Consider the following 144,179-nt stretch of genomic DNA (forward strand, 5'->3'; position numbering starts at 1 on the left):
TGCATCCCGGCATGGATGGAATTACGGGGGCTCATCCAGAGGCCACCACTTCATCCAGAGGGGAGGGATGAGGGGCAGAAGGGATCAGCTGTGCTGGGAGGAACACAGGGATGTGGCAGGTGAGTGACAAGCATTAGCAGCAGGCAATATTTCCCTTTTTCCCACTCACATGGGATAAATCAAAAAGATGTTCAGGCATTTGCTGGATTCCACCTGGCACTGCTGCCCCAAAAGCGGCCTGGGGTCCTTCCCAGCTTCAACACACTCCAGGATTAGGCTCTTCCTAATCTCTAGGGTGAAAGGAGAGAAAAACCCTTTTCTTAATTGAAAGTAATTTTTACCCAAGCCAGGAAAAATAACCAAAGCCAAGATGACTTTTTAAATTCAGCATTTGCTGAAGCCATTCTTGATTCAGGCAGCACGTTGGTTTAATCCAAATTGCTGCTGATATAAACTCAGGTCTAATGAGATAATGAGAGAAACCACTCTGTGCCCCAAGGAATTCCATCAAAACTGGGGAATGGCACCAGTTTTTTTCCCCCCATGAATACATTATAGAAAGTATTTAATAACACATATAACAAACAGTGGAGTATTCATGGCTATTTAACAAAACATTTTAACCCTTTTTTAAGCACCCCAGTTTTGCACTCTCTGGTGCAGGAACTCCCTGGAGTTCTATGGAATTGCAGAAATTTTCAAGGAATTTTTTACAACAGATAAAGAACCTTTTATCTTACCACTCAACTTCTCAGTTAATACCCACAAATCCCAAAAGGATACAAAGGGTGACACGTGCTAGTAACAAAGAGCAAAACTCTGGCAGATACACCCATGAGTAACTTCCTACTCATCCCAAATATTACTCTCTGTTGCACTGGAAAATAATTTGGAAATCACTGCGTTTCCTCTTTTTATTATGGATTTCATTGTCCTAATATTTAGGGATTTTCACACCTGAAATAAAAGCAATAAAAGGCTGCAGAGACACAACAGCAAAATTCAACTTCAGCTAAAAATAAACTTAGTAAGGGATAAAAATAAGCCAGGATGGAGATCCCAGCATTCCTCCCAAGTCCTCAGCTTGAACCGGTCAATAGAGTTTTCCATTATCACAAATCAGCTTTCTCTCCAGGAGAAAGTTTGTGCTCCTTTTCATTTCCTTTGGATGGAAAGGGTTATGAATGATTCTGAAAGACTGATTTTTTCTTATTCTGTGTCTTGAAATGAGAGATTTAAATGTCCTTTTTTTTTTCCTCCCCTAAAATATAACAACCAAGAGCAAATTCTGTCTAATTGGGACAGAGCTGCTTTTCACTTGTGACTGTCTTGTGACATTTCTGAGAAGTTAATTTGAACCCAGAAAGCCAATTTACATTGATAAATCCCTGGCATTATCCTGCTCTACTGGGTTTGGTTTTTACTTTTTTATTTTTAGGAAAGCATTTAAAAAACTGTCAAAAAGCTCATTAGTAGAAGTGTGTCTAACCTTAACTCCCTCGGCTTTAAAAATTTGTCAGACAAAGACAAATGGAGAGGGAAAATAGAGATTTTTTTGTTAGATCCAGGCCCTTAAAATCATGGAATGGCTTGGAAGGAACCTTAAAGCTCATCCAGTTCCTGTCCCAGGGACACTTTCCACCATCCCAGAGTGCTCCAATACCCAGTGTCAAACAGAACCCAGAGTGACTATAAACCACCCCTCCGATGTACAATAAATTCCATTCCCTTGGAGAACTCTCACGAGGATAAAACGGCTTTGAAAGGTGCCCCAAATTTTACACAAAAAGGACAAAAATTTGCTCCTTCTTCTAACTGTCCCTAATTCTGAACATGGAGATCTTCCACTTCTCCATGGAATATAAAAGCCAAGCATCCCTCTATGCACAGCATTAATGAGATGCATCAAAAAAAGGAAGCATTAACATAATTAAAAATAAGCATCCGTCCCATTTGTGTTTATTAAGGCAAAATGCAATTATCAGAGGCAGGCTGTGCTGGAAGCTGCCTTTGCACAGAGACGAGCCCAGCATTGCAAAGAGCCCAGCCCCAAAGCAGATTTATGTGCCCATTTGTAAACATTTTGTTTCCATCATTTCCAGTCATCACTTTCCGAGGCGCTTAAACGCAGTTTAATTAAATTCCACGGACTTACAAAGCATTGCCATCGGTTTGGAATCTGCCCAGCAGCCAAGTGTTTGGTGTGTCATCGTCATTTTTGGGAGCCATGGAATGTAAATTAATGAGAAGTTAAGATTGAGGGGGGATAACTTCTCTCAGAGAAAGGAAAGTGGTGAGCACGCTGGCGAAGGGAACGAATTTTGTTACCATTTGGGGAGATTTTCAGTTTCCTTGTCCAAACCAAGCAGAAGTGGCTTAATTGTTGTATGTCCTGGCTTGTAAGATCAGCATGGATTCTACTTGCCATCTGTTGGAGGTGGGGCAGGTTTCTTATCTCTTCAAGGACAATGTCTCCCTCAGGGAGAGATCTTCTGTTAATGGCCATTAATGACTCCCTGCATGGCTGGGAAAGTTCCATCATCCCATGGTGAGATGCTCCGCCCAGAGGGAGGAGCCAAGCAGCCCTACCTGCATAAAATCAGCATTTTTGGGACACCAGGGCAGCCCTTCGCTGGATTCCCAGAGGAGCAGCTTCTTCCCTGCTGAATTCCCAGAGGAAGACCAGGCCCAACTCCTCCATCCCCAGACTCCAGAGCAAACCCCACCCTGCTCCAGATCCCCGCTCCAGCAGCATTTCATCTGCCCCTGCAGGAGGAGCAGCCACCATTTCACTGGACTATTCCCAACATCCTGACTCCTCAGGTTTCTGACTCCATCACCAGTTTTGTACTAATTCTTTGCCTGAGAGCCTTTTAATTTTGAAATTGTGGTAATTCGGAGGGAGGGGGTTTACCTTTTCCATTTCACAGGAGGCTTTTGCCTTCCTTCACAGACTCCTGTCTTTTCAAACCAAGACACTGTACATTTGGACAGCTGGTTCAATGTCCAGCCCAAAAGGATGAAAGCTGGATCATAGAAATCATGGAATCACAGATTGGTTTGGGTTGGAAGAACCTCAAAGCCCACCCAGTGCCACCCCTGCCACGGCAGGGACACCTCCCACTGTCCCAGGCTGCTCCCAGCCCCAGTGTCCAAACTGGCCTTGGGCACTGCCAGGGATCCAGGGGCAGCCACAGCTGCTCTGGGCACCTGTGCCAGGGTCTGCCCACCTTCCCAGGGAACAATTCCTTCCCAAATCCCATCTAAATCTCTCCTCTTTCACTTGAAAATCATTCTCCCTTTTCCCATCACTCACTGCCCAGGTCAAAAGTCACTCCCTTTGTCCCTGCAGGAACAGCTCCCAAGCAGTGACATTCACAGGAGGAATAAAAGCTTTTCTGTGGTTATTTCCAGGCATGAAGAGGTTTTCCCTCTGCCTCCCAGCCCTCACCTCTGCAGGTTTTCAGGAGGATAACAAGGTCAGTTCTTGCAGGGCACCACATCTGCCCTCCAGCTCTCCTCAGAGTAACAGGATTAAACCACCCTGAACTCCTTCCCACCTCTCCAGCCTGATTCCTTTCCCCTCTAAACTCTTAATTTTAAGCATAATTCTTTGAGTAATAAAGCTTCCTGGTTTGGGCTGATATTGATTCGAAGCCGCTTTGCAGATCGTGGTCAAATATCTGAACTTGGATGTTCAGAAGTACAATGGGAGTCTAAGGAAGAATTCCAGAAGGAGTTGGGTGTTAATCCCAGAGTTGGGAAGCCAGAGAGAAGCCCCAGAAGGAGCAAATTACTATGGAAGCAAAGGGTATAAACATTGGATCAACCTTTCCTTCTCAGAAGTCACAGCAGAGAGAGGGGGAGATGAGATAAGGAATTCTGTTACAGGCTCGAGAGACAGAGGAGAGAGCAGCAGAGGAGAAGATAAGGGTAAAGACTGAAGCAAAGGTGAAAAACGTAAAGAAAATTTGTTTAAACCACACAGGAAATCATAAAATAGAACTTGGATTTAATCACCTCAGCATTGCAAACTAAATCCGTGGAGTTTTAAAAGAAAAATAGTTTAGAAAGAAGCATTCATCAGACTTCTCAGTCTTTCTGAATGACTGTGCATGAATTTCCAAAAACCAGACCTAAAGCCTCCCATCCCTGGAGCCAATCCTCCAGGACAGGAATTTCCACTCATTTTTATGGCTCCTGGGCTTATTGGTCAGTGCTTTGAATTTCCAGCACTACAATTCCAAACGAGCTCTCCCGAGATGTTCTCTGAGGCAGCTCAGGGGCTCTCTGGATTTTCAGGAATTTCTGGGGGCTCTGAGGGTGCCACTTCTCTTTTGGGTCACAGCTGCTCAGGGGGATGTGGCACACACAGAATCTGCTGGGCAGGCAAATTTTGGGGCTTGGTTCATGTGCCCATAAATATTTCCTGAATTTTTATTATTTAAAGTTTTATATTGAACTGCCTTTCAGAACAGACACACCTTTTAAACAGGTCAATATCCTTATCCACTGAAGAAATTCCAGTTGCCTATATTCATTAATTTGATTATGAGGATTGTAAGTTTATTAAACACTGACTGCTATTAAGACCTCCATGAAAAAATACTAATAATTTATTGATATTAATTACAGATCTTAGAGAAAATCATGAGAGATTTTGCTGTATCCACCAAAGTCAATGAAAAAAAAAAAGAAATACAGATATAAAAGTAATACTGAGACAGCTCTTTAAGCTATGACTCAACTTGAGAAAGTTTGATGGCATCAATTCAAACCAGAAATGCCATGAAGGCAATCAGGCACAGCAAAGGGAGAGCCAGGACAGGGTCAGTGGGTACAGACAGAAAAATAGATCTGGGAGATGTCAGCAAAAATGTGACACTAAAACCTGTGAGCATCAACAATAGTGCCCTAAAGAAGGAATAAATACAGGAGAGAAGAGCAAGCAAAGTGATATCTCTATGGTTATGAGCAATTTGGGACACTCTGGAAACAAAAGGACAGATTTCAGATTGTCAGGATAAGAACCTGAGGAAGGCCAACATATTGCAGACTTAATAAAAAAAAAAAAAAAATCAGAAAATGCATCAATCTCAGTGCCCACAGCAGTGAATGGACTAGGAAAAAAACCACAAGGTGCAATTCACAGCTGTGGCAATATTGAAGAGGGAGCAGCCTGTAACCTACAGACAATATTTGAAAAGACTTGTCATATACTTGAACAAAATAAAATTCATCTACAAATATGACGCACACTTCGAGAATTTTTTTTTCCCTTTTCATGGCAAATTCCCCCAACAGCTCTGTGAGAGAGGCTCTTGTGCAGTTTTGGACAGGAAGGAAACTGAAATGAGCTTTCATTATTCACCAAGAGACACTGAAGAGCCACAGGACTCTGGGCTTGCTGTGACACTGCCCCGACTGCACTCAAGAAATGTGATTTAATCTGGACTAAACCTCCTGCACCCACTGGGTTTTACAAGGAAAATCACCTTTTTCCACAGGAAAAAGGACTGGGGAGCCTGGGCTGGGCTGCCTGCCCCCAGAATTCTGCAGGTAACTGGAGCTGGTAATGAATAATCAGGTTTTTCACTAAGGAAGGAATTAGGTTTTAGTACTGAGCCTGAGGATTTCTTCCTTATCAAAAGTAATTAAAATGCTATCTATTAAAAAAATGAGTTTATAGCAAGCTGGAGATGTTTTAAAGCTGTAGAAACTGAAAGGGGAAAAAAAAAAAAAAAATGGAAGATGAATGTTTTGAATTAAAAAATGGTAAATTTTGAAGTTGTCTGCACTTCCAAAATCAATAATTACCAAAAGAGGGAGATTGTGATAGACTCAGAGTGTCTCTTTTATTTACTGAGGGGCTGAAATAGAAGCCAGAGCCTTTGGAGGAGCAGCCTGCTGCTTTCCTGCTCCTGGGAGTGGGTGCACCAGGCTCTGCAGAGGGAACACGAGCTGGAGTTTTGTGCTGAGTGTGGACCCAGCAGCCAGGGATGGCAAAAAACTGAAATTCTGAGTTTGGGTTGTATTACAACTAAGCTTAATTAGTTTCTTCTATTTTTAATTTATTTTTCACTCTTTTATGCCTCCTCAACTCCTCCAGTGTTAAACTGGAGATGATTTAAGCTGTGGATTTATTCAAGCTCTTCTGTCCTCTCCCATATTACCAGTTGTATCTTCCCCTCTACAAAATGAATCTTCTGAAGAAGATGGGGAAGAAATTTTAGACCAGCTGGAGTATTTTGAAAATATTTTGCTCAGAAAGGCTGGTAATGACCAAAAAAGTTAATAAATGGTTGTCATAGTACAAGCAAAATTTTATCAAGAGTTTCCACAGGGTCAAAAAACCAAATTGTGGTGGAAGTCTGAAGCTCAGCCTGCTGATTTTGTAAATATCATTTTAACACCCTTGAATGTAAAAGATATCAAAAGATCAAAGGATCAATAATGATCAAAGAATGGACATCAATAAAGTGGCCCAATAAACAATTCATTGGTCAGTAAATATTAAAGAAAAAAATGCCCAAGAATTTCCCAGTAGATTCAACAAGGCATGGTGGAAATGCACAATTAACAAGTGACAGTGGGAAAGTAAGAGGCAAGACATGGAAAAGGAAACATGAAAAAAGAAAAAGAAAATCCTGTTCACAAAGAGAAGAATGATGGGAATTCCTCATTATGAGGGATCTGTTAGAGGACCTAAACTGAGACACAAACATCTAAAGGCCAGTTCTGTTCTCCTGCAGAAAATCCCAAAATCTTTCCATGCATTTATTCCCACAGCACCCTTTGACCACCATGGAGTAATGGAATTTCTCTGGAATGAGCAGCGCCGTGTTCAGGCCAAGCTCCCCAGAGGTGTTGGAACTCAAAATGTCCCTCAGACATTTTTGGGGGTTCCAGGCCCTGGTCAGAAGCATTTGAGACCCTGGCAGGCAGCTGCAAACAGCTGTGATTTTAAGTTTAAGCCACTGAATAATTTACCAACTTTACAAGAAAAACAAGAAATCACAAAAGTTTAGATATTATAATAAAAGTAGTTATAAAATAAAGAAAAAAATTAGTATTATACAAGAGAGTTTTAACACCTATACAGGGTTTTTTTTTTATTTTATACATAAAAGTCAAAAAGTTTAAAATAAAAAAATATAAGCCAGTCCTATTCCTCCTCTTTCTTCTTCCTTACATCCATATTCTTAATAATGTTAGCACTCATAAATTAGTTTAAAGTAGAAAAGCATCATTTAATATAAATAATAAGTATTAGAGAAAAACTATAAACATTTATCACATAATGTACCATATAAAAGATAACAACAACCCAAAGGCAAAAAGAGAGAAGAAGAAGTCAAAAAACAAAAAGAATGTCAAAAGTATGTGTACCTCTGCCTAAGCTACTAACCAAACCACAACAGCCAAGAAGACAATCTTTCAAATAACTCACAATAAACTGCCTTAAAACCAAACAACAAGAAGCTGCTGAGCCTTTCTTTGGAAGCTCGGGTTGGAGGAGAGATTTTTCCACCACATGGAACCCCTGAACCAGGCTTGGGTTCCTTCACAGAGGAATTTGTGTCTTACTTTCCTTGACGTGGCCCACATGCTCAACTGGAAATTAAACACAAAATCTCTACAAAAATAGGGAACTGGAACCAAATCCAAGGGTTCTCTTTCCCTAACTGAGCAAGCCATAGCAAAATAAGAGAAATCCTTCCCTACAGGGCAGCAGAGATGGGGACAGCAGGGTGGTAAAGCAGCCCTGTCCCTTTTACCCCTCTCCTTGCTGATGTTTTATAAAGACACAGCATTAAAGCTGGCAAAGAGATAAGAAGGAACTTCCCAAAACACAGCAGAGGCAGGACTGGAAGTAACAAGACACAGAAGTGACTCAGGGGGCATGCAGCAATCACAATAAACCCAAAATGCAATCCCAGAACCCCACAGTGAACACACCCAGAGGCCACTGCTGAATCCAGCTTGCCGGTAAGAATTAAACAAAAGAGGAAAAAGCCTCTCTCCAGCAACTACAGCAAAGCCAGAGAAAAGCTGCTGGGCTGTCTTTAATCCCACAGAGTGATTTTTCACACTTCTGGCAGGCAGTTTTTCCCCTGGAAGCAGTAATTCCCACCCCAGCCAGCTCTGGTGCTGGGGGACAATCCCAAGCAGAAATCCATGGAATGGACACGCACAGCCACAAATGAATTGGTGTCCTGGGCTGTCCTACTCATCTCCATCTCCTGGGATTTAGATGCATCACCAGCTGCATCTCCTCATGTCTCATTTGTTACTGCATTAAACAACTCTCCCGTTGTTTCCCATCCCTCTCCTCACTGTCCCCACAGTGCCTGGGGGACACTTTGCTCAGACTGGAAATGATAGTCCTGGAATCCTTTCACTCTTCTGGGAAGGATTCTGCTTTAATGTGCTTCATACTCGGCTCCCCACCTCCCTCTGCCAACACAGACTTGCTGCTTAAAAAGTAAAAAGCATCAAAACTAATTTGAATTAAAAAGCACAAATGTATCCCGAGGAGCAGGAGGAGCAGTGCTGACCACAGCTGGCACAGCCACCACCAGCAGGATGAAATAAAGAGCAGGGAGGGACTTTTGACAAGGGGGAATGAATTCCCACAGCCTGAGGGCAGGGTTAGATGGGATTTGGGAAGGAATTCCTGCTGGGAGGGTGGGGAGGGGCTGGGATGGAATTCCCAGAGCAGCTGTGGCTGCTGGTCCCTGGCAGTGCCCAAGGTTGTGCCAGGTTGGACAGGGTTTGGAAAAACCTGGGATAGTGGGAGGTGTCCCTGCACATGGCAGGGGTGGCACTGGATGGGATTTAAGGTCCCTCGCAATACAAACCACTCTGGGATTTTATGATTGTGGTATTAAAGGAACATTTATGAGGAGAGGGATTGCAAAGTTCTGTTTCCTCCACAAACACACCCTCGCAGGGAGGCTTTCTTTGCATGGCAATGGAAAGAAGAATCATATCCTGAATATCCAGCAGGTTTACCAGCAGTGGTAAAGGGAATAAAATCCATTCCCTACTAAATGGACACATGGAACCAAACAAAAATGTTTAACCCAAATCATTTTTACTGCAGACAAGCGTTATCACACCCTGCCCAGGGCTGCTCCAACACCAAACCTCAAACACTCCAATCCTACCCCAACTTCCTTCCATTCCCTTTCTTCCAAAGACTCCCACACTCTTGAGACACCACCAGACTTCTCCACAACTTGGATTCATTTAACAGACTGAAAATCCATGGATTATTACGGAATTACAAAGCATAACAAGTTCTTACTGTGATCCTGGAAGAGAGACAAAACATTGCACAAAGATTTCCCATAAAAACAACATATATTTTACTCTTTTAGGAAGATAGTTAAGAATTGCATAAAGTTAACAGAGTCCCCTCAGTTTTCCAGCTGAATTCCCACCTGTTCTGGAGTGATTTGAAGCGCAGCATATGATTTCTAGCAGATATTATTAGCTTTGAAACTCTGCATAAACTGTCAGAAGGTCAGAGAAGGATAAAAGCTGACAGTAAGAGGCTCAAGGAAATGAAGGTAGATACATCAAACAATCTGTTTAACACCAATGAGGCAGAGGTGTCACCTCTTCTCTGCAGTGAAGTTCATTCTACACAGGAAAACACCAATTTTTGAGACTCAAGGGTAGCAAATTTTGTTGAGATGGAAAGGAGGAAAAGAAGGTACTAAAGCAGTTGAGAGTAATTTTAGTGAATTCTGTGACATGCAGAGCACTCCCAAATCCACCATCCTCATTTTAGGAATCCCAGGATTTCTGTCCATGGAATAAACACATCTGCATTGAAAACCCCAAAAATTCTTCCTTAAATTTATCAGGTCATAAATCACTCCATTCCCAGGCCACAGCTCTCTGTTCAGTCTTTGTTAACACAGGGACTGAAAGTCAAATATCTCCTGGTCACAAGTCTGCAAGGATTCCTAAAAAATCTTCTCTGGCTCTTAATCTATTCCAAACTTGAGCTATTTCCATAAAATCCAGAATTGCCCATGAAATTTTTAAGTGTGCAGCTGAAGGCTGAGGTCCAAAGCCACGGTGGGACCATCTCAGACTGGTCCAGCAGCTCAGGAGAGTTCACCCCTCACCCTGCCCTGCCTTTTGTTCTGTAGCACCTTCTCCTGTAAAACCAGTTTTAGGAATCCATCACAGATGTGATGAAGAGTTCGACCATGAGGAGTTCTAACCACAAGGAGTTCTGGGGATGTTACTTGTTTCCTATAATTTCTGCAATATTTGAGACCTTGAGAGAAGGAACTGCTTAAAGAATCATGAAGGTTTGGAATAAACCTCTGATATCATGAAGTCCAACCTTTGACCATCATACCTATCATGAGTGTCACATCTACTCAGGTTTTTTGACACTTATTTAGACAACAAAAGAAGTTATCTTCAGGCAAAGATGCCTTCAGAATTTTTCCCATTACTCTGGAGAGTCCTATAAAGTAGTGGACTCTGGAGAGGCCACTACAAAGTTCATGTCACAAATCTTGTGTATTATTCTCTTCCATCACCAAATCCTTCACAACAACACATTTTGTTAAGAAAGGAGAGGAGGAAGAACATCCTGGCACAAAATCTTCCCCAGGTCAGGGTAAAGTCACCCAAACAGAAGTTGGGATGCAGAGAAAACTCGGTCCCACTTTCCTCTGACAAGTCAAAACTGAACAAACAGGAAAATCCAGATGAAGAATAATTTCTGTTGGCAAAGCACTCCTATTTATTCCATTGTTAATGCATAAGGAGGGATTTATTTGCTAGATTTGAATTTGATTTTGGAGCATTCAAAGCAAAGCACGCTGAATAATTTAAACCTTAATGTATTTCCCTGAATGGAACATGCTCTCATGAGAGGGGAGCAAAAGAATCAGTTTACATTGCACAAATGGACAGTGGTAAAGAAAGATTTCCCTAAACACTACACGTCAATACAATTCACCATCTCTGCTTTTATAGGAACTACTATAAATCTGCTTTTCATATTTTGGCTAATGTAAAACTCTTGTAGCTGAGCCATAATGGTATTCAATTCTTATGCCTGAATAATTTGAATGGTGGGAAGGAAACAAGGAGCATCCAACATATGGATGAGGAAAGGCAAGACGAGTTCAAACAACAAACCAAAACTAGGAGAGAATCTTAAAGTAGTTCTCAGATACTTTGAGAGTCTGAATTTAGCCCTAAAGTTCTTCAAATCTAATCAATTGCATCAGCATGCAAACTAAAATTCTGTAATTACTGACGAGGGTGATGGCTAACAAGCAATTCTCTCCTTGGGTTCTCACTGCATGCAAACTGAAGCCAAAAATTTCACAGACAAAGGCCTGTTAGTCTGCAATGGCAGAATTGTTGGCTTCTAGAGTCTTTATGTAAAACTAGAGGTGCATCAGGGCAGGAGATGATTTTTACATGTCAGGACAGTAAATAAAATTCAGCCAGAGGAAAGAAAATCCTTTGGCCTGATTAGCAAGTCTGAAGTTTGGCAAGGCTGACACGATGGGAGAGGGAGTGAAAAGCATCAGCGAGTCTCTGTTGGAAATTTGAGGCCTCTCAGGTTTGATTTCCCAAATGCCAGAGCTCAGGAGTGGGGCACAGCCAACATTTCTAACGTGCAGCACAACCTCTCTCACCTGGAGGAGCACGGTTTGATTTGGGAATGAAAGCACTCAGACACTCCATTATTCCAAATTATATCATTGGTGTGAGATGCAAATTAGTTCATTTGTGGCTTCCGTTGAAGCAAAAGTGCAGCCAAGTGTTTGGACAAGGAGTCAAGGGACGGAAGCAGCACAGCTGTCACAAAAAACCTTCCTTGGTTCAGGACACCACTGGGGGCCAACCAAATTAGGGGCAAGCGGTCAAAGAAGATGCAAAAGAGAGCAAAAACTGACAAGGCCTGGATCAAATCTCCTGAAGTTCCCTGCAGGGAATCTGCTTGGAAAGAGCTGCTGGAAATGTCATCTGCCTTTTATTTAGAATAAAAGGAGTGTTTTTGAGGAGCTCTGGGAAAGGGCAGAGAGTTGGGGTCTGCTGGATCAGTCCGTGTCTCACAAACGGGATGGGACCCTGACTGGTTACAGACTCAGGATTTATTATCTGTGTCATACCAGCAAAAAGCAAGAGACACAGAGAAAATAACAACATCCATGCAAATCCAGATCAGAGACAAGATGGCAGCTTATGCAAACAAAGCCTTTTCTACATATTCTTTGAACCAACAGCATAAAAGAAAAGGTGTAAAGTCGTTATACTCTAACCAATAAGAAAAAGCACCCACGTGGGTTTAACATTAACAAATGGATTTCTATGAACCTCAAACAATACACAATAATTCTTTATATAAGATGGAAACATTTTCTCTCTTTGCAAAGCATATACCTAGGACTTTCCACATCTCTAGCTATCAATAAGTTCTTGTTCTTTCTTGTTCCTTATGATGAATTTAAATGCATTCACTTGGTTCTTACTTTCCTAGAGAAGGTTTTGAAATTTCCCAGCTTTTCTCAGCTTTATGTCTACTTTCTGGGGCCTTTTTGCACTTCCTGGAGTCTTTTACCTTTTGATATTCCTACAGTGGGGGATCCTCGGTGTGAGCTGCCAGCCCGACACGGCAGCAGATGGGAAACAAGGGAGGGCAGGAATGGGCTTTGCATCCAGGGAATGTCCCACAGGGAATCCTCCTCTGCCCTGGACCAGCCACCCAAGGGGGAGGAACACAGGGCCAAAAAAGCAGCGCCAAATTCCATCCCACAGGAGGGCGAAGGGGAAATTTAAAGTTGCAAAGCCAGAAAATCCTCCCGGGAGGAAATATCTTGGAATGGCTCAGCTGTGAGGGTGTTTAGGGATGCTGCTCCTCGTCAGCTGTAAATTTAGGATACTCCTTTGTAGCAGTTATGTCCCTGTAGTGCACAGGTAAATCCTACAAATACCTCACTCACTGCACAAATATCCTTAAAGCACCCAAACCCCAATTTATTACAGGCTGATTCATTCCAGGAGAAATCCCATCTTGCATTTATTGAGGAAAACCACAAAGAGAAAGAAGACAAAAAAGATCAGCAGTAACTAAAAGGAAAAGCGGATTTTTATCACCCAACAAGTTCTTATGTTTTATCCCGTGCACTCACCACTGAAAATTCAGAATATCCCAAGGTTAACAGGAGGCACTTAAAGCCCTTCTCCCTCCTGTCACAAGAACTCAGCTTTTCTTCCAGATAAATCAAAAGGACATAAACCCACAGGGGAGGTTCCCTCTATCATCTTTTTTCTTTTATTTATTTTTAATTCTGCCTTTCAAGTAGCTTTAGTATTGTTTCTTGAAATATCCATTATCCTTCAGGTCTAAAAGTGAGAAGAAAACTTTTCAACATCCTGATTTATCATTCATGGTTGAAGTTCCTCCAAAGGGAAAGAGTGGAAAATCAAAGAGGAGTTTTAAATAAATTAAATGCAGGTATGTATTTTGAAATAATATTTTTTTAAAAGCATTCCTTGGGGGAAATCTGGAGTTAAGTGTATTATTTCTTTTTTAAAATTCTTTTAAATTTTAAAATTTTATTTTAAAATTATTTTTAAAAAATTTCTTAGGGATCTCTCATTGTTTCTCTGTAAAGAAATGATGGAAATGTTACTTTGCTTTCAAAGCAGACAAATTAAAAGCACATTGGTCTTTCCATCCAAATTGGTTATTTTACCTACATCACCTCTTTTGGCCAAAATTGCTCTTGAAAATCAAGGACAGATATGGCAATTCTGGTTAAGCTCCACCAATTATAATTAAAACTTTGGTGAGGTTGGAATAAGTGGTGGCTGCATGCACATATTTTCAATTTGAGTAATTGCATATTCAGTAAAATTTCTGACAGACTTTTTAATTAGAAGCAGGCCTTAGAAAGCAAATTTCACGAATAGGACAAATAAATTTCATATGAAAAGGATGAATTAAAGTGATGTAATCCAAACCTCTAAAGCCATTCTACGACTTTATGCAGCAGTTAATCTGCAGCCAACCTCATTTCTTCTAGAAGGTTCTCGTCTAAAGAAACAGAAAGTCCTTCACACCCAAGACTCACCACAAACCACCCAAACTCTCACACAAACAATGCATATTCTCAGACTTTTTAATACCTCATTTTAAGAAGCTCTTCCCAAAATTAAAATTTTCACAAAATTCTCATTCTTATTTAGACTGCCCATTTATGCACAAGGAGGTAATTCTCATCTTTTTGGAGGCGCACAACTTCATTATTCCATTTAAAAATGAAAATACAATTACTTTCTACCCAATGCCTGCCAGTCCACTCCCTGCTTAGAAAATATCCTTCAGGTTTGCTGTGTTTTGTTTCATTTTTTGACTTCCCAGGGCAGTTTATTTCCTAAACAAGAGATGCTCTGAGCTCTGATTGGGATCATTTGCTGTGGTCACACCGTGGATGTCGGTCCATCCCATCCCTCTGCTCCCTGCTGGGCTGCTCTGTTTAAAACCTCCTCATTCCTTCCTCCTGCTGCACCACTCCAACATCGACTTGAAATGAGGAAAAAGAGGAGGAAAATAAAGATTTCCAGCTGCTGAGAAGGTCATGGGTGTGAGTGCCAAAGCTGGGGCACATCCAGGGAATGGGAGACACGACAAGAGGAAAAGTTGTGCCAGGAGGGGTTTGGGTTGGATATTAAGGAAAATTTATACACTGAAAGCAGTGCCAGGCATTGGAAGGGCTGCCCAGGGCAGCAGGGGAATCACCATCCTTGGGAGGGTCAAAAATATGCGGAGGTGGGGTTAGCGCAGGGCTGGAAGTGTTGGGGGCATGGCTGAGAGGGTTTTTCCAGCCTAAACCATCCATGATTCTGTTTGCTGACTGCTGCCCATCTCAATCTGTCCCCTCACCGTCTTCACTTTTCATTTTCCAGCTTTGCAAAATGCCCTTTTCATACATTTTCTCAGAGGCCACAGCTTTAAAATTGTCAAAGCAGTCCAAGAGCTGAAAAATCAAACCAGCACATTACCTCACAGAGCTGCAGTTGCAAATTCCTCCTGTGCCTGCAAAGCCCAAAAACTCCTTTTCACTCTGTTTGTATTTTGTGTGCAGCATCTGAGCAGTTTCATCTCCATTCATACCCCCTTCAGGCAAATAAATATGTGCATATATATACATTTGTCTGTATATATGCATTTATTCACACAGATCCATATTTTAATAGTATTATTTTCTGTTTTACATCACAACCACAATGCTAAGCTGCATTTCAGTTGCTTTTCCACAATTTCCCGGGGTCACAACACACTAAACATGTCCTGGAGAAAAGCTATTTTTCTCTCACCAGGGCACCATCTCCTGCTCTGTCCTTTCAACCTTTTCACTCTGCAGATAACTACTAAAACTTCCAGCTTTATTACAGCTCCTGATGTTCTATGAGCCTGTCTGTCTTCAAGGCTAAAGCAGATGTAGGTTTTTTATTTTTCTTCTTTTAGATATCACTTCTATCTGAAGGTGCTTAAAGTATACTGCCCCAAGGCGAGTGCAGAGCACACCCTGCATCCTTCAGGGTTTTCCATGATGGCTCAAGGTAGTTTTGCCCCACAGTAGAAATAAGTGCAGGATTTCACTTTACTTTTGTACTGATAAGAAAAAGAAAACTACCCTCAAAGTAGGAGAAATAAATCTGAAACTTTTCAGCTGTTGGAACAAGGGACAGCCAGCACAGCTGAACAAGCTGAGCATTGCTATCAGGTGCTATTAACTCGTTTATTTTAATCATAAAACCCCAGAATGGTTTGGGCTGGAAGGACCTTAAAGATCATCAATTCCCACCCCCTTCCACTGTGCCAGGCTGTTCCCAGCCCCATCCAGCCTGGCCTTGGGCACTTCCAGAGATGCAGGAGCAGCCACAGCTGCTCACAGGGAAGAATTTAATCCGTATCTCCAACTTAAAATTCTCTTCTCTTGGTTAAATCCATTCCCCCTTTTCCCATAACCAGTTTCTGATGAACAGTCTAAGCCCCTCCAGACTCTGAAGGCTGCTCTGCAGTCTCCACACAACCTCCTCCAAGCAGGTAAAAACCACAAATTAAGAAGTGAAAGTGGTCAGCAGAAGTAACTCCACAAACTGCCACGTAAAAGAAGCTCCACAAAAAAACCTGTGAGTGCTGAATTGCCACGAACTCTGCTGCAAAACAGCTTTAAGCACCCATTTACAAACAAAACTTTTAGTCACTCACTCTGAGCTGTTCCAGAAGTGATAATAGAGTGACAGAGGTTTGGAGCTGGGGAGGTGATAGGGAAGGAAATGGAACAGCAGATCCTGTGTTATTATCTAAACTAAATGAGATCAGCAATGATAAACCCTGCCTTGGAGGAGAGAGGGGCCAGGACAGAGGGAATTGGGGAATGAGGGAAATGTGATTGAGGTCACCTCCACTTAACCTTTGCCAAGGAGGAAGACACAAGTAAAACAGAAAGCTGTTAAAAAGCAGCAGCAAATGGAAAGTGATTCCACTTGATAAAGTTGCCTAAAGGTCAGTGCCCAGAGCCAGAATAAATCAAATGGGGGAAAAAGGTTTTCCAGTGAGCTCAGACACATGCAGATTGTGACAGGAGGGACTGCACCGGCATGGGATGTTCATGCTGTCATCTCCCAGAGCAGCAGCTCTGATGTTTCCTCACCTTTTGGCTTGGCAGGAGGAGAATGGGAATGGCTGCTGGCATTCCTGGGACTTGGAAGGGCTTTTGTCGTGGTTTGAAAAGACAGGAGTCTGTGAAGGAAGGCAAGAGCCTCCTGTGAAATGGAAAAGGTAAACCCCCTCCCTCCGAATTACCACAATTTTAAAAAAGGCTCTCAGGCAAAGATATGGGAATGGGAATAACAGTTCTTTACTAGGGAAAAAAACCTAAATTAAAAAAAATGTAATTAGTACAAACGAAACTAGTGATGGAGTCAGAAACCTGACACCCTGAGGAGTCAGGGTGTTGGGAATAGTCCAGTGAAATGGTGGCTGCTCCTCCTGGAGGGGCAGATGGAATGCTGCTGGTGATCTCTAGAAGGGTGGGGTTTTCTCTGACGGTCTGGTAGTAGTCGGACCTGGTCTTCCTCTGGGAATTCAGCAGAGAAGAGGCTGCTTCTCTGGGAATCCAGCAAAGTGGCTGCCAGTGTCCCAAAAATGCTGATTTTTTGCAGGTAGGAATGCTTGGCTCCTCCCTCTGGGTGGAGCATCTCAGAATGGCATGATGGAACTTTCCCAGCCATGCAGGGAGTCATTAATGGCCATTAACAGAAGATCTCTCCCTGAGGGAGACATTGTTCTTGGGAGAAATAAGAAAACTGCCCCACCTCCAACAGATGGCAAATAGAATCCATGCTGATCTTACAAGGCAAGACAGCTCTGCACTGCCCCACTGGGCTCCTCACACCAATAATCACTATTAGGCAGCACTATAATATTGCAAACAAAATAAAAAATACACACTCATCCTAATTTCCTTCCAGAGCATAAGATTCCTGCCAAGAGCGGGGTGGTTGTGGCATCAATCTGGGACACACAAACAGTTTTCCCTGACTTTGAAGAAAGGTGGATGAGTCAGAAAGTGAAGTGTCACCCAGCCTAACTATTCCTGACATTGCTAAATATAAGTACATGGAATTTTTTTTTTTTAATTAGTCCTCATTCCAGGAGAAGAGAAATTCCTCTAGAATAGATATTCATGTCCTGAAAAAAATAATCACTGTCAGTTGGAATAGTAGAATTATTGGAATATTTAGTTTTTTAGAAAATCCTCCCAGAAGGAAATAGTTTGGCATGGCTCAGCTGCGAGGGTGTTTAGGGATGCTGCTCCTCATCAGCTGTAAATTTAGGATACTCCTTTGTAGCAGTTATGTCCCTATAGTGCACAGGTAAATCCTACAAATGCCTCATATTCATGTCCTGAGAAAAATAACCACTGTCAGTTTAAATAGTAGAATTATTGGAAGATTTAGTTTTTTAGAAGATGGATATGGTAGCAATAAAAAAAAAATAAAAAAAGAAAATTGTGAGCATGGGCTTTAATCTGTTTCCATGGAGAAATTAATATTACGATCAATAATATAAAAAATCCAAATTAAATCCGGACTCCAATATGCCATTTAAAAACCCACGCAAGCATCTCTGAATCCATCAGCTCTCCCAAATCCCTGTGCAATCCTATCAGCCAGAGCCACTGCACTGCACTGGGATGTTGAGAAGTCAGTTTCAGGCAGATTCCTACTTTTGTTTAACTGGATTGTGCCAGATTGTTTAGAAAAATTTGATAGCAATTCATTAAATGGGAGCAGCTTCATTTTGAGAGTGGGTTTTATAGCACAATATTGCATTGGACTGCAAAGATAGATTAGCTTGAAATTTGTTCTGTAATTAATTCCCTGGAGAGAAATCCATTTGCATGCAAAAAGAAGGGGACTTAATTAATGGCCAAATATATTTAAATTGATATATCAGCTACTCACAGACAATTGGAGCTTCAGTCCTTATTGAGAGCCAGCACAGCACTGAGGAGCGTTTTGTAAAATGGGAAAGGAAGAAAAGTGAGTAAAAACTGATCCCTTTGTTGGGATTCCAGTAATTCCCTGGATATGGGATAATTGATACTGATGGTGATGGAAACTGGACTGGATGGGGCTTGGAGCAAACTGGCCCAGTGAAAAGTTCCCTGCCCATGGCAGGGGGTTGGATCAAGGTGATTTTTAAGGTCCCTTCAGACCCAAACCTTTCCATGATTCCATAATTTTCAGTAATTACTCGGTCACAAAAGGAAGGCATTAGTTAAAAATTAATAATAATTAATGCTAAAGACACAAAAGGTAAATTCAGGTAGGTGGAGTTGAACTGTTCACTACTGGAGCTCCTAAACACAAAGAATCAGCCACCCAACAAGGGAATCTTCTCATCTCCCGCTGCATTCTGTACAAACTCAAATTTGGGATTTAGGGATGTCCTGACAAAGCCGCAGATGGGAATGTCCCATAGGAGACTCCCCTAAAAGCTGGAATTCACTAAATGCCCAGGAATTGTACAGGTTTTAGGACTGACAAGTACGGGATTTGGCGACGTCAAAAAAAAAAATGGAATTGCTTTTCTGAAAAACATTCTAAACCTTTGGTCTGGAGACAGACTGGGACAGAAAGCTGGGCTTGTCCAGCCTGGAAAAGAGAAGAATCCAAGGATCTCTTAAGGTGGCCTCCAGCACCTGAACAGGGCTCATAAAAAAGAGAGAATTTTCCATGAGGAAATAGTGACAGGAAAGAGGAACATTTTTAAACTAAATGAGGATTGAGGTTGGATATTAGGAAGGAATTGTTCTCTGTGAGGGTGGGGAGGGGCTGGGATGGGATTCCCAGAGCAGCCATGGCCACCCTGGATCCCTGGAAGTGTCCAAGGCCAGGCTGGACAAGGTTTGGAACAGTTTGGGACAGTGGAACAGCGGGGGGTTGGAATGACTACAACTTCCAGAGTTAAATATTTCCCAGAGCTTCCCTGAGTCTCCTTTTCCCCACCACAAGACCAGAGGCATTCATGCAGTCTGTCGCTTGGAATGTCTCTCTTCAATAATTAACACAAATACTTAACTTTCAGGGATGTTTGCATGTCATTCCTTGTCACATGAATAGTAGAGTGAGGTGCTTGCAGGGCTGTGTTTGAAGATGCTGCTGAGAAACTTCCAGCAGCCATGAATAAGAGATTGGAGCATTCATATTTCATGAGAAATAGGCAGGGTGTCCATCCCTGCTCCTAAAGTCAATGTTCACTCTGAACAGGACTTGAAGCCAATTGGGCTGAGACAACAGAGCCCAGGGTCTGTCTGGACAGCCTCATCCACAGGGAGCACAGAGAAATATTCAGCTTGGAAAAGATCTCCCAGATTGAGTCCAAGCTGTGATCGATCCCCACCAGAGCACGGAGTGCCCTGTCCAGTCACTCCTTGGACACCTCCAGGGACTTTCCAGAGTTCCCTGGACAGTCTGTTCCATGTTTAAAAACCCTTTCCATGCAGAAATTCCTGTTGATGTCCACCCTGAGCCTCTCCTGGCCCAGCCTGAGGCTGCTCCCTCCCCTCCTGTCCCTGCTCCCTGAGAGCAGAGCCTGACCTGAGGCTGTCCCCTCCACAAGGTCCCCCCTGATCCCCCTTTTCTCCAGGCTGAGCCTTTTCCCAGCTCCCCCAGCCTCTCCTGGTGGTCCATTCCCTTCCCCAGCTCCATTTCCTTCCCTGGACACTCTCTAACACATAACAACCACCTAAATTATAAGGCTTTTTTTTGTGTGTGTGTTAATCTAAACTGAAGACCTTTGTTGACCTAGAATCAGAAGTAAACCCTGCCTATGGTCTGCCACTGAATAAACCAAGTTAAAACTAGCTTCACGTAGAAATTTGTATCATATATATTTCCTTTAACAGCAGCTATAAAATTGGTGTTTGCTGGCAGGTCAATGGGCTGATTTTAATCTGTTCACATCAATGCACTTTGCATCTCCCCATTCTCCAAGGAGCCATTCCCTGGTTTGCATTCCAGTAAACATTTGCATTACACCAGGCCTGTAAAATTCAGTGCTGTGGGCTCTGGGGGAGGCACTCAGCTCCTGTCCCTGCAGCTCCAGAATTCCTGGATCCCCACCTGGATGTGCCTGGCTCTGCAATTCCACATCCCCTGTGCTTCAGGGTGGATTTTATTCACTTGGTACCTCTGGTGTTTACGAGTTGGCATTTGGCCACTTCTTGCACTTCCAGCTTGAGCTAAATGAGAAAAGTTTTCCAGCACTTTCTGCAGTTCCAGCTTGAGCTAAATGGGAAAAGTTTCCCTTCCACAGAGATTGCTGTGGGGTTTGGGCTCCTCGGAAAATTCGAATTTCCAGTCTCATATGGCAAATAGTGCCAGGATTCAGGCTTTTGTAAAATCTAGAAACTCAACACATCCATAGCCTGTACGAGGGGCATGTCACAGCACAGCAGGGACATTTGGGAAGGACAAAGGGAATTTTCAGGAATGTCTGCATTGGCATATCCACGTAATTTCTCCAGCAGTGAGCACACAGTAAGCACAGGTGTGTAGGAACAGCGTAAGGAGAAAATGCACTGAACACATCTGAGGACACTGGGAAGGTGCAGGTGGATACTCCAGGATTCTGTGCTTCCATCCATGGATACAGCACTCTCCAAAGGTCCTCCTGATGCCTTAAGTATTAGCTTTTAAATTTTTAGTTTGCACTTCTGAGCTTCACATTATGGGATGGTGAGCTCTCCTCACAGAGCAGGGACACAAAACAATTCCTGCTCCAGCTGGGCACCAAGGACAAATGATCCAAACCTCAGCCCAGGAGCACAAACAGCGTGGGCTGGAGAGAGAAAAACAAGCAGGGTGGGACTGATGGGCTGGAGCTGGAATGGGACAATGAACTCCAAGGTGCCAATGGAGCAGAACTGATCCCAGGGAGAGCCCCGGGAGCGCTCGTGCATTTTGGGACCATTTTGGGTCATTTGGGTGCAGCCCTGGCTGGGCTCTGGTGCTGCCCAGGGTGGATCCATGGAGGAGATCCTTGAATAAATCCCTGCTTTGTTCTGGGACTCTGCCCAGCCTGTGCAAGGCATCACTCCCATTGCTTCCCTCAGTCCCTCAGCTTCCAGACGTGACCTCAAACTGGGATCTGCAGTGGGATCACCCGGACCTGACCCCCACTGTCCCTACAGAATCCCATCCCAGTTCTCACATCCCTCCCCCACCTCCCAGAAAAGCTTTTTGTCTCTTCTCGTGAACTTTCTAACCAGCATTTGGTAACCTTTAATTAGCAAAAGCTCAGAGCTCGGAGCTCAGCAGCAGCTTTTCCTCCAGGCACATCTGCCCTGGAAATTGCAGAGTAAAAGAAGTGCAGAGCTGGAAAGATGCAATTATTCACCAGGGAAGTGTTTGAAGCCAAAAAGATCTGGATGCACGTTGGTTTGATATCACTAAATGACAAGGCAATTTTTAATATGAATTGTGAATCACCCTCACATGGGCCTCCTGACTTAATTTCTCTTTTGTTTAAGCAGTGCTCATTTCAAGCAAGTGAGTCACGAGGTGAGGTCTGGCTTTGAGGCAGGAGAAGTCAGGGAAAATTCCCCCCTGCAGCTCGTATCCTCAGGATCAAAAGCAAGGATCTGCTTTCCTGGTTAACACAAGGCTGAACAGAATTTTTTTGTATGCAATTAAGTGGATGATAAATTGCTGCTGATCTGTGAAGAGGCAAAAGACAAAGGTCTATTATCATAATTGACAGTGGTAAAAACTAGTTTTGATTTCTAAGTCTAAGCTACCCAATCAAAGCTTGAAATGGAGGAGAAATGCCTCTTATTAATTGATGGACAGGGGAATTATCATTTATCTGCATGATTTACCTGCATCAGTGCCCTGTGCCTGGCTAGGTCATGCTCCACCTGCTTTGCCCTAAAAAAAAACCACTAATTTTTCTCAATGCCCTCCATTTCCATGTGATACAGCCTAATAGAAGATCCATTGCAATGAAATATAGCATCAAAATGTGGAATTCTGCATGTTCTCATACAGAAAAGAAAAACACTTCAATCAGTACAAGGTGGGTTTTTCCTCTGCAATTTTTAAAACAGAACGTGCAGCTATACATCAAGAAAAGGAAACACAATTTCCTCTTTCGGCCAAAATAACGTAAAACCCAAATATTCCACAGCAGCTGGTGAAAAACTGAAAACAAAACATTCTACATGAAAAAATAAAAAAAAATAAAAATAAATAAAAGGAAAAAAGAAAAAAAAATCCTCTGGTTAGCACAGAAAGCAGCTCTGAAAAGTCCATTTTCCACGCACAGCCACACATCCACTCCTCAGCCCCTCCAGCTGCCAATTCTCAGGTCTTTGACTTCTTTCTCTGCTCTTAAGAGACAGCAGCCAGATGGCCAGAACTGAATCTCGCTCCCAGCAGGGCGAGGGAATGGCAGTACCTGCTCCCTCCCAGGGCTCCAGGCTGGCAGCAGATGCTGCCTGTCGCAGAGCTGGAGGCCCAGCTAGCAGAAATCTTGGAGAAAAGCACGGGCTAACTGGGAAAAGATGGCATTTTGTTGAAGGAAATTCAAAGGCACCCTGCTTTCCTTGCAGTCTCCTAACAGCACAATGAAATCAAACCCAGGCACATCAGTGTTTAGCTCATGAGGCAGAGCTAAAGGGGAAATTAAGGATGGGAGTTACAGTTTTAGGCTAAATTCCGCAGGAAGAAAGCAAACAGGGCTGGGCAACATTTTTAATTGACACAAGTAACTCACACGTATTTGCTCTCCACTCTGGGATAACTCATGGCTTCAGGCTGGGCTTAATTTTCCCCTACTGTGCAGCCTCAAATTGCACCAGAGGAGGTTCAGGTTGGGCACCAGGAAGAATTTCTTCCTTGAAAGGATTTTTAAAGACTGTGCGGGGCTGCCCAGGGAGGTTTGGAGTGCCCATCCCTGGAGGTGGCACTCAGAGCTCTGGGCTGGGGACAAGGTGGGCATCAGGCACAGCTTGGACTCGATCTTGGAGAGCTTTCCCAACCTAAATAAATCTGGGATTCTGCATCAGCAACCTCTCTGTGTAAAAAATGGGTGTTGCTTTTCCCTTCCTTGGTTTCCAAGTTAATTAACTGGGGCTCCTGCTCTCAGCAGGACCATGTGAAACCATGGGATGCACACCAGCCAGGAGGAGCTTTCCAGGAGGTTTTTTCCAGTGCTGGGGATGCAGCTGCTCCTGCCAGAAGGAAAACAAATATATCCTGACCTCTGTGGCTGCTGCTTGATCTCTGTTCCTCATTTGTCCCCTGCTGTGGTTCCACTGTCCCAGGCTCTTCCAAACCCTGTCCAGCCTGGACTTGGACACTTCCAGGGATCCAGGGTGGCCACAGCTGCTCTGGGAATCCCATTCCAGGCCCTCCCCACCCTCACAGAGAACAATTCCTTCCTAATATCCAACCTCAATCCTCATTTAGTTTAAAAATGTTCCTCTTTCCTGTCACTATGTCCTCATGGAAAATTCTCTCTTTTTTATGAGCCCTGTTCAGGTGCTGGAGGCCACCTTAAGAGATCCTTGGATTCTTCTCTTTTCCAGGCTGGACAAGCCCAGCTTTCTGTCCCAGTCTGTCTCCAGACCAAAGGTTTGGAATTTTTTTCACAAAAGCAATTCCATATTATTTTTTAACCCTCCCTGGAAGGCACCAGCAAGACAAGCCCAGCCTGCAGAGCTCACGTGGCCAAAAGAGGAGTTTGGATCACAGACAGGAGAGAGGATCCATCCCCTGGAGCAGGAGGCAGGAAAAACCAGGGAAAAGGAGGGGTGTGAAGGGAAAACACATCGAGGTCTGGAAATGGACTTTATCTACACAAAGTGCTGAGCTCAGCCCCACTGACACTGACTGAGGCACAGCCCTGGAACTTCAGGGCTCTGGGGGATCAGAGATGCACAGACACGGAGCCCAAGGACCCCCAGACCCCTCCTGGAGAGCTGAGGGCACATCTGGGCACTTTGGGAATTCAATGTGGCACACACCTGTCTAAAGAGAGCTGTGCTGTGCTCAGCATCATCAAATGGACACAAACCCAGAAGAGAAAGCAAAGAATCCATCATCCTAACATTTAAATGTTGATTTCTTCAGTTTTACCTCCAATACCTCATTTTTGTAGCATTCCCAGTGCTGTCATGGAATCACAGAATGGTTTGGGTTGGAAGGGACCTTAAAGATCTCATTCCAACCCCCTGCCATGGGCAGGGGCACATTCCACTGTAACAAGACCCATTCAAGCTGGATATTCACAGAAAAGATCCAAGAAGGTAGAAATTACCAAAATAAATATAAAAGGATTCAGAAATCCCTAAAGAAGGATTTCCTTTGTAATTTTTCCTATTAAAAAAAAATACATCTTAAACCATACTTGAAACCAGACAAATCATTCTGGGTATAGCATCTGATCCACACTTAATTATGAATCAATTAAGATTCACAAGGCCCACTCCTTCCTTTTGAAGGCTGTTTTCCAGAATTACCAATATTTTCCATAGAAGGACATGATAAATAGCATAAGTAGAAATTCACCTGGCAAGTTATTCAAATAAAGGAAGTCACCAGACTGTGGAAATGACAGGATTTTAGAATAATAAAAATAAATTTTACAATTTCCTCCTTCAGGGGCAGTGCTCCCAGAGCTCATTCTTACCCCCTTCCCTCATGACACTGCCCTATCCAAATCAGAGGTTAATTCCCATTTTTAGGGAATTCATCTGCAATTCATGCAAAGAAGAAGCCTTGAAGAAGCCATTTAGGAGCTAGTAACAGAACAGGAACGTGTTTGCCAAGACATTTCTCCTGCTAAAGGAGGCAGAATCCATCGTAATTCCAGAGTCTCCATCAGCTCCATCCATCTCTGCTCCTGCTCATCCCACAGCCCACCCCTGCAAATCCCATTTTCCCCCAGGGTCTTTCATTACAGGTGATTTGCAGGTGGAAAAAGTGGTGGGTGGGGGTAAAAATGAGTTCCCAGCACCAGCAGGGCTGGAAGTTCCCACTCTCCATGGAAATTTCTGGCTGCTCTGCCCCCATGGAAGGAATTCAATGACACAAACATCCTGAATTTGTACCAAAAAAGCCCAGATTGGCTTAAATTTGTACTTTTGCACACTTCAGTGGCATCTGCTAAACTGCCAGGCTCCCAGACATCCGCCTGCCCACATCCCTCATGGTCAGGTGCGTGCTTTAAAGCCAAATATTTCATTTGAAGCTTTAATATCCAAAAGTATGACTCTGCTCCAGATGTTGATGTTTTCTTTGGGAACACCCCCAGAATTTTTGAGCCATTTCATGGAAAAAGGTCCCTCTACATCTGCACACCAGCCAGAGCAATTAGGGACGCAGAGCCACCACTGTATTCAAATGAAAGGCTGCAATTAAACAAATGGATTTCAGCCCTCAGGAAACTAAGTTACCATGGAGACAGACAACAGGAAAACAAACCTCCAGCAGCCCCTTTTGCAGATGGGCACTGGTGTTTTACCAGTTGGTGCAGAATGCTTTGGAGGCTCTCAGCAATGTTACTTTTGTTTGAATAATAACATCATCACGTAGATTTGTCACCCCCAAGTTTTTCCTTCTCCATCCATCATTAATCTTTTAACCCACCCCATCACTTTTTTTCGCTGATACAACCCCAAAACTCTGCCCTCTCTCCAGCACCACCTCGACTTCTGCAGCCTTTGGTGCCCAATACCACCAAGGACCTTCTGGTGTTTTGTTTTGCCTCTTGTCCCCACTGAAATCATGGTCACCAGCACTGAGATTTTCCTTGAAAAGGCTTGGAAGAGCCACCCTCAGCCTTTGGAATTATCCTCTGTGGGTGTTTGGAGTCAGCAACTCCATCATGCCTCGGCACTGAACCAAAATACAGGAATAAAAAACCTTAAATTGGGGATATACAAGACAACATCTGCTAGGCAATGATCTCCAATCAAATTTGGAGGAGCACTTGGAGGACATTCACCCCTTCTCTTGAGGGAAACCTGCTCAGATCACCTCGCAACGCTATTACAAAGTTAATTAACTACAAATATCTACCACACAACACACAACTACATAAATATTCCAAACCTGGGGCAAAACACTGACCTGCCAAACCCCTCAACACAGGCACTCTTTAGACTCCAGCCTGTTGTCATGGGCTGATTAACTTTTCAAGGAGGTATTAATGGTCCAGCCTCTTGATTTTTCACTTTTCAGCTCTGTTGCCTCTCAGCCTTGTAAGCCTATTATTGGATTGCTTCAAAACCTATTTACCTCTGAAGCCTCAAAATCCCAGCTGTCAGGCAGGAAAAGACATTTAGCAATTAATTTAATCCTGGCCAAGACATCTGTCGAGGCAAAGGGCAGAATATAGAGATGTTTAATATTCCTGTTCTAGCGTTATCAGAAATACAAAATACAGGTTGCAACACTGAAGTTATCAGTCTAAAGACAGCGTTTAGTGAAGACTGTGCCAGGCACAGCTTCCAAAGGCTCTCCTCGACTCCATTAAAAGCAGTGTTTTTTCATCCAAAGGGAAATACCTTGTTTGATACATTCGTGTACAGAAAAGGCCACAGCCTAAACCATAATTTTCTTCTGTTGTTTTTACCAATAACACTCAGACTTGCAGTGCTCTTTGACAAAGAATCAAAATGCTGTGGCTTTACAGCGTTTCCAGGCTCTGAAATAACTCACTTCCATCACTTCCCCAATTTTTGGCAATTCCAACAAACCCTAGCACTGGCAGCCATCGGAGCAAGAGGTAAGGCCACCTCTCTGGATTTTTTAATTGAACTGGACTTTCCCCTCCATGCTTCGAAATGTCAAGGCTGGAAAATCACAACAATTCACTTGCAACTGTCCTGAAAGCATCATATCCCAGCTCTATGCTCGGAATTCTTTGATTTCTGTCTTCTGTCCCAGCCCTGAAGCTGGTGAGCTCCATCAGATCTGTTATTCCTGATCTCACGTGCAATTCATCTGCACTTCCTCGGCTCCAGCCCGGACTGAGGCAGAGCAGGTGGTCCCTCCACGCTCCTGCCTGTCCTCTTCCAGCTCCAATGTGCATTTGACCATGCCCTGCATGAAACTCGGCTTGGGAAAAGAGTTTAGAGAAAGCCTATTTTATTTCCCAGCCAGCACTGCAGGAATAACCCAATGTTCCAGTGAGGAATCCCAGCTTCCCTCTGATACACTTGGAGGGGCAAAGCAGAAATGAAATTTAAGCTCTGGCTTAAATCCATATTAAAACTTTGGTCAGTATTTGCTTTAAACATCTTTTTGTGTTGTAAAAACCCTGTTATTATATCATTTATTAACTTATTAAATTGCCTTGGAATGTTATATTTGTGATTATCATCACCTTTTAAGGTGAGAGGTTGACTGATGTGTCCCTGCCTTCATCAGGTGACTTTCCTCTGTGGTGACACTGTCGAGGACAAGGACTCCAAACTCTTCAACTTGAAAAAAATTGAGGGGTTCCACCCATCAGATCAGCTTTTAAGCAGCTCCTCTCCCATATTTCTTTTTGCCCCAAGAAAATCAGTTAAGGAAAAGATCCAACCTCAGCAGTTTCCACATTCAGCTTTGCCTTCAGTTCACTCATTACGGAACATCCGCAGGTTTTCCTGGGAATGGGACCCTGGAGAGCCCCGAGCCCCCAGCAGGATCCAGCCCAGCTCCCTCTGGGGGTGTCGGAACTCAAAACATCCCTCAGACATTTTTGGAGGTTCCAGGCCCAGCTCAGAAGCATTTGAGACCCTGGCAAGCAGCTGCAAACAGCTGTGATTTTGGGTTTGAACCATGGGATGATTTACCAACCTTGCAGGGAGAACAAGAAGTCACAAAAGTTTAGATATTAGAGTAGAAGCAGTCACAAAGTAAAGGGAAGAATTTCTGAGTGCTGTACAGGGGGTTTTGGCTTTGTACATGGGGGTCAGAGGTTTTAAGATGGATTTGGGATTTGGGCCTGCCCTGTCCTCCCTCTTTCTCCTTCCTCACCTCCATGTTCTTGGTGATGTTGGCACTCACAGATTGGTTTAGAGTAGAAAATCACCATTTAATATAGGTAATAGGCATTGGGGAAAACTGTAAACATGTAACACGTAATGTACCATATAAAAGACAGCAGCAGCCCTGGGTGGGAGAGAAGAAGCAGTCGGGGTCAGAGAGGATGTCAGGGTGTGTGTGTGCCTCTGCCTGAGCTCTGAGCAAACCACAGCAGCCCAAGGAGAAAATCTTTTAGATAACTTGCAATAAACTGCCTTGAGACTGGACAACTGAAGACTATTGAGCCTTTTTTTTGGAAGCTCGGGTTGGAGGAGAGATTTTTCCACCACATGGAGCCACCCCCGACCTAGGGTGAGCTCTGGCATGGGGGGTTCCTGGTCCAGCCAGGGCCACCAGCATCCATCAGCTCCTCGCTCCCGTCCCGGCCAGTTCCACGTTCTGCCCGTTTGCTTCCATGACAAACGGAGCTGCCACGGCCTCCCTGGGCCTGCAGAGGGGAGCAGCACCTTCCAGACAACTGCCTTTTTGAATGCTGAGCTAAATTCAGTTTGTTTTAGGTTTTTTTTACTCTCACTGTGTAATAGACTCTTCAGTTTCCTGACACAGATGTCACTCCTTGAGTAAGGAACACACAAAGGATGGGAGCTGGTGTCACCAGTTTTCATTTGGATAACAAGTCTCATTGCCTAAAAGACCTTTATTAATTCAAAAACCACTTTCAAAAGCACCAATACTGAAAATGTTATCGAACTGCATTACTAGCCCAGAAAACAGTGGGGTTTATATTCAAACACCTGAAAGCAGCTGCAATTTCTGTCAGTATTTTCCTTTGCCACAATCACTGGAGTTCTTCAGGGAAGTCACCACTGACCCCCACATTGTCACCTCAGTCTTGCCCAGAGTCACAAAATGCTTTAGGCTGGGTGGAACTTGGGGAGTTGTCACATCACCCTGTCCAAGCAGGACTGGGAAAGCCAGAGGGATGGGGATAGGATTCAAGTTTGGGACACTTCCAGGAAATGAAGGCTGCAGTCACCACTCCTTTTCCTCCTATTCCAAGAATTTCTTTTATTTGGTCCTTCAGACATGGCTGCAGAATTGTCCTTTGTGTTGTAATCCTGCTCAGTGAGGGTTTTTTTGCTGGAATTTAGGAATGTTTCCTATTAGTCATGTATATTTATCTCAGACCACTGGAAGCCATTACACACACAGATATTTTCATGTAGGCACTTCACCCTTCTCAATTCCATCTCTATTTTATGGTGCTGTTTATAGCAAAACCAGATATCGATTCCATCCTAGTTCACTTTTTATATTAGCAATATGAGCTGGCTTTACACTGGAATTAATCTGAATTTTCACTAAAAATAAAACCCTTCCCATTTCTACACTACCCAGGAGAGAAATATGCTCACCTGCAAATCCACCAGATGCAGAGGAAAGAGAGATAAGGCACAACTCAATCTTAATTTTGATGGAAGATTCAGATTTGCTCTGCATTTCATAAACAGAAGGCCCTGGGAAATCCTAGCAGCACTCCGGATCAGGGAGGAGAGGAGCAGAGGGGAAAGTATAAGCTCAGACTGGGCTCTGAAAATATGAACATCAAAATCAAATACTCTCACAGAAAGTGATGCTTCAAGGATGACAGAGAATCTTCAAAAGCCATCACATTGCTTCACAAAATTACACCAAGCAAAGTCATTTCTTTGTTCACTGTTCATTTTACACAGAGAAAATTCTCTCCCTGGCACTGAGAACAACAAATCTCACTTGTCCAACCACAGCAGAGCTCAAAAACTGGAAGGGCAACAAAGCCCTTTGGTTTGGTCAGAATGAAGAAGCCCAAGGATCTATAAACCAGTGTTAGGAAGATTTGCACTTCTGCATTTCCAGGTGTATTTGCTGTCAGGATAGGTTGGTATCCACAATGCTCAGCCCTGAGAATTCCTGTCCCGGCTGGGAAAGGAAATACAGTTTATTATAAGAATTTGAAGTGCAAAAATATGCAGAAAAGTGTGCAACATTTTCATCTTCACCCGTTATTTCTCCACTTGGATTTTCCCCTGTACATTTTTCTGGCTGGCTCCACAGGTTCATGTTCTTTTTTGCTGCAGGAGATGCAACACCCATGGGCTTCAACATTCCCACACTCCAAACCAGCAGCACTTTCACAAATGACTCCACATGGGAGATAATTTCTTATTTCAAAACCAACTCTGAAGCCAGTGCTGGAAAAAATCTTTCGAGAGCAGATTCTGTCAAGGCATTCATTGGTGAAATTCAATAATGATACTCTGTTCATCTCAGTGTTTTGATTAATTGTATACCTGGGTAATTGCATGTTTAGATGATTGATATCAATCATGATTGAAATGATTAGAAGTATTTTTCTGTCTCTATCAAACCTAAAGAAATTAATTGCTACCAATGAAGCATTTCCACCCCAACTTCTATTATGCATAATAGTGATTATTTTACCTCTTTCTGTCCTAAAAACAAAGCACAAAACAAAGATATATTTTATATCTCTGAATTATTTTTGCATCTTTAAAGGTAAAAAGGAGAATTTTATTTCCTTGTGTCCTAACTGGTGATTCCACCTCTGCTTTTCTGCCTCAAAAACTCACACAGCTCATCCTGCTCTGGGTGTTGCTCAGGCACTGTTTGGGAAGGTAAACTCCATTTTCTGTCTTATTTCACCCCAAAATTAATTGTAAATACTCCACATCAATTCCTGATATCTCCCTGCCTGCATTTGGGACCTCAGAGGATCATTCCCACACAGGAATCTTCCTGGGGGTGCCGAGATGCACAGACAAAACCCTCTGGATGACCTGAATTATCCTCTCTTGGCTGGAATTTACACTGGCTTGGGGAGTGCTAAAAATCACAGGAATTCACAAGCCAAATTAGCATTCCTGTGATCACGGTGTGCAGCAGTTTTAATGGACTGCCTGATTTTCCCAAAATGAGACCAATTATTTTCACAGGTATTTTTCAGCACAATCTACCCAAGCTAATAAATCCCCACTTCCCAACTAAACCAAACCTTCATTTACCACAGCTTCTGAAGGGCTCTCTATCTATTTTTGTTTGAAACTATGATTTCTATTTTCAAGACCCACCATTTGTTTCCGGCGTTTTCCTTTCAGGCAATTATTTCAGTTTGATCCTGGATGTAAAATGTTAACATTCAATAAGACCTTTCCTAAATGGGCAATTTATGCTGCTTTATTCATTTTGTAAAACTGTAGAGAAGCTGAGGAACGAGTCATTTATATGAAGTGGTAAAATTTAGGCTGCTGTTAGCAGGTTATGGAGCAAATAAATCTTAAAAAAAATTAAAAACACATTTATGAAATTCACAGAAATCAAGAGGCTGGATTTATAAGAAAAATTATAGATGTAATCTTGTAATTCTCCAAGAAAGTTTGAGTGAACAGGACTATGGATACACATAAAGTCCATTAAAGCATAAAGGTTATTTAAAAGGGTAGGAATTACTCTACTGTCCCAATTTTCTGGCAAAAATTAACAAAAACTGAGCTATTTGCTGTGTAGCTTTTGTGGCTTGTTTCCTTCTGACTTTCCAATCCTACCAAGAAATTCCCAGGGAGAAGAGGATAAATGTGACACCACAACAAATCCATTCAGGAGAGGGTCTTTCAGCAGGGAATATTCAGCTCTGATCTACCAGCCCAGCCACCAAATCCTCCAGCTCCAGTTGTCACGTTTGGAAACATACCCGTGTTTTGGGAGAGTAAATTTGGCATAATTAGCATTAAAAATAACGTTAGGTGATGCTAACATCAGGCAATTATCCCTTTGAACAGCTGTTAAATAGTGTTAATTGGCTGCTATGGACTCCAGCTTCCCGGGTTTTCCAAACCAACGCTTCCATAAACACGCAGCAATTACCCAAAAACTGACGCCGGGAAGAATGGAAATGTCAGAAACTCTGCTTGGAACAAGGGGCTGGAATTAAGATTTCAGGATGCAGCTGTAAAATTGATTCGGTTTTGCCAGCTGAGCCAATTATAATAGAGAAGCACTTCCCCATTACACTAAAAAAATCTTGGAATACCTCAGGATGGCCAGCAGATCCTTCTATCCCATAAATCTGTCATCACTACTGACACATATTTGAGCAAAAAGTCACGAATCCAACCAAAATTGATTTGTTGAACACAGAGGCATCACAGATTTTTTAAGTGTTTAAGTTTCTGGAATAATGGCTAAAAAAAATACTAGGGAGAATCAAAACCAGAGGTTGGTGCTTATAAGGGGTTCCCAGTTCAGCTCATTCCCATGGAATTTACTCCACTTCCTACCCCCAAACTTTCACTTCACAGATATTTAGATATCAATTGCAAACCCAGATTGTAGCCAAGGGTTTAAAATCAAATCGAGCTGCATTAAGACTTTCCAGATCTCCAGAAAGCAACTAGAATTTGAATATTTTTATAAGGACAAAGCAAGTGGAAAAGCAGGAAAAACTCTCAAAGAAAAAGAAAAGGAGCAGAAGGAGCTTGACTGTAAAAACCCATTTTTGTCTGACTCATTAAGGCAATTTCAGTACAATCAGCATTTTTGTTGTAATTCAGACACTTCCATTAAATTAATCCTCCAAAGCCCAAATGAAATAACATACAGAGAAATAATATCACTCCAATTAATAGCAAGGGGATTTTTAAAATCATTTCTATGTGGAATTTATGACTCATTATTGCAGTCGGGTGTGGAACCCCATTCTTACAGGCCAAACCTCTTTTTAGTGCTACCAAAACCTGCACGGTGACCACAAAAGTAAATATCTAAAAATCTGAGGAGGCTCTTAAATTTTAACCAGATATCCCAAGAAATTAAAATGTAAAAGGAAAAAAAAATCAAATCTTCCTTCATAAACTTATTTTTCTTACTTTGTTTTTGCCCAAAACCATTAAATATTAGCCAGAACAATCTACAGGCCCAGAGGAAGGCTTCTAGCTCTGGGACTGTGTCTTCAGTTAGCCAAAGTTTTCCTGGATTGTGATGCCATTGGTGAATTGATTTTTTGATAAAGTTTTATTGTTCATGGAGTGACAGGAGAGGAGAAATGGCTTCCCAGAGATTGATGGAATATTGGGAAGAAATTCCTCCCTGCGAGGGTGGGGAGGACCTGACAAAGAGTGACAAGAGAAGCTGTGGCCACCCCATCCTTGGAAGAGTCCAAGTGTCCAAATTTCTGATTTATTCCCCCTGAAATCCCCAACAGATCAAGGAATTAAGCAGCCAGAGATGAGTTTTGCAGTTAAATTTTCTATTTACTAATTATTCCTCCATGATTTTTGTGGAGCCAGCGCCCACTCACAAGTATTTGCAGCAGCTCCCCCAAATCACTGCTCCTATCAGGTCCTTACAGCTACTGATGGGTTTGGGATTGCTTTTCCAGCAGCCAGAGCTGAATTTTAAGCAGGAATTAGTGGAAAAAGCCACAAACAAAGCCACAGCAATAAAGGCTTGTGTATATTCATTTTTTACCCGTGTGTTTCTGATTTATGACCGACCAACGTGATTTAAGCTAATACCAATTTTGCAATGCAGTGTCAGACAATAAAGCTTTGCCATTTCACTCTGCCCTGATGTATAATCCAGTAACAATCACCGGAGACTCGAAATCACCTTTTCACCCAGCAATTTCAATACAAGCCAGGAGATTGGCCTGTGACTGATGTCCCACACAGCAGGAATTCCTCATGAGGACACTCTGAATAGCTGGGTGAACATATTTTGTTGGAAATAAGCCTTCAGCCCCTGCCTAATTCAGTCGTGGTGCCATTTGAGTAAAGCACTTCATTTCTCCCCCCTCCATTGATGGATTTCTTTGCACATTCTGCTTTCTCCCCTTGTTTCTAAAAAAGCTTTTCCATCACCACGAAATCTGCATGAACATCTTCACCTCTGCTGGTCATTTCTGCAACCCTTCCTGAAGGTTTCATGGAGATGAATGATTTGTGCAAGGGAAATGTTTTATTCATGTTTGAAAATGACCCAGATGAAATCTAAAATAATAATTCAGCCCTCCTTGTTTTTAAGGAGGAGGTTATAACTCGGATTTAACTGGAAGGTTTTTAATAATTGCTGGTGACAAATAATTTTCTCACTGGAACCTATTTATAACTTCTCTGTGGATAGGACTGGACTCAAATGCTCTTATTTTAATAGCCATGAAGGTGTAAGGAATGTCATTTCTGAGCTTTCTACTGAAGACTTCACTCTCCTTGAATCTATATCCACATAAAATCTGTATGTACACAAGGCAGGGAAATGGATTAACAGTTCCTCTACTGTAAAATCACTGATTACTGCTCCTGGGAGGCACCCAAATATTTGAGTGACATCAACCAGACTGGCTCAAGGAGCAATCCCCACAATGCCAACCATGGGAAGGACTTAAAAACATCCACAAGATGATTTTCTTTCCAGTCATTCAATTATCTTTTCCAGCTTTTCATGTACAACTGCCCTGTACATGAAAATCCAATATCTTGGTGCAGAACTAGAAAATAATTACAAAGTATTAACAAGGAATTGCTTTTCCCTCTGTTAGCACCACATTCCAGAGCCAAGCTAAGCAGGAAAACAAAACTTCTTCCCAGATTTTTAGTGGAGGAATTTACCTGGCGTTCCCAAAACTATCTTCCCTTTAAAACAAATATTAACATAAATATTACTGGTCTTTTTGGGCCAGTACTTTCTTAGTCCTAATAGTATCAGATTCTAAATTTAATCTAGGATTTTTTTTTTTAACCAAAAAAACTTTTTTCTTACTTAATAATTTTTTTGGTGTAAAAATCTCACATGAAACACACAAGACTCAGATCACAGATAAGAAGAGCACCCTCCTAAAACCATTTAATAAGAAATATTTCTAACAAATGCATTGGTAAAATGGGACAAAATATGTCATTCACACTTCATTTCCCTTTGGAAATAAACAAAAATATTAAGACTTTTTGATTGCTGCTTGCATTATGATGAAAAACTGCATTTTCTTACATTACTGGTGATAGAGGCAAAGAAGGTCTCCCACCTATGGAAAAGCTGCTGGGATCAGATGAAATTTGAGTTTGTTACACTTACAGGCACTTCCACACTTAGGGAAGATGCTGAACAGTTTTCATAATGTCCAATTATTGTACTATCAATAAAGTCCCTCTATATATTCACATATAAAAGACTAAGCTGATGTTTCAGCTTCTTCAGAGCAGCATAATTACCCCAAGATTGATTTCATTGTGACATCCAAAAAGCCCCCAGAAGTCCCACTATTTATAGCAGTGCATCCATTACCACCAGACACGGGGCCTATTTTCAGGCTCATCTTTTATTGTGACTTCCCGCGGAGAAAACAAACAACAATAATAAAGAAAAAAAGAAAAAAAAGCACCACAGAAATGCAGCAAATAACTCAATCAGAGCAGCCTCACTGTAAATGATCTCTCCAGAAACATTTGCTACTCACTCATAAAAATCTCTCTGCAATCAACAGCTCAGTATTTGTCAGAAGTCTGTAAACATTCCCATTCCAGCGTTTTTAGAGGCTCGTGGTTGATGTGCTTCAGTTTGGATAAGCTACATAAAAAGTCAGGCTAAATCCTACTCACTAATGAAGATTATTATGTGAAAAAAAAAAAGGGTAAGAGTTGAAGTAAAAATACAGTTGGGTGAGAAGGAATTTCCAATATAATATCAAAAAAGTGGCAGTAATTAATGAAGGGGTAACAACTAAATTTTCTAAAACCAGAAATTCTTGAGCCATAGGTCAGTTTCTTTCATGCCATTAAACAGTAAATCTTGCTTTAGATGACATTTAATTTTTTTCAGGCATTAGCAGCTCAGTTACTCAGGTGTTAATAGCTGTAAATATTTAAGATGTGAAGTTTATTCCAAGATATTGAAGCCCTGCTAGTCTAAATTTAGGAAAACTGCCAAATTTACCACACCTTAAGAAACTCTGCCAAAGTCAAACAGCTTCATCCTGAAATTGCCACAAATTCATCTGGAGCTGCAAAAATATTTGACCCTGAATTTTCTCTTCTCATGATCAATGGTGGAAATCGGAGCTTCCAAACTCTTCCACTGAAGAGATGTTGGAATTTCAAAGGATTAAAAGAGCCAGCCAAGCCCATGGGAGCCATCTCACATCCTTGAGCTCCCTTGCCTTCCCTCCACATGAAACCCGGGGAAAATAGCACTTCCCAATTTATCCCCAAAGATCAAGTGGGAAGATGATTGGCAAGATTTTTCTAAGGCACGCAGCTGATATTCCAGTGTGGAAACATCACCTGGATAAATCTGAACACGTGCTGCTCACCAGGGGAGGAAAAACGTCCCTCAAATGTGCTTTTATAGGAGTTCAAGTGTGAGAGAGTCCTTCCCTCTCAATATCCAACCTAATTTGATGGCAAATTGTCTTCAGAACTCGGTGATTATTGAGTAGTTAACTTTTACTTACTTGGGTTCCTTAATGAACTGAAAAATCTTTAAGCACGAAGGCCTTTAGATCCCCGGTGAGTCGTTGAGGATATTTCCGAGCTCATTCCATCACCTTGACCATCTCCACAGAAACAGAAACGGAGAAGCTCATCCCCATGGATCATCCTTTGTCACAGAGCCCAGCAAGCCCACGAGCCCTGCCTGCCTCCAAATCTGTTCCTGGAAGAACCTGGAGCGTCAAAGCTCCCAGGAGCCCCGGCGCCTCAGGCAGGTTGGATAAACAAACAACGGCGACAGCAATGGCAGAACAATGACAAAATCATTAAATGCCACCCAGGACGTGACTCTGCTCCTGCTGAACACGCTCAGACCCAGCGCGAGCACAAGCTGAGCTTTTCTCTCCAGCTTTTCAGACCACAGATTGGGTTTTTTTTGGTAAATCGTTGCTCAAGGTGTGTTATTTATAAAGTTCTGTAAATTGTTTCTCCGGGGGTGTTTATAAAGTTTTGTACACGACGCAATCTCTGAATGTACAAAGCCGTATTTTTAAATTAAAAAATGTTCAGGGTCCCAGTAAAATTATTTTGAATTTTGCCTGACAAAGGTAAGACTTGCTCCAGAAAAAAAGAAAAATTTTCAAGAACACCCCTGAATAATCAATTAATTAGAAATTAGCAATTAAAATTTGTCATCCAAGGCACAGATATTTGCCTTGTCACAATTCCTCTGGATTTCAGCAAAGCATTACCATTCCATTGAGACGCACAACAAAATTCCATTTTATCCCTCCAAAAAGCTCATTTTAACATGGATTTTATATCAGGGTTTGTCAGCACAGCGACACCGAGATATAAATCCAAATTAACTGGAAATATCAAGTTAAAGGGGATTAGTTAAAATTGCCTTAACAACTATGAAGCCTCTCAGACATTCAGAATTAAAGCTTTATTTCAGTTTTGCTTAATTTGTCTCTAAGGCCAATTTAAGACTTGAATTCTCAATCTCTGGTTGTTCAACAATTCAAAACTCAATTGAAATAACCCATTTGAAAAATCCACTTGGATTATTTTTCCCAGCTATGACCACAAAACAAAGCCTATGAAGCCCGGATAAATTCCTTGGAAGACTGCTAAATAGGATTCACTGCTCCTCATTTCAGGAGCAATCCCCTCAGTCTCACCATCACTGAAAAAAAATCATTATTATAATTAGATTTAGCAATAAAATTCCGTGGTAAAATACACCAAATGCCCTCTGACCGCTTTTATGTCTCCTCTATTGCTTCAGAGGAACTGATAATTACCTTTTTTAATGTAAAAATCATAGTTTCTGTGAATACAGCACTAATATCAGCCTCAACTGCTGTAATTTTTGTTAATTAGATTTCCCTTGACCTAAATGAAACCACAGCAGAAATCCATCTGTTCCTCGTCTCCAACGCCACAAAATTCCCATTTTAGCTTTTTTACCTTTCTAAATATTTATGGACATCCAAATGCCAGCATGAGCCCCTCCCTCCAGCCCCATTTGGTGGCTTTAGGTGATGACAGCTTTTTATCAGACAGATCTAAACTGATATCAAAAGTAAGGGGGAAGGAGAGATAAGGATGTTCCCTCTCCCTGTGTCCTTGAGGAGTCACCACCTGGAGCACTGAGCTGCATTTTGGGCATCCCAATTTGTTAAAATACGGAATAGATGGAGAAAAAACTGGGGAAAACCACCAAAACTGGGTAGAAAATGAGTGGTGGCAGTGGGGGACACAGGTTGGCAGTGCTGGGTTAAGGGTTGGACTCAGAAGGGTTTTCCAGCCTAAAGAGTTCTATAATTCCAGGACTCTTGGCTCTAGAGAACAGACTACTGAATGGAAACACAGGAGTTTCCAAAAAGGCAAAGAGCTGCAAGGATGGAGACAAAATAAAATACAATTTAGAAACCCAAATAAAAATTTAAAAATAAAATTTTAAAAAAAGGAAAAAAAAAAAAAGAAACAAAAGGAAAGTGACCTAAACCATCTCCTTTGCATCTCCTTTGCATCCTGTAGTTGAGAGAAGAATTTTATATGGCTCAGTTTGGAAAACAAATTCAAATTCCATTTTGCCACACAGAGTACCTGGACTTTACTTCCTTTTACATACCCAAATCTGAATTGCTACTCCAAGCATTTAAATATCCTTTCCCTCCAAAATCTTTCCTCTCCCAACATCCCTGGTGGGATTTCAGAGCGGTGTGGGTGTGGCACTGGTGGGATTGCAGTGCTGGGGAACGTTCAACTCCAAAATCTTGCAGGGCTTTTCCAGCCTGATTGATTCCATGATTCAGGAATCAAGGAGAAGTTTCTGGTGGCCCAGCAAGGCCCTGCACTGACCCCGAGAACTTTCTCCCAGCCTGGAAGGAAAATCCCACCCTCCAGCAGCTGCTTCCTTTCATTGCTGTGATTTCTCTTCTGCACATCTGGCAAATTCTTCACCCCCTGCCCACATTGTTCCTTGGTTTTCTCTGCTTTTTTTTTATTTTTTGTTTTATTTTTTAGATGTATCCTTTTGCCGTCATTCTTTGAATTTATGAAGTGCACCAAGGGCTCACATCTGTGCTCACAGAAGGCACCCAATGAGTTACAGCAGGAACTGCAGTTACTCTATGCAAATTCTCCAATAGATGCAAAATCTCAAATTTTTGACATCTTTTAGTTTTCTGGTAATGTTCCAGGAAAGGAAATGGGGATCATGCAGCCCATTTTTGGGGGGAATATGTATTCTACCCAGTCAAACAATTTCCCCCCAGGTAAAATAATCTGTTTTTTTCTCCCCATTTAAAACATTTTTGAGCCATACATGTCCACGTGTACAGTGTGTTTGCACACCCCAGTTCTGGCTGCTGGAAAACCAGCTTGTTCCTCCCTCAGAAAATCCCTCTCCAGCAGTTTGATCCCATTTATCAACAGAAAATTATTGCCAAGTTCAAAACCTCCTGAAAACACACAAATCTCGTCTTTCACCTGAACAGAAGTGCTACAGAAAACGTATATCAAACTTTCTTTAATATTTCCCAGAATCATGGAATCATTAAGGTTGGAAAAGGCCTCCAAGATTAAATCCAACCATTAAACCAGCACTGCTAAATTATGTCCGAAATCACCACATCCACACATTTCTTGAACACTTCCAGGATGGTGACTCCTCTGCTGACCTGGCAGTCTGTTCCAAGGCTTGACAACTATTTTGGTGAAGAAACATTCCCTAATATCCAACGTATCCTGGTCCAAGAAAGAAAGACGCGTTCCCTGGATGGAATTTGGTCTTTTTTACTTCACTGCTATCACAGAATTCCAGAAATATTTTGGTTGGAAGAGCCCTCCAGGACCATCAGGTCCAGCCTGTGACTGATCCCCTGCTGTCCCCAGCCCAGAGCCCTGAGTGTCACCTCCAGGCCTTCCCTGGACACCTCCAGGGATGGGGACTCCAAACCTCCCTGCCAATGTTTAACAACCATTTCCATGAAGAAATTCCTCCTGAATACCATGACCTGCTCTAGTGGAAGGTGTCCCTACTTATGGCAGGGTGTTGGAATGAGATAAACTTTGAGTTCCCATTCCAACCCAGATTATTCTACAACAATTCTATGAATTCTAGGATGAAATCTCACACAAAAACACGTCATCAAAAAGTTACTTTGACCTACAGACACAAAATCTGAAGAAACATATAGGAAGCAAAATAATTTCTGAATATTTTCCCACTCAATCCCATTTTCCCAGCTGTGAAACCCTTCTTCCACTGAACGTATTTCAGTCAGAGTTCGTTCTGTCCAAACACCTCCAGAAGAAAACGTCAATCCAATGTTCCCACCACCACACGGGGGATTTGGTTGGAGTTTTAATGGATCCAGGGAGGTTTGCTGTGAAGGAAGCAAATCCACACAGCACATCCAGCTGCACTGTGGGGGGATTTCAGGACTGTTTCACCTACAAACACTGGTCTGGGTGACGAGGTAGAGGGTCAGTCACAGCTTGGACTGAGCTTTGGGGATCTTTTCCAACCTTTGTGCTTCCATGATAGCAATGAAACAAAAAAAGACACAGATGAAAGACCCAGATCTTCCCCTGGAAGAGGTGCAGATGAGCACAAGTCCCAGTGAAATCTGGGCTCCTGTCCATCAACAGGCAGCCTACTTGACCACAATTCCTTCATTTCCGATTGACTGCCAAGATACAATTCCCCGTGACCTCGTAAAACCCTGTAAGGTGCAAGACTGACATGTGACACCATAAATCTTCTGTTTAAAAAGTCCTCATAGCTCAAGGACTTGAGGCTTATTGTATTTCCTTCACCAGCACAAAGCAAAACCCCATCTTCCATCTTAACATTCAAAATCTATTCCCGGCGAGAAAACAACTTATTAGTAAACAACCAACATTTCCCACAGTGAAAACAATTTATTTCCCACCGAGAAAACAACTTGTGAGCAGAAAGCAGACTGGAAAGGCAATCTGGGTTCTGCAGAGCTGCAGCTCATCAATAACACCACTTCCAAAACAGGCATTACAACGACCTCTATTAGAGAGAGCATGGGATGGGGTGTTGCATCAAATGCCTAAAATTGCCCTGACTCCCATCCTGACAGGAAAAGCATTTTAAACCTCCTAATGCTCCATGTGTAATCCTGACACACCTGGAAGTCTTGCTTGACAAACTGGGAAGCGAAGCCTGGCATGTTTACATCTCAAATGGGCTCCCCAGGAAATGGAGCCATCAAGGACAAATAACAATTTCCATTTTTTTATTCGACCAAGATTGCCTGAATAATACAAAGGCTGCTCTCAGCGCATGATTAAAATTAAGGTGTGGAGCAAAGAGGCATCCCAAGGTGTCCTATAAAAAGGAGAAATGAAAAGGAGAAAATTAAAGGTATTGTGCTAACCACGCGTTCACCTTTTAGTGGGATAAAAATAAGTGAAATTAATCTTACAAAATAAATAAACACATGAAAAAAGGATCAAAGCAGGCATAGTTTTAAGTTAGATGTCTAGAATTCAACGTTAGAAATTCAAAATTATTTTGAAGTTAAAAAATTACTTAAATAGTTTTTTTGTTGACAACAGCTTTGCTCACACACCCACACCCTGCATTTCCAAGGCCCAGCTCCAAGCAGCTCCACCGAGGCAATCCATGAATGTTTCCATGTTTGTGCACCATGATCAGGGATGTTTACAGAACCATTCATCATTTCATTCCATCCTGTCCAGACTCACTGAGTGCTCCTTGAAGCAAAACAGCTTCAAGAAAGATTTCAGACCTGAGGAATTAAACTTGCAATGCACTGGTACCTTTAAGTAAAGTCATTCAAGAGAGTGGTTGTGATTCATCAAACACAGCGTGCTTTCAAAACTCCAAGTCTGTTTTCTCCTACTTTTTCTATTTTTTAGGAGGAAGGGAAGGCTCCCTCTTCCACCCTTAATTTAGATTTTGTAGGTCTTGTACCATTGACTTTCTGATGCCCAGCAATTGCAAAAGCGCTACCAGCAAATTTGAATTGTTTTCCATGTTTTTGTTTACTACCTTTCATAACTACATTAATCAGTGTTCCCTTCATTAGGCATCTCAGTCATGAGCAAACTAAATTAGGACCTCCAAATTTTATCCCAGAAATCCCACCACAGCACAGAAGCCTTGGTATTCCATAATCAGGGAAAGGGACAACATTCACACAATTCTCTGCGTGTGGATCACGTACAGTGACATGGAATCTGCTATCTGACTCGGAACTAGTCAATAAAAATAAATAAAATAATAAAAATTAATAAAATAATAAAATCAATACTGCCACTTTTTCCAAGTGCCTAGGGGCGGGCACCTTCCAACCCTGAATTCCCAGCTGGCACAGGGATGACCCAGCAACACAAGGCATTGTCTCCATGGCCTGAGCAGACCCACAGTCCCACCATTCCCAGCCTCTACAGCAGGGGAAAAGCCAAAAAAAAGTCTCAGCACTAGGGCCAAGCTCCTTCCAGAGCCGTGCCAAGAGCTGGGAAGCTTTCAGGCAGGCATGAGGCAGGAGAAGCTGGTGCTGCTCAGGGCTGTGATTTATTTCAGGCTGGCAGCTCCTGTTTGCCTCCAACCTGTTCACTTGATGGATGGGGCCTGGCAGCAGGGGCCAGGGGAGCTCTGGAGGTGACAGCAGCCTGCCCTCGGGGCACGTTTGGGTGATGAACCACAAGGACCCGAGCAGCCTCTGAGCAGAGGGAGGGAGGCTGATACAGGAAAGGGAAAGAAATCCAAGAAACAAAATGCTTTTAGCACGAAGAGCGAATCTACGGCAATTTCCATCGCTTTAAAATTGATCTTGGGCAAGATCAGGAGGAAGCCCTTTTCAATTTCACCTTTTTCCCGTTGCATTTTGTGCTGTGGAGGCTGAGCTTTGTTCTGTGGAATCTCTTAGTGGGACCTCATGCAGGCACAGCTGCCATTAGTGTCACAAGGAGTTCCTGTGCTCCTGCTCGTGGAGAGGAGAGCAGCTCCCCTGGCACAGGACTTCTTTCAAAGAAAAACCTCCCAGAACTATCAAGCAAAAATACTTGAACTTTTAAAGCCCTTCAGGCAATGATTACAGCCCTGCTGGTCCTTCAGAGGAGCACAAAGGGCTCCATTATATAAAATAATATTAGTATTTGATAGCTGGCAGCAAGGCAAAGCATTTGTGACACGAGAGGAGACCCAAGTTCCACTTCAAACAAGAGCGGGAGCAGGTGGCTCCTTGGCTGGGCTGTCTAGGCTTGCTGGGCCAGAAATGTTTGTTTTTAAAAGCCTGGAGCTCTCCATTTCCACCCATGCTGAGTAACTGTGTGCTGAGGGCTTTTATCCCCACAGCAGGACCATTCCTGGGGCTGCTCCCAGCACTGAGGCTCTCTGCTGTTAAGTGGAACACTTGACCCAGGCCAGCTTGGAGCAGCAGCAATGCAGGAGAGCTCTGTAGTTGTTGGAATCTGAGGTATTGATGATTCTGAGATTGCAGAAAGTCTCTGTCTGTCAGCCCCCTGCCAAAGCAGAAGCCATAATTGGTCTGTGCTGGTTTCCAGGTTGTTTATTCTGTTTATCTCTCACATGTTCTGCTGCCCTGCCCAGTTCTGTCCTGCAGGGCAGCGTGTGGGGCTCTGCCCTCAGTGGGATGTGACAAACATTAAATACCAGAAACTCCCTGGGCTGGATTTACAAGAACGTGCCAATATCTGTCACCTACGTTGGACAGTGTGTCCCCAGCCTGAACCAACAGAAAAATGCCAACACCACAGTGAGACATGGAGGGCATGAAGAAGGAGAAAAAGGACAAGGCACACCCAATTTCCTCCAGCTTGTCCCCTTTGGACCCCTCATCTAGAATCCTAAAATTTTACTTTTGCACCCATGCCACACTTAATTATTACTGATATCAAACACTCAGAGCTTGTAATTCACCCTGTAAGATTGAAAACTCTTTTCCATGGACAGAGATCACAGCCAGTGTCTCTGGGGGCTCTGTCCAGGGGGGTTCCTGACCCCTGCCAGGGTCCCAGACCTGCCAGGGCAGCCAGAGGGAAGCTCTGGATTCCCACATGTACTAAACTGAAAAATCACCTTCCTGCACTATTTTGGCCACAGCTCAGCTCTTCCCAGCACTTCCCCTGTTGGATGGGGCATATTTCTCTTCCAGGAGTGGGAGGATGGCAGTGTGGGCAGAAGGGCAGCAGAGGGATGAAGAATTATTACAATACACAAGGTAAAATTCCTCTTTTCCACAGAGAACAAGTAACCACAGCTCTCAGTGCCCCTGGAGAGGTGGTGACACCACCTCCTGGGTAAATCACAGCCTGGCCTGTTGTCATGAAAACATTTCCTTACAGATAATTATGGGTTTCAGTACTGAAAGCTGAAGGGGTGAGTTAAAATACATCAGCATTAGAAACCAATTTCCCTACACTATAAACTACACAAAGCAGGGGTGGAAAGAACTTTGCTTTTCCCTTCTCCTGAAAAAGAAAACAAATCATGTCCCAACCAATCCAACAGAATCATGTAATAAACTTGGCAGCAGCACTTATCCTCCATTTCCATTGTCCCTGTGTTTTCCCTTCTCTCCCAGCACTACTGGAGCTTTTTTCCTCTGTAGCACACAAGCATCAATCTCTGTCCCAGCCAGAGTGGGAACTGTCATCTTGGCCAGTTGTGCTGCCAGGGAGAGCAGGCTTTGCTCTGTTCCATTAACCCAGAACTTAAATTTTAAGGAGATTGCTGCAAGCAGAGCGATATTGGGGTGGGAGCAGCAGGAGGAGGCGCAGCAGCATCCCTGGCAGAGCCTGGCTGCCTGTCCTAGCAGGGTAGAGCAGTGAATGGTGAAACACTGTCAAAATCTGTGCTGGAGCCTTATGGAAGATCTGCAAATGTGTGTTTGGACAGCTCTTGTGCAATTACAGCCGAGTTCACACACGCAAAGCACACCCAGGATCCAACCCCTGCTCCAAACACTGCACAGCAGCAGCTGGAGGCAACTCAGCCTCCAGGAGATTCCAGTCCTCGAATCAGAGGCCCCAGGTGCTCACAGACAGAAGGCAAGAGGAGCAGGTGATGTGGAAAAACTCTAAAATATGATACAAGCACGTCTGAAAAGAAATCTTGAGATTTTGATGGCTGCTGGGTCTGACAAGCACAGACAGCCTGGCAGGCAATCGCTCTCGCCCCAACTGCTCAAACCGAGCCCCAAACCTGGGCTAAAACAGCAGGAGCTAAATGGAGCAGAGAGGATGGCCAGGGTTCAGATTCACTCGTGGAAAGGCAGAGGACAGGTCTGCAGTCAGGGAGACACGGGGAGAGATGTTCTGGGTTGTGTATTACAACGCAAATAGATTGCAAACAACTTCCTAATCTCAGCGCGGTTCAGAATAAACCCAAGTTAATTAAAGCTGGCAGGACCTCTGAAAGAAATACAGCAGTCACCATCAACAAGTATTTGCTGCAGTCACACATACAGAAATCTTGTTTATTATTCTGCAAGTCTGCCTGCTGAAGCAGAGCGTGACAATTTTGGCCAGTGACACAAAGCAGCGTCTGCTTGCTGAGATAGATGCACTGTGCACTGAAACAATTGCCTTGGAATAGCACACTCCTGCTTTTTCCTCATGGATCCTTCCCACTAGAGCCCAGTTAACCAGTTCTGTCCATGGATTTGGATGCCAAGCATTTATAAAAAAGCCCTACCTATTGCTGTGCCTTGAGAAGCTGTTTAGGAGTGCATGGAATGCATGAGATGCTTTGCAGGGATGAGGAGGGAATATTTTCCCTATTTTCTTGCCATACAACTGCTCAGAGTCAAGACTTAAGTCAGTGTATTCCATGTTCTGGACTATAAACCTGTCCTAGAAGTGGTTAACTATTACCCTTGAAATTGGTTCTTTTTAAGAATATTTTCCCTAGGAATTTGCAGAGTGTAGTTACTGCACCACACATCAACTTACACACATTTGATAGCTCCCAATTCAGCATCGTCTCTTCTCCAGTAACTTCTCCAGCTCATTTTAGCCACTTTCTTTGCCATGACACAGACACTGATCTAGGGAACCATGGAATATCCTGAGTTGGGACCCACAAAGTTCAATTTCCAACTCCTGATCCCACTCAGGACAACCCCAAAACCACACCCATGCCTGAGAGTGTTGTAGAAATGAATCCAAGGACTTCTGTGCACCCAGATTACAGCCAAAAAAAATCCAAACCCATCATTCCTGAGCCCATTCTATGTGGTGGGACTGAGGAACAGAGGAAAACGCAGGTCCTGCCTCTTCCCTAATTCAGCTGCTCCTCATCACACACAGCACCCACAATTCTGAACCCACACATGAGCATCGCTGTGGGGCAGGATAAAGATCCATAAAATCTTTTCATCCTTCACTAGATGGCTGCAGTGAGTTCTTGAGAGCTGTTTTCACACCAGCCTGGACAGAGAGAAACTCTTGACCCTGATTTAGCCCATTTATTTTTAGCTGAACACAAAAAAAAACACCTTAAGAAACAAGGACAATTCAGTTCCCCAACAGCATAGCTCAAAGTTTCCCACCTGCTGCACACAGGCCAAGAACTTGACCGTGTCCTCCTGCCAGGCTCTTCTCTTAGGGAGCCATGATATGAAATATATTTGCTATTTTACTCAAAGTTATAACTGAATTCTAAAACCCTCCCCAGTTTCCTATTCAACAACCAGACAATTCACAGGTGACATCAAACTCTGAAGATTCCTGGGTACTTGGTTCAGCAGCAGTTCAGTTCCCAGAGGTGCCTTTCTCCTCTTGGACAAGGTGAAAAAGGAAGAATATCTGACATTGCCAGGGAGGAAAGCATTTTGAATATGTGGACAACCACCAAGCTGATGTAAAAATACCTTTTATTAACCTAGAGAATAATGAGAAGCAGGGTAATATTCTGTACTTTGTTGTTAGCCCCTACCCATGCTTTCTGAGAAATGCCATTGATGTGCTTTAATTACTTTTTTTGTGTTAACCATGCCCTGCTGAAAGGACTGGGCTTGTTTATATGATCTCCAGCTGAAATATGAATGTAATTGACATTTCTTCTGATCAAAGGAAGCGAATTATTGCTGTGCTGAATTCAAAAGGAGCTTTCCCGTAACAACAATGCAGCTCCGAAAACTCTCATTAGCATAATGTAATCAGGTCTTTACAGGAATGGGATCAAATGCACCTTTGCACACTCAGATATCCAAGGGATGGTAATTATCCTGCAATGACTCCATTTCCTTTTAGGCCATGCTGGTTTTGAGAAGCTGTGTGGGGTTTTTTTGGACAAACCGGGTTGCTCATTTAGGCGTTATCCTCAGCTAATGGAAATGGCTGTTTCCCTTTGGAAGGAGGTTTAGAAATTGGGAATGGTAAAGCCAGAACTTGGCCTCTAAATATCTTTTCCAGGCTGTGCTGGAGAGAGTAAAAGGGGTCTTGAGTGGGAGCAGTGAAAATCAAAGGATTCTTCCCCAAGGAGAGGTTTATGTTGAGCCCACAGGGAGTGAGGCACAGAGACAGCAAAAGGATCAGGAACTAAAAGTTCAGTACTTTTCCAGGCTTAAGATTTCAAATTCTGCATCAGTCAGATCCCTGATCAGTCTGGGATGGTTCTCATCAGAGATGAAACCTGTCGTTACTGTACATGAAATGGGTGCACAGAAGCTTGGTGAGTTCAAGAGAGAAAAAGAGTGAATTTTATTTCTGACTTTGTAATATATAGAATTCTAAATGTGACAGTGGATTGTAGGATGAAACTGCCACCTCTCCAACCGCACTGGTCAAACCAACAGTCCATCAATTCTCTCCTCTCACAAAGAAGAATGCAAAACAATCATTATTTACATGAACAGTGCATGAGAGCTCCAGTAGAAATATGTAAACATCAGAAAGCTAAAGAAGTTTTATCAGAACTTTAAAACTTTTACAAGAAGTATAAAAATAAACTTAGAACTTTTAAAAGTCAGGGCAACAGAAACCAGTCTCTCTATTGGAAAAAACAGCATTTTTTTGGCAAGTGAGATGAGAAGTGAAGAAAATTTTAGCCACAGTCACAACAACAAATTCACCAGGAATAAAGGATTGAGGCCTGTGCAGAGAAGTGCTGCAACAAAGCCAGCAGTGAAACAGTGACAAAAATCAAACTTTGCATAGCCAAGGTTGACAAAATGGATTGGGCATTCCTGGACAACAGGAATCCTCATCCTCCCAGCTCCTGGCTGGGGGAGGCAGCATTCCCTACACCACACCAAGCTTTCCCTGGTATTTCCCATGTCTAGCAGACAGAGGAGAGTCTTGATGGGAATCTGCAATCCCCAGCACACACCCTCGGGCTGGAAAGGTGGGTGTCTGCTGTGATCACTTTGGTGAGGGCTAAATCCAGCTGGTCAACCTTAACCACTGCATTTCTATAATTCTGAAGCAAGCTCGGGCCTCTGCATGTTGAAGATTACTTTGGTTGTGGGGTGGTTTTGAGTGGTGGAATTTTTTTTTTATTTATGTTTTTAAAGAAAGGCTTAGAAGTCTTTTGTTGTCTGGTCTTATTGTAAGTTATTTAAAAGATTTTTTTGGGGGGCTGCTGCAGTTTATTCAGCAGCTTTAGGTAAAGGCACACACATACTCTTGATATCTTTTTTGTTTGCCATTTTCTTCTTCTCTTTCCCTGCCCCTGGTTGTTGTTATCTTTTATATGGTATATTACGTGATAAATGTTTATAATTTTTCTCTAATACTTACTATTTATATTAAATGGTGCTTTTTTACTTTAAACTAATTTGTAAGCATTAACATTACTAAAAATGTGGAGGTAAGGAAGAAGAAAAAGAGGAAGGACAGGACTGGCTAAGAATTTCTTTATCTTAAAACTTTTGACCCCCATGTACAAAGTAAAAACTCCCCTGTATAGGTGTTAAAACCCCCCTGTACAACACTAAAAAATTCTTCCTTCTACTTTGTAACTACTTTTACTATAATTTTTAAACTTTTGTGACTTCTTGTTCTTCTTGTAAGGTTGGTAAATCGCCCCATGGTTCAAACCCAAAATCCCAGCTGTTTGCAGCTGTGCCAGGGTCTCAAATGCTTCTGAACTGGGCCTGGAACATCCAAAAATGTCTGAGGGAGATTTTGGGTTCCCACAGCTGCAGAGCAGGAAAGGGCTGAGGACAGGAAACTGAGCCTGAAACAAGGAGGGATGGACTCAGGAGCTGGTGCTGAGGGTCTGGAACCATCCACATGAACAGAGCCAGCAGCAAGAGAACAACGTGATGGGCGCTGGCACCAGAGAGAAAACAAAGAGAATGTCTTCAGAAATAAAAATAAAAGTTTATCTTGATGCAGGGGGAAGAAAGGGACCAGTGAAGGGATAGAGAATTGATGGGGCTGTCAGTGCCAGAGACAACAGCGAGGATCCAGCAGCTTCCAAGAGGACAGGAAGGGATAAGAGATAAAGGATGGGAGATGAAGCCCCAACAGCCTCGATAGCAGATAAGATGCTGGGCATTTGTTTAGAAAGGACAGGATTTCAGAAATGCTGCTGAAGAAGAATTGACAAACTTGGGACACAACAACAGAACAAAATCTCCCAGATAACTCCAAGGAGCTGGGCTAAGGAAGGACAGTCACTGAACTTGAGTTAATCAGTATTTCTTCTTGATGGTTATGAAACTACAGAGTCACCGCAAAAATAATTTAAGAAACTATTTCCTCTGAAGTTTAGGGTTTTCAAAGAGAAAAGTAACTTCCTGAGGTCCTTTGAAAATCCAGGCTGAGCACTGACATCCATTTGTTCTAGTTAAGGTATGCAAATATAGATGTGTTCGTGCCCAAATGCAGAACCTTTCGACGCCTGCTGCCTCCAATTAATAAATTAAACCCCTTCCTGCTGGAGCTCAGCCTGTCACAGACAAGGGCTGCCTCAAGAAGCTACACAAGGAAATGGATTTTGAAAACGCTGGTTCCTAATTCTGGAATAAATTCCGAGATAATGAAATAGCTACCATGCTGTTCCACTTGAAATTTAATTCCAGAGCAATTCAAACGCACAGTGCTGATTACTCTTGTCATTTTAGGGGAAAAGAAAAACCCCAAACCGAGGGGGTTTCAACTCCAACAAAACTGACAACTGCATCTGTATTCCTACCAAAAGCAGAGGAAGGGAAATATCTTTAATAATACAAATTCTTGAGTTTCCAGACACGGCAGACTTGTACATAAACACTCCAAAATAAAACTTGTAATATTCCAAATCCAACAGACACAAAGGCTGGAGGCTCGAATCCACCGCAGGCACCAGCCCTGCATAAGCAGGAGCATTTTCTGATACAACCATCAAGCATCTGCAGCAGCTTTGAAACAGAATTCCTGTCTCCAGCTCCTCAAGCAGAAGCCTGAGGGTGTCTGTTTTTAGAAAACTGCACTTTTAAACTCCTTAAACATTTTAATGTACAGAAAACAACATCACAAGCGACTCCGAACCGCTTTCACCCCGAGGCCTGTAACAACATTTGACTGTGGGAGGGGTGGGAGGAGAAGAAAAACCTCCTGGGCTGCAAAACTTTGCTGTGGGTGGCCCCAGAGCAGAAACTTTGGGCTGCAGGAGACCCCAGAGTGCAGGGAGCTGTGGAGATCACTGTGCCCACCACGATGGCTCCTGCCTCATCCAGGTCCCCCTCCAGCCACGAACATCTCAGCAAGGAACAGCCCTACACCTCCCTGGAAATTCACTCCAGTGGTTCATATTACTTTCCTTCTCCTTTATTCCTTTCTCCTCCTGCTTCTAACCACTGAGATTTTTCTCTGATCCAGGCTGTACCTGGTGCCTCTGATTCAAATCCTTACTGAGGAACAAACTTCATTTCCCCCTCTGTTATGTCGGTACTACAAGGATAAACTTATTGAGACAGCTCCTTAAATCTTTATTTGTGTGTCAAATTCCCAAGTTCTCTAATCATCCTGATACCCTTCCTCTGGCTCTCTTGTAGATTTTCCTCTTTTGAACAGCAGAGCAGCAAAACTGGACACAACATCCTGGTATGGATAGGACAGGGGGAATGGCTTTGAACTGACAGAGGAGAGGTTTGGTGGGATTTTGGGAGGGAATTGTTCCCTGGAAGGGTGTAAGGCCCTGGCACAGGTGCCCAGGGAAGCTCTGGCTGCCCCTGGATCCCTGGCAGTGCCCAAAGCCAGGTTGGACACTGGGGCTTGGAGCACCTGGGGCAGTGGGAGGTGTCCCTGCCATGGCAGGGGTGGGGTGGGACGGTGCTGAAGGCTCCCTCCATCCCAAACCATTTTGGGATCTGGGATCCTACACAGATCCTTCAGGCCATCCTGCTAAAAGCTTCCCTAGCAAGTTACTTTTCTGAAACTCACTGGGAATAGGAGTCCCTGCTCCTTTCCTTGCCTTTACAGTGAAGTTTATCCCATTCCCAATCCTTTCTCATCACTCTTTAAATACATCTTTAACCCTTACACAGTAGAAAAAACCCTTCAAGTCCTGTTCCTGTGCACCTCCCCAGACCTGCAACTGGCCTAAACCAAAACAAAATTAACAATGCATCACACCTACAATTAAAATAATGGAATAGAATTGAAAAGGGGATGAAGGAAGAGTTTTTTACTTTCTGGGAGATGCAAATCTTCTATCAAAGGAGTTTTATGGCAAAATTTTATGCACAGCAATGCCTACAGAATGGATATTTCCATATGTTTTTTCCACTGGAAAGTCCTTCCAACCTGCTTGAATTCCTCCATCCATCCTGCATTTCCTTGGAGCCAGTGATAAGCAGAGCCATCCGTAAGGATCATGTTTTTCCATTTCAGCTGGGAGCTGTCTGAAGGTCGCAGCATAAATTACATTTCCTACAACAAATTTTGATGGGCTGAATCAATACCCGTGATCAAGTACCCCAGGCTGGCTCCCAACAAGGACAGATCTCCATTCCTGTCAGGAATTCCTCTTGTTCTTTAAATCATGGCTATCTCCATTATTCCTCTGTCAAAATAACCCTGGATTTGGGACAATACAACAAAACATATCCTGCAAAGGATGACATTCCTCTCCTAACTCAGTTTAATGAATTCCCTCGGGATTTTGCCACAAAGGTAACAGCAAATAAAAAACTGTAGAAAAATTACCAAAATCAAATCTATTAAAAAAAGAAAACATTGCTCTGCTAGGGAATTATAGACTTAATTTGTTCAAGTGTACAACTACATTCACAGTCCTGTGATGGAATCCCAATACTACATAAAGTGCTCTGGATATTTAGGGGATTAAAAATATATGGAACAAACCCACACATGGCTCTAGGATGCACCACTTCAAATAATCAGGCCCAAATATACTTATTTTTCTAAATGGTTTTGGGTTTTCATGGCTGTGGAAGGTGCATTTCAACCTCTCCATCATCCACCTGCAGTGGGGTTTTAGTTGTTCATTTCCAGGTCATTCCTGGGGGGAATCACTCAGTGCCAGGAGTTTGAAATCCCATTTCTGGAGAGCAGTTCCCATTTACCACTGGCTGTGGAAAAATGCTCTGTGCACTGGCAGGTGATTGTTACAAATGACTCAAAACCCACCCATCCCAAAAACCCACAACCATTTATTGAAATGTGGGGAAAAACTCCCCAAAAAAACCCTAAAACCACCAAGAGAAAAACTGTAAACCCACACAAACTCAAAAACCAAACCAACCACTCCCATTACCAAGGAATGCTTTCTGTTGTAGCATTTCTGAGAGAGAGCAGTCATGATTTATGTTTGGAATGAGATTTGAGCTACTCCAGTCTAGGACTCAGATTTTGGCCGTGTGAGACCTTCCAGCCTCTGATACAGTTAGAAATTAAGAGTTTGTAACACAGTTAGAAATTAAGAGTTTGTGACGCAGTTAGAAATTAAGAGTTTTGGCACAGGTAGAAATTAAGAGTTTGTGGCGCAGTTAGAAATTGTATTAAGTGTGATGGGGAGCACTGGGCTGTCTGGGTGTGAAGTAGTACAGGTTTATGGTGTGAGGTTTAGGCCACCTTAAGACAAAGATAAACAACGTTAGCTTGCCAAGGAGAGTGCCTTTGTAAACTGTAAACTATGTAGAAGTGTAAAACTGCCATCTTCTCTCAAATAAATGGAGAACGTTGCATTAATCTTATTGGTTGGATGTGTGTTCTGTCCTGTCCAGTTTCCTGAGTTATGAGGTCCCTGGCTTTTGTCTTTTTCTGGGGATTTAGTGGGGAAGAAGCTGCTCCTCTGGGAATCCAGCAGAGAAGAAGCTCCTTCTCTGGGAATCCAGCGAAGGGCTGCCCTGGTGTCCCAAAAATGCTGATTTTTTGCAGGTAGGAATGCTTGGCTCCTCCCTCTGGGTGGAGCATCTCACCATGGGATGATGGAACTTTCCCAGCCATGCAGTGAGTCATTAATGGCCATTAACAGAAGATCTCTCCCTGAGGGAGACATTGTTCTTGGGAGAAATAAGAAAACTGCCCCACCTCCAACAGATGGCAAATAGAATCCATGCTGATCTTACAAGCCACAACACTGCATTAATTCCTGCAGCTCCCAACATCCCAGAGGTTTTGGGAAGAGCTGCTCAGGGCTCTGCTGGCAGCAGCTTTTTATTCAAAACCCTGCAATGTCAAACTCGTGTGGATGTGGAGCAGACGCTGCTGTCGCCCCAGGGCTGCACTAACCTTGCACGCTTTCCTCACCCAACACTCTTCAAAGACAACGATGTGGGGTTTTTTTTACCTCAAGAAATAATCCACATTTCCTTCCCACTGTGAGGAAAGCCCCAGGGCTCCCCTCTCAGGAGTTTGACCAGATCAAAGCTGGTGCAGCAAGGGCAGAGCGCTTAAAAATTCACAGCCTGCATGAGGAAGCCGAAGCAGCTCCTAAAAATCACCCCCAAGTACAACAGCTGGAGCTCCGGGAGTGAAAAGAACAGCTTGAAAATGAAAGAATCAGCTGGGTGGGCATTAACTCCAAGAGGAGACAGAAGAAAAGAGTTCAACACTGTTTTGGGTTAATACAGATGAGTTTGGGAGATCTCATGGCTCTGCAGGCAGGCAGGGCTGAGACAACTTGGATGAGGGGAGAGGAAAAAAGCCAGGAGAGCCCATGTCAGCTCAAGAACAGAAACTATCCAAAGAAATACCTGGTTATCCAAAGAAATACCTGTTTCCTTCCTAGAGATGTAGGTGCATATTTCAAAGATGAATTGGAGTTAAATAATTTAATTCCCAGCAGTCCCAGTTCACAATACTCGATCACTGACCATTTATTCCCCCCCAGCCAGCACAGGAACTGGAGGACTGGGGAAACATCCATGCAAGGATCAGCTTTCACCACCCTGCACTCCAAACAAGGACTCCAGAGTCAACTAAATTATTACTTACACAATAAAGTGACCTCTCCTAATTACACAAGCTCAGGGAAGCTACACTGAAAAACCCTCAGGGCTCCTTTTCTGACTATTGCTGCCACCCAACTTCACCTTTCCCTCCCTTAATTCTCTTATCTATAGCAAAGGGGTGAAAAAATATCATTGCCTTGAGGTGCCTCCATATGAGCTGCTGGATCAGAGCTGGGTATTGTACTGAGGGTTATTAAATAAAACTTAACAGGCCCTAACCCATTTCTCAAGAATTATTTCAGCTCACCTAGGATTTTAAAAGAAGTAATCTCAGATAAATCTCATCTCTACTTCTGTAACATGATGTTTTTCACAGGTTTTTTTTTTTGTTTGTTTGTTTGGTTTTTTTTTGTAGTTTTGTTTTGGGTTTTTGTTTTGTTTTGTTTTTAATTTTTTTTTGTGTGTGTGGTTTTGGTTTTTTGTTTGGGTTTGTTTTTTTTTTGTTTTCCACTGTGAAAGCTCTGCAGTAAATCCCACCCTTCCCTTCCTTTTTTCCTGGAGTGGAATGTCAGTTGTCTCTCAGCATTCAGCAACCAGCCTGATCTCCCAGGCTCTGTGTTCCAGAATTTGGAGTGATAAATGATTCTGCCTCACCCCCAGGAATTTCAGCTGTTTGTCTTTGGGGTTTACAGGGATGAGTGACTGAAGGAAAGAATACATTTTTCTTTCCATCTTTGCATTGTATAAAAAAGATTCTAGGATAAAAGTGGCACTGATAGCAGCAATACTTCTCAATAAAAGAGCAGCTCATAGGAATTATGCAGGAGATGATACAGCTTCAAATGAGGGTATCAATTATGTGTTAAACTCCAAGTTAAAATAATCACTTCTTCCTTTTATTCTTCATTTTTCAATATATTCATAATTTTTCAGGAAAAAACAATTGTCTCAATTGCAGGTGTAAAACAAAATGATCACTGCCTGATCTACCAGCTTATATTCCACTTAGAGCTATCGATACCAAAATGAAATATTTTCCAGTTGCAGGTATCCCACTTTGTGGGCATCATTTCTCAGCCAAGGAACAAGGAGTGCTCCAGGGATGAATTTCCTGACTTTGGAATATGCAGCCATCCAGAGGAGGCCAGTACAGAAAAAGTTGTATTTCTGTATTCCTTCCACCAAAACCACCTTTTGTGCAAGCTCATCCAGCACCAAAACCACACCGCTGCTGTATTGATATGCAAATATCTCATGGGCTAGACATTAATTATGGTCAGAGTAAAGCATCCACACTGGGGTTTTTCCCAATATTTCACTAATGTAGGATAGATCAGTATTTAAAAAAATAAATTTGTATTTTCCAGCAGTGCTGCAGGAGAAAAGCCAAGGCATATTCTACGTATTGTGATGGATGCACACAGGATCCTTCCTGTTGGGATGCAAAACTCATGGAGAAAAGGTTGGGAATACACAAGAGATGGAATTAAAGTGTCTTCATTCCAGTTTTTATGTGTAATGACCAATAACAGCTCACCCCACCACAGCTCCAGATTTTTGGTGACATGTACAGTTCCCACTGAATATATTGGGAGGGGAAGTCTGTGTGTCTCCCAGCAAATTAAAATCTTGATTAATATCCTTTTCCAGTATTTCCTTCTCCACACATCCTCCCAGTTAGGGTTATGAGGCTGGAATTAAGAAAGCACAGGGCCAATCTGAGCTGAATCCCAAACAAAAATCACCAGTTCCCCCAGCAGGCAGCCCCCACTGTCCCACCCACAGCTGGGTATAAAAACCAGGATTAAACAAACACCCCTGACCTCACTTAAGAGGTTTCAGAAGCAGGGGAAGCAGAAACTCCACAACCACATTAAATGTTAACATTTCAAAATTAGCTGCAGAAGGTTAAAGCGATAAAGTGACGGATTGCAGCTGAAGCTCTCCAGTGCACCCAGTTGAGCAGGAATTTGGAATTGCCAGGGATATAATGAAGTCTCTCATGTAAGGAATATTCTCCTGGCTCTGCAGGTCAGCAGTCCTGCAGCAGCAGCAGGAGGAGGAGTTGCTCTGCCAACACACACTTGATTATTTTTAATATTTAAAAACCTTACTGGATATATCTTGATCCATCTTTAGAATTAAGGATTTAATTAAAAAGCAGGATTTCCTCAATGGTCTAATGATGATCCAATGGGGGAGATCACCAGCAGAGAGAAAATATTCCAGTGTATGAACATGAAAGTGTACAATGACAGAAAAAAAAATTAAAGTAAAACCAATCCCTATTTTTACACCTTTTCAAAATCCAGCTCAAAAACTGCTCAAAAAGAGCCTCTATGATGGTCAAAGCATGATAAAATTGGAGGGGAAACAGGAATATTTTAAAATTCCTACTTTTTTCCAGGCTATACAGACCTCAGATGAACAGTCCATGTGCATGGAATAGATTAGGGGACATGGATGATGGAATGGCTTCCAACTGCCAGAATCTGAATTTAGATTAGATACCAAGAAAAAACTTTTCCCTGTGAGGGAGGTGAAGCCTTGGCACAGGCTGGAATGAGATGATGCCTAAAGCCTCTCCCAACCCAAATCATTCCATGATAACATGATTACCCTTTATTTTATCTATTGCCGTGATGCCATTTCAAACCTCCCACAATAAAACCCAGGGAGCAATGTTTGAGCATTGTTTTTAATATTACTGCCTTTAAAACACCCCTGAAAACTTATTAATATTAATAGGAATCTGACAGGGACAGAAAGGAGAGTTGGATCTCAGCTTTTTCCTGCAGAAGCTCTATGCTTCTCTAAAATACCGTGGAATTTGAAGACATTCATCCAGCACACTCCTGAAAGGGTGAACTGGCTTTTTCTTGTCACTCTTCCCTCCTACAAAAGCTGTATTCCCTTATTTTCTTGGGAATTTTGAACAACTAACTCTCTGAAAGGAAGTAACACTTCAGAGGAGCATCACATTTATACAAATAGGTTTGATTTCCTCTCCTTATATCAAAATCCGGATTTTGTGGCATTCCAGATAATCTGGGGCTTTGCTCGTTCCTTTGTTAGCTCCAGAGCTGGGGTTTTCTTCCCAGGGTTGATAGTGAAAGGGTTTTAAAATCATGGGGATTTAGGGTTAGAAGGAAAATTAAGCCTAATAGGCCCTGAAAAAAATAAATACCCTAGGCACATGAAGGCTTTGTACCTTGCTAGAACTGCACCTGTGTAGCTAGTACATGATAAATGATATAATTGTTAAATGTGATGATTGTTTAGTAATTAAATATAATTACTGTTTAATCGTAAGAATAACCATGAGAAACTGTGGTCAGGGGCCTAAGAAAGATCACGAGAAACTCATGTCAATGTATACAATAGAAGAATATAAGTTTAATAATTAATATGTAAGTTAAATAAGGATAGACTATAAAATACATTCAGCTCAAAAGCCGTGTCAGAGTCAGATTTGGGTCTGGACCCATAATTCCCAGAGCTCTCAATAAAAGCACCTGCAGATAATCATATCCCGTGATTATTTGTGTTCCTGAACGCTGACAGGGTGATCAAACCCCCAAAGCCTGTCAGAAGTCCCGCGGATGCCGTGGATATATTTTTGAAAGGATCTGTTGATCCAGCTGCCTACAACAAAGACAAGATGTGATTCCTTTTTGGAGCTCTCAGTGGCATCTGCAGTCGAGGGTATCCCGCTGTTCTCGTGACAAGTGTGCACAAAACCAGCCCAAACTCCAAAGTTGTCTCTTGTCCCTTGATCTTCCCGTGATATTAGAGTTTGGGACTGTCACTGAGCTGCCTTAAGCGTATCCAGCAGCTGGAAGATATAAAATATCAATGAAATTGGGTCTCTAGCAGAGATTTATCTGTGTCTGAATCACCTCCGGGGGGATTGCAGGCATTTGGCCAAACTGGGATTGTCACATTCCTTGGAGTGACACAGCAATACCTTCACCACCTTTAAGCTGAAGGTATCACAAATATCCTCAGCCCTGAGGAGCAACAGCCACTGGCACAGGGATCAGTGCTCCTTTCATCACCCATTTGCCCCTCCTAAAGGCAATTAGCCAAGATTTCCTCATTTTCCAACCACAGCATCCAAAAAATGCCATGGACAATCAGTGCAGCCATCGCTTGCTCTCAGAGGGGTTTGAATCCAAAACACGAAAATGGTGTCGGTGAGGGTGCAATAATTCATCAAAAACAAGTGGGGAGAGCACTGTGGAAAACGTGATCACTGAGGAAGTCAGTGATCAGCCCCCGAGAGATCAGATTTAAACAGTGAGGTTTAAATCCCAGTTTGCTGAAATTCCCATTACTCTGTGTTATCCCTGTGGAACTTCCCAGCATAACTGCAGCGTGTTTAGAATTAAAGAGAAGATTGAACAGGATCTTGGATAGGACAAAAGGGGAGTTACAAACAGGGAAAAAATTCCATGACATGAGTGTGGGGAGGCCCTGGCACAGGTGCCCAGAGCAGCTGTGGCTGCCCCTGGATCCCTGGCAGTGCCCAAGGCCAGGTTGGACAGGGCTTGGACAACCTGGATGGTAGAAGGTGTCTCTGCCATGGCAGGGCATGGAATTTGATGATTTTAAGACTTCCTCCAACCCCAAATCCACAGTTCTTTGACTGCACTTTCTATGAATGAGTGTGGGTTGGCCACAGGATTTAATTTGTTTGGATTTGGGTTTATTTTTTCCTCTTTTTTTTCCTTTTCTTCCCAGTGGCAGCAACCACCAGCTGAGGACAGCTGAGGACAGCAGTGATTGCAGAGGCAGCAGCCAGAGCAGCATCCCAGGGGAGCAGCAAAGTCTGATCAACCAGCAGCACCCTCAGAAGGGGCAGTAAAACCAGCAGATCCTATTTAAGGACCTGGAATTGTGGTGGGATTGTACAAGCAGGAATTCCCCCTTGACACGAGGCAGAGCAGGTCTCTGCTGCCACTGGGGACAAGGAGAGCAGGAGCTTGGCTGCTGCCATTCCAGACTCTCCAAGAGCTCGTTTTGTGTCTGATTCTAAGTGGAACTCTTAGAATTATGTCATATCAATAATATAAGGTGCCACTTATGCCTCTTTGCTGCGGCTCAAGGAAGGCATTTCTGATAGCCAGCAAAAAAATTGAATTTCGCTGATGTTCGAGAGCTGTCAGGTGGCTGTAACACCCGCATTCAATATAAGTGATATAAAAATAATAATAAAAAAACCCACCAAAGATTCCCTTTATGTTTTAACAGCAAACATTCCCTGGTGGCCGTGCCAGGAGCTGTCTGCTCCCAGTTAATTGTCTGCTCAGCTTTTGTCCCTGTGAGCGGGTTGTGCCGCCTGTCCCTGCTCGGTTCCGGAGCGTCTGCACGAATTAACCCAGCCCAGGCACATTCCCACTCCCAGCGTGCCATCTAGTGATGGATGGGAGCTGGGAGATTCCATCTCCTGCTTTCAGCTCCTTCCCTCCTCACAAGGGCACCACCGGAGCACCCAGGATGAGATTTGGTCTCTGTCTCACATCCTGACCCGATAAATAAAAGCGGCTCCCCAAGGATGCCTCCTCCAGGCAAAGCGCTGGGGTTGGTAAAAAATGGATGGCAAAGGCAAAATGCACTCAGAGACTAAAACAACAAACCAAAAGTGAACCGTGGCAGTGATTTTCTGGGAATTTTGTGACAAAAGAGGCGCAGGTTTTCTATTTTCCCACAGCCTTTGGTGGCACCCCTGAGGAGGGATGGGAGATGGAGTCAGCAGGAAAACAAGGCTCCCAGAGGATTTAAAAATGATGTGAACACATGCAGAAATGCATTTTAGTTCCCTTAGGATTGACAGTTCCCTGGAATAATGCAGAGTAGCCAGCACTTGCTATTTCTTTGCAGAAAACTCCAGCATTCCAGTGGGAACAAATGTGTTGCAACCCATCCCAAACAAACCCTGCCAGCAGCTCAGGTTTGTCTTCAGTCTAAACTCTGTTTTATTATTGTTTATAAACAAGGATTATCACTGCATACAGCTTGGAATAATATCCTGGATGAGTCTGAGGAGGAACTCTAAACCAAACTGAATTTCCAGGCAACATTCCTTAAACCACGTGGACCCCAACACCCCCAGCCCTAAACAACAAAAGGAAAATAATTTATTAAAGCCATAAAGCTTTAATAACCTTCTAATGACAGCTTTCATTTGTGTTGTTATCAAGAGAAAATAAGAGATATTTTTTTGTCTTGGAGCCATCTTCACACCTAAAACATTCTGCATGTCTGCCATAGAAACAGCCTGTCCTTATTAATGGTGTCATAGTAACCAACACCCAGGCAGAGGCTTATTAATACCCTCAATCTCCAGAGAGAATCACCAAAAAATCCCAGAAAAATCCAACCTTCCACACCAGTTAACTCCTAATTAACATTCCTGACAACAGGGAGCACAGGGAACAAGTTTTACTTGACTTCAAGCTGTCACAACTCCATTGCAGTGGCTATATTTTGGAATTATTTTTTTCTCTAAAAAATATCAGAATTCCCTGCTTATCAGCATCATAGCACCAAGATTGCTCCAGAAATCCTCGGCTTCTGCTTTGCTGCCTGATATATTTCTTCTGTCCCTTTTTGTGGTGCCTGGACACAGGAAACCTTGAATCATCCCAGTGCTAAGCAAACGTCTCCCATGAATGCTCATTTTTACAAAAAATTATTTATTTCCCTGATTTTCCAACAGATTTGAGACCAAGGAATGCAAAGCCCATATTTTCTCTGTGCAATTAGCCCCACTAATTATTGTGCAGGCAGAGGGGTCAAGCCCTGGGGTGGAATTACCCCCAAGCAGGTTCACCCAAAAAGAACTGGGTCTCGTGCTCACATATCACAAATATTTACAACCCAACCACCTCCTGCACCACCCAATCCAGTCCCAAAATTCATTAATCCACCAATCCCAAAATTCATTCATTAATCCAGCATTACTGTTTTTAGCAGCATTGTCTGAACTTACTCACCCTGAATTTTACACCAAAGCCAGCCATTCAACATTATTTTTTTCTATGAAACAATAAATTGAATCTGACAAATTAATTATCAAAGCACACTTCATTAGCCAGAGTACCTAAAAAACAGCTCCTCTGAAAAGATTTAGCTGAAAACACTGTTGAAAACACAAATTCTGCTGGTTTTTAACACCTTAAAGGGCATCCAATGCATTGCCAAAGCTACCCAGAATCTCTGTGACACAAAAGGGGACAAATGCTCATTAACACAAATACAAAGAAGATAAAAAGCCATAAAAAGCATTATTTTAACCAACATGATTACAACAAATCAAAACCACCTCCTTCCCTACCTTCTCCAGGAGATGTGGCACCTGGGGACATGGTTGGGTGGGGGGCTCAGGAGTACCAGAATTGTTGGACTGGAATATTTTAGAGGTCTTTTCCAGCCTAAATTATTCTGGGAATGCAAAAGCCAAACTACTCCTCCTCCCTCTTAAATCTAAGCCTAAATCTAAACCCACCCTAACCCCAGATGGGCCTGGACCCCACAGCCACACCAGGGCTGGGTTATCCCGGCTGATTGAGCTCACCTCTTTCCTAACTGTTCCTTCCTGGCACAATTCCTATTGCATTTTTGGGAACCTCAGCAGTGCTACAGTGAAGCCTCAGGTTTGAGCTTTTAGATTTTTCACATTCTGTGCTGCTTTAGTGTGTGGGTCTGGGTTTCACATTATGGGATGGTGAGCTCTCCTCACAGAGCAGAGACAAAACAATTCCTGCTCCAGCTGGGCACCAAGGACAAATGATCCAAACCTCAGCCCAGGAGCACAAACAGCGTGGGCTGGAGAGAGAAAAACAAGCAGGGTGGGACTGATGGGCTGGAGCTGGAATGGGACAATGAACTCCAAGGTGCCAATGGAGCAGAACTGATCCCAGGGAGAGCCCCGGGAGCGCTCGTGCATTTTGGGACCATTTTGGGTCATTTGGGTGCAGTCCTGGCTGGGCTCTGGTGCTGCCCAAGGTGGATCCATGGAGGAGATCCTTTAATAAATCCCTGCTTTATTCTGGGATTCTGCCCAGCCTCTGCTTAGGGCAGCCTGCACAAGGCATCAGCAGGAGCCTCTCCTGCACCAGTACCTCCCATTCCTCCATCAGAACCTTTTCAGCATCAGGAGATGTTGCAAAATCGGGGGAATCAGAACCTTTTGTGCCACTGAATCATTCTCACCTCAAAGCTTGGGTTCAGCTGCTGTAGACAGAAATGAGCAATTGTTTGTTGTCCAACCTCCAGATTCCCTGATCAATCTGCCAGTCCCCAGTGTATCAAACTTTTAGTGTGCTCTAAAAATGAAGAACTGGATGTGTGTCTGCATTTTAACGGGTGTTTGTCATCCCCCAGAGAACAATTATTTCAGTATTTGTCTGCTGACAGCAAAGCATTTCTTTAAACATGAACCCTCCAGAATTTAAAAGACTAGGCTGGAAGATTTCTGGTTTATATCACACAACACTTTTGCTCAAAAAGCTCCACTTTTCAATCCAAAGCCTGACCCAAAGTTCCCCTAAAGTTAGAGGCTGGCAGATATGAGGATGTTGACGTGCAAATTCATTCCTCTAAGACTTGTCTCTAGCATTGTTTCGCTATTTCAAAACTAAAAATTAGGTTTCCCAATGGAAAGCTCTGACAGGATCATGACTATCTGTCATTTAAAATTAAAATGTACTATTAGACTTTATTGTAGGATAGATCAAAAACTCTCAAAAGAAAGAAGAGATCATCTGTGTTTAATAAATCCCTGGGGAGGAGCTTCCCAGAGCAGTGTGGGTGCCTGCTCCCCCCAAGATGTGGGGTCCTTTTAAATCCTCATTGGACCCAAATTCCAGCCTAGATCTGAAAAGGTTTGAGGCTCAGCATGGTTATTAAAACACTGCATTGTTTCATAATTCTTATATACTTTTAATAATTTACTCAAAGAGATTTTTTTACTGCAATATTTTTGCAGTCTCTTCAGCCTCAGATGCTCCACTTACCCTTCATATGTTCATGCGCTTTTAAGCAAATTTCTCTATGAAACATTAATGTATCATCATGTAGCCATACTCTGGCCAGAATGAAAGTCAATTTTGATTTAATGTGATCACCATTTTTTTTTTTTCCCCCTTCAAGAACCATTTTTTTAAATTTGACTTCTTGACTGCCAGCATATTTCCAGGCTGCTGAGATCCTGTGTGACAAATCCCAGGTCAATAACACCACCAAACCTACATTCCCTACTCCAGCTTTCCAGTAATTATCTCTATTTGAAGTAGAGAAAAAATCACTCTGCATATTTTTCATTTTCTATCAGGTCTTCACCTGCCTTTTTTTTTTTTTTTTTTTTTTTCCCTGTTTATTTGATCAAATATAATCTGGAGGAGTTTTTTGTTGATTTGTCTTGCTCTTAATTTGCCAACTCAGGCTGAGTAGCAGCTTAACCACTCCACTTTTAATTTCCTTGTGTATCCTCCTGCCCACCCGAGCTGCTGGAATTTAAGTGAAGAAATAACTTCCAGGCAGCCAACACCTCAGTCTTCCACGGAACTTTATTTTTCCTAATCACCTCTAATATCTCATGGGCCATTACTTCTCCTGCTTTACACAAGGAGCTCTGAGCAGGCAATTAGCTCCTGGTAAAACCTGCAGCAATTAGGAGCAGCAGCCATCTGCAGCCGGGTTTGGGAATTTGGGGACAGCACCACCCAAGGAGAGCTCAGCAGAATTTGGAACAGCATTTTTCCTTTCTCTGTGGAGACCTGAATTGTGGATGCCCTGATGAGCATCGTTATGTGGATGAGAGGAGAGAATCATACCCGGGGAATATTCTGGATGTTGGAAAGGAGAAAAGCTTTGAAATCACCAAGGTGGAGCAGCCTGGTCTGGTGGAAGTGTCCTTGTCCTTGTACAGGGTTGGAACTGGATGAACTTTTAAGTTAAGTTCATTCCCATTGGGAAAATGCCAATCACTTGGTTTTTAAAATTTTAAAAGTTTAATCATAATAAAATGGTTATAAAAATAATAATACAATCAGAGTAATAAAGTTTAGAGTTAGGACAATTACAAAACAATAAAAAGCAAAGAATTATGGATGTCCGGATGCTCTGGGACACTAAGTCAGGAAAAGCATCCCTTGTGTACAAAGGAATAACCTTAAACCAATACACTTGTTGCATATTCATAAATCCTTCATGGTTATGCATACATTCTATTTAAAACAAGAAACTCTGTCTGTTGTATCTCAACTGTTTCCTTTAATCCCCAAGGCAGACGCCTTGGGAAATTAGTTGGGCCTGAAGAAATGAGTTTCTTCTGATAAGAAAACCATAAATTCCTGTCCTTTGGAAGATTTAGGTGTTCCTCGAAGTGAGTATCTCATTCCTAAAAAAAAACTCCACCCCACATCCATAGTCTCTATTTTAACATTATGTTGGAACCTAAAACTACATTTAAGACACTACTTAAGAGAATTAATACAGCATCACTTTCTAACATTACACATATAATATTCATTGTAACACTTGCGAAAAGCCAATCATAAAATATGCATTTTTCACAAATTGTAAAAGCAAATAGCCCCAAAATGCTGAGTTTTGGATGAGCCCACTGGGAGCAGAAATGGAGCAGGACAGTTCTCTTTGCAGGAAGCAAAGATCAGTCTGCAAGGCTGGGATCTATAGAAGGGAATTTTACCAGATCTTTTTAAAGCCAGGAGATTCCTTCCTTTTCAAAGAAAAGGAAAGCTGAACAAGAAAACCATGGGAAAGAGCAGGCTGTGGGATATTTGGTGAACCATTAATTATACCCAGTTCCACTGATAGATCCCACTGAAGAAATTCACCTTGCTAAAAATAACCTTTCAGTTGTCAGAAATACATTCCAAAATGAACCTAAATATATTTTTCCCTAAAATCTTTTTATTTTCTTTGCAGCTTCAAACAACACAAGGAGGAGTTGGGGATGAAGGAAAAATCAAGCCAATAAAATTCCTCTCTCTGAGAAAAAGTGTCTTTCAAAGTATCCCCCTTGATTTTCTTCTAATTAAGCCATAATTAGAATAGTTACTGTGACGACAATAGAATTATTTTTATTGCTACTTAAAATTGTGTATGACAATTTTATTTTCAGTGGGGAAGAAGGGAAAGGGTGGAGAATTCAGCCCAGGACAGCACTTCCAGCTGTTCTTTCCCATGGTTGGGAAGCAGAGAGAAAAGTGATGTCCCTGCAGAGCTCAGGATGGAAAAGGATGTGTGGAGTGTCTATTTGCTTGGAAAACATTACAAACTTATGTGACCAAGGCTCTGAGCAGCCTGGCCCAACTCTGAAGTGAAATCTCACTTTGTTTCAATCCTGGCTTGAGCAGAAGGTTTGGCCAGGTGTTCTCCAGAGGTGCCTTCAGCAGAAGTTCTCTGAGCATCAAGGAGCAGTCACAGCATCAATGCTTGAGCTGTTAATGGCTTTTGTTGATTTTATTGACTTAAATCAGTGTTACTATGATGGAATGAGATTGTTTAGCTGAATAAATTAAAAACAGAGTTCAGGCTCCTCTCCTCCCTTCCCTTCCCTTCCCTTCCCTTCCCTTCCCTTCCCTTCCCTTCCCTTCCCTTCCCTTCCCTTCCCTTCCCTTCCCTTCCCTTCCCTTCCCTTCCCTTCCCTTCCCTTCCCTTCCCTTCCCTTCCCTTCCCTTCCCTTCCCTTCCCTCCCCTCCCCTCCCCTCCCCTCCCCTCCCCTCCCCTCCCCTCCCCTCCCCTCTTTTCTCTGATTCTGTTTTGATGCAGCCCCAGCATTTTCAGAAAAGGAAACACCAGTAAATCAAAGATTACCAGAGCCCTTACAACCTTCCTAAAAAAATGACTACATCAAAACATAAACTGTGCCTGTGCCAAGGAAATGTTACTGAATGGGATCTGGAAATTTTAAATATAAATACATATAATTACAGCTTGCTACGAAGAAGAAATTGTGACTTTCTTCCTCTAAAACACTAAACTGAAATAAAAGCAGATATTCAGTCCTGCAATCACAATAGGACCTGGAGACCTGTGATTGCATCAAGCAGAAATAAGTTGAATACAGCTCTGTAATCCCTCAGTCAGTTCTGTATTCCTTCCTTCTAGACAAATGGATAGACATTAGTCAGAAATGTGCTGGGAAAACTGGAATTTCATAATTACATTGAAAAATCATTTCCACTGCAAAAATCTAAGCTCAAAATAAAAGAAGAAAAAAAACTTAAAAATTGAACACAAATAATAAATCTCTGTTTTCATTCATAGACAGGACTGAAAAATGTGTTTGGGAAAGGAATTATTTAAATGCTCTAGATTATATTTGATTGGAGGGGAAAAATTCATTTCTTCCCCTGAAGGGAAAAAACTAATATGTTCCAAAATGCAGTAAAAACAGAGACATTCTGAGCTGTCATTTGCAATTAAAAAGAGAAAATATTTAATGGGAGCTGGTGAATACTTTTCAATGGCAAAATTGCTTTTAGCCCTTAGAAAATTCCACTTTTATTAGAATTTCCACAGTCTTTGTGTTGCATGTAAAGTGAGCACTGGGAAATAAGGATGGACTGGCCCAAGTAGAGTTTGAAGATGCTGGAATTTGGCAGCAAGGAATGGATTTTCCAGAGAAGCTGTGGCTGTCCCTGGATCCCTGGAAGGGACCAAGGCCAGGTTGGACAGTGTTTGGAGCCACCTGGGGCAGTGGAAGATGTCCCTGCCACAGCAGGGGTAGTTATTTGTTCAGATTATGAGGGTTTTTTCCTCCTTAAAATGTATAATTAATGATTTTTAGAATTTCTACATTTGTGTCCTCACAACAGCCCTCATGAACTTCAACTGAGCACACAAGTGTAGGAGGGAAACAAGGCATGGAAAGGGGGAAAAAAAATCTATGAACCTATTTAAAATTTGAGTAAATCTTAATGAGAGATGAAAACCCGAATGCATTTCACAACCTCTGTTCACCAGAATATGAACGAGTTCACCAGAAACATGAAACCAGGTACAACAAATCCCACTCTGCCTGTAGGGCAGTGATGGATTTATGGTTTTTTTTTCCCCTAAAGGGGTAACAAACATGGAAACCCACCAATATTTATTCATTTTTTAAATTTGTCGCTCTTCTTTTCCATTTTGGTAACACCATAAATCTTTGTCAGCGCCCTTTATTGAACTCCCCATGTCCTGATTAACAATCTAATGGTTCTGAGAGATGAAACTCATTAATTTTGATTATAGACCCTTAAAGCAGGCACTAACTCTTCCTTTAATTCTGATGGAATTGCCTTAATGAAGCAAAAGTGGCTGAAAACTGAGGCCACCACAGTGAAAGCTGCTCATGCTCGGGGTGGTTGTAGTAACTCCCCACTCCTGATGCTACTCGGAGCAGTAACTCCTCACTCTGCTGCTTTTCAGAGCAGGAATTCCTCATTTCCAATGCTCTTCCGAGCAGGAATTTCTCATTTCTGCTGCTTTTCAGAGCAGGAATTCCTCATTTCCAATGCTCTTCCGAGCAGGAATTTCTCATTTCTGCTGCTCTTCCCAGCAGGAATTCCTCATTTCCAATGCTCTTCCCAGAAGAATTTCCCCATTTCTGCCACTTTTCAGAGCAGAAATTCCCCATTTTTGCCGCTTTTCTGAGCAGAAATTCCCCATTTCTGCTGCTCTTCTGAGCAGGAATTCCCCATTTCTCCTGCTCTTCCCAGCAGGAATTCCTCATTTCTGCTGCTCTTCCCAGCAGGAATTCCCCATTTCTGCTGCTCTTCTGAGCAGGAATTCCCCATTTCTCCTGCTCTTCCCAGCAGGAATTCCTCATTTCTGCTGCTCTTCCCAGCAGGAATTCCCCATTTCTGCTGCTCTTCCCAGCAGGAATTCCCCATTTCTCCTGCTCTTCCCAGCAGGAATTCCTCATTTCTGCTGCTCTTCCCAGCAGGAATTCCCCATTTCTCCTGCTCTTCCCAGCAGGAATTCCTATTTCTGCTGCTCTCCCCAGAAGAATTTCCCCATTTTTGCCACTTTTCAGAGCAGAAATTCCCCATTTCTGCCACTTTTCAGAGCAGAAATTCCCCATTTTTGCCGCTTTTCTGAGCAGAAATTCCCCATTTCTGCTGCTCTTCTGAGCAGGAATTCCTCATTTCTGCTGCTCTTCTGAGCAGGAATTCCTCATTTCTGTTCCTTTTCAGAGCAGGAATTCCCAACTCCTGCTGCTTTCCAGAGCTGGGTGCCCCTCAGGAATTCTCCAGGTCACGCTGGTGGCACGAGGGGGATGTGGCAGCACGACTCATGGATATTCCTGAAAATCCAGATTAACAGAACTAAAAAATACTTTAAAAAATACCCCAAAGTACAAAACACCAACAAAAAGCCAACAAACAAAACCAACCAAACAAAAAAGAAACAAACAACCAAAAAAAAGAAAAAAACCAACAACCAAAAAAAGCAAGCCATCAACCCTATGGAAACTTAAGAACCATTTTATTCTCAGAAACTGAGCTGAGAAAAATACATTTACGATGCTGATGAGGCTCAGAGATGCAGATCCAGTAGCTGGAACATGGAAGAACTCCCCTGTCCACTCTTGTGCATTCCCACACCACCACTTCTCTTCCTTTACACAGTAAAACAGGATTTTAATAAAATGTCAGGCCAGTAATAAAAGACCATTTTTTTCTGACCTTTCAGGAGGAGGTAACTGAATTTGTAGTGAAATACATCTGCAGGCTGAGTAGAGCTGGGCAAGAAATGGGTTTATTGTAGTGATATTTGGGATATTTTTCCTCCCAAATCCGGATTAAAAGTAAAAATCTATCAATTTCTCGTAAAATGATTATCAATAAACAGATTTACATGAGTTTGGCAAAATATTTTCTCCTTTTCTCTTCAAAACCAATCCAGCTTTGAGCTGCCTGAAGGAAAAACTAAAGTTTGAAGGAAAAATAGAAGTTCTCCTTTGAGACACATGAAAAGAATCTCAGGATAAACTCCAAGATCATGGAGTCCAATCCCCACCGTTTCCATGAAGAAATTCCTGCTGATCTCCATCCAGAACCACCCCTGGAATCAATACAACCAAGGCTGCTTTTTTGCTCATGTTATTGATAAATAAGAAGGAGCCACAAGTGTGATGGCGAGACAAGGAGCAGCCCAGGAGCTGGTTTGAAGATTTAAATCCCAATTCTACGTTTTCCAGGAGCTGGGTTGAACTTTTAAACAAACTCAATTCCACATTTTGCAGGAGTTGGGTTGAACTTCCAAACAAACTCAGTTCCTTATTTTCCAGGAGCAGCCCAGGAGCTGGTTTGAACTTTCAAACCCCAATTCCGCATTTTCCAGGAGCAGGTTTGAACTCTTAAACACCAATTCCACGTTTTCCAGGAGCAGGTTTGAACTCTTAAACACCAATTCCACGTTTTCCAGGAGCAGGTTTGAACTCTTAAACACCAATTCCACGTTTTCCAGGAGCAGGTTTGAACTCTTAAACACCAATTCCACGTTTTCCAGGAGCTGGGTTGAACTTTAAAACAAACTCAGTTCCACATTTTCCAGGAGCTGGTTTGAACTCTTAAACTCTGAAGGATAAAGCCCAGCTGTTCCAGAGCCACGAGAAATATAATGATTAAAAACCACTAATGAGGCATCTCAGGTGGCACAACACACTCACCTGTATCTTATCTCTATGTTTAGCAAAGCAATTTTTTCTGGAAAGAATTGTTAAAAGTAACATTAAGATGGGAAAAAAGGAAGTATTTGCTGCACGAATTCTCTGCTTTCAGCTTTATTTTCATTTACAGCCGTGCAAGCTGAGTATAAAACGCAGCTATTTTGACTTTGTAGTATTTCATGTCTCGTTTGAACGGTTTTAAAAATTGATTGAAGGCAGCCAAGAATTGGACTTTTCCCTCTTTTCTTGTTCCATGGTGCTTGGTTTTATGTGGCACCTTTTCCACTAAAAAGGCACAGAGGAGGCTAAACAGCAAAATAAAAGCCTGCCATGCTCTACTAAATCTTATTACCCAAACCAGAATCATTTGGATGTTTTAAAAGTTTTATCTGTTGGGTCCCTGTGGGAGGGGAATGTCGGGTTGGTGGCAGATTTATTTTCCCTAAATTTCTGAATTTCAATCAGGTCTGCTCTAATAGCTGTCAGCTGACCTGATTAAAGCCTACCTCTCCTCAAGTTGATTTAAATCAATTTGGCTGCCACACAGCAAGCTGAAATCCATGCTGGCCATCTGCTACGTGAAATTAATTTATTTTGGAGAACTTTAATTCAATTACCAGGCTCATATTCCATGGCAGGTGTAGGAGACAAATCCATATTTCAGGTTCCTATGTGGGATCTGGTGTAGGCAACTGAGGAGTGAGAGGAGGGTTTGGGTAATGTGAAGGGAGTAAGACAGGATTTCCCTGAAAGCTTTAATTACAGTTTCAAAGCAGAAGATTTAAACAGGCTTTGGAATCAGGAATATTTAAAAGAATCATATTGTGACCTCACAAATTGCTGCTGGTGTTGCACACACCGCTGGAAATTATATAAATACTGAGACTCGGTTAACATTTCAAATCTCTGACTCACAAATTACCATGAAAATGGGGAATATTTCAGGATCAAATGAGGCCTTTACCCATTTCTTGGCTTGGGGTTGTAGATCTGGAAGGGCCAAAGTGGCAGAGCCAGATCACGTGTGGCTTTTGTGTGGTGTTGGGAGCCCTCTTGTCACATCTGTCAGCTGCTGGGAGGAGCTGCACTCCATGGATCCGCAGGCATCCAGGGGGTGAATCCAACAGGAAAACGTGGAACTGGGGCTTGGAAGCTCAAACCAGCTCCTGGAAAAAACAGAATTGGGGTTCAAAAGTTCAAACCAGCTCCTGGGCTGCTCCCGGAAAACGTGGAGTTTAGTTTGTTTAAAAGTTCGACCCAGCTCCTGGAAAATGTGGAATTGAGTTAAGAGTTCAAACCAGCTCCTGGAAAGCGTGGAATTGGGGTTTAAAAGTTCAAACCAGCTCCTGGAAAATGTGGAATTGAGTTTGTTTAAAAGTTCAAACCAGTTCCTGGAAAATGTGGAATTGAGGTTTAAAAGTTCAAGCCAGCTCCTGGAAAATGTGGAATTGGGGTTTAAAAGTTCAAACCAGCTGCTGGAAAATTGTGGAATCGAATTTGTTTAAAAGTTCAAACCAGCTCCTGGGCTGCTCCTGGAAAGCCCCACAACAGCAGTGTTGGGTAAACCTGAGTTACCCTGCAAAGTCCCATTTAAAATATCAGTGGATTTTTGGAAACCCCAACATTTCCACCCCTGTTCCTCCAGTCAGGAGTTGCCATTGTGTGCCCAGAGCTGGGATAGAGGAGAGAGAATCCAAAACTCTTTTCTGTTTTATCTATTTGCTTCTCTTTCCCCATTTAGCTGCTCCCCCACTTGTGATTCACAACGTTCCAGCCACTCGGGAGTCAAAGGGAGCCGAAAACCACGGCACAAAAAAAAACAACTTGCACAATCAAATGCTTCGAGTGGTCTTGATCATCAGATTTCATTGAACTTCAGACTATTCATATGCAGAAAAGATTGCAAAATCCCAGCTTCAGATGGCTTTGCTTCATTAATGGCATGAGCAGCCACAATTATCGGGCTGTTGTTTCCAACAACGAGCTTAGAAATACAGGGAAATGGCCACAGTATCTTGATTTATTGGGTTGGATCTTTTTGAAATGTCATCTCTGAGGCAACTTTTTTTTTCCAGGCAGCTCAAAAAAATCTGTTCTCAAGTTTTTGGGGGAGAAAAATAAAAGTCACACCAGAAAAATCGAGCTATTTTTGTACTGAGATGAATGACAAATACATATCCAGAAACATTCAGCAAGTGGGTTATTTTTATATTTCCTTAATTCTATAAGGCTGAATAAGGTGAATAGGAATAAAGTGAGCCAAGAGATTATTTATTACAATTGATAGCTCTGTGTGAATGGGATTTCCAAGCCCCAGAAAGTCCAATTTCAGGTTGACAGTGCTGTAATAATGTGAAATTCCTTCTGGGATGTTTGCTCTGAAGCATTCTCTGTCCTGGAATACAACAGGCAGCCACTTTTCCTGTCAAAGGTGCAAATTAAATCCAGCAATATCCATCCACAATGCGCCATTTTCACTATGACTTTACTCAGGAAAAGACCCTGAAAACTGGCGGAAAATAAATCTGCTCCGACATTTTTTGTGCTGCATATTCCACACATGCCACCCCAAAATCATGGAATCATAAAATCAATCAGGTTGAAAAAACCTTCTAAGGTCATCAAGTCCAACCATTAACCTCAGTTTTTAATATCAGAACCCGAAAACCCTTAAAACAATCCCAAAACTCCAAACCAGGGCGGATCTCTGGTTCTGCAGAATTTCTTTGGCAGCTCCAGGAATTCTTTGATTTCCTGTAAATCCCGTTGCTTACAGGGCGTTTTCGGTGTCGAGGATTTGCAAACATCTCCATATATAAATAAACCACTTATATAAAGAAACGAGGTTGGCAGGAGTGTATCAGCTGTTCCGGTCCGCCCAAAATGGTTGCTCATTTTTTCGTGGATTTTAAAAAAAACCCAACAAAACAGCACTTCCATTTTTTCCTGGAAAGTTGTGATTCCCACAAATCCCCATGCAGGAAATCATCCCTCCTAACAGGCCTTTATTGTGAGGCCTTTCAGGTCCTTTACTGAGAACACAGGAGAATTATTTTGTCCCAGCTCCAATTTTTCATATATTTAATATCTATTGAAAGGGGGAAACTGATTTTTATCGATTTTACTTTTCAGGTCCTGCTTGTAAAAAAAAAAAAAATAAGAAAGATTATTTTAATCTATTAAATGGTTTAAAAATTAATTGTTTCAAATACATAAAGTATCACTGGATGGATTTCCTTGTCCCTACCACAAAAAGTTCCTCAAAGGGATTTCTCTGTCCCCACCACCCAAAAAAGTTCCTCAGATATTCTGCTTTGCCTATGAATTGGAATCTCTACATTTTATAAATATTTCATTGTAGGGAAATAAATTTTTACATTTTAATCAAAGCAATTTCAAGGTAGAAGTAAGAGGAAATCTCACCTTTGCTTATGTTGTGAATCCATAAAAATCACTCTTATTATCCTTTAATTTCATTTTCCACTAGTTGGAAAAAAATGAAAGTTAAGAGGAAAGATTTGTGCACCCCAAAATCCTTTAAAAAACCCTTAAAAATACAAAAATAGACCAAGAAACCACAGAAATCAATGTCATTTTGGGGTCTAAAAATTCTCAGTTACAGGAAAAATTTAGTCAAGCAGAAACAAAAGCAAGCAGGAGGATATCATTGCCCAAACTTAATTGCTTAAATTCCTTAAATTTCTGGAGTGAAAGGAAGCTAATTAGATATTGATTTAAATAAATGCAGCCTCCTGGTGGTTAAGCAGTGGTTATTAAGGGTTCTTGTATAAATTAAAGGCTACAAGGAAAAAAACTAAATATTTTTGTAGCCCTGGTTCTAAGAAAGGCTAAAATCAAAGTCTCATTGAGTCAGGAGTTGTGCTGTTTGGAAAGCTGCTCTTGTAATTGCACGGAGACCCTCATGGAATTCAGAGGGAAAGAACTGGCTGAAAACATGGAACCTGGGATCTACAGCCAGGAATTCCTTGTTGATGTGGCCAACAAGGATCACATTAACGCCGTGAAATCAGAAAATATAAAATACAGATTGATCCTTCAAAAGAACAAATAAAAAATTAAAAAAAAAAACAACCCACAAAGCAAATATTATTCTATGGTCTAGCCAATGTGTTAACTTTTTAACCTGATTATACTCTCATTTCACATTAGAAGAACAATTGGATTCCCTCCCAGTGGATTTTTCCAGAATCAGACATTCCAGGGCCACCAGAAATATTGTGAACATTTCTCCTGTGCCACAGATTGGGATTTTATTTCTTGGTGCCTTCATCTAACCCAATAACTTGTGCTGAAATTAGATCAGGCATTTTAGGAAGAGATTCAATCTTATTTTAAGTCTCCTCATATCTGATGCTGCATGAACCACATCCATTAATAATCTGTTCCAGTGCGTAATTACCCTTGTTAAGAATACAATTAAGAAATTGTCTGCTTCTTGTTTGACCTTTTTCTGTGTTCAATTTTCCTTCCAATTCTATCAAAATTTTCAGATAATGTTTCTCACAGATTCTCTCAAAAATAGCCCTGCTCATACATAAATCTATTTAAAATACAAGCTCTCCTCTTCCTTGTCTAGAGTAAAAGTGGCTTATGTAGATTAAAAAAAAAAAATTAAAAAGGAAGAACAGAAAGGACAAAGAAACATAAAATAAATTATTTTTAAAAGAGGGTGATTTATTAAAAAGAAACTGAGTGGCTCATCTTGCACCATGGCTATTTTTAGACAAAAATTCAGCATTTAAGGTTCAAAACCAAGGTGTTCACCAATGCCCAGAATTTATTGTTGAAGCCCAACTGGTAAATCCATCATCCCTTGGATAGGATGCTCTCCATGGAAATATGGGTAGGAATAAAGGGGAAGGGGCTGGAGCACCAGGAGGGGAACAGAGCTGGGAAGGGTTTGGAGCTCCAGGAGGGGCTGAGGGAGCTCGGAAGGGTTTGGAGAATCCTGAGGGAGCTGGGAAGGGTTTGGAGAATCCTGAGGGAGCTGGAAATGGCTCATCCTGGAGCAAAGGGGGATCAGGGGGGACCTTGTGGCTCTGCACAGCTCCTGCCAGGAGGGGACAGCCGAGGGGATTTGGGATCTCATCCCAGGGAACAGGGACAGGAGGAGAGGGAACGGCCTCAGGCTGGGCCAGGGGAGGTCAGGGTGGAATCATCAGGAATTTCCCCATGGAAAAGGCAAATAAACTTTGGAAGGGGCTGCCCAGGGAGTTTTGGAGTGCCCATCCCTGGAGGTGTCCAAGGAATTCCTGGAGGTGACACTGAGAGCTCTGGGCTGGGGACAAGGTGGGCATGGAGCACTTGATGACCTTGGGGGGCTTTTCCAACCTCAGGGGTTCTGGGATTTTGGGATTCTCTGATAAACACCCAAAAACCCCAAAGCCTTTCTGACACCACGCAGGTGACAGCCAGAGCACACTCGTGTGTGTGTTTGCATCCCCCCGACTCCCACACAGTGTTTCCATGGGAAAACTTCAGAATGCCTCCATGTGGGAATTTTTAGTGCAGCTCCCAAACCTATCATCTCCCCAAAAAATGTCCTTTTATAGCTTTGTCAATCAGTGTATAATTAGCTGGATTTACATGCAGAGCAGATGGGAATTTTGGAAATGTAGCTTTTACTAAAGGCATGTGAGGAGTTAAAAAAAAAAAAAAAATAAGAAGAACCATGACTTAGGGATTTAATATATTTGTATTCCTAATGTGAGGTTGAATTAAATTCAGTTCTATAAATACAGCCAGTAAAATGTGCAGGAAAAATACCAATAATTATTAATTACAAACAGCAACAACCAAATTGCCTGGTATTCAGAGGAGAAAGTCAGAAAATACCACATTTCATAGTGAAAAATAAACATCAGGTTCATGCAGATGACTTCAGACATCCTCTTTAAGGAGAATTTCCCAGTTTTAGGGACATGAAATTCTGTCATTTTGGGCTAAGAATTTCTCTACCCCCATCATGATGTCACCACAATTTACCAGCACTCAGATATTTAATATTTCTGATTGACTGTATAGAATATATAGATAATTTTAGTCTTGTCCACCAAAATATCACATTTTATAACTATTTATTAATTTCTTTCTTTTCCTGTGTTGTTCTTTAAATGTATTTTCTCCCTGTTGAAGACCTGGGTCAGAATGTGTCTCCTGGTAAATTAAGGAGATAAAAGAACACAAAAATGTGATTTATTTCCCTTCTCCCTGCACACTTCCAAGACACTACACTGGTTTTTAACAGCTCAGTTTAGAACAAGAAGAGCAAATAGAAAGCCAAATTCAAAAGGAATAAAATGCATAAAAATCTCTGGGTGACAATGGGACCAATATTCACCATTTTGGAAAAAAAAAACATCCTTTCAGTCCCTGTAAGACTAAAATTACTTACAAATTTACCTGGAATTGCTAAAATAGTGCAGACAGTTACAACAGGAGCTGCTGGCAATGGGAGTTTTGCTCTGCCACTGCTCACAAAGTTTGGGAGTCTCAAATAAGGAGCTGAAATTCAGATTCCCGACCAAGTAAAAAAGTGTGGCATGAACTGGACCAAGAATTGTGCAGACTTTTTTGCCCTGTGCAGAAACTGCATCCCAAAGCACTTTAAAACACGTAAAATTGAGGTTTTATTTTAGAACAGACCCAAATTCTGGGCAATATATATATTTTGTATTTTACTATTTCGGTGGATACCCACTTCTCTCCCAACCAGCTACATTGGGAGCACCAAAATCAGGCCCTTTTTAGTCTGAATTACCATCACAAAAATTGGTTGTAATATGATTAGTGCCAGAATTTGATTTATTATGTTCAAGAAGGAAATGAAGGGCAAAGAATCCAGGTTTGTTTGCCATGGGTATTGGAATAAACACAATAAAATGCCCAAAAATAATGCACTGAAGTGCTAGAACATCACACTGATGAGCACTCAGTTTGTCCTCCTTGGGGCACAAACCATAAATTAATTATTCCTTGGAAGGCAGCTTGGCTGCAGGGGCTGGGGAGATGAGGGGAAAGAGATGGAAAAGACTTTCTTGGCTGTTGGGAATATCCAAGGACAACAGAGGGATTATTTTTACTTCCAATATAAACAAGTAGCCCAAAATTTAAACAAAAACAAAAACAAAACAAAACAAAAAAACACACACACACACACACAAAATATAATTAAGACAAATTATCAGGAAAACTGGGCCTCCTGGCTTATCACATCTAATGATTTGTTTTTCTGGGCATATTTCTCAGGATTTTTCCCTCAGAAAGGCATCAAGTCCCATCAGCCTAACTGTGAGAAATAGTCAGGCTCAGATTTTAACAAGTTTAGGTAATTCCTAAAGATAGAGAGCAGGATATATTTCCTTCCAAGCAATATCTTGTTGTGGAAATAAATTGGATCAGATCTATAGAATATAACCATGAACTTATCTGGGGAGTTGAACACAAGGGAACGTGAAGGACACAGGAACTTTTTAAGTCAATAATGCTGCCAAAGCCTGCGTATCACAAAACTTCAGGTACTGCCACGACAGGCAGAATGGAGAGATAATATTCAATAAATAGAGGGAGAGGAAAAGGATCTGTCAATTGGAAACAACCAAACATGCAGCTTTAAACTCTTGAGTCTATTTTCAGAAATGACAGAAATTTCTGCTTCAAGCCTGAACTTTTGATTTATCGTTGTAGACAACAGCTTAAGTTTTATCTCAGGGAATCACGGAATTGGGTGGAAAGGATCTTAAATCCCATCTTAAATCCCGTCCCATCCACCCCTGCCATGGCAGGGACACCTCCCACTGTCCCAGGTGCTCCAAGTTCCATTGTCCAGCCTGGCCTTGGGCACTGCCAGGGATCCAGGGGCAGCCACAGCTGCTCTGGAATTCCAACCCAGCCCCTCCTCAGCCTCCCAGGGAACAATTCCCAATTCCCAAGATCCCATCTCCTCCAGCCCCCTGGCCATGGGAAGCCATGCCCTGTATCCTGTCCCTCCACCCCTTGTGTGAATTCCATCAGCCAGTTCAAGGTGATGTTTCTACTCACAGGGATCACCTTCAGAATAAATCTCCAATTCCATTTCTGCCCAAACTCAGCTCTGGTTTCCTACATGGAAAAATGAGATTAGTAGGTAAATCCTGATTGGAAAGCAAAGTCTGTATTCCATCAATAGAAACCCCCATCAAATTCAATTGTATTTATATTTCTTTGAATTACCAAAACTCAACAACATGAGCTTTCAATAACAGCTGAGTGATTAATCCTTGTAACGTGTTAAATAATAACTTTCAAATGAATCTAGCATTTGTTTTCCTGAAGAGATTGTAGCAGCATGAAGCTTAAGACTTTGATTCAAAAAATTATCATATCTTTATTGAGACAGAGGGAAAAAAATTAAACTTTCTGTATGAATTACTCTGTACATATTTAATTTGCCTAAGTCAACAGGCTTTCCTCTACTTGTTCACATTTTTTTTTATTTAAACAGACCAAAGCAAAGAAAAAAAAAAACCTATCCAAAATGAGCAGAAATGTTATTTTGTGTCTAATGAAAAATAAGGGATTATGATGGAAATGCACTTGTGAAATGTAATTAAAGTTTACACCACTCATCCCCAGAATTCAGGTGCCTATTTAAATGCAATATTTATGTCTGCATCACAGGGAGTTATTGTATCTGTAAGGACAAATGTTAATTACGGAGGCATTACCAAGATGGTCACAGAATTACTATCATGACTAGCTTGGAGTTCTTTCCACTCTTGAATTCTGGAAAGGGGTTGGAGTGAGAGTGGAACAACAAAGTGGAGCTGAACAAATGTTCTCCACATCCTGGCAAAGCTTTGCTGGGAGGAAATACCCAATTCCAGAGTTCCACCTGCAACTGCCCCGAGGGGTTTCAGGAGGAGTCCTCGTGCCTGTCACATCCTCACACACCTTTCCTCTCCCCCTCCAGGGATGCTGTGACAGCTTGTCAGGGTGGGATCCCCTCAAACCTGCGGCAGATTAGGACATTTCAGTGCCACCAAAGAGCACTTGGTGTTCCAGACGAGCAGCACTGGAGACTGAACGTTAACACGGATCCAGTCTGGCACGTCCCATATGGCACAGCCAGATCTGCCCAGGCCAAACAGCAAGGCAGAAGCACGTGGGAATGATCTACCCTTGGAGTTTAACAAACAGCCAGTGCTGTGCAGTCAGCAGAAAAATCATCTCCATTCTTCCCCTCCTCCAATTTGTTAACGCAGCTTCAGATTGAAAATCAACATCAGCGTGGTGCCCTTTGGCTTCTGATGGCTAAAAGTTGGTTTCTGAGGGTTAAAAGTTAGATTTTGATAGTTAAAAGTTGTTTTCTGATGGTTAAAAGTTGTCTTCAAGCTGTACCAAACAGAACCCACATCTGTCTATTTTTCTAGAAACAGAACATATCTCTCCATTCCTTCCACCTTCCCATTTGGTAACCCATTTTCAGATTGAAAATCAACATCAGCGTGGTGTCCTTTGGCTTCTGATGGCTAAAAGTTGGCTTCTGAGGGTTAAAAGTTAGCTTTTGATAGTTAAAAGTTGTTTTCTGATGGTTAAAAGTTGTCTTCAAGCTGTACCAAACAGAACCCACATCTCCTGTCTAGTTTTCCAGGAACAGAACGTGTATCCAATTCTGCTGTGGGTCAGGCAGGCTGACAGCAGCTGAACACTCTTAAAAGCAGTGTTTTACTGTAATTATGCTCATTTGTAGCACAATGAGATGCAGGTTTTTTCGTTAGCACTAAGTTTTGTTTATAAAAATTGCCTTTTCACTCACCAGGTAAAATGACACTATAAAATGACATATGTGCTCATGAAATCAGATTTTAAAAAAACACAGCATGGCAGAAGAGTGGAAAAGAAATAATAAAGATTGTTTGGCTATAAACACTCTTATTTTTACATGGAATATTTACCCATCCAAAGCACAGAGAGTGCTTTGCACAGCTCAGGTTTGAACAGTGGAGGATCAGCATCATGAATTATTTTAGCTCAGAGCACACCTCCAAAAGGAAGAGCTCCTTTTAATCCATCAGCTTTTATTTATGCTAATGTTGTCTGGAAACACCTTTAACTAAACGGCTGAGCATAGAAAATTAAATGTTCTCCAGACACAGAAGGTTTATTGTCTTCATCTGAAGCCTGCAACAGCTGTGGAAAGGCAGAGGCACCTCTGCCCTGTGCTCCTCAATGGATGTGGAGATTTTCTGTTGATATTAGACCAAGGCCAGCAGGAACAGCACTGCAAACAGTTCCCTACTCTCCTTTAGGAATGACAAGGGGAAGAAAAGTGCCAAAATGTTCCTGTCATACTTCTCTGGACATGCCCCAGCACAGCAAGGGGAGTTCTCCGTTATATTTGCCACGTGCAATCTTCTACCAAGGAAAGCTCTGATTTTTGCCTGTCCCTTTTTTTGGCTTTATGAACTCCAACTCACACAGATATCCAGAGAGGTTCCAGACCTACAGGTATTCCTGCATAATCAGACATTTAATCCCTTCAAACAGGACCCACAGTTTGAAAGAATCATTCCCGATTCATTTTGGGTCCCGTGCCTGCTGAACTCCTCCGAAGAGGCGCAGCAATTCCCGAGGAGGTGGGGAGGAGATGGGAGGCCCTGGCTCTAATGGGAAACCTTCAGGCTATCAAAGTGCTCCGTGAAATCAGCAGGGATGAAATCCATATTTCCCCACTGAGTTAAACAGGACTTGACAATGCCAATGAACTTTCAGAGAACTGACAGACAAATTACAGCGTGCGTGTGCAAAGCCACGTCGAAACCTTCATTCCTAAAAGCCATCCTGTCAGGAGCTGTAAGCACTGCGGGATAGCACCGAGGATTTTCTTCCTCCCTCCCGTGGCACGTCCTTCCTGCACACAGACTGCTCCCAGAGCCTGCAGAGGATTCAGTGAATTGCAAATTAAAGTCGTTTTGACCTGGAAGAAAGTGAGGAACACCGAGGTGTTTCTGGCCACAGTCAGGAAGGATTTGTTGTCTCTGAAGATCTCCACCAAGAATCCCACACTGTCCCAAATTATGTCCTCCACATGTTCTATGTTTGAGGATCTGGTTTTTGTGGAGTTCTGTGCATTTCTTTACTTATTTATTTTAGCTCTTGTTCCCTTAAAGTTTCTGGCCACGGTCAGGAAGGATTTGTTTTTTGTCTCTGAAGATCTCCACCAAGACTCTGTCCCTTCCCACACTGTCCCAAGTTATGTCCTCCACATGTTCTATGTTTGAGGATCTGGTTTGTGGAGTTCTGTGCATTTAATTATTTATAGCTTTTATTATTATAATAAATAATTATTTATTGCTCTTGTTCCCTGAAAGTTCTGAGGAAACAAAGGCAGCCTACAATCTACATGTTCATACACACATCAGGAGAAATTCCTCCATGGAAAAAAAAAGGTGGTCAGGCATTGGAATGGGCTTTCCAAGGAGGTTTGGAGTCTTCAGCCCTGGAGGTGTCCATGGAAGGCCTGGATGTGGCACTCAGGACTCTGGCCTGGTGACAAGGAGGGGGTTGGTCACAGGCTGGACTTGATGCCACCAGAGGGCTTTTCCAGCCTGAACAGTTCCAGGATTCTGGATAGAAGATGCTGGGATAGGATGCACCACTACAACAGGATTTGGTTGGATCCCTCTTCAGCTGAAGCTGCAGGGCTGGGTTTTGCTAACTCCTTCCACACCTTTAAGCACAGGCCAACACTCCCCCTGGGGAGAGAAGAAATGAGGAGAAATGTTGGTGGCCGATCTCCAAAACACCTTTTAAGATCTGTATCACCCCTTTTCCTGCCAATATTCATCCTCCCTGCACAACTCCTGACCCTATTTGCCATCTTATCATTGCCCATTTCACCTCCTGCTGAAACACCCAAATCTCAAGTAAGACCACTTGAAATTTGGAATTCCCAGCTCTGAGCCAGCTCCAAGAAAACTCTCTTCAGCCAACACTGCAAAATGAACATGAAATTGCAAAATGAACAATATTTGCCCTCTTGTTTTTTTATTTATTCCTACTTCAAACCAGCTCTGTGCAGAACATCTGATTCTGCAATCATTACTCATGTCCCAGGATGTTTTATTCACATGCTGAGCTCCTGTCGGATCAAATAATACAATTCCAAGTTAAAAATGCCTTTTTGGGGGAACCAAGAGTAGGGAACTGGGCTCACAGGATGTCATGCAACGTTTCTCCTGGCTGGCTGACACAGCAATGCTGGGAAGCATCAAAAATGGGTTTGTTTTTTTGTGGGTTTTTTTGGAAAAAGTTTCGTAGATTCATTGTTTCTCCAGGAAAGTGAGAAATCCTGCTGGGAAAAATAACAATCACCCAAAGGGAACAAGGAAAATGTGATGATTTTCTGAAAAAAAAAAAAACTTACTTTCAGATCAAATTTTTTGCTGTTGCTGCTGTACTTTTAGTGGCGAGAAGGCTTTATTTAGTCACCAACCCAATTTCCAGGGTGTTTCAAAAAAGAGCTCTGGTTTGGCTGTCCCTCTTGCCTTTTCCCTCCTTTCACCATATGCTGATCTGACATTCCAATCCATCACAGAGCAAGGCTGTCAGATCCTCCCTCTGGAGTTCTTACTAAACACTCCTCAAAACAACCACACAGCTCTATTCATCTTACAGCAAATTAATTAAAAAAAAATAGAAATAGGAATTGCAACCAAGCCAACAAGATTCAAGAGGAGACCTTGCAAGCTTTGCTCTTTAATTTTCCCGTAATCTGGGGTATTAACAGCACTGATATCAGTATCACAGCACTGATATACTGAGGTCAGCTCAGATTTGGGCCTGACGGAGGAGAAGTCAAACATCTGCAGGGAAAACGCTGTGCCTGAGGTGGGAATGAATGGGTGCAATTCCACGGCCTGTGTTCTGCAGGAGATCACACAAAATGATCATAGTGGTGCCATCTGGCCTTCAGCATCTATGAGTCTGCACGGAAATTCTCACTTGAACTTAGGTGACCTCTCTCCAAGCCCATCTGTAGGTTGAATATTCCCATTAAAATGCAAGCCAAGCACACTTCACCAGCCTCAATCAGCTGCATTTGATGTAGCCACTGATGCTGGATTTTGGCAATGAAAAACCCAAGAAAACACAAGAAAAAAAAAAAATGCAAGCATTTCTACCTATAAATGCAAACAGCAGAAAAATTATAAATTAACAGCCCCTACAGCCACCAGAACATTTCAGGGACTGCCACCCCGAGGAACTGCTGGCACTGAGTTCTGAAGAACCACCTGGATAACCCAGTGCTGATGTTTTAATGGGAAATATCCCAGGAGTTAACTTGGCTGAGGTGGTAGAGGAAGACTTGCACAGAAAGTGGTTAGGACACAGGAAGCTCAGGAAGGGCAATCACACAGGTTTTAAATGAGAAAAGTGTAAAGGAACACACAAGTGTAAAAACTCTTATGCTTCAAGTTGCAAAGATTACTTTTTTCTGTAAGAATTCTTCACCCAAGGCCTGTCTTAAAATCAGGAGTAATAAAGCCACCAGAACGGGGTTTTTAAAGAGTTGGAGTAGCAGAGTGAGATGGAAATCCTCCTCCAAGGCTGGGCAGCTTCCTGGTGTAGGCTCCCCTCTCCTGGGGCTAAGCAGATTTCCAAAAACTTCTCATGTGTTTTAATAACCTACAACTACCATGCAAAAATTTTGGAACAAATATTTTTGATGGTTCTACAGGAACAGTGGGAGCCTGATCCTGAATTTATTGCTGTCTGCTTTGCATTTAGATATAACTAAGAGTGAAGGAAAAAAGGGAAAAACAGGGTATCAGCAGGAAGTTTCATTCCTGAGGGTTGGGTTTGCTGGGGAGAGGTTGTTTTTTAGTTTATTTGGTTTTTTATAAATATATACTTTGGATCCAGTGTTCTTCACTCAGCTGGATTTCGGTCCCTATGAAAACATTTTGTATAGGATCAAATGTGGGCTACTTCCAGCAAGTTACTCGGGGAAATATATTCAGAAAGAGACTGGATCCTGCTGATGGAAAACAAAAACAAACAAAGAGACAGGCCAGGAAGGAGATCTGAAGAGAAGGAAGTAATGAAAGGAGCATTTGGGGCCCTGCTATTATTACACAGTGTCCATCCCCTTCTCCCTCACTCCCAACACTGTGGGTTTTAATTGTCCCCTGAAGAAACAGTTCTGTGGAGAAACCCACAGGGAGCAAAGGCTCTGTCAGGGACAACCAAATTAATTTCTCTGTTGAAAGCATGAATGTGACTTCAAACCCCAGAACAATGTATTTTTAGCAGTTTGGACTATTTTTCTTTACAGCAACTCTTGTCCTTTATCCTTTGGAGGCTGAGCCCTGGTAGCAAACACCTATTTAGGGACACCCCAGTAACGAGGATGGGGAGGTCTGCCTGCAACATTGCCTCAGTTTTGTCAAATCAGGATAAATCCCTTTGGAATGCTTTGGAGGTGGCCTAGCCAGCATGAAAAAGGAATGAATTTCTGCCCATTCAAATAATCCCATCCCGTTGTGCAAGGGGATAACGAGGAGGACTTTGCAGCAGGAAGAAGGCCCACTGAGGGCTGGTGGAGGCTGTGAAAATCCTTAAAGAGCAGATTATTGGAGAGGATATCCAGAGGAATTCTCTCTCAGCGTGCCCAGTTGTTAAATTCTGGCCCTGGACATCTGCTCGTGGCCACTGCCAGGGGAAGGACAAGATGGGCAGATGGTCTCAGGGCTGCTCTCCCACTCTGCCCTGAGTGCTGCTCACTGCTGCTCTGGCTCATTTGGAGCAAAAAAGCTTGGAAAAACACAAAAATCCCCCTCCCCTCCCAGTGTTGTATATAAATATATGTTCAGAAAAAAAAAAAAATATTCTGAGGACTCCCTCGTCCCACAGCTGGATACAGAAAAGCAGCAAAGAGGCAGAGGAGGCCTCACTTCATCAGCCTCACTGTCCCATATCAAGGGTGTTCTTAGATCAGGCAAACTTACTCTTTTTCCAAAAGAATCAATCATAAACCCTCATTTTTTACAGAAATTCCCATGCAAAGGGCAAGGCCTGGCTCAGCCCTATGGACAAGGGTCCCCACCCCTAACTTTCCTGGGTTACACAGCAGCTGAGCTCCCCAGAGGTGTTAGAGATCCCTTTTCCATGACCTCAAAAGTCCTCAAACTGGTCAATGTCCAAATTTTCACTGGCAGGAAACAGCAGGAAGAGATGTGAAGTGCCCTTAGAGATACTTCCATCAGCAAATAGCTGAAACCACCTTTCTTGTCAGAATACCTGCACGTCTATAGGATTCTTTCCCATTAGAGATCCTTGCCCAAAAATATTAGTGAGAAAACACAGCAAGACAAGTCCAGCTGCCTGGCATCTGAAACTATTTTCTTCTTAGTTCTATAGATTTCTTAATTACGAAAATGTTCTCCTTTGTAATGGATACATGGGACTAATTAACATTTTCAACAGCATTTTAGATGCATCACACTGATTCCCAAAAGACCCCACATTTGCACCATGCATTTTTCAAAAGCTGTTTTGTGCATATTCCGTTTATTCTACTTTAAATTGTGTTCTTAAAAAAAAAATTATAAAATAAAACCATATATATATATAATCCCACACAAAAATGAGAGGAAAACTAATCCTTCACACCCCCAGTTTTTGCTGAATTGTCCAGTGCAATTTGAGAAGTCAGAGAACAAAGTTTGGCTTTGCCTGTCACTCCCATGTCTAAAAAAGCTCTTATGTTTAAAACAATATCAGCGACTTCAGGGCACTCAGAAAATCACAATTCCTGACAAAAGTTTCAGTTTGGTTGGCACAAACCTATTAACTGTGCTGAAAAGAGTGACAGTAATTGCAACTGGCTAAGGGTTGATAAGAAAACTCGGGCTGCTAATTTGAAAGAAAATTTACAGACTGGCAAAGCCGTGTCAGACAAGGGAACCAAAGATAGCTGCACTTGGTGGGTTTTAATTCAAGGCAAAAAAAGGAATGAATTAATAATATTTGTACTCTAACAAGAGACTTTTTCAAAGTGATAACTTTATCACCTTTTGTATCTCAGTCCATCGAAGCCTGCTCACAGAAAAATGACCTTTGCCAGAGACCAAACTTGACCCTTCTTGCTCAGTTATAAAATAAACATAAATAGAGGACAGCAGGCCTGACCTAGTAACACTGGCAGAGATTTTGTGCTGTAGGCCCTGAAGATGTGGCTCATAAAAGAATTCAGGTTTGTGATTCAAGAGAGAGAAGAACTGAGCTCTGCCAACAGAAAATAAAACTCTCCTCCTTGGCCTCAGGGGGTTCAAGCAGGAGAAGGCACCAAGTGTCCCCTCCCACCAGAGCTGGCAGAGCTTCAGTGCCCAAATTAACCAAAAATAAATAAAATCTCAGGTCTGTAAAGCTGCAATTTCCTTTAGGTGAGGTTTAGGATCACCCTAGTATGGGGTGTCCTTTCTTTTTCCATGTCCATACAGTCATGATCACCATCCCATTCCTCTTCTCTTGTGCCCAAGCTCAAGGTGCCACCAGCACCTTCTCCTGCAGCTCCAAAACTTCCTGAGGGCAGGGAAGGCTCCAGTGTGGACTCCCCTGGTTTGTAGGATTGAATTAAAGCATCTGTGGCTCCTCTGTAATGGGATTATCCCTGTTCTTTTATCTGAGTTTCAAAGCAGCTCAGCAGAGTGACCTTTCCCCAAGTATTTCCCTCTGATTCTTCTGATTCTTTCTGATCTGCATTTTTTTTTTTTTTTTTTTTTTTTTTTTTTTTTTTTTTTTTTTTTGTTAGAGGAAGAACTAAAAGAGCAGAAACCCCTGGATGTGGCAGGGGTTTCTGGATCCCTGGAAGTGTCCAAGGCCAGGTGGAACAGGGCTTGGAGCAGCCTGGGACAGTGGAAGGTGTCCCTGCCATGGCAGGGGTAGCACTGGATGGGATTTAAGTTCCATTCCAACCCAAACAATTTTGGGATTCTAATCCCTGTAGGTGACCACAGCACAGGAGAGCTGCAGCTCCTATAAAACCTTCTGGAAATTTCTAGGAGTTATCTGTCCCATGAATATGAAACACAGCCTCTGCTTATCCTTGACCAGACACAACTCTGCATTTTAATGCTCCCGGAGCGTTCGGTGGCTTGCAGAGAAGAGCACTTTTGTAATAAGGTTTGATAAAACATCACCCTTGGGACAGCTCGTACATAAACACCTCCAAAGAGTTATGCAAGCCCAGCATGCAGCTCTCATGACAACACATCCATCCAGCATCAACCTGGGGCTTAGAAAGGTTCCACCTCTGCATAGCAATGAGCTTTTCCTCGCAGTAATCCTCCTTCCCAACCAGGAATGCAAAGGGAAGCACAGAAGGGCCCCTCCCTCTCCTAAATCTCGCCTGAAATTATTGTTTTCAGGATGAGGATTAAAGCCAAGAGTTTTGCCAGCAATAGAAAACACGTTGTTTGCACAAGAATCACCTCCCCCAAAAGCCAGCTCGGTGTCATCTCAGATTTTTATGATGCCAGCTGACAGCCAGGGTTTCTAAGGAAACACCGATATTGGGGGAGCTGCAAGGAGGGAAAGAAAAGGACAGAACCTAAAAATAAGTGTCACATGCCCCTTCCAGACATGAAAAGCACCTGATAAAGAAATTGTAAACATCTTGGGATGGTAACATTTCTAAGACACCCACAAGGCTCCACCCAAGCAGGATCATCTTGCACCAAACAATATTTTGCTCGGAGTTCTGCTTTTCAAATCACCTTCTTTTAAATATATTTAAATGTGCTGACTGCATTAATTCTTAAATTACCTAGAATAAATGGGATAATTTTCGTTTTGTGCCACTGCAACTGGAAGTTTTAAGTGGAGCATGAATAGGAATTTCCCTGATTTTGAGTATCGATGGTTTTCATGCTGGAAGTATAAACTGGTTTTCTTGAATTAAACTGGAATGGGTTTGGGGAGAGAAAAGAATACCCCTGTCCTGGAGCACTGACAGGCTATGCTGGAATCAGACATGCAGAGCACTCCAAACCTCACTAGAAATTCCCAAAGAAATGGCCTTACAGCACAGCAAGTTCAGCACTTTTTAGGTCAAACTGTGGAAGCAAAATATCCTCAGAATATTTTTGGAATGGCCAAACCCTCTAATTTTTCAAAATGTCATTGTTTGTCCAATTAACCCAGGAAAACTCCTCTCAGAGAGGGATGATCAGAGAGATTTCTTCATCTCTGCTGAAATGAGGGCTGTGCTCTAAAAAGGGGCTCCAGCCGGGTCTATAACAGCACCAAAGACAAACTTCTGCTGAAATAACTTTGACACAAAGCTCACTAGAAGCACTTAAGTACTTCACCATCTCTCCCAATTATGTGGGCAACCACAACCAGTGCACAGTTATGAGATGATTTCACTGAATGTGACTTCTGGGCTTTAGGCTATGGATAAATATTCAAGGTTTTACTCCCAGACAGTCACTAATGAACTCCATGTACACATCAGGAGAGAAATATTTGTAGAACTGAAGTCAGAATGTTTCAGTGTGTTTTTAGAAATAGCAGCCAGAGAGTTTTTTGTGGGTATAACTCTGATGTTTTGTGCTGTTAGTGTTTAGACTGAGATGCAGAGGACATTGGTCTTTAACCCTTCACTCTGAGCACCACGATTTATCCTGAAAACTCTCTCTGCATCAGGGTCCAAATAATTCTTGGGCTGCTATTTCAGGTTTCCCAGAGCAGCTGTGGCTGCCCCTGGATCCCTGCAAGTGTCCAAGTCCAGGCTGGACAGGGCTTGGAGTGGCCTGAGGTAGTGGAAGGTGTCCCTGCCATGGCAGGGGTGGGATGGGATGGTTTATGGTTCCTTCCAATGCAGACCATTCTGGGATTCTGTGAAATCAGAGAGGAACAGCCTGTGAAATCACCAAATGCTGTTCTCAGAGGAGTACAGGGATCTGTCTCAAGGAGAGAAGCAAATCTGAGCTGCTCTAGGGAGGAGAGTGGTGGTTCCCTTTTCCCAGAGCCAGCCTTCCTTCCTTCCTTCCTTCCTTCCTTCCTTCCTTCCTTCCTTCCTTCCTTCCTTCCTTCCAAGATTCCTTCCAAGATTCCTTCCAAGATTCCTTCCTTCCAAGATTCCTTCCTTCCAAGATTCCCTCCTTCCTTCCAAGATTCCTTCCAAGATTCCTTCCAAGATTCCTTCCTTCCAAGATTCCTTCCTTCAGATTCCTTTCTCCAGACTTTCTCCAGGCTCACCACCAGGCTGTAAGAGCATTCTAACATGTGGAAACTCATTTGTAAGTGCTCCCACGGATCGTGTGCAATGAACGGACTCGTCTGCTCTCCGCAGCAGGTTAAAGCTTTACAAATCTGAGCAGGCATTACCTTGCTTCCCCCTGCTCCAATCTGGAGCCCAGGAGATGGGTTTCAATTAGCAGCACACGCTCAGCTGAAATGGAAAGCAGGATAAAAAAGGCTCCTCTCTCTTTTTGTCTCTCTCGTTACAGCCAGAACCACACAAATCGATTTGTGCCCTTCCCGAGTTTGGTCTTTTCCAGGTTTGATTCATGATGATAAAGCAACAGAAAATAAATCTTCGTGCCTGATTTAACAAGTGGGCAGGACAGCCCCCAGCCTGACTAAGCACCCTGAACTTTGAAGTGCTGGATTTCCATCGCCATTCCCCCTCTTCCAGGCTGCTGAGGCTGCAGGAGGGGAGAACCTCCAGTCCACCCCACCACAGAGCCCTCCAAAGGCTGAGGAGATGGAGTGGTTGACATTTCAGATGTGATTAGGGTGGATTAAACTCTTCATTTATGCAACAAAATCTTGATAAGGGCAGGAAACTACTCCGGGGAAAGTTAGGAATATCTGCAATTGTTTAGGGATTCTTGGTGAATAAAAAGGGAAGGAGAAAACATGAGAGGATGAAAAAGAGGAAAATTTCCACTCATGTTGTGAAGCACTCACCAGATTTCCAAACCTTCTCCAGGACACTTCTTCCAGGGACAGCAAACAGGAGAAGTTCCACAGCAGCTCATGTCAGTTCCTCTTGGTTCCAGTAGCACCAAGGGATGTCCATCAGCTTCTCAAGGTGCTCCTCACTTCATGGAATCATTACCTCTAAGATCATCCATTCCAATCATTAATCATGGGACTCTTCATTAGGAACCCAGAATTCCTTTAAAATTAAAATACAGTAGACTAATAAATATGAAACCTTGTCCTAATTTCAAAATAACCGAATTTTTGTTATCGATGTACATATTTCACTTTAAATTCTAAATAATGCAATTATTATACCATCTTTGGAATGGTAACTGGGAAATTTTGGAACTAGAATTCACATTCTCGTCTCCTTTCTCATTTTCCTGGTAAATTTTTGCATATCTCCTGGTCTCTAAAAATCCCTTCCATGTTTCTCCACACAAAATAAGAAATATGACTCCTTTTATCTCTGAGCACATTTCCCAGTGGAGCAGTTTCAGCTCCAGCCTCAGCTCGCTGGCCACAGTGCCTGCAAATTGATTTATTCCTCATAATGGTCAAACTTTGTCATCCAAATGCTGGGAAACACCATAAATCAATCTTTGCATGCCCTTTAACTTTCTTTTATCTCCCTGGCTGCTTTAACAACTGCTAAAATGTTCAAGGCAAGCTTTTATGTATTTATGAAGCAGCCAAAAGCAAGGCAAGAGATTAGAAGGATGTGTTACTTAAAGCAGAAAATATGCAAAACAATATTTTTCTGTGAGTTTTTCAGCCCAGCTTGAAGATTAACAATGACACAGCAACAGAATCCCTCAAAATATCACCAAAAAAACTCTTTGGTTAAAATCGTTGTCCAACTAAAGGCTTTAAAAACCCAAACATTCAGTGTTTATTTCTCTTTTTTCTGTCTCATAAGTTGAATTTGGGAGTATTTTTGTCCTTATACAAAAGTATTTGTGCATGGATGTAACAAATACATAAATTTCTTGCCGATCTGCGCTGCAGATTTCCAAGTGCACAGGGACAGACATCCCTGACCTGTACATGCTCAACAAAATCCCTCTTTTTAACTGCAAAATGTTGCTAAGCATTTGTTCATGTTTTATGGAACACACCAACTTGTCTTGCACTTTTTTCTATTCCCAGTTCTCCTCACTTATATTTATTTAATGTGCTGCTCTCCACTTGTGGCTTCTTTTCTTCCACTGAAAATCATATTCAGCAAAACCTGCTTTTCTTGAAGCTTTGTCATTATTGCCTGTGTTTTAAGATCATTAATCAACTTCTCCACTTTGATACTGACTTCTAGACCTCAAGTTTTAACCTGTCATTCCCCTACCTTATAGTGGTGATAATATCTGGTTTTATGTTTGGAGGTTTTTTGGGGTTTTTTGGTTGTTTCTTTGGTTTTTTTTTTTTTGTTTTGGTTTTTTTTTTTTTGTTTGTTTGTTTGGGGTTTTTTTGGGGTTTTTTGTTTGTTTTTTGGTTTGGTTTGGTTTTTTGTTTGGTTTGGGTTTTTTTGTTTTGTTTTTGTTTTGTGGTTTTTGGTTTTGTTATGTTGTTATGGAAAAACTTTTTTTTACTGAGATTTAAGGAGGGAATGGATTTGGTATTGCTGCCTTGAATAAAATATAAATTCTTATTTCTCTCTTAATTTAGTATAGTTTTACTGTGTGAACCAGCTATTAGAATATCTGTATTTTCCACACACAAGTAACTATATTATAATTATTATAATTTAATACATAGACTTTACTAAGCAAGATCCACTCCCAGAGAGTCCAAGTGTAATTTCTCTTGTTTATTTCCTTCTGAAAATATCAAATAACCAAAAAGTCCATCTGGATTGATTCTAGGGCTTTATTATTTAATAATGCTTTAGTTACAGGGATAGAGGTTTCAGAAGCACTTCAGGACAAATTATATTTCATAAATTATTTCCCTGAATAGGGACTTTTAGTCTGGGTTTGAGACAGGGCCTAACTTAAGGGTATAAAGCTCAGTTTTGATTCATTCAGTACACATCTGTGAGAGGAATATTAGAGCAGCCTTGAAGCATCCAAGTGTTCCAGGGCAGAGATGTTTATTAGGGATTTCACAGCCCATCCTTCAAAGCAGACCTTAACCAAATTCCCCAAGCTGACAGAAATAATAAAGTTCCAGGGATTCTCACTGAAACACTTTAATATCTAAAGATGAGCCTACCTCTCCTTTCTAAGATCATTTCAGTAAATTAGTATTGAGTTATACAACCTAATGAGGGAAATTAATTTCCTAAAATTGCCTTCCGTGAGTGAAAACAGGCATAAGGAATATAATCAGACTTTTTTTTTTTTTTTTCCAGAGGAAAGAGAACCACAGTGAACGGAACAAACTGTGATGTCTGGGATGGAAAAGCACTTCATTTTCCTTCCAAAATAATTTTACATAATAATTCTATTTTTATCCTCCACTAACTTCTATCCAATCTCTCTTCACTTCAAAATGATCTGATGATTGCACAGATAAAGCTTTTCAGTTTCTTAGGTACCAATTAAATACAAATTACAATAAATCTAAATATTACCTATTTATGACTTCTTCCAGGATCTTTGAATTTCCTCAGAAATATTTCTTCAGACAGGAACTTTCAATATAAATAAAGTGGGACAGATTTTACTCCTTCTGTATTATTAAGAACTCTTCCAAAAGCGCAGTTTTCTGGTTTTATTTTAGGAGGCATCTCCAAATCCAGGCTTTGGCATTAATATTAACAGCCAGAATATGACCCCGTTGCATTCAATTCCTGAAGTATCCTTCTATGAATTAATGAGAAGAGATTTTATGGTTTTGAGAGAAAAGAGACAGTTTGAAATTAAAATAAAAAAATCAATACAATGACAACAACAACCCCCCAAAATCCAAAAAAGCAACCCAAAAATAAAGCAACCAGTCTATCCCACTGGACAAGTCTGTCCTGACAAGTTCTTTCCCGACAAAGAATGGGAAGTGCTGCAGGGTGGATGCCATGCTGGGCATCCCTCCATGGAGGTGGATCAACTCAGCTTCTCTGGACTCTCCTCCGCCCCAAAGGACATCCCAGATCTCTCAGCTCATCATGGAATCACCTTCCACAGACCAAGATGTTCCAAACCTCATCCAGCCTGGGATGGGGCAGCCACAGCTTCTCTGGGCACCCTGTGCCAGGCTCCCACCACCCTCACAGGGGAGAATTCCCTCCCAGTATCCCATCTGAACCTCCTCTCTGTCAGTGTGAGGCCATTCCGTGTCCTGGCATTCTGTAAATCGCTTCCAGCAGGTCCCACAAAACTCCTGGGAGGGTGGAGAGGGCCACAGGCTCCCAGCATTGCTGGAAGGACACAGCACTCCTGTGTCACTGCAGGACACGTGAAAGCACGACGTGAGCTGCTGCTATTGCAAGGTGAAAAAGAGGAAGTTTATTTTCTGACTCCAGCATTTATACTTTTCCAAAGGTGACAGTGGATTGGAGAGTGGAGGTGCCACCTCTCCAAAGACACTGGACAAACCACCAGCACATCAAGTTTCTCCACCTCCATGGAGGAATGCAAAACAATAGATTGTTTACGGAAAGTTGTGTGAGAAAGTTCTTTACAAGAATGTAAATTCAGAAGGCTTTAGGAAATCTTAAGAATCAGGGCAACACTCCTGGTATCACCTTCCGTGGGTTTTAGCAGCTCCTGAAGGACGTCGGGCAGTGCAATTCCTGCTCCTTCCTGGGGAAGCCTGCCAGCTGTGCTTCCAGGCCAATTATTGCTTCCACAAAGCGCTCTAAATCTGTCAGCAAGCACGAGGGTGAAGTGCAGAATAAAAACACCGTGAGGGTTGTGAGCCACTTGTTACGAGAGGAAATTCTTCTTGCAGAGGGAGCGCTGAGAGTTGGCTTCCCAGCAGCAGCACCGCTGCCAAGCTCAGGTGTTAAATGCTATTAACACACACCAATATGTTTGCACTCTTTTTTTTTTTTTTTTTTTGATTGGAAAATGGATGTTTATTCCCTGACACATCTGTGGGATAAACGCTTTGCAAGCTACTGTGAGAAGTCCAGGAAGGTTCCAAGGATTTCTCCCTGGGAGTATGAGCAAAGGGTGATAATGTGTTTTACCTACAGGAGTTGCAGCATCTCACTGGATGTAGATGCATTTTCATCAAATAAAATTAAATTAATGAAAGAGTTGCAGTGATTTTCCCAAATGTACAAATCCCCATATCTTCTCACATCTTTGACATTATTGCTGGTTATGGAATTATTTAGGCTGGAAATGTCCTCCAGGATCATCAAGTCCAACTTGTGACGGGTCCCAGAATACTGAGTGCCACATCCAGGCATTCCTTGGACACCTCCAGGGATGGAGACTTCAACCTCCCTTCCAATGCCTGACCACCCTTTCCATGAATAAATTCTTTTTGATCTCCATCCTGAACCTCCTCTGGCACAGCTTGGGGCCATCTTCCCTTATCTTGCCAATACTGAGTTTTGCTGAAAGGTGGGAAAGCTTCTTCCTTTGGATGCTTCATGTGAGGAATCTCCCATGTCAAAGCTTCTCATCAAAGGTGATTTCTTCTCCTCAGAGCTGTGATTAGAGGCTGTGTGATGTCACCTCAGTCCCCCAGAGGTGCTCAACCACTGCAGGTGTTTTGGCTGGGCTGGGTTCCCTGGGAGAGATTGATTTCCACCCGAAGCTTCCAGGTTTAACTCTCCTAAAAAACCAGCCCTGACCCCAGCTGAAAGCCCTCACAGACTATGAATATGCTCAATATTCCCCACGTTTTGGCTCCAGGCTCAGGTTCAGGGCTGGGTGCTCACCCCCAGTGGCTGGAGAGCTGTAATTGCCAAAGGTTTGCTTGGAGATTCCTTAGGAGCCTCCTGTTTCATGGGGTGCAACTTGGGAAGATGTTGTGTGGGAAAAGGAGACAAGATTTTATAATCAGCTGAAAAAAACGACAGGATTGATGGTGGCTGTCAAGCTAATTATGGAATGAATCATGTCTGGCTCTGCAGTTATTAGTCAAAGTAATTCATTATTTGCTTAAAAATAACATTGAAATTTAACCAATAAAACCATTTATTGATGGCTGGTCTGACTTTTTTCTTCTTTTCTCTTGTCTAAATGTCATCCTGGTTAAGAAAACGTGAAAGAAAAAGTCATTAAATCATCTTAGTCATAAAACATCCATCTTTCATCATTTAAATAAATAGAAAAGTGAGACATTATCTGACAGAGATTTAGGCTTATCAGTTATGCAATGAAATATTAGAGGCTTTCTGTAAGGGACTCACAATTAAACAAAACATTATTTTTACTAAAATTTTGCCATTATTTAAGGTAAATAACATAAATAAAAGTAAATAAATATCTGGAAGTGTTAACTCTCCCCATGTATTTTCCATTTCCACACCTCAGCCTTCTCTGTATCCCAAAAACGATTTCTACGCAGACAAAGGTTCCTGGATTTTTTTTCCTGTTGAACTGCCATGGTTGTTTGGCAATTTCTGCCTTTCCTGAAGAACTGAGCAGGATTCCAGGGAATCTGGCATGGGATACAGGAGGGTGACCCCATCTGCACACCCAGGCCCCCAAAACTTGCACCTATTGCTTTGTCTCACCTTGGCTTCTCCTCAGCAAACCCGCCAGGAGTCCTGGACAAAACATCTGGATCTGGAGTAGGGTGGAGAAAACAACAGAAGGGGAAGCCAGAAAAACAGTGGGAAAGGCAATCAGAAAGTTTGGCATTCCTCCCGACCTGGATCCATCGGGATTTGTGGCGCAGTATTGATTATGTCAAGGTCCTGAAACACAAGGTTAGGAAGAGAAACAGATTTTTTTCTCCAAACTTAAACTGGAAAAATAAACCAGAAGAGAAGGGAAAGGAGGGGAAAAAAACAGGAAGATGCATGGTAGCCCAAAAGATTCCAGTTGCAGGGCTGGAGCTCGGTGTGGTTGGATGGATTTTGGCTCGGTTTTCACTCGTCCGTCCGACGCCTTTACTCAGGAACGCACGGAGCTCTTTGATTGCTCCTCAGAAAATAAATAGAATAAATAAACTCTGCCTCCAAATGAGTTAAATGGCTCGAAAAGCGAGCTCCTCAGATTTTATTAGGGATTGAACAGCTCCAGGTGCTCCTAAGCCAAAATCAATGGGAAGATTAGCTGCAGGAGTCTGCCAAGAGATTACGGACAAGGCGGGCATCGAACGGGGGCTGCTGGATCCAGAGCCTGAGCACTGTCCCTTGGGATGGGAAGGAGCTGCACAAGAGCTGATTCCCACTTCCACCCAGCTGGAATTCCACACTGAGCACCACCAATCACCCACGGCACAGGGCTGGAAGGAGATGAGCTTTAGGGTCTCTTCAAACCCAAAGTTTTCCATGACTCTGTAGGAGAAATTCATTAATCGAAAGCTTTTGCATTAGATATCCCTTTGTCACCCTCCAGATCATTTAAACCTGATAAATTTCCTAAGAACTTCATAAAATTTTATCATAAATCCCAGAATGGTTTGGGTTTGAAGGAAGTGAAAACCCACCCAGTTGCACCCCTGCCATGGGACCTTCCATAGGGTGCTCCAAGCCCCATCCAACCTGGCCTGGAACACTTTCAGCAATATTTCCAAAACTATAATTCCTCATTAATATAATTCCTGACTAATATAAAATCCACTGAGGAATACCTTTACCAAGGCTGGATTTTCACTCTTGCTGTAGCTTTGGGCATGAGCAAACCTGCAGCCTCTGCACCTCTGTCTCCCTAAGGGGATTTTTGTGCACCTCCATTGAAATACTTCTGCAATTCCCACATGAAATTCAATTACAATTCCCACGGATGGGAGAAGTTACAGCCTGCCATTCCATTTGATTTAATATTGATATTTTTCCTTTGCTAGCGTGTCAGTCAATGCCCCACATTAAGATGCAAAACTCCCTGAGCATTTTTTAGCTATGTAACAGCTTTTTGATGTATTTTTCAGCACTTTACAAGTCTCGTATTTTCAGATGAAATTGAATTTTTGCCTGTTTTTAATGATCTCATTAATGGCTTGTCAGGTATCTGTGTTTCCAGCAGCGGTTTTACACCTCTGCAGTCCCATCATCCCAAACATTCCCTGTTGATATTGTTTTGTGAAGGCTAATGAGGCTTCACCTCGGAGCAGGAACGATGTGATTCCACACAGGCTGACAAGAGGTTCATCCGACAGATTTGGATGCAGCAGGAAGATGCTGAAAATAATTATTTGTAAATGTGTCTGAACTTGTGAGTTAAAGCTTCTGTGCTGGCTTTTCCCTCTCTTTCAGGGTTACCTCAGCTGTATCACCACTGTCCTGGACCTCGGCCTCTCCAGCAGAGATTAAATTCAAATATTCATACAGCAACAATTAAACTCAAGGAATTACAAGCATAATTTTAAAGCCAGTTCCATATTTTGACTTAATATAAATTAAAATTGTCAGTAGGTTCTGTTATTTCTCCTCATAATTAGACACATTTAAAATAAAATATAAGAAACTCATTAATCATTTCTTCATCCTTATAAAGCATTTCTCTGCTTGTTAAATGTAACAGAACTGCACCTTTGTTTTATCTTTGCCAGGAGCTACTTCACACAAGGAATTTCTAAGATGATTTCAAAAAAATACTTTGCTTTAGATAAAAGGAAATATATAGAGAAGCCAAACTTCTTGCTGTCGGTGCAATTAGCTTGTGCTTATAGTAACCATTAACAGGACTGTAAAGAATTCTAGGAAAAGTTAGGATTTCAAATTGAATTCCAGAGATGGCACAGCCAGACCTATGTAAGGCATCTGGACGAGTATCCTTGCATGATCCATCGATTACTTCACCAACAACCTCCTGTTCAGTCTATGATCAGACTATGATTTAATCATGATTCAAAGATACAATATTTGAAAAAACCCTCACACTTCTTCTTTACAATAGTGGAGTCCAAAAAAAAAAAAAAGGTATTTTGGAGCTGCTTCATCTGTGGGCACTCACAATGTCCCTGCTTTTATCAAATATCTGGGATGTGAAATTTTGTGACAAGAATCCTCCACTGTGGGGGGTGTAAGCGTGAATCATCTCCACAGTAATATTCCAAGAAAGGATTTCTGTTCACCCATCAAACATCTGAGAACTCCCCAAATTAACTCCACAAAGCAATGTGCCCTATCAGGGCTCTGCTTTGTTGTCAGCAATTAAAACAATGTCCCAAGGTTTTGTTTGAAGGATTCACACTTCCAAAGGGAGCAGCTCTGCTCCAGGACCTCACCCACTCCCGTTTTCCCCAGACTCCCGGAGACATCAAAGGCAAGGTGGCTTTGTTCAGAATTGAGGTGTTTTCACAGGGTTAAAGAGAGATAACAAACTCTTCCGTGTGCTGATCCTCTCCAAAGTTTTCATCCACTCTGAAGATAACAAACACTTAAAAAAGGAAGGAACAACAAGATGGAAAAGGAACATTCTTCAGTGGCTTCTCCAAAACTTTATGGTGGCCATATCTCCATAGATCCATATGGAAGTTCAAACATCCCAATCCTAAAAATTGCAGCCTGACATGGCTCCTTCTCCAGCACAGCTCCATCCTTCATGCAGCTACATCCTTGTCACGTGTGCTTTGTTGTCACTGCTCCATCCCTGTCCCAACTTCATCCTTGTCACATCCCATCCCTGTCCCATCCCTGTCACTGCTTCATCCCTGTCCATGCTCCATCCCTGTCCATGCTCCATCCCTGTCCCAACTTCATCCTTGTCACATCCCATCCCTGTCCCATCCCTGTCCCTACCCCATCCCTGTCCCAACTCCATCCTTGTCACATCCCATTCCTGTCCTATCCCTGTCACTGCCCCATCCCTGTCCCTGCCCCATCCCAGCCCCATTCCTGTCCCTGCTCCATCCCTGTCCATGCTCCATCCCAGCCCCATCCCTGTCCCTGTTCCCACCCCATCCCTGCTGGCTGAGGGTTGTTTTCCCCTCTCAGCTCTCACTCTGCTGCAGTGCTCCACTTTCCTCTTCTGCTTTGCTAAAGTTTAGGTAAAAAACCCACCCAGCAAAAACCTCCAAATGCCTCAACAACAAACCCATGAACAAAGCAAGTGACTACTTTTTAACATGGGATTGAATGTTCTTAAGCAGTTCTGGAAAATAAATAAGACTCAAATCCTGTAATTCATTCTTCTATATCTGAGGCAATACAATGTGCATTTTTTGGAGGTTGGCTTTTTGCTTCCAATAGCTTTGTAATAGTCTTATCCGAAAGATGAACTGCAAATTATTTTTCTATTTTCCTTGGTATTTTTTTTTTTTTTGGCATAAGGTTCTTTTCTCTCTTGGAAACAAAGATTTAAAGAACAGAGATTTTGTTTTAAGATCTACAGCAAATAGGCCTTAGGTTTGATTATTTACATTTGAATATTAGAAGACTTTAAATAATCTGCCTGTGAAAGACAAATAAATTAAGTCTTCAGAGCTGAGAGAACAGAGTCTTAATCGTGTTTTCTGAGAGGAAAAGGATAAACTGTAAAATGTAGGTTATTACTGCTCTCTGAAATATCATTGCATTTGCAGAGGGAGAAGATAGAATGATCTGAAAACTGTTGGGGCATTTGAAAAAAAAAAAAACTAAAATATTTAAAGTACCAGAGAAACTGAAGGTTTGTAATAAACACAGAATGTTCTGGGGAGGAAGGATGATATAATTGTTGGGATGGGTCCCATAACTATAGGACATGGCCATAACAGGCAACAGAGGGAGTCAAACCAGTTTAACACAGATTATTTGGGTTATATTGGTTTAATATACACATATATACTGGTCTTATACAACGTCCTAAACTAGAAAGAAACTGTAGACCAAAAAACAGTTCATCCTTTGAATTCAAAATTCAATCCTGACTATCCAAGCAGTTGGTTTAAGTCAGTGGTTATGGATATTGCTCTACCACGGGTCTAATTCCCACACCCCACATGGAGAACTTCACCAGTTTTAGTGGCTTTTCATCAGTGTAGGACTAAAATCCACCCACAAAACAAGGCAGTGGGAACAGCTCCAATGACAGGACATCTGGATCATCTCTGCATAACAGCATTTCCCACTGTCTTAGTGCTGACCAGCTCCACAGAGGTGCTTTTGGGGATGTCAGTGCTCCAGGATTCACTTCTGCTCTCCACTCTCACTCCTGTGCTTCGGCAGCCTGGCTAGGATTTAATGGCAGTTCTTATTGCAGCACCAGAAAACCCAATTATGCAAAATGAACTGTTGGTAACTGGGCCATTCCTCCATGGGAAGCCTCGATTTTATGGACTGGAAATGGAGTTGGAGGAATGGTAAAATCTTATTTACAGAGCAGATCCTTCCCTGGGCAGTTAGAGCAGCACAGTCTTCCAGGAATATTTGCAAACTGATTATACCAAGGATTTATTAATTATTTCAAACAGGGAGTGCAGTATTCTGTCAAAATAATTTTTTGCTGTTGCACTGGGAAGTCTTAAATCTTGACCATCATGGCTTTACTTTAAAAATAATTTTTTCACTTGAAATAACTGACAAAACAATTTGTGGGTAGAACAGCCTGAGATATCCAAGATTTATGTGTACTCAAGAATTCAAAATTAGTTATCTTCTGTCCCAAAATTAGTAATCTTCTGTCCCTACTTAACAAAACCTCCTTGAATTTGCTAATAAGGAAAGGTTTCAGGACAAAGTGTCCAAAAATCCAAACACTTGTAATACTCTCAGTCCTGACCACAAAAGGAGATGTAAAAACTTGACAAATCCTACCTCAGAGGAATCCATCATGTTCCAGGAGAAACAAAACCCAGTGATCAGAAAAGTTGTTTGACTTTTTTCCTTGAAGAAAAGGACATTTGTAAAGGGATTCGTGGGAATTAGAAACAAAATCTGAAAAACAAATAGGATTTGATCATGAAGCTCCCATACAGAAGTTACAAAATGCTCCCCCAGCTTAAATCTGTTAGAATGCATTATATAAGGAGGTATAAAATCAGCTATAATCTGTATAAATACAGTGCCTGCAGCTTTGTTCATGGAGCAGGGACATGAGGAATTACATCTCTGCCTAGGGAAGTTCCCCAGCCAGGAATTTGCCTCCAAAATTGAAGACAAAATACATGATAGGAGCACAGACAGCAAGAAAACAAAGGCCAGAAGGATGACGAAGTGCTCAGAGCGCATCAGCACCCTGGCCCCTCTTTCACATGTAAATCCTGTAGCAAAAAACAGATTTTAAGAGTTTTGGGAACAGTTAAAAAAGTAGATTTGCACGTGAGCAAAGGTAGCTGATTTAATGACTGAGTATTTTTTAGCTAATTTTATTGTCCCAGTGTGATCCTGGCAGGAGTCAGACCTGGAAGAATAAATGACAAAAATAAGATTTCAGACACGTACCAGCTGTTAACAGCACTAGAAACAAATCAACCTATAGCTAAACCAATTTAAAATAGAAAACATAGCAGAGAAATTCATAGGACTATATTCCATGCTCCATGAAATGGACTGGGAGGGGCATTATCAGCTGGTTTTTCAGTGGGTAAGATAGCCCTTATTACAAAAGATGTGATATGGACAAGACTTACCTGTGGAAGCAGATATCAGAAACCTACCATGGAAACAGCAAGGGAAGCCTGAATATCAGAAAAGTTTTGATTAATGTCTCTTTTTACTGTTCCTCCATCTTTGCATTCAATTTCTGAATAAAAACATTTTGATTTCGTCCAGCGCAGACACCATGCTGAACTTCACCTTGCAGGAAATCTCTGTGACTCGAACATGTCCCAACATCCTTTTAGTACATTTCCACTTTCCCTGAAAACACCGGGAATTATTCCATTGATTCTGAGAGCGCTCGGATCAGCCCCATGGGACTGCGAGATAAATGTGTTACACCTTCCAGAGCGAATCCTTAAAAACAGGCTCTGGGGCAAGCACATTTCTCTCCCTCTCACGATTTTTCATAGAGGTGCACAGAGAGAAATGAAAGAGAAAACAATTTATATTTCTGCTCCTTGTTTTTCCCATGTGGAATGTGTTTGGAGAATTGTTTCCCTGGGGTGATGCTTGGTTGGATTCTGGTGAGGATTGTTTGAGCCTGGTGGCCAATCCAACCCACCTGGGGCTGGACTGAGAGGGTCATAGTTGCGTAGAAGTTAGAAATAGAGTCAGAGAAAGTAGTATGTAGTTTTAGTATCCTCCTTTTATATAGTATATTGATGTATTTTAGCATAGTTATAATAAAGAAATCACTCAGCCTTCTGAATTGAGTCAGACATGGTCATTTCTTCCCGTTGGGTTCGTCTACATTTACAATAAGGCTGCAGGAAGATGAATGCCTTCGCAGCCATTGTTTCCACAGTGCCAATAAAAAATGGGAAGGAGAAGGGATTTCAACTCCAGATGATCCATCCCTAAAAAAATTCTCTGGGAAAGTGCTGCACTCTTCTTAATGGCATGTGTGGAAGAGGGGAAGATGTTTTACAGTGACTTCTGTGAGCCAGAGAGAAGTTTGATAAGGGGATCCACGTTTACCCCTGAAAGAATTTTCTACCAAGGTCGTTGACATAGAAACCAAGAGAGAAAGATAAATAAGAGAAACTTGCAACTGTCTATCCCAATGAGCATTTTGTTTGTCTCTCATGACCAGTGAGTAAAGTGCAAACTTATGACCATTGTAAGAATGAATAAAATACATGTATGTTATAATAAAAATAGTTTGAAGCCTTCTGAAAATGGAATGTGTTGCTTTGTATTGTCTCCATCTCAACTAGGACAGCTGTGGATATTTCTTCCACTCAAGAAGTGTGTATGGATCAGGGATTTTGTGGTTGTCCTGACAGTAAAAGGGGTTTAAAATCATGGGGATTTAGGGATAAAAGGAAAATTTAGCTTAGTAGGCCGTGAAAAAAATAAATACCCTAGGTACATGAAGGCCTTGTACCTTGCTAGAACTGCACCTGTGTAGCTAGTACATGATAAATGATATAATTGTTAAATGTGATGATTGTTTAGTAATTAAATATAATTACTGTTTAATCATAAGAATAACCATAAGAAACTGTGGTCAGGGGCCTAAGAAAGATCACAAGAAACTCGTGCTTGAATAAAGTCAATGTATACAATAGAAGAATATAAGTTTAATAATGAATATGTAAGCTATATAACGATAGAATATAAAATACGTTCAGCTCAAAAGCCATGTCAGAGTCAGATTTGGGTCTGCACCCCTGATTCCCAGAGCTCTCAATAAAAGCACCTGCAGATATCATATTCCATGATTATTTGTGTTCCTGAACGCTGACAGTCCCATCCCTGGAAGTTTCCAAGGCCAGCTTGGAGCACCCTGGTCTGGGAAGGTGTCCCTGCCCATGGCAGGGGTGGAACTGGATGGGTTTTAATGTCCCTTCCAGCCCAAACCAGTCTGGAATTCTGCGGTTTTTTAAGGCTTTTTCATCCAGGGTTTGCTGCTGATCCAATCAGGCAGCACAAGGTGACTCAGAGCTGGCAGGTCACGAAGAAGTAGCAGAGCACAAATAGCAAGTGCTTATTTCAAATTAGTTCTGGTCAATATAAGGACTTAAAGATTTACCCAAGACAATTGTCAGATAATTTCAAATAATGGGGGTATCTGAGAAAACTGGTCTCTGCTGGTGGATGTTCTCTGAAATCACATTGATCCAATGACTTATGAATTATTTATTCAGCTGTGCCCTTAACCCGAAAAGTGGAAATTATTGATTTCACTTCATATACCGTATCATAGAATCCAAATAAAGGGAAAAATACCATGAAAAAATGGCAGGGGAAAAGCCCTTCAGCCTGTTGTTTTTCTGTCCTGCAACAGAGAAAGATGGAGAGTTTGCAACAGCAAATTCAGGGAGTGATTCTGACTTCGGTGGCATCTGCAAAACACCGTGAAGAAGATTTTTCTTTAAATTTTGAATAGCAGAAAAATACTTTTTGATTCAAATTAAAAATAAAAATATTTGACTTTGATTTTGAACAGAATCACTGTTTTTAAACTAAAGCTTCAACATCCAAAGAGAACAGTGAAGTGTTTGTGTCATGATCTGGGAAAAAACAATGAAACTTTAAACAGAATTTCTGAGGAAGAGCTGCAGATATTTGTTGGTTTTTAGCACTGGCTTCCACCGAGAACAGTAGAAAAGGAGAGGAAGAAACAACAATACCGTAAGTTACAACCCAAAAAAGTAATAAATATGAATTCCTTCTCATTGATACATGATTAGAAAGAAAACACTGTGGAGTGGTGGACACCACCTTAGTGAGGAGGAGAATGAGCCTTGAGGTAAACCAGCCAGAGATTTCCCATGGGCTTCCTGCTCCATGAATCCATCCCTGCTCGTCCCTATCCAGATTTTTCATTTCTTCCTTGGACTCGGTGGCAACGGGAAGCTCACGAGGCTCTAAAGTTGTGTTGTTAAAAAAACGAATTGCAAGGGCAAAGTTGGGCATCACTGTGCCCTGAACAGCTTCAGATCACAACAGTTTCCAAAAAAAATTTTTCCAAAAAAATTCCAAAAAACTGCATTCCCACATCCCACAAAGGAAAATACTCACTTTTAGTTAGGTGACTTCTTTTGACTCCAGTGAGAATCACAAAACCTGTGAGAAACACTTGGACTTTTATTTTTCACGGCTTCAGGCAGCAAAATTTGGGAATCACCACTACAAAAGCATCTCCAGATGTTGGAAAATACACGGAAAAATATCAAGGAAAAATATAATTGAATAATTTGGGGTTTCTTTTTTGTCAAATATTTTCACCGTGTTGTAAATTAATACTTTTAATAATTCAAATAAAGGTTCAAAGTACTGAAGGGAGGAGACGCCTTTGAGGACACCTTGCTAAAATTTGCTAAATTCCTCTTAAATTTACTGTTTATTAAAAGATAGTATATAATACTATATTTTAATATAATAATACAGTATTTATATATTAATTATAATTATTATTATAATTATATAATTATAATTCTATATAAACCATATATAATTATAATAAGTATATAATTATTATAATATAATAACAATATAATACAGGACTTAAAACTGAACCATTTGGGGCTGCATGGGGATGTCACATCTAGGGAATGGAGCATCTCTTCCTACAGGGAATTTCAATCAACTATGGGAGAAGAATTGAGAGTATTTTATTTTTTTGTCCCCACCCTGCAAGGACCAAAAAAAAAAAAACCCAGAAAAAAATCAATATATATATATATTTCTTTTTTCAAATCACAGTTGGCAAATTAGATCCACATTTCTTTGGGAGAAATAGCTTCAGCAGAAATCATCTCTATCAAATGAGATTTCAAATATCTTGTGTTTCCAAGGTTTTCATGGCTGCTTATATAATACAGTTACTCTATAGGAAGAGTTATCCCCTGTCCTGGATTTGTTGACATAATCTTAGCATCATATTTCACTTTTTGGGAGATATTTTGGCTGCATGTGCTTAGCTGGTGCACTTTGGGGATTTCTGAGGTTGGATTTGCCATGGAAACACCATTGACTGATGGCCAAATTTTCCAAAGAGAGGCACAAAGATAATTCCATTTTCCACAGCTGATGGACAGCGGGGCAGGAGGAATTTTAACTCATCTCCTTGTGGAGGTGGACACGTCAGGAAACCACTGGAAAAATGCTGATTATTTCACCTGTGGAGTGGAATTGCCTCACGGAGAACATTTGGTGCTGCCCTACTTGCCAGGGACGCCGGGGAAGTGTCACGGTGACAGCAAAAAGAGCAGCCAGAGCCCCACTGAGGTCACAGATCCAGTGGGATCCTGCAGGAGGGGATGAATCATTTCATATCAGGAATTGTTTGGAATGTTTTGTCCTGTGGTGTGACATCACCCCCAGCAGGACTGGGAGCGCACAGCGTTTTACAGGTTTACATCTCAAACACGCTTCTTGTTCTTCTGACAAGAGGGCAGGACAATCAAACTTCAACATGGATTTGATAATTGATAAAATCTGATCGTTGATTTTTGGGACCCTCACCTGCAGAGCACAGGAGCTGCTGGAGAGAGCCCAGAGGAGGCTCCAGGATGATCCCAGGGATGGAGCAGCTCTGCTGGGAGGAAAGGCTGGAGAATTGGGATTGCTCACCTGGACAGGAGAAGCTTTGGGGGGACCCCACTGTGGCCTGGAGGAGCTGCAGGAAAGATGGAGAAGACAACTGACAAGGGATGGATGGACAGGACCCAGGGCATGGCTCCCACTGCCAGAGGGCAGGGCTGGGTGGGATTTTGGGAACTGGGAATCATTCCCTGGGAGGATGGGCAGGAGCTGGGATGGATTCCCAGAGCAGCTGTGGCTGCCCCTGGATCCCTGCAGTGCCCAAGGCCAGGCTGGACACTGGGGCTGGAGCACCTGGGACAGTGGGAGGTGTCCATGCCACGGCAGGGGGTGAAAGGAGATGACATTTAATGTCCCTTCCCACCCAAACCATTCTGGAATTCTAGGAAGAAACACATAAACTCTGCAGTTTCAGTCCCACTCCAGAGTTTGTGGATCCCTCTGGGCTCTGCCAGAGTTCCTCACTTCCAGTTTTATCCTCAAAGACCTGGAATATCCAAGTGCCAGCTGAAGGCTCTACAACCATGTGCTGTTGGGACAAAGCAGCAGTAGAGGCACTGAAATTTCAAATTTTAATATTGTACCGTTTATTTTCATTTTGCCAAGAAATAAAATTTCACAGAATTGCAAATTAATGGAATTTTGTCTGCAAAAAGACAGCAGGATTTGATTTTTTTCCCCCCGGATTGTCAGAAACAGAAAAGAAAGCCTTTTTCTCCTAAAACAGAAATTATCACTGAATAGCAATAAACACATTTTACACTTTATGATGCACGAGTGTTCAGGCTTCTGAATCAAAACATTGCTGTTTGGAGCTGTGCCTTCCTTCACCTCCTTTTAAATCTCTTTTGTAGCACAAATTCCTTTCTTTTCTCTCTTACAGGTGGAACAGTGGCTGATAGCAAAAAATTAATCTATTCAACAGCAGCAGAATTTGTCAAAGCTTGATCTATGGCTCACTCTGCCTCTAAAAAACAGCTTTTCATAGAAAGTTGATGTGTTTTTTTTCATTACTGAGGCAGCTCTCTATTGAATAACAGCGTTCCAACACGTGCTATTGATCCGTATATTGGAACAATTCTTACAGTTCAGGCTGGCCTGTGCATTTATGAAACATTTACTGGCATTTTCTCCAAGGTCAAGGCCATGCACATGCCTGGATAAAGCCAGTGAGACATCAGGGGCATGTTCTTTATGCTTCTATATTATTTAAAACTGATAAAAACTCGAACCACAAAAAATACAGGTGTAGAGAGCAAATGGATTCATTTAAACCACATTTCGTTTGGGTTTATACAATGAACCTGGACTTAAATTCAGATGTAGAATTTGAAGAGCAAATAAATCTGAAGTATCTGATTGACTTCAGCCTGGCTACTCTGGATCCACCCACGCTGCTGGAGGAGAATCTCCCCAGCTGATGACAATTCCACGCCCAGTGAAAGATTTAAGGGTCTCAGTTTTGAACAAATTGACACTAAATATGATGGGAGCTCCAGGAAGCAAAACTCCTCCCTGAAGGACAGAGAATCACAAAATCACAGAAGGGTTGGGCTGGAAAGGACCTTAAAATCATCCAATTCCACCTCCTGCCATGGGCAGGGACAATTGCCACTGTCCCAGGCTGCTCCAAGCCCTGTCCATCCTGGCCTTGGGATCCAGGGGCAGCCACAGTGCTCTGGGCACCTCCCTACCCTCACAGGGTGGGATTTTTTCCCAATATCGGATCAAAACCTCCACTCCTTTATGTTATGGCTATTTCCCCTTGTCCTATCACCCTTTGGAGCACCTTCTGTGTCCTCTCCTGTGAGCTCTGGATGTTCCTGGGCTCGTTTCTGGTGATCTCATTCCCTGCTGAGCTTTTCCTGGGCTGTGCACTCAGTCTATAAATCTGGTCTGGTTTTATTGACAGGACCTGCAAAGCAGGAACGCGGAGACTGTTCAAAGCCACCTTCCACCCACCCCATCCTGAATACGGAATGATTTCCATAGGAAGGAAAAACTCCTCAGGATTTCACAGAGCAGCCTGGCAGTGTTTCCTTGTTCTTGTAAACAATTTTTGAGGAGTGTGAAGAGCTGCAAATGGCTCTGCTGTGAATCGATGCCTCTCAGGTATAAAAGGATGCATTGTCACAGGATAATATCTCTGCTTTTCCCCTGCTTTTTTTTTTTCAATACTGGCAAAACAAGCGCTCAGCTTGAAAATAATTCTCATAATATTTTGGATTGCCACTTGCTCGACAAATATGAGCAAGTCAAAACGAGAGGGATTTGCTGTGGTAGAACCAACTCCAGAACTAAACAGGAGCCAGGTCCTTCCCAGTGCTTTGTGTGCTGGACAATCAGCTCCTAAGCAGGGGAAAATTGCCCTGGGGATGTTCCAGTGCCACACTGGATATAAACATTCAGGTTGGAGACAATGAGGATCCCTCCTAAGTGAGAAGACCCCGCAGTTTGGGAAGGACGTTGAGATGCTTGAGCACATCCAGAAGGGGCAACGAGGCTGGAGAGGGGCTGGGAACACAAACCCTGTGAGGAACCCCTGAGGGAGCTGGGGGTGCTCAGCCTGGAGAAAAGGAGACTCAGGGGTGACCTCAGCACTCTCTGCACCTCCTGAAAGGTGGCTGTGCTCAGCTGGGGCTGGGCTCTGTCTCCAGGAACCAACAGAACCAGAGGACACAGCCTCAAGCTGCACCAAGGGAAATTTAGGTTGGATATTAGGAAAAAGTTTTTTACAGAAAGGATGATGAAGTTCTGCCCAGGGAGGTGGTGGAGTCGCCATCCCTGGGTGTTTAACAAAGCCTGGATGTGGCTCTGGGTGCCAGGGTTGAGTTGAGCTGTTGGGGCTGGGTTGGACTCGATGATCCTGAAGGTCTCTTCCAACCTGGTCATTCCGTGATTTCTGTGAAAACATCTCATGATGTTTATGGAACTTAAGAGGGATCAATATCCCAAACCTTCGTTATATGACTGTGTTTCCTGTAATGGTTCAAAGTCCCTCCCACCAGTTTCCCAGGCAGTCTGGAGCCTGGTGTCCCTTTGGCATGGCTCTTCCAGAGGGAATTTAGAGGCTCTGCTTCTTCCACTGCCTTTATTTTTTTCCCCAAAATTCATGTTTAATTTGGGTCTATCAGTTTTCCTTGTCCTGTAACTCCTTCCAAAAGGGAACAGATTATTTCAAAAACAAAGTGAGCTCAGTCTGGTGCACTAAATGACATTTCCCGTAAGGAAAGTTGATGGCCTTCATGATTAATAAATTAATTGGGAAAACAAATAAAAAAAAGACAAGGGAAATGGATGCAAGTCTCAGAGTTTGGAAGATTTAACCATGAGGGGTAACAAGGAATCAAAGCAGGAACCATAAAAATGTAGAAAAATAGGAATTATATTGCTATAAGAAGTTCTCAGATATTAAAATATTTTTTAATTGTCCTTTAGTGCAAAAGCAACTTGAAGAAAATGCTTAAACAAATTCATCAGCACAGGGTCATTTTTTTAAAATGGTTTAAAATGTTACTAAAACAGACAAACCCAGGCACAAAAGAATGTCTGCAATTTTAGCAGATGATTACTAACTGCACTAATTAAGTCGCTTTAATTGACTCAATCCAAGTCAAGAGACAATTCATGTGAATATTGCTGCAAGACTCAGCAATCATCATTTCCACAAAGTAACTTTTAAATGAGTTATCCTGCAGCTTTTATTGCTCCCAGTCCATGATTTAGAGATCCCCAGGGCCATGGATCACTGCTGAGGCACTGACGGTAATCAGGAAAAGTTTGGTCACTGCTCCTACACCTTCCCTGGAAACTTTGGAGGGTCCCAAGATTGTGGAAGATAAAGAAAATAAATGGGAACAGAGGGAATATATATTCTGCTTTATTACTTTATTAAGCTTTCTAAATTTTCGAGCACTTTTAAAATATCAAACCATATCTTCAGGCTTTCCCCTGAAGAATTCCCTTTTTTCCGCTCTTCTTAATTAAGAGATGGAATATTAAAAATTCATTTAAAGGCACAAAACCAAAATATTTTCATTTCTGCAACCATTGCTTCTAAAAAAATAATTTCTCTACCTTGAAACTTGACCTAATCTTATTCCTGAAAGCGGGCAGCTTCAAATCATGGGATGGTTTGGGCTGGAAGGGACATTAAGGATCATCCAGTGCCACCCCTGCCATGGCAGGGTCACCCTGGACCATCCCAGCTGGCTCCAAGCCAGGTCCAGCCTGGCCTTGGGCACTGCCAGGGATCTCGGGGCACCCTGTGCCAGGGCCTGCCCACCTCACAAAGAGGAATTCCTTCCCAAAATCCCATCCATCCCTGCCCTCCTGCAGTGGGAGCCATTCCCACTTATCCACAAACAATAAAACTTCATCAAAAAATCAATTAACCAATGGCATCCCCACACACCAAACTCTGGGTAAGTGAAGACACATTTTTTGGAGCAGGAAGCATCAAGGTCTCTCGTTTTCTGCTGCCTCATGGTCTAGTGGAATTCCCTGGGATATTGGGAAGGAATTCCTGGCTGGGAGGGTGGGAAGGGGCTGGGCTGGAATTCCCAGAGCAGCTGTGGCTCCCCTGGATCCCTGGCAGTGCCCAAAGCTTGGACAGGGCTTGGATCACCCTGGGATGGTGGAAGTGTCTCTGCCATGGCAGGGGTGGAATTTGATGAGCTTTAATGTCCCTCCCAACCCAAACCATTCTGGGATTCATCCCCACAACACCTTTGCTTCCATTTGACAAGAACAATTAGTCCCTCCACTTCCCATGAAATCCCTGCATGGATTTGCAGCAGGTTTTTTATTGTCGTTCCTTCCCTCCAACCTGATGCTTTCAGCATTCCTGGCAGCCAGCAGCATAAACCTCTCACTCTTTTATTTGCAATCCCCAGCTCTCTTATTTATCTTTCTTTTTAGAAATTTCAGGCTCAGAAGTTTAACAGAGCATTATAAAGTTCCCTTCCCAGGTCACCATTGAAAGGACCATATTTTCTCATTTATAGCCAGTGTTTTACAAGGGATCAAAACCTCCAAATTGAGAAGATAAAGATCTTACCTAAAGACATATAAAAAGCTTTGTACTAAAGGAACAACTTTCAGGCTATTTTAACTCAGACAAATGAAATATCTGGACTAAAAGTGCAAATATGTAAAAGTAGCTCAGTTATTTCTGAATCTTTGAACTTTTATTGTCACTGCCTTAGAAATTGTTTAAACATATTTATTTCTGGTGCAGTCTCCTCTAAAAGATAGAAAAACTAAACTTTAGCTATAATTTGTTCTCACTTAATTTTTAAATTATTTTTTTTCTTCCTGAAGATATCTCAGAAAAATGTTTGTGGCCAATATTCTGTGGTAGGTTTAGCTCATCCTCTTCTAAAAAAATAAATTGAGGGAATAAATTCGTCTGAAATCTACAAGTCCATCCGTGAAGAATGTTCTTCTGTTCAGTCCCACAGCGTTCATTCTCCTCAACAACTTTTTCTGTGGGGGAAAACAGAAACACGAAATTAAACTCACTATTTTTAACATAATGGTCTTCATCCCTCTTGGTTTTTCTTTTAAATATGGGGTTCTAATTTATAAGGAACAGTGCTGACACCATGTTCTCCTTTTTATTTTTGACTAGTTTTGGGAAGGGAAAGTCACAGTTGTAGTGAGCTGGGAGCTTGGCAGGGCAGTTTCTGGTTTGAAACTCAACACATAAATAAATAAATCAAAGCACTGTCCAGATTTGAAATCCAGCTGTCAGGGGTGATGCTTTAGTGCCGCACCTGTGAAGTTTTACCACCTTTCCCCTTTTTTTAACCTTATTTCTCCCCGTTCAGCCCAGGTGAGTGAGCACAGAGCAGCAAGTGATGCTTTTCTCAGCACGAGGACCTGCACAGAAAAGAGAAGAAAAAACCCCAAAACCACAGGGAACAACTGCAACACAAAACTGAACTGAGACAGCCAGGAAAACACTGAAACCACGAGAACGTGCAACAACTGCAAGGAGGAATAAAGAGGGATAAATAAATATAGGTAGCACAATGCCAGAGTTTTAAAGTTCTAATGAGGGCAGTCATTGAAAATTGATTTTCCCCTCTGTGCTTTTTTTGATGTGAATTCCAACCTTTTGTTCCCTCGGTGGTTTATGGGAGGAAATTGTTATATTTGAGGAGAAGGTCGGTGCCTTTGCTTGGAGGGGTGGGCTCTGCAGTGGGATGGGTTTGGCACCTTGGGGATGGTGACAAACCCAAAAGTCTCGGGCTGCTGCAGAGTTTGAAAGGTGCCAAGAGGAGCTGGAGGCTGGAAAAGGCTCCGGGAGCTGCTGGATTCTGGCAGAGGTAAAAAATGTGGAATAACACTCGTGAAAAGGGAAACCCAACAAAGAGACAAAACCTGTGGGAGAAAGTGTCTCCTTTTGCCAGAAAAGATGTTTTATGGCCCCATCATGCACTTTCCAGCTCTTCCTACCAGATATTCTTGGGGAATTATTAAAACTGCCTCATGCCTGAAAAAATATGATTTTAAATCAGAAAGAACTGACAGAGGCTCCCTGCCTTCATCCCCAGAGACTCAGGCTGGGGTTTCAGCAACACATCCAACACTGTCCCACACACCACTCCCCCAGAACTTGTTCCCAGCCAGGAATAAAGATTTGCAGAGTTCCAGAGAAATCACATTTTCCCTTTTCTGAGCACACCCCAGACCACCAGAGCTGAGGGTTGGACGTGCCTCCTTCAGCAGCCAGCTGCACAGGCGTCCCTCTGGCCTGAGAGCATGAATAATATCAATAAATTGGGCTGCTCAGCATGAATTATATCAATAAATCGGGCTGCTCAGCACAGCCCTGTGGCAGCTCACACGCTGTGGGGTCAATAACAAAGATTTCCTCTAACAGGGCTGGGAGAGGGCAGGAGCACAGAGCCAGAGCTGAGCATTCACACCAACAGAGCCCTTTGAGCAGTAACAAAATGCAGAACGGGTCTGTTCTCCCAAGTGAAGCAAAAGGAATGCAGAAGAATTAAGTCAAAGATGTGAAAAACGCTGATTATTGTTATTTTCTGGTTGGGCTTGGCTCATTTTTTGCTCATTCTCTCAAAACAGCACCAGCTCTCTTTACCATCCACATGTCCCCACACATGTATGCAGAAATCCATATTTACAAACTTTCTGGGTTCTGCCCCACAGACCAAAATTATTCCTCTGCCTGTCCAATAACCAGAGTTATAACAAAGAAGGAAATAAGATTTTGCCAAGGCACAGCAGTTCTGGCCCACTGCTCCTTGCTGCTTTTCAGCTGGGATGTCACTTCAGATTACCAACTTCTGCCCAAAGTGCAACACAAGCCCAACAGACCCATTTCTGTATTTTTTTCATAATTCTGCATGCACTGACACTGGATAAATAAGACAGGTAATGTTCTAATATAATTATGGTGACATAAATCAGAAAAAAATTATTTTTTCTTCTTCAGTATCAATCAAATCACATTCTGAGCTGCAGTAAACCTTTAGGTTTATACTTGAAGGCTGAAAGATGAGTTAAGGGTGTAAAATTTGGCTAAGTAATGAGTAAATAGGTGCATAAACTGCATTTAAGTGATGAATGAGCTGAAGGGGGGGGAAATGGTGTAGGGTTACGTAAGGGAGCACAGCTAAAAGGGAAATAGCTCCTTGAGAGTGACATATTAGATTGTGAAATTAGATTATAATATCAGGTTGTCTCTCAAAGGAAGAAGGAAAAACATTATCACTTAGATAAGTTAAGGTATGGTTGGAGAAAATACTTCAAAAGCTCAAGCATGCAGCAAATATCCCAGGATCTGAGGGGACAGTTTGGAAAATAAATGTTGGCAAAGTCACGTCTCTAGTTTCCCAGTTTTCCTGCCATGGACACCAAGGGCATGATACAAATAGATGATACATCTCCATTAAAAAGATATAATTTATACAATAATCTATATATTTATATTGTATAAATAACTCTGTGCAGAGGAAAGGCTCCTCAAGCCAAGCTTATTGAGATTCCAAGTACACCAGACCCCGTTCTCCTCACAGGAACAAAAATATTTCGAGGCCAATTTGCATTTCATAGCCAAGGGCATCATTTGCAGGTGACTGAACAATCAATTAAAACAGCTTGAGTAGGTTTTCCTGTACAGTTTTGGGGGTTTTTTTGGTTTTTTTTTTTTCACAGAACCAGGTCATTGCTGCTCATTCACATGGTTTGGGGCATTTCAGACATTAATAACACCAAGTTCTCCTCAATATTTCTGGTGCTGACGTATGGATTTACGTTTTATTATCCCCTAGCTGGTGGAGAACTGAACCCACCCCTTCCACCACCCCCAGACATTGATCAGCCTCAGCAGGGTTACGGATCTGTGCTGCTGAAACTGTTCTTAACTTCACTAATTAAAATTTATCATTTCAGTGCAGACCAAGAAGCCATCACAAAAAGCACCAATGGTGACTCCGTAGCCTTGACTTTGGATAAAATAAAAAAATAAGTCTTTGTGAGTGGGAAAAAAAGTGGGGGAAAACCTTTCTGGTTTGCTCAGAAAGGGCAGGGATGCCCCAGTCCTGGAAATATTTATTCAAGATCAGGTTGGATGGGGCTTGGAGCAACCTGGGCTAGTGGAAGGTGTCCCTGCCCATGGAGGGAGTGGAATGGGATGGGATTTAATATTCCCTTCCAACCCAAACCATTCCAGGACCCTGAGGCAGTGGACAGAATGGATTTGGATGTCTGAACAGATTTTGGAATAATCCTGCTTACCTTGCACTGGTTCAAAAGCAACAAGCTCGTAGTCCACATCTTTTTTTATAATTTTTTTTACAGTTTCTCTCAGTTTTTGTGTTTTGATCAAGTCCAGCCTCATTCCAGGAACATTGGTCAGCCTTCAGAATTTTGTAATATAGATACTGTGTTTTATTGATTTAAATTTAATAATTAAAGCCTCATCCTTGCATTTACAAAATATAAACATTTAAAGCCTCATTATTTAATTATGTCATCTATTGCTCTGGTAAAGCAATCAAAGCAATGGTTGGCCACTCAGATATGCAAGGATGTGTCCAAAACTACTCCTTTTACAGTTCATGAGGGAAAAAAAAAAAACTGGAACTGAGAACATTTTTGCAAATCAAACATCCCAGTTAAAAATGTCACTCTGTATCAACTGATACATTTTATTTTGGATCTGACAAGTTTAAGTAAGATTTGTATGTCTGTTGAGTCATGTTTGAAACCCAAATCAATTTGGAAGCAGCAAGAAATCCAATTGCTGTCCTTTGCAGAATGTCAGAGTATCACCCTTCTGCAACTGTGCTGCCAAAAAAAATAAGGGAGAAAAGGTAAAAAATGGAAATTGCGAACGGTCCATAGATAGTTTTTTTTTTTTTTTACATGACAGGATAAGTGAAAATGGCTTCAAACCAAAAGAGAGCAGGGTTAGACGGGATATTAGGAAGAAATTGCTCCCGGTGAGGGTGGGGAGGGACTGGCACAAGGTGCCCATCCCTGGAAGTGTCCAAGGCCAACTTGGACGGGGCTTGGAGCAGCCTGGAGGGTGGGAAGTGCTCCTGCCCACAGCAGGGGGTGGTTATTTATTCAGATTATGGAGTTTTTTCTGCTTTAAAAGTGTAATTAATGATTTAAAAAAATTCTACAGCTTCTACATTTGTGTCCTGACAACAGCCTCATGAACTGAGCACACAAGCTTAGGAAGAAAACAGGGCAGGAAAAAGGGAAAAAAGACTCCATGAAACGACTTAAAATTTGAGTAAGTCTAAATGAGGACTAAAAACCTGAAAGCATTTAACAGCCTCTGTTCACCAGAATAGGAAGGAGTTCATCAGAAACACAAAACCAGGTGAAAGAAATCCTGGCAGGGGGTTGGAATGAGACCTTCAATATCCCTTCCAACCCAAACCATTCCATGATTTGAATTTGTAAATCAAAAGAGGGCGTGTTTCTCCAGATCCATTGTGTTACTTATAAAAATTCCAAGTGCTGCTGCTTCCCTGTCCATCGTGGAGTCCCCTCAGGTGCCCAGCTCAAAGAAAAGCTCACCTCTCCACATTTTCCATGCTCAGAGCACCGTGTGGAGCTCCACAAATGAGAACCAACCAAGGTGAGGGTTCTGAGGTGTCCCAGGCAGCTCCACCTCAGCCTTCCCTGGGCTGGAGGAGGAAGGAAGGAGGAAATCTTCAAGGTGAAGTTTGAATTTTTCTTTTCTATAATTAATTTTCTGTGTGTGCACTTTCTATTTGTCATTGAAGGAGATAATTTATTCTCCTTTCCACAGATTTCTGAGCAGCCAAATAAAAGTTTGGGGCTATGGCAGAGCGTGCAATCCTGATGAGAAAGCAGAAAAATCAGCACTGCTGCAAACCCTCCCCTCACTCCGAGCCCTTTCTTCCAACTGGGCTGGAACAAGAACTTTCCATCAAAGCCAGGAGAAAACCACAGACGATTTGAAACCTTCATCTGACCTCTTGTTTCCAAAGGGTTGTGGCTTGAAGCTCGGGGTCCTTCCAGCATCCTTTGTTCCCGTCAGAAGTTCCCTTCCAGGCGGCCTCCGGCGCTCCGGCCGCGCTCTCGCGGCAGCTCCCTCTGCTCTGCTGGGACACCAGCGGCTCCCTGACCTTCCCTTCAAACAAAAACACACAAAAGGGGAAGGATGAAACCAACCCGAGCACCAGGAACACGCGGAGCAGGCAGAAAATGTTTCGGAGTTCAGCAAAACTCTCCCGGCTCGAAGCGTTTTGAGCCTGGCCCTGCAGAGGAGCTTCAGTCCTTGCTGCGCCTTAGAATGGATTTTGTACCCTCAGGTGGGTAAACCCAGGCAAAACCATGCTGGGACAGAGAGAAAAGCAGCCAAAACCCCACATGAAATAGAATTTAGGGAGCTATTTACGGACAATTTGAATTAAACAGTTTATTAGTGAGCATTTGAATGAATCTATGTATTTTTATATTGCCCCAGCTCTTGGGTGGGTATAAACAGCAGGATAAAATAGGAAAGTTAAACTCCTGGAAATCAGGGTCTGTTAACAAGGTTTGGGTGTCTAAATATGGAGGGAAATGACCTTGAAAAGGCAGATTTGCTACAAGTGCTGTGGGAAGAAAAGATCAGGAGGAGCATTTTCATATCTGTTCAGCGTTATTGCAGCAGCCTGATGACAAATTTTTGAGCTGCTCTTTAAAAGACAAAGTTCGGGGAAAAAGACAGAATTTGAGTATCAACTGCAATATTAAAAGTGAGGTAATTTCTGACATGGAAGCATCTCAGAAAATACAGGAAAAATAAAAGTGTTTTGAATAAAACTCCTAATAAAAGTATTTAAAACTAATAAGAGGGTTAGTGAGCCATTCTGGGGATACAGACATTGCAGTGTCTTCTAAAATAAATCCATTTTAAGAGCACAGGCTTCTGGAGATGTCGAGGAATCACATTTTGCATCTTACTCCTTGCTCACACTCAAATCTGAGCATAACAACCCAGCTCCCAGTGCTGTGTTCTCCCTGCTGCTGCCTTTTCATTTTACAGCCCCACTCAAGCACCATTTCTTGGAGCTGAATGGAGCTCGGTGCCTCCTCTGCAGAGATTATTTTCACAGCAATAATCCACTTTTTTTATTTGCCACATCAGCCTGTTGCTGATGAGGGAATATAACAAAAAAAAATTAGCATTTGTGAAGGGGCATTTTAGCTTTCCATCTATTTCTTTGCTTTTAATTTTCTCAGACATTTGTCAGGAGTGAAGATTGCTGAGGGGGAGCAGGATTTTCCTGTCATGTAGGGGTTTTGAACGGGGTTACTTTGTTTTCTGCATTTTTTACCTCATCTTTTGAATCATCACAGCCATAATTTGATGTCCAGAGTCACTCTGCCTTATTTTTTACCTCGTATGACTTGAATTGGAGCCACGAGCAAGTTTGGGTTGGATGGTGCCAGAAGAACAATCATTGGCATCATGAGGAGCCCTGAGAAGGATGAAAGGTCTTTTTGAACAAACAGGAGTGTTGTTTTGAGTGAATATTAGGACTTAAAACGAAATCTTCTCCTTTTAGGGCTTTTATTGAAAAGTAAGAGACCATTCAGGGAGAAAAAGAGCCCAAGATCAACCAAATAAATTTCTCAGAGAGAGAAGTTATTGAGGTTGTGGAGCATGTAGATGTTGAGTGGAAGTTTTCCAACCTCCTTGAACACTGACCTTGGAAATTCCATGGAACCATCTGCTCCTGGAATCTGTGTAATCTTGGGATCAGGGAATATGAATTTCCTAAGGGCTGGATTTTTGGGGGAAGCAGAGCCAGGGAAGCATGACCGACAATTTCCCAGCCTGGAAATCTCTGGAGTTATCAGCACAGATAGTGAGGGGAGGCTTTATGATGTGCAGGGCAGAGCTGATTGCAAAACTCACTTGAAATGGATGATAAAACAGGGAGAGACGGAGCTTGGCTGGCACTCAAAATTTAAATAGAGCATAAAAAGCTGTTACTTTATTATTTCACGAGAAACTAAAGGAAAGTAATCAAGAATACTTGTATACAACTTATTGTAGTAAAAAAAAAAGAGAGGGGCTGTAATTCAGATTTTGGAATCCAGCAGCTTTATGAACTAAAGCAGCAATAAATCGAAAAATAACAAAATGAAATAGAATTTAGGAAGCTATTTAAGGGCAATTTGAATTAAACAGTGTATTAGTGAGCATTTGAGTGAATCTATGTATTTTTATATCGCTCCAGCTCTTGGTTGGGTATAAACAGCAGGATAAAATAGGCAAGTTAAACTCCTGGAAATCACAATTACTGCATTTTATAATGGCAATTTATATTTACAGTGTTCACTGCTCAAAGCTGAAATTGTGGCAGCTCTGTCTCTTTGCAACCTGTTTAGTACAAGACACATTTCCTGAAGGTTTCAGAAAAATTCATTCTCCCATACACATATCCCACATGGACAGCCCCAAGGCTTCCTCAGGACACAGTTTTCCCTAGATACAGGGGTGTCTAAGATCAGCATGGATTCTATTTGCCATCTGTTGGAGGCTGGGCAGTTTTCTTATCTCTCCCAAGAACAATGTCTCCCTCAGGGAGAGATCTGCTGTTAATGGCCATTAATGACTCCCTGCATGGCTGGGAAAGTTCCATCAGCCCATGGTGAGATGCTCCACCCAGAGGGAGGAGCCAAGCATTCCTACCTGCATAAAATCAGCATTTTTGGGACACCAGGGCACCCCTTTGCTGGATTACCAGAGGAGCAGCTTCTTCCCTGCTGGATCCCCAGAGGAAGACCAGGCCCGTCTACTCCATCCCCAGACTCCAGAGCAAACTCCACCCTTCTCCAGATCCCCGCTCCAGCAGCATTTCATCTGCCACTGCAGGAGGAGCAGTCACCATTTCACTGGACTATTCCCAATACCCTGACTCCTCAGGTTTCTGACTCCATCACTAGTTTTGTTTGTACTAATTACAGTTTCTTCTTATTATTTTTTTTATTTAGTTTTTCTCCTAGTAAAGAACTGTTATTCCCATTCCCATATCTTTGCCTGAGAGCCTTTTAATTTTGAAATTGTGGTAATTCGGAGGGAGGGGGTTTACCTTTTTCATTTCACAGGAGGCTTTTGCCTTCCTTCACAGACTCCTGTCTTTTCAAACCAAGACAAGGGGGATATTTTACATCCCTGCTTCTGGGTCAGTTCCCAGCAGGAATGTTTTGTGGACGAGTTATTATTTGTGATTTCACAGGAGTGCAGAGGGGTGTAAAGTGATTCAGTGAAAGGCCCCTCCTGGAGGAATGTGTGGTGGAATCTCAAGGCTCCTGGACCTTTAATCCCCACAAACAGGGGGTGGGAAAATCTCCCTATGGAATTGGGGTGTTGATCTCACATCAGAGAGAGAGCAGAGGGAAGCAATGCAGGGAAGGATGAAGCAGAGGGAGAGGGAATTTCGGTGAACACTGTCTCAGCAACACCAGGATTGTGAATTCTCAAAAGAAACAGATCATAGAATCATAACACTAAATGAAATTAAAGTTGGAAAAGACCTCCAAGATCAAGTCCAACCTTTGACATATCACCACCCTGCCCTAAACCAGACTGAAAAGATGCAACCTCTTGGACTTTTCCAGGGCTGGGGACTTCCAAAGCTTAACCACTCTTCCAGTACAAAAAAAATCTTCCTAATGTCCAGCCTGAACTTCCCCTGACAAAATGTGAGGCCATTTCCCATTGTCCACTCACTGGTTTACTGGGAGAAGAGGCTGAGCCCCTCCTGACCATGATCTCCTTTCAGGGAGATCATTGCAGAAGTTTTATAGAACATTTCTTTTTGTTAGTGAAAAATTATGAAGTTTACCTTAAGCATCAAGGTTTTCTCTTCCACAAGAATAAAAAGATTTATCAGAGTTGTTATTGAACTTAAATAGCAAAATGTCTTTAAGAAAAAGCTGTTTGTGCATCGGACCTCAGGTCAGAGGTGACTTGGAACAGGACAAAATGTACAAACTTTATAAAAGCAGCACCTCAAAGCGAGGAGAGAATTGATGCCTTGTGCAGGCTGAGCTGGAGCAGAGGCTGGGCAGAGTCCCAGAATAAAGCAGGGATTTATTCAAGGATCTCCTCCATGGATCCACCTTGGGCAGCACCAGAGCCCAGCCAGGGCTGCACCCAAATGACCCAAAATGGTCCCAAAATGCACGAGCGCTCCCGGGGCTCTCCCTGGGATCAGTTCTGCTCCATTGGCACCTTGGAGTTCATTGTCCCATTCCAGCTCCAGCCCATCAGTCCCACCCTGCTGGTTTTTCTCTCTCCAGCTCACGCTGTTTGTGCTCCTGGGCTGAGGTTTGGATCATTTGTCCTTGGTGCCCAGCTGGAGCAGGAATTGTTTTGTCTCTGCTCTGTGAGGAGAGCTCAGCATCCCATAATGTGAAACCCAGACCCACACACTGAAGCAGCACAGAATCTGAAAAATAGAAAAGCTCAAACCTGAGGCATCAGTGCCACCAGTGCACTGTTTCACTCCCGTATTTTACCTGGAAAGCTTCCCAGAGATAAGCAGGCAGGAAGAGAGGGAGGGATTAGGATGTCTTGCACCTCTGGCAGCGACTTCAGTCAGCGCAGGGAAGGTGTGAGACATCAAAGCAAACTCTCCTCTGATGGCGGTGGTGGCAGCCCACACCTCGTTTGACATCTGTAATTAGTGTCTGGAGGTGCCAGGGAGTGAGGACTCTCAGCTGCAGCCTTTGTAAGAGACAACAAAGCAGAGATGCTTCTCTTTAGCCTTGATGTACTTTGGGTTTTTAAAGCAAACACAAGTGTTAAATACAGAGCTATGAATAGACTGGGGAAAGGGGAGGCCAAGCAGAGCTAAGGCTGGAGCCAAAGGACTGCAGGACAGACTGAGAAATTTCTTTTTGTGCTTTGATTTCTTCCCCCTCCCTCTCTCAATGCTTATTAACCTGTGCCTGCCTCAGAGCAGCCACATCTTCACAGTTCTGGTGGCTTCCCATGCCCACCCTGTGCCTGAGGCAGCTCTGCTCCTTCCCAAAGGCTCTCAGTGAAGGCTGAGGCTGGGGGCCTTTCCCACAACTCCCTTTTCCAGGAGATCCATGCTGATCTGTCGCCCTGATTCTTAAGATTTTCTAGAGTCTTCTGAGTTTACATTCTGTTAGAGAATTTTCTCACACAACTTTCTGTAAACAACCTATTGTTCACATTCCTTCATAGGGCTGGAGAAACTTGATGTACTTGTGGTTTGTCCAGCGTCATTGGAGAGGTGGCACATTCACCCTCCAATCCACTGTCACCTTTGAAAAAGTATAAAGCTGGAGTCAGAAAATAAACTTTTCTCTTTTCTCCTTGGAAATAGCAGTGGCTTGCGTTGTGCTTTCACGTGTCCTATAGCGACACTGATCTCTCCCAGCATGGTCAGGACCTGTCTCTGTGGCTTTGACAGCTGCCAGCCCCATGAGTGACACTGAAAGGCACAAGCAGAGCTCCCCAAAACGCTCCTGCACTTCTGGCTTCTGCATCATATCATGGAACTGCTGAAACTACAGCGACAGCAAATCTTTGTTACACACAACCAAAAAAAAAGAACTCTGCAAAACCCACAGAGAAGCCAACTGTTGTCAGATGAATTTCTCTGCCATTCCTCAGCCAGAGACTCTCTTAGAGAAATTCAAGGGCCACCAGGAGCATCAGCCTGCTCTTTCCTCCAGCAGGCTTATGTGTCACACCCAAGATTTATCTTGTCTAAAGATTTAGAAGTAAAAATTTACATGAAGCTTCTCAATTTGTTCTTCCCTGTGAGTGTTAAAGGTGTGCCATTCTCTACTCTTGAGCTGAAAGAAAATAGAAATAGGAGGAGGGAGGAAAAAAAATGAAATAAGGAGAACAAAAATTTAGGATGGATAACAGGAGAAACTTCTATTTCCTAACAGACAGATACAATGAACTTTGAAATAACAAATTGGTCAAAATATCAGAAATAAACTACAGTGAATAGCTCCTGCCCTGGCAGGAGATGAACTTGTTGCAGAGTAGCTTTTATCCATCTCCAACTTTAGATTGCACCAGTAGAAGGAGAAGAGGGTATCAAAGGAAATTGCTTTAGGGAATTCAGACTCACTATTGGTTCTCTGTCCTCAGGGATGTGGTTATAAAATGAAAAACATCTCCTTGAGCTGCCATAATGGCAGAAGGAAAGAGAAATTCCTGTTTGGGAGATAATGTTTGTGAGAGAGGGGGAGACAACAGAGGAAAGTCAGATTTTCCCAGCTAGAAATGGCTCTGCTGTGACTGGGCCAGCAGGAACCTGGGACAAGCAAGAAATCTTTATTTAAGGATTAATTGGCACCTTTCAGCAGCACAGGGCTCCCATCAGTGGGAAGAGAGATTTTTTGAAGGGTAGCTTAACCCTCATGTTATCCCCATGAAGATTATTGAAGTCCCAGTGGCCTCAGAAAGGGAACTGAGGCTTTTTAAAAGAGAAGGATCCTCCTTAAGTGCCCCTGTATCCATTTCTCCATTTCTGTTGAAGGGTTGTCATTAGAATATTGGGATATTTATTTTATAGAGAAAATCAAAACAAGGAGACTTCTAAGAGCTTACCTGGGAAAAAAAAAAAAAAAAAAAAAAAAAAAAAAAAAAAAAAAAAGAAAAAAAGAAGCTTGGTTTTTCTGGAGGGAAAAAGCAGTGTTAAAGTGCATCCTAAAATATGCTGGTGTTTGGGGAAATGCAGGAAATTGCTGAGATGTTCTGAACATCTTTGGGGTGTTCTGTTTTCCCTCTCTTTCTCAGAATTCGTTTGTACTCCCTGGGGACAGATCTTAGTCAGGGACGACATGAATTTTCCCAATTTCCAATAAAGTCTCACAACATCAACACCTTTGCAACAACAGCCAGGTCTCCTCGCTGTGTCAGCACAATTTTCCATGTCTGTGTTCCTGGGGAAACAGATCCTGAAGTGGCAGAACAGCAGGAACAACCTTTCCTGCAGAATGGAAAACCAAGAAAAATATTGCTTTCCCCCCTAATCCCCCAGTTTTAAGGAACAGAGCTCCCACAGAAGTGGTGCAGACAACAGGAGCTTCAAACGCAATTTCCCAAAGCCAGAAGCCTCAAAGTTAAAGAACTCACCAGAGAGAAAATATATTTTTAGCACTTTACAGATGGATCATTTAATTTAGAATATCCCCTTCTGAAACATCGCCGAGATTTCTCCTAAGAAGTGAAGCCACTTGGGCATCCAGGGAATTTCACATCAATAAAACAAGTCATGCCTCTCCTGCAACTTTTATGACTACAACCATCTCCTTTCCCCTTCTTCTTTATTCCTTTCTGCTCCTCCAGTGACCTCAGCTCTGTAATTGCTTAAGGAAGAAGGAAAAAATGAAGATTATTGAGGTCTGAGCTGCACAAACTGCTCTTCCTTCTCCCTCTCCCCCAATATTCCTGCTACTGGGATCTCCATTCCTCAGAATATTCTTTAGATGAAATCTAAGGATCAATTGTGTCAAATTTCCAGACTTCTAACCAAAAGAAGGCAGGGATGGATGGGATATTGGGAAGGAATTTCTGACTGGGAGGGTGGTGAGGGGCTGGGCTGGAATTCCCAGAGCAGCTGTGGCTGCCCCTGGATCCCTGGAAGTGCCAAGGCCAGGCTGGATATTGGGCTTGGGACGCTGGGAGGTGTCCCTGCCATGGCAGGGGTGGCACTGGGCGGTTTTAGTGCCCCTCCAACCCAAACCATTCCATGATCTTGCTGAGACCCCGTGTGCTGGGATCAATCCCTCACCAGATCCCATCTCACCCCTTCCCGCTGACATCCCTCAATTCCCTTTGCTCAACGCTGCTGGAATGGGGGCAGGATAAAAGGCACGGAGCTGATGTGTGGTTTGGGAACTCCTGCCCAGAGCTGGGAACAGCTCCAGGACCAAAACCCATCCCACACCCCCACCTGAGCAGGGTCACCTCACAGAGCTGCCGAGAGCCGCAGCCTTCGGGTGATTTATCTGGTTTTAGACCCCCTTATGCAGATCCAGAATTGATTTTCAAGTTCAGAGTTCAATACCTCCTGACACTCAATTTCCTGTTTTCCAGCCCCACAAGGATCGGATCTGCAGCTCATATTCCAGGTGCTCATTCTGTGACCCAGTTTGATGAGTTTTACACATCCCCAAACTGAACCAAAGGCTGAAACCCAACAGCTTTTACCATCCTGTTGCCTGTGAAGCTGAACTTTTCCATTAACATAATCCCAAATGGAAATCCCATATTTTAAGGTGATATACATTTATATAAATAGGGAAATATTAAAAGCCAATTTGTTCAGCACGTTTAAATCCTGCTTTTAGCAGTCAGAGGTAATCAGTTTGTCATTCCACAAAAAGCCTGGAATGAAGCAGCTATTCCATTCCTGACTTTTCCCATATAAAAAACCCATTCTGGGATCATGCATGAAGGCTCCTGGTGCAAGTGATGGGATTTTTCCAAGCATTACACAGCATTTCAAGAAGCATTAAACTCTTACCCTCCCATTTTTAGTTCTTACATGTTTCATCAAAATCCTGATTTCGAGTGAAGCAGCAGACAACAGGGTTCTCACAAAAGAAAGTTTTCAAAAATAGGTGGTGAAAAACCCAAAGCATGAGATATAAACCACAAAAAACTGTGAAATATTGATTGTGGTTTAAAACTATGGAGAAATGAGGCAGTAATTTACAATTAAATACCACATTTAGCATGCTGGGTGTTCAGGATACAATTCAATAATATAATTCATTAATAACTCAATAATATAATAACCAATATTCCAGGGAAATTAATGTTAATATTTAGTCTGTTTATTAATGGCTAAAAATGAAGCTGCTATAAATTTGCACCAGGGTAGTCAGTAATGATGAATTACTCTTATTATTTCCCATTTAAAAATTCATTTTTCTGTGCATTGTACGTGAAGTTCCCAGAGGTACAGTTTTGTCCTCAAATGTGTGGATAGAAATTTCTGGCAAAATAAAACAAACTAAACAAATTACCAAGGAAAGCCACCGATCTTTGCTGTGTTCTGAATTCACACTCTGCAATGATTTGTTTTAGGAAGAAATTATTTCCAGACTTGTGCATCATATCCATCTGAGTCAATTATTCAAAGTAATTCTTTTTCTGCTCCCACCTCCCAAAGCCTTACTGGGCCCAAACTGGAGATGAAATTCCCAAAAAGTCCTTTGGAAAGCATTTTATTAAAGGGTTTAAATTTCTGTTGCTGTTTTATATCCTCGCAACTGTCAAAAATGCATTTTGCTCAGGGCTGGAATCTGTTTTACCTCACAGAATGGGAATCATTAAGGTCAGGAAAGCCCTCTAAGATCATCAAGTGAACCAGAACTGCCAAGGCCACCCCTAACCCACATTTCCACAACTTTGAAATCCCTCCAGGGATGGGGACTCCATCCCTGCCCTGGGCAGCTGCGCCAGGGCTTGAGAATTTTTCCTGAACAAATTCCTGCAGGAATTTTTCCTGAAACCTCAATCTAAACCTCTCCACGTGGGAATCTTTGCTCCCACAGCTTGTGGTAGCTGTGATATTTGTGGAGTTTGGTGTGGAATTTGTGTTTTGGTCGGAGAGGAGCAACTGTTGGGTTTTGCAGTCGTTTTCCAGCCCTGTTTCTCCGTGTGGATGTTTCACATCCCATTTCCTGCAGCTCTCCCGGCCCACTCCCATCCAACCACAAACACATTGACTCATCCATCCCAGCTCAGCGCTGAGAGAAATCCCAGAAAAATCCCACTGATGGAAAGGTTCAACTGGGAGAAAATTCACACCCAAAAGGCTTTTCCAACCATGGAATAAAAATTATTTGAAAGGTACAGTTACACTCTCATTAATACTGAAATTATTCCTGAGGCAAACAGAGTTTTCCTAATCTATTTTTTGTCTTTTGGAGAGTAAGGGATATTTTCAGGGAGCATGGAGAGATAGTGTGGATTTAGTTTTTCTACACCTGATGTTTTCATCTTTGCTATTCTAATTTTTATTCTAATTTTTTCCCTAAATTTTGGAGGTGAATTGTCATCTTAAACTCCTGAAGGGCGCAGTGGGAATTAAAAGCACAGGAGCAGAAATATTCTATGGCACCAGCAAGGGATCCACTGCAAATTTCAAGATATCCTTTGTATCCATTTAATAAATGGGAATTTCAGGAAAGCAACCTCTTTGAACCAAGCAGGGTGATGACCTCTCCTCCCATTCCTTGTCTGCATCAGATTAGGAACTGCCACAAACAATTTTGATTAAAACATAGTATGAATTTCACAGCCTGGGAGTTTTGGAACAGAAAGGATCCAAGTGCTCATTCCCTGAGTTATCCCTGCCTTGAGTTTGCTCCCCTCGTGCCCTTCAGCTGAGACATGTGAAAATCAGGGACAAGGGAGGCTGCCCTGCCACATTTCCTCCAGCTCCTGGGAATTAAAACATTTCCTCTTGTGTTATTGGTTTATATTTTGTGCAGGTGTAAATTTATTCCTCAGGCAGGAACTGAAATGGGACCTGAAAGCAGAATTTTTGGCCTCTAGACTGATTAATTCCATCAAAACATAAAAACCACAGGCTGCAGCTAACAAGGGAAATACCTTTGTCACCAAAATGAGAAGTTTTCCATAATATGAGATTCTGGGTGCAGAGTACTTGAAGTGAAGTAAATCCTAAATTGAATTTAGTAAAGAGACATTAAGTTCAACAGAAGCTGCCAACAAGAGTACTTTTCCCATTATGTTGTGTCCTGAAATTACATGAAATGAATAAACACAAGGGTATCAAGAACTACAATTGAAAAGATAATATCAAATGAAAGCCTGGCTTATTTCATCTTGATCCAAGATGAAACTTGAAGAGCTGATTGTAAAGATAAATATAACTAATTACTGCAGCCACTAGGAATGAAACCCTTACCTTTGCTTTGAGTCCAAGATTCTTCCTGCCTCAATTCTCTCTCCTCCAGGTTTTTCTTCCCAAGTCAAGATGAAAGAGGTTTTCATGGATATCCAGTTATTCCCAGAGCCAGGTCCTGTGGGACAGAGGCCTCGTGGTGCCAGGACTGCTCAGAACAAAGGAACACAAATTTGGGGAAGGTTTGGATCACAGCTGGGACAACACATGCAGGGAAGATAAAGCTGCCAAAAAAAAATTTTTAGGTGTATGTGGAGGTCACAGCAACCTCAAAACATAAACCAGTAAACAGAAAAGGAAACCAAAGGACTTTGTTTGATATATGGCAGCTCTTGTTTTGTCACAGCACAACAATTTCTTGCCTTTCTGAAAAATGCCTCCAAAGAGAGAAAAAATACATGCAATAACTGACCTGAAAAGAGAAATTTATTTGTTCTAACACAAGTTTCTCAGAGTTCTGAACCATTGGCCTCAGTCACACCACAATCACTGACCTACAAGTGACTCCCTTGCCGTGGCCATGGCACCTTGTATTGCAGTAAGGTAGAAAAATGATAAAGAAAAGCCTTATAAAACCAGGCCTGCTCTGGCTGGGCTGTCATTTCTTCTGAGTCAAGGCAGCCTCTGCAAATTCCCATGCGGAAGCAATCCTGGTGTCAGCAGTTTGTTAACATAACAATCTATTCCTGGGGGAAAGAAAAAAAACCTAAAAAAACAACCTGGACCTGTATAAACTGCTTTTACACCGTTAGATAAAAGTGGATAAAAAGGAGTTATGTGAATAAAGAATGGGCATTTTCCACCATGAAGAAAATGGAGCCCCGTGTGATTTATTCCCATAACCCTGAGCTCACCCTGTGGGTGCAGCGGATTCACCTCCCTGCCAGTGTCACCCTCTCCTTTACCAACAAAGTGCTGCCTTTGATATTTCTGCAAGCAGCTGGGTTGAAGCCCCACATTTCCCACGAGTTTCTGCAGCAGAAATCCCGATTTATTTCCGCGAGCCCGTTCAAATTCCGCTTTCACGGCCTCTGTGCGAATAAACCCCGCGGGTTATTCCACTGCACAGCCTCGCCCTTCCCACTCCATCCCTCGCCTCCCCTCTGCACACAGGGATGCAGTTAGAGCCCAAATTTTACATTTTTATTGCCACAAACACTTTTTCCTTCGTGTCATTCCAGCACTGCCAGCTCCCTCCAATTGGCAATACTCACCTTTTCCAATCAGGGCATACAATAATTCATACAGGGCACAACTCCTGTACAAATAACCAAGCACAGCTTCAAAGATAATGATGTTTTCCTCCTGTCATTTCTCACCTGGGATGAAGGTGAGCATGTAAACCAGATGTTTCGGGCAAAAAAAAGCAAATTTCTAAACTCATGACCCAGCAAAAGCCTCTTCTGGATGTCTCAGGAGCTGGAGGAACATCCTGCATGATTTATAGCAGCAGGCACAAAACAAAAACCAGAACATTAGACAAGAAAAGAGGATGCTACTCATTTAATATTATTATTTATTAATATCGATGCAAGATTCACAAGCATTTCTCCATCTTTTTAAAATAACAACTCTAACCGCTCCATTTTTGTTTTTTTGTTTTTAAATTCAGGCATGCATTGAAATTCAGTTTGGTTTTGAGGAGGGGAGAAGGCAAACAGATAAACAGATCTTTTTAATGTGTTATTTATTCAGATACATCAGGCTGAGCAATAGATCTGCTGTTCCCATTCTTGCTGCAAGAATGGAGGGAAAATGCTGGGAAATGCTTGTTTATCCCTCTCTTATCTGCAAGTCAGATCAAGCATCAGCTGTTTAAAGAAGTTGACTTCCCTCCACTAAAGGAACGAGTTTTGGTGTTCCTGAGGCCTGCTAAAATATATGGGATTTTTACATGGAAGTAACATTGCAGTGCAAAAATAAAAAAGTAAAATTTCATGTCTGTTAAGGGATTGGAGTAATCTCTTCCAGCATGCCCTGGGATCAGAAGGGAAAGGATTAAAATCCCTATTTTCCCACAGAGGAAAGTAGGGAAGCATCACTGTCAGGGACAGTGAGTCCAACACAAGCCCTGGAGGCTCTGATTTCTGCTTGGCCAAAATATTATTTTTATTTTCCTTTCATTTTTTTTTTCCAGCACATTTCTGTCTCTTGTTCAGGCCAGTTAGAAAATTTGGTTCTCTTTTTTCAGGACATTTTAAAGAACGGAAGTAAATTTTCAGCAATACTATTAAATTGCATTTGGAATTTGGGGTTTATCATTCCAGGTCTTAATCATACAAGACTAAACTCATGTAAATAACTTGCATTCTAAATCACCAGGTGAGAAATCAGTTTGGAAGTTAATTTTAAAGAATTGGATATTCAATGTGTCCAGGAGAGTTCATGGATTTACAGGAGTTAAAGCAGAAGCTGGTCCTGAAGAATAAATTTTTATGGTTGCCATCATTTACCTGCAGAATAGTTCTTTGAAAATTACAGAAATGCATTAAATTGAAAAGGGAGGTGGCCATGAAGGAGATCTGTGGAAATAACAATAGATGCAATTTTAAATCACTAATAAATATTATTTGTACTTCCTGGGAAAAACAACTCCACCCCAGCAGCAGATAGAACCCAATTAACAGAAAAACTGAATTTCAAGAAGTTTCTAAAGCAAAATAAAAGGCTCCAAGTGATAAGCAGCTCTCACTTAATAAAAATCTGAGTGTTGCATGGTGGAGGGAAGGCAAAGACTTTGTTGGTGGTGCCAGAGGACAACCAGAGGTTGTCATTGATTTCCTCCTCCACACCCATTACAGAAATTGCAGCCCCATCCTGATCTCCACTGGCAATGAAGGGCACTCTGAAAGGCTCAATAAAAAAATAAATAAAAAAATAAAAAGCCTTGATCTAATTCTCATGATGGGCTCTAATACTCACAAAAGTCCAATTCTTGCCTGGAACATCAAACCCACCAAGGAAATGTGACCTCAAAGTTGTGCAGACCAGGACATGGATATTTTTTTTAATTTCAGAAAATAATCAGAGAGCCAAGTGTCAAAAGGAAGCCCTGATGGAAATGAGGGGAAGAATAATTTTTACCCATCATTTTAGTACATTTCTTCTTTTACTTCATGAAACCTAACTGTATTGAAAGCATTTCTATTATTTTAGGGCTTCATGACGGTTCTGCCCACAGAAGATAAGAAATGCACCTTAATTTTCAAGAAACACAAGGCTACAGAGAAGATTATATCCCTTATTTTTTAGAATGATGTCTCAATTCCAGAAGAGATCCAGCCCCACACAGTTCAGCAAATATTCCAAAAATTCTGTCCCCTATTCCCTGATTTCTGATTTTATCCAAATGGGGCAAGGAGCAGCTTCCCATTAATTAAACCACACCAAACTTGGAGGCTTTAAATTCTGTTTTTCACCCTTCAGAGAAGATGAAGTGTTGCCTCACTCCTGTGGCTCCAGAAAAGGGATGATGAAGTGAATCCAAACATCTTTTATCAGCTGAGTCCTGGCAGCTGCAACAACAAAGGTTATTTAGGAGCATCTGACAGTAACAACGTGGGACAATTAAATTCAGCTTTTTGTCAGGTGTGTTCCTTTGCCATGGACAGGATGAATTACTGACACATGAAAGGGTCAAAATGCTTCTTTTTACACTGCTAAATATTTGCCTTCACCCTTTAGGCTCCTCTCCCTCAGTCTGGTGTCCCAAATGTGGGTGACAAGCCCCCAGAGTCCCTGGTTTCCTGTCATGCTTGGAGGGTTCCAGGAATACCATGAGTAATCCACATTTTAAAGGAGCATTCCAAAGACAATGTGCATGAACTGGAAAATCCAGAGGAGAGGTTTATGCTTTCCTCTGGTTCTTGCTGCGTTGTGCCTGACTGTATTTATGGCAATTTTCAAGAGTTTATGAAGCCAGAGAGCACAAAACCAAACAAATTGCATTCAGGGCATCAGTTTTCATCATTCCCAAGCCCCCCAGACAGATTTGTTCCCAAGTTCAGGAGCATCACACTCTGCTAAATATAACTCAGTGAGTTGATTTAACTGGAAGGAGACACCACAATGAAATTTCTTCCACACTTTTACATCCCATCCCAAAACACGGGATGTCTTTGAATGGAAACTCAGAGATTCAGTGGAATAAATCAGATTAAACCCTTTGGAAAGGCAGGTCAAGAGCAAAGACTCAGTTTTTTATGTCGTGGATATCTTAGAGATTGGATGGACAGGGGGAAGGGGAAACTCGACTTATTATTTCATTGTTTATTTTAAGCTTTCAAATCCTCCAAAGAAATAAACTATTTAGATTTGCTCCATTACACAATACAAACCTTCTGAATCCATCCCCACACCCAGAGCCCTCCAGGTGAAGTCATATTCCCAAGGGATTTTCTGGGATACAGGACAATACCAGCCAAATTTTTAATGCATTGATTGAAAGTCCTTGGAATTTGATTGGCAAAAAATAGAGGAGAACATAATCAGTGGCAGAAGTTTTAGTGTACATCCATTTCCTTTCCCTTATTCTAAAATCAAAGAAACAAAGCCACCAAGAGAATACTTCACATAACAAGAAAGTTTTTTGTAACAGCTGCTCCCTTAGGAAAAGTAGCAGGGATGTGTAAAACGACCCAAAATTTCACAAAAAGTAAAGAATATTCACTCAACCCAGTCAAAATTACAACAAAATGATCTGAACAAGAGCTGTCACTGAGAAACAAATCATACTCAGTGTATGAAATGTAGCTTTTCCTGATGCTGACAGATAAACTTTGGGGTTTGAAACACTTCTAGTCTACATTTATAAAGAGCACAGTGGCATTTCCCACATTTGCTTTACCAAGTCTCTAGGGAGGGTTCAGGATGAAGCATAAAAACTTGGAGAAGGGACTGAAAATAGCAGCTGAAGGCACTGTCAGATCTCAGCCTGCTGTGTTTCAGAAAAAGCATTTTTCACTTCGCGTTTAAACCTGATTTCTTGCAAGGGTTGATCTTAAATAGCGACGTTCAACCCCAGCCACTCCAAGAAATGGCTTTGGAAAAAGCCCATTTTTAAATGCAGCGTGAGAAATGACAGCTCTGGAGGAGCAGAAAATACCCAGACACAAGGCAGGGCTTATTGATTGGTAAATCTGGGAGCCAGCTAAGCAAAACCACAGAGCATTGTCCACAGGAGCTTAGGGAGCCTTCAGGAATCCTGGAATCTCCTTTGCTGTTATTGGCAACTCACCACAAAACAGGAATAAACAGCAGGAATAGATGGAACGGCTCAAGAAACGTGATCTCTTTGCTTTCTCATCAAAATAAACATATTAAAAAAAATTATAAATTGGGTAAAAAATACCCACACCTGCATCAGATATAACCATGTGGCTTCAAGGAGAAGCTTGATCCAATGGGAATATTTCCCAAATGCTCCTCAAGACTGAGCTGGGGAGTTTAGATGGAATATCAGGAAAAATTTCTCCACTAGAAGGTGGCTCAGGGGTTGGAGCAGGTGGAATGCCCACCCCTGGAACTGTTCAGGATGTGGCTCTTGGGGACAGGGTGTGAACTGAGCCAATGGTTGGGCTCGGTTTTAGAGCCCTTCTCCAACAATTCCTGAGCTGCACTCCAGAAAAAAACCTGGAAATCGTGGTAAGGATGTTGAGGCAGCTCCTGGAAGAGATGGACGAGACCAGAAAATGAGGAGAAAGGAGCTCTTTCCTGACTCTTTGTGATCCCAGGAATATTTGCTGCTTCAAGATTCAATTCCAGTTTGAGCCACTGGAATTCCAAATCTGTTTCCAACCTAAATCTGGGGAATCTCCCACAAGGATATCCTTGAATCAATTCTACTTCTGCTGATTCCTAAAATATGGAACACAACAAATACAAGAAACTTCCCTTTGTACCACAGAAACAACTAAAATCAACTTTTTAGTTATTTCAGATCTCAACAGCTCCTCTTGTGTACTCCCAAATTCCTAAATAATAATTGAGGTATTATTTCCATCCTCTAATTTAAAGCCACTTAATCCTTTGTTTGTTTTTTTCCAAGCAGCACTAAAATAGGCAAAAATCCTTGTTTGGTTTTGTACCCAGCACTGTCAAATAATTTTTTCCTTTCCAAATCCATTAACTCTTTGCTAACCTTAATAATTCTGCCTGTTTTAACTTGGATTTTCCTACCATTTCATGTAATTCCTGTAGATCAAGCCAACAACTTTTCCTGTTCAGCCAAGAAAACCAGAATTAATTTATAAAATCTGCCTCTTATTATTCTTACCCCTGAATAATTTTATAAAATCTACCTCTTTTTACTCTGATATTTTACAAAATCTCCCTCTTTTTGCTCTTAAATCTTAGAAAATCTGCTCTTTTTTTTCGTTGATATTGTTTAGCACTTCCCTCAACTCATTAAAAACTCATTTCAACCCAGTCACCCTGGAACAAAACTGGAGGCTGAGAAACCTTCACCATGCAGAAAAATGATCCCTTCATCCCAAACTTGTTCTGTCTTTCAGCAGTTTTGGAATCAATAATGTTCTTTAACCACCTCTGACACTTGGCAGAGCTCAGCTGAAACCTTGGCTGAAAACAACAAATAAATGAGGCAGAACAAAAAGAAAAACAGATTTTCAAGTGTTCCAAACACTCTTTTGCTGCAGAGAAACCACTGAAAAAACATGGATTTTGTTTTTTATAATCAACCCAAGTGGATATTTAAGGAGAGTTGAATCGCATATTAATATTTTCTGTGAATAATTTGAAAGAAATGGCTTTTAATATGAAAAATATGAAATATTGTTTGCATTTACTTTGTTGTGGTGGTGATTTTCATCTTCAATTCCTTTTTTTTTGTTTTGTTTTTGGGTTTTGGTTTTTTTTAGCTATTCCAACATTTATATTTCTTAACCTTTCCTTCATTATTGTCAATGAAAAAGACATTAATTACCTGTCCAGATCAAGGTTTAATTGACTTAAATGTGGCTCTACCTCAGTTCACTGTGGCTGACATCATATTCCTCACAAATATTCCACGTTTTACCTGTAGTTGGCTTGAAAACTTGGAGCTAAAAATGAAAAAATGCAGGGAAAAATATTGTACAAAGAATGTAATCCTGATCTGGTGAATAGAGAAGATTCTCTGCTCAGAATTAATAATAATGAGAATAATTAGAATGATGATAGTAGAAAAATAATAAAATACTAATGAAAAAAAGAGAAATTATTCATAGAATTAAATAGAGTAATGACAACAATAAAAATAAAAATTTAAAAGACAACAGCATTGGGTTCAAATAAAACCCACCAGCATTTTTTTTACAGTGCTTGATTTGTGCCACTCACCAAATTAATCCCATTTTCCCTGGTCTCTTGTGGTACTTCCCAATGTTGGAGCCTCAAAACCTGTAGGAAAAACTGAAAAACTTTAAAACCAGCCAAACCCTGTCATTTAGGATGTAAGAGTCCCTATAATTTATTCAGTCATGGAAAGTACCCATAAAATAAACATGAAATGGAGGAGAAGACAATTTTCCTGCTATTCCTCCATGGATTCTTGTGGCTTTTTCAACTTTCAGTGTTTTAAAAGAGGCATTTTTCCATCTCAGAGTAGCCAGAAGTCTGGATAAATCTCTTTATTCCCCAGTTGCTTTAAGGCTGAGATTGAGCTTAATTATCTCTCGAAACACAGGTCAGAGTTTGGGGTGAAAATCTGAAATATCCTATAAAAACTTACATGCTGCCATTAGAAAGTACTTCTGGAATTAGGATTTTCACTGAGAACCTTTTCCTCTGAGCCAGCAGATGCTGAAAGTCCTCAAGAGCAGAATTTGATGAAGAAAAGCTGCTTAATTGGAAAGCTTGCAAAACAAGCATCACTTCCCAGGCCACGGATATTGCCAAAAGCTTCCAGAGGTAAAATAAAAAGCCAGACTGGAGGCAAACAAAACTCTCTATATTTTTTTACTTAATAGTTGTAAGTTTTTTACCACATTCCTCACACAGAGGGAAGTGAAATTACTTTCCAGAAGAGAGAAAGGAGTTTACAGCACAATAAAATCAGATTTAAAAAGCTAAACTAGCAATAGCAGCTGCAAAAAGAAGTTTAACATGGGCACACATGCTCACAAATCCAAGCAGGACAGACAAGGCAAAACCTTCCAGGAATTTTATGGGGTAAGTTCAGCATTTTCGTGCCACAGATCCAGCCCTGTAAATTTTGTTTTAATAGAATGAGTATTTATTTGAGTAGGCCCATGTTGAAGCTGTGGTTACTGAGAATTTCAGATTTTCTGTGCTGCCAGGCTCTGACCCTGAGGAGAACTCTGCATTGACCTGGGGCTGTGGAGAAGCTTCCAAAATGGAATGAGGGAACTGGGATTGTGGGGGTGGAGTTTGGATAGAAGTGTGTGATAGCACAGGGTGAAAACTCAGAGTTTGAGGGTTTAGAATACAGGAATAGAGATAAAGCAAGATGGAGGTTTTGGGGTGGAGGATGGTTCTTCTTCTCCTCCTTCCCCATGGGTTTGGGTGGTTTTGTGTAATTGGATAAAAAAGTCCCCATTACGGGCCATGGGTGGTTGGTTATTGGGCTAAAAGTAAAAATAATTTAGGTGTCATTTCTTAATGGGACAGTTTATCCTTAAAAGGCCTTGTAGAGAGAGAGATGGGGCTCCATTTTTAGCCTGTTAAAGTCAAGTACTGCAGAACTCACAACTTATGAGACTGTAACATAGATAAAAACTAAGAAACATCAGAGTCCAAACATTTAATTGTGCATTTAATCCCAACCCTGGCAAAAACAGGAGCAAAGACTCCACAGGCCCAAACTTTTATCCATCCCCTGAACATCAGCACACTCAGCACTTGCACAGATGTTAAGGCTAAATTCCCATCTCACCTGCATTGATGTATAAACATTTTTTATGGGAGAGCAGCAGCCAGGCTTTCCTGCTCTTGGAAAAGGAGGAGAGGAAGAGCTGCTGAGATAAAGCAAATTCCACAAGATAAAAGTCCATCAATTGAGGCAGGCAGCGCTGAGCTGGTGCCTGACAAACACAAGGTGTGCAGGTTACCACAATCTCAGCACCAGAACACGATAAAATATCGAGCAGGAAGTCGCTATCTGCTGGAATATGACAAAGGTGGTGAAACTTGGAAATTGGGGGATAATCAGAAAGGAACAGCGAGGCCACAAGCTGGAGGAAGTGCTGGTATCTGAGCTGGGGTGATAAAGTAGGAATTATCTGGATATCAAATTCAGCATCAGAGGCCTTGTAGAGAACTCAGTGTTTTATCAGGAGTGTGGAAGGCACCATGTGGAATCAGAGCAGCAGCGGGAAAGATCCAACACGGATACAGGCCCTGAGCAACCAGAAGGATACTGGGAATAACTGGGAAGTCATGCAGCAGAAATTCATGCGACAATTATACTTGAAGAAAACTTTCTCATCCTGCTACACCATCTTCATTGCCCTCTGGACAGGATTTTCCTGCACTCAGGAAAATCCCTAAGAGAGCTCAGTTGCTCTGTTGAGGGCCTCACCCCTCCCTGTCTAAAGATCACATCAATCACAACATTTTTTAATGCAATCCCCACAGTTCTTTAGTGCGATTTCCAACATCTTGAGCCCCAAAATATGAATTTCTGCAGGTGAAGGAGATCACTGGTGCAGAGGAGCTGATTCCCAGCTCATTTACAGCTCCCTGCTCTGCTGCTCTAATTAGCAGACACGTCCATGCCTCATTTCAGCCTTCATGCTACACTCATTCTTTAAGAGATCCTAAAGCATATGCTCAGCTGCTGGATTGAAACGAGAGCTGGAGGCATTCCAAAACCCAGGCCTGACCAAGCTGTCTGGGGGGAAAAAGGCACTGCATGTGAAGCTACAAAGATAATTAAGTCGAGTGTCAACTGGAGCAGCTCCTTCCCCCAGAGCTGAAGCTCAGCCAGGATCTGCTGTGAGAGGACACTGGCACCTCCCCGAAACCAAGGAGAGAAATAGGATCAACTCCAACGGGGGAAAATTGTCTCAGGAATTGCTGGGATTTGCATTGGTGGTGTCAAAGGAAAGCACATCCCATAGATGTGGGGTTGAATCATTATGATCTACTCAGAAATGGGAAGTGTTTTTCTTGGATTCCAAATTATATCACTGTGAAAAACTTGCAGGATTATTTCTATTTCATAACTCTCAGGAACAGGGTGTGATTTTGGGGTGTCCTGTGCAGGGCCAGAAGTTGGACTGGATGATCCTTGTGGGGCCCTTCCCACTCAGGATATTCTGTGATTCTTACTGAGGCAGTAGCTACTTGTATGTGCAGGATTACTCAGTGGATACTCATAGCCACTATCAACTCATTATTCAGAAATATTTTACAGAATGAAAGCCAGCTATTGTTGTCTATTGTCTTTCAGGCCTTCAGTTATTAATTCCCTCACTGCAGCCAACCACCAAAAAATTGTTTGGGCTTTCTTTTTCTTTTTTGGATTATGATCCTCAAGCTTGCCCTAAGACGCCAATTAGCTGTTAGTAATTAATGACTTGTAGCTGCTTATCAGAGCGGTGCCCCTTGTCCTGAGAGGAGCACCTGGGTTCTCCCAGTGCTCGGCAGACACTTCCCTGCTCGTTTTGGTGCCTTTCAAAACCTGGCACAGACACTGACACCGTTTTCTGTCCTGGTAAAATTAGAATTCACAGTCCAGTGGTCAAAGGACAAAATGGGAATCTGTGCAAAGACCTGTCACTGTGGGAATTTCCTGTGACTGGCACCTATGACAAGTGTTAATTAATGTTTTTTTTTTCTGAAGGGACTGCCATGAATGGGCCCTTCCCGTGTCAGCTGTGAGAGAAAACCCTTTTCACTCCTGACAGAGAACTCACAGACTTCAGCTCCTTCTTGGGCTCCTGGAGTCCTCCTCTTCAAAGAGAAATTATATATGAAATTTTTAAAACAGCAATTCAGTGTCTCACTGTGAGAGATATTAGCAGGAAAACAGAATTCCCATGACCAGTCCAATGGAATGTGTAAGAGTTCCAAGGATTAAGGACATTGCAATTACAAAGATGTGCTAATTCCACTGAAAAGGGTCTGATCCCAACTGTCCAACTGATTCCAAAGTCCAGCTGACCTGCAGGAGCAGAGAACCTGTACAGGACCCTCTTAGTAATAGCCCCCCCCTAAATGCAAAAGGGCTGCTTTAACCATTGGTATTAAATAAAAAGAGGAAAACTGACTCTGCACCCTGCTCATGGAACAGCTGAATTAACACACCTTCAATCCCTGCAGGGCCAGAATTCCAGCAGCAGGGAATTCAGAGCCAAAAAAAGAAATTCATCTGAAGAAAAATTAGGGGAAAATGCTATGGGAAAGGGTCTGCACACTCATTAATGCTGGAAGTGGACAATACAAAATTCATGAGCAAAATTGGCAGAGAAGCCTTAAACCCACTGAAGACAAGAAGCAACAAAAACAAGATGCTGTCTTAACAAGATGCCCTTAAATAAAAGGATTTGTCATGGTAATAAAAAGTATCAGCAAAAATAGATACAGCTTCAAACTGCAGCCAAAAGGAGCAATTCTTCCCCAGCAAAATGAGATCAATGCAGGCTTGGATGTAAAGACACACACAATGAGTCTAAATGGCAAAGAGAACAACAAAATGAAGGAAAACAAGGAGATTAGCTCAGGAAAACAATAGGCAAGAAAATAAAACCAGATATAACAACTCTCTTGGGGAAAAGAATATAAAATAATATAAAATCCAAACAAAGGGAAGAGCCTGACCAAGTAGAAACAAATGACAACGGATGGAAGAAAAATATAATTACAAAAAGGCACTCAAAATGTTGAAGTACTACAGATTTAAATAACCACCCAGTCAATATAATTCCAAGAGAATAAGTGATTCTGCAGGAATAAATAAAAGAGCAGAGCATGTCCCTCTCTAACAATATAAAAGTTCTCCAGTTCCTGTGTCCTTTCCCAAACTTTCTAAGGAGATTTGAATGCACATCTTTATTTCCCAGACATCATCACTTGCTCTGGGTTCCCATCAATACCATTACTCACAAGGCTTTTGTGTTTTTCCCAGCATTTTGTGAGTCAGCCAAGACAGGCCAGGGATAATTGACAGGAGTCACTCAGAAGGAACATTCCAGACCCAAAGCAGAGCAGGGAGATGAGTGCAGGCGTTCTGTTCCACCCCCAAAATGACATCAGAACAAGACTGACTTTGGATTTAAGAACAGGTCATTGCTTTTTGTCTGAAACAACTGAGAGAGTTGGTTTCTGATGGGAAAGGCTGACTTAAATCCACTTTTATGGAAATTAACAGGGGAAAAAAATGCCAAGTGGCATTTTTTGTGTTGATTTCAGACCTTTTCAACACAGAAAGCCCAACAGAAAAGAGGTTTCTGTCTGGTATTAATTGTTGTACAGAGCCAAACAAGAAGTTGAGTTTTACCATAAACTTCAAACAAAGTTTCTCCCTTGCCCTAACCAAAATTATGGCTCATTAATTAGTGGAGGTGACCAAAACCAAATCATGCTTTGTGCCAATCCTTATTTCTTGAGCAAAACCTGATTTTTTTCAATGCTAGATCTGAAATATTTTCAGAGGATTGTAAAATCAGAGAATTGGTAATTTTGGACAAGACCTTTAAGGTCTTTAAGTCCAACCACCAGCCCACCACCACAGTGGTCACCACTAAACCATGCCCTCAAGCGCCACATCCCCATGTTCTTGGAATATATCCAGGGATGGTGACAGCCTGGACAGCCTGATCCAGTGTTTTGCAGCCCTTTCCACATTTTCATTTTTCCTAGATTTCCACGATTTTGCCCACATGGAGCCATCCATGGAAGTGAGCAGAGGATGAGCCCTTTGTTCCTCCCTGCAGCCACTTCGGCTCCATCCACTTTTTGTGGAAATATTGGGGTTTTCTGGATATTTCTGCTGCTGGCTACAAAGGCAAAAAGTGGAAATATCCAAAACTTAAAACATTTGCAGGAGCTGAATCAATAATAATACAAAAAAAAAAAAAAAAAAAAAATTCTGAGAGCAGGTGAAAATCTCTCTTGACTCTCTAGGTAGTTTTGAATTTTGACTGTTATTTGGGAGAAAAAAGGGACAAATGGAAGAGAGATAGTGAATTTTTTATCCCCTCACTGACCTTTGGATGGGGAAGGAGATGGTGGAAAAGTCCTCCCAGGAATGGGGCTCTGAGGGACACCCCAAGTGCCTCATGCTTTGTTTTAACTGTTAATCCTTGTTTACAGCACACAATCACAGCTACTAGGACAGGTTTTTTGGTGTGCTTGGTGTGTTTTGATCAGATTTTTTCTCCAAAGTGGGTATTATCTAAAGAAACTCACAGGGCACAGGTTTTGCTGACGTCCAACAAGTCCATCTCTTTAAAATTCAGGAGTTATTTGCTCTTCACTCATGGTTCTCTCTTCCCCCTTTGCAAAAGGCATAAAAGCATACAGAAAACTCCCCATTCTTTCTGGTTATTGATTGAGTGGGTTCTGTGTGGAGCAGATGCAGATCCCACGTGTGCAGTCCACTGGGATTGTCTCTCTTCTGTTACATGGTTAAAAATATATCAATTTTTCAAAGACCAATGCTTCTGAAAGTGGTTTGGGCCATAAAAAGAAACGTGCACTTATCAGAACTAACATCAGGAAAGAGATAGGGAGGAGCTGGGTTATCTTTGGAGTGATAACAGCAATGGGAAAGCAGTATCTGCTGAATTTCCAAACTGCATCAGGCATTCTCCACGCGCTGGAAAAGCCTCAGGCACTTCTGAATATGCTGGGTTTATTCTGTCCCATGTTAGTCTCAGAGGCTGAGCTAAAATTAGCCTTTTCTTGCTCTCTAAATTTATTTTTCGGTTTAGTTGTTCAGGATCTTTCTCAGGTGTGGTGAGGACAGGTTTGCCATGGCTGGGTGGATGTTTCAGGGTTTAAGCCTCCAGCAGATCCGTGGGATCATCTCGCAGTGTAGACAATTCTCTCCCTGCTCTCTTACAGGGGGAGGTCTTGGCAGACAGCCCTGCTTTAATGGTTATCACTGCCATAACCTCAATTCTCTCCTCACCTACTTTGCAGTTCCTCACAATCCATCCCAAGAGCCAAACCCCTCTTTACCAGTAACAATTCTGTTGATGGCACCCAGCTCCTTGCATTGCCCCAAATTGCAGCTCCCAACGACAGCAATTCCAAGTGTCTTCATTCCCAACCTCTTTTAAAGGTTGCCCAAAAGAAGGAAATTAAAAACCTGCTGATTGACCTAATTGGGTACTGCCAGGTTGTGCCTCTGCTCCACCTCCCATCACCCATTAAGCTACAGGGCATCATTTCCTGTTAATTAATAGGCTCAATTAGAGTATTTTGAGTTGGGCTTCCTTTAACTGTGCTACAACCAAGCAAAACCCACGGACAGCCCCAAACAGACTTGGTGAAACCATAATCATCAGTTTAACTTCCTCTATAATGTCTTCTTGTTTATGGGGATCTGCTTCTCACCTTGGGATTTCCTTCCACAAAAAACGAGCGCAGAGCTGCTTGGTCAACACATTTCTTACTCCCCACAGCACCAATTCCTCATTAAATTAACGAAGCAAGGAAACAGCCAGCAAGAAACTGGAAATACAAACAGCAAAATAAATCCTAAAAGACTGTTAAGCAAACTATATCGACGATTTGCTTTGATGTGCCTTCATTTTGATGACCATGAGGGCGAAGTTGAGGCCTACCTTAATTTAGCTGTTACTGACAGCACTGAGACAACCTTGGAAAAAAAAAAACAACAACACCCAACCAAAAACCAGCTCTTTCAGCAGAGTTTTTAGTTTAAGAGTGGTTTGGGGTACTCTTCTCTCTGCATGCACAGCCTTGATTTGTCTCCTTTGCCTGGTGCTCCTTTCCTTCAATCCAAAGCTGGAGAGCTGTTGAGCCAAGCCTAAGAACAAGCTGCAATTAAACCCTGAGGATGCTCAATCCAAACACAATCCTTCAGGACAAAGAGGAGGCTGCCACGTTCCAGGGACAACACTCTCAGGGGAAATTACACACCCTGAATCAGTGCCACAGCAGGTGCTCACTCTTTGCCATGGAAACAGGTGAGGGGACACGTTACAGAAGGAATTGTTGCAGTGGAGAGGTTTTAAGAACTGAAGGTGAGAAAAGTGGCATGTTCTGAGTTAGTCCCTTGCAGCAGGCAGAAGATGCCACCCACCCTGAGTAGCTCTTGTCTGAAGCACCCACAGATGCTCAGGCTGAACCATTGTTTGCAGAAATCAAAGTGTGAGGCCATTTACTGAAACAAAACGGTGTGGTGATGAATGGAGCTGTGAACAGCCTGATCCCAACAGGTTTCTAACCCTTGGCTTCCCCCTGCCAGCCCCACATGAGCTTCACGGGCAGAAAAACCATCCCTGAGATGAGAAGCGTGTTCAACAAACCTTCAGATGTTCACAGTCCATCCCACCGTGGTGTTATTCAGAGCTGTGATGGGTTTGATCTCTGCATCCACAGCCATCCCCAGCTGGAGCTGCTGGGCAATGCCAACAGTCCCACTGAATGATGTCCATGCACACAACACCTAGAGAAGGGAATTGGAAGGAAAGAGCACCCCTGGAATAATTCAATCTGCATAAAACACCTTTCCTGCAACTGCACTAGTCCCACTTGTCATTAATAATTACATTTCCAGCAATTTCTTAATTGATTTGAAGGAGGGTGTCGTGCATTTGGGGTTCTCAATCAATTCTTCTCCTCTCGGTACATTTAACTGCTGCAGAGTTTTCCACAGCTATTTTGCTCTTCACAGCTCCTTGAAAAACACCTCAGCCTCCAATTTATTTCCAGTCATTAAAGCAAAATCTTTCAAATAGACAATATGATTTATAAAGTGGGAGAGATACTTTTATGCACTGC

Source organism: Lonchura striata, chromosome 10, assembly GCF_046129695.1.
Source record: "Lonchura striata isolate bLonStr1 chromosome 10, bLonStr1.mat, whole genome shotgun sequence".
NCBI classification, from domain to species: domain Eukaryota; kingdom Metazoa; phylum Chordata; class Aves; order Passeriformes; family Estrildidae; genus Lonchura; species Lonchura striata.